The sequence below is a fragment of the Apteryx mantelli genome, chromosome Z, assembly GCF_036417845.1.
Source record: "Apteryx mantelli isolate bAptMan1 chromosome Z, bAptMan1.hap1, whole genome shotgun sequence".
Taxonomy (NCBI): domain Eukaryota; kingdom Metazoa; phylum Chordata; class Aves; order Apterygiformes; family Apterygidae; genus Apteryx; species Apteryx mantelli.
In genome coordinates, this window is record NC_090020.1 from 8,619,127 (window position 1) to 8,760,784 (window position 141,658).

General features: G+C 44.1%; 4 protein-coding genes across 9 annotated transcripts; 2 read left to right on the forward strand and 2 right to left on the reverse strand.

The window, feature by feature from the left end:
• The first annotated feature begins 8,052 nt into the window (after window positions 1-8,052).
• On the forward strand, window positions 8,053-39,952 carry TMOD1 (tropomodulin 1). Of its 3 annotated transcripts, XM_067315231.1 has the most exons (11): window positions 8,053-8,135; window positions 19,719-19,882; window positions 22,459-22,615; window positions 26,404-26,523; window positions 31,112-31,201; window positions 32,199-32,329; window positions 33,978-34,085; window positions 35,967-36,110; window positions 37,130-37,274; window positions 39,000-39,059; window positions 39,869-39,952. In XM_067315231.1, exons 2-10 carry the CDS (start codon window positions 19,763-19,765, stop codon window positions 39,032-39,034), a joined length of 1,050 nt encoding a protein of 349 aa, XP_067171332.1. In that variant the 5' UTR covers window positions 8,053-8,135; window positions 19,719-19,762; the 3' UTR covers window positions 39,035-39,059; window positions 39,869-39,952. The 3 variants fall into 3 exon arrangements, with proteins under 3 accessions (XP_067171332.1, XP_067171334.1, XP_067171333.1); XM_067315233.1 differs by lacking the exon at window positions 26,404-26,523; XM_067315232.1 differs by lacking the exon at window positions 8,053-8,135 and having other exon boundaries at window positions 19,602-19,882.
• Window positions 39,953-44,401: 4,449 nt separating this feature from the next.
• TSTD2 (thiosulfate sulfurtransferase like domain containing 2) lies at window positions 44,402-56,063 on the reverse strand. Its single transcript, XM_067315971.1, has 9 exons — window positions 55,911-56,063; window positions 55,532-55,827; window positions 54,524-54,632; window positions 52,749-52,874; window positions 50,640-50,745; window positions 47,857-47,975; window positions 47,047-47,205; window positions 45,976-46,114; window positions 44,402-44,662 (listed from the first exon to the last, which is right to left on the reverse strand). Exons 1-9 carry the CDS (start codon window positions 56,061-56,063, stop codon window positions 44,403-44,405), a joined length of 1,467 nt encoding a protein of 488 aa, XP_067172072.1. The 3' UTR covers window position 44,402.
• Window positions 56,064-56,437: 374 nt separating this feature from the next.
• On the forward strand, window positions 56,438-88,050 carry NCBP1 (nuclear cap binding protein subunit 1). 3 transcript variants are annotated; one of them, XM_067316723.1, is made up of 23 exons: window positions 56,438-56,546; window positions 56,738-56,823; window positions 57,590-57,690; window positions 59,220-59,376; window positions 61,204-61,311; window positions 62,609-62,730; window positions 63,130-63,199; window positions 64,929-65,144; window positions 66,283-66,380; window positions 67,658-67,721; window positions 71,033-71,143; window positions 72,451-72,515; window positions 73,231-73,293; window positions 74,691-74,765; window positions 75,521-75,624; window positions 76,657-76,779; window positions 77,957-78,059; window positions 79,652-79,745; window positions 82,316-82,419; window positions 83,158-83,272; window positions 85,727-85,870; window positions 86,286-86,399; window positions 87,313-88,050. In XM_067316723.1, exons 1-23 carry the CDS (start codon window positions 56,513-56,515, stop codon window positions 87,424-87,426), a joined length of 2,385 nt encoding a protein of 794 aa, XP_067172824.1. In that variant the 5' UTR covers window positions 56,438-56,512; the 3' UTR covers window positions 87,427-88,050. The 3 variants fall into 3 exon arrangements, with proteins under 3 accessions (XP_067172824.1, XP_067172826.1, XP_067172825.1); XM_067316724.1 differs by lacking the exons at window positions 56,438-56,546; window positions 56,738-56,823; window positions 57,590-57,690 and adding an exon at window positions 59,476-59,566 and having other exon boundaries at window positions 59,315-59,376; XM_067316725.1 differs by lacking the exons at window positions 83,158-83,272; window positions 86,286-86,399; window positions 87,313-88,050 and having other exon boundaries at window positions 85,727-85,864.
• A 3,372-nt stretch (window positions 88,051-91,422) lies between these two features.
• On the reverse strand, window positions 91,423-98,790 carry XPA (XPA, DNA damage recognition and repair factor). Of its 2 annotated transcripts, XM_067315750.1 has the most exons (7): window positions 98,532-98,790; window positions 98,048-98,182; window positions 95,894-95,999; window positions 94,052-94,183; window positions 93,393-93,438; window positions 93,164-93,281; window positions 91,423-91,649 (listed from the first exon to the last, which is right to left on the reverse strand). In XM_067315750.1, exons 1-7 carry the CDS (start codon window positions 98,695-98,697, stop codon window positions 91,501-91,503), a joined length of 852 nt encoding a protein of 283 aa, XP_067171851.1. In that variant the 5' UTR covers window positions 98,698-98,790; the 3' UTR covers window positions 91,423-91,500. The 2 variants fall into 2 exon arrangements, with proteins under 2 accessions (XP_067171851.1, XP_067171852.1); XM_067315751.1 differs by lacking the exon at window positions 93,393-93,438 and having other exon boundaries at window positions 94,018-94,183; window positions 98,532-98,788.
• Between the last annotated feature and the right edge of the window lie 42,868 nt (window positions 98,791-141,658).

A 141,658-nucleotide genomic window follows, 5' to 3' on the forward strand; every position in this document is an offset into this window, starting at 1 on the left:
CTAGTTTGGGGGCAGGGAGGTCAGAGACTGCATTTGTATGGTTAACTTTCCCAGAAAGATACCTACTTTTATTATGCTTACTAGTTGATTTGCTGTTCCTTAGAAATGATATCACTAATTCTTTCTTCTCCTGTTCCCCCTACTCCCTGGTTGCTAGAGTCATGGCATTTCTTTCCCTCTTTTTTTTGGTAGCACATTCCTGGTATGCATCTGAGGAACTCTCAAAAACGGCTGCTTCTGGGGAATGGCAGCAAGCAATGTCTTATAAGCACAAGGATCAGTGCTTACTAGATTCCTAAACACTGTATTTTTGGCCCTGTTTAGATTTTAAGGGCCTTAGAAATATTCAGAGGAGCTGTAGACATTATTATATCTAATAGTCTGCTGCCTAGATGTGAGTTTGCTTTTCATAGTCCCTTGGGATTGTTAAACACAATTTTAAAGCTTTTCAAAGCACAGGCCAGTGGAAGGAATGTTTCTGCTGAACATAGCTTTATAATCTTTCTAGTAATACACAAGCTGAGCTAACAGACTCTGTCCATGTGCTCTCTGCCTTGGGAAGGGTGAGAGCTGTTGCCTTTTCAGTGAAGTTAACAAGGAGAAGATTTTTCCATTGCATTACTGACCACCTCAGACTGGGCAACAAAACTGAAGTAGACCAGCCACTGATTTGGAAGGATGCATCCCTCAGACTAGTGGATTTCCAGCTGCTTTCCCCTTTTATAGAAAACCTAGAGTTAATTATTTGTACACAAATATCTGTCTAGATATCTTTTAGAAGCCTTGGGTTTATTCATGTGATACTTCTGTGTTTTGGGAGTCAGTTTCAGAAAAGTTGATTAGACAAATGGCTCAAATAGCCGGGGGGGGGGGGGGGGGGAAAAGCCTTTTCTGCAAAGCTTTAATAGCTTGCTTAATATCACACTCTTGTATGCATCACATCACTGTTACAGGCAACAAAAATTGTAGACTCTGAATTACCAGCTTGTTCTAGGTAAATGGAGGGGTTGGCTTTCTGATGGGTTCCCTTCCTAGTCAAACGGTGAAAGTTTGCCCTCAGTCTTAGCCCTGTGCTTCAGTCTCTTGATGTTCAGAAGCGCTTTAAAGGACAAGTGACCCAGTGGTCAGCTTGGATTGTAGCATTAACATGTAGTGTTAACACTTCTCTGACTTTCCTGGATCAGAAGTGCCTAAGGAAGATGGAAGGCTCTCTTTGCATAGTGACAGCAAAGCCATTTAGGGCTGTGGGACTTTGGCTTTTCTACTAGCAGAAAGCCTGTGTTAATCCCCCGGTGCAGATGGAGGGAGGTAGTCCAAGTTACGCTGCTGATGACAGTGTAGAAAAACTTTTCAATAACCAGCGAAGAGCCTTTTATTTTTGAATGTAAGCAGTGACAGCTCAGTCTGTTAGTCTGGTGTAGTGAATATTGCGGACTATTTTGAATCTGTACTCATGTCAATAAGGAACCCTGTCCATGTTCACATGCTGTTTGTATTGTTCCGAAGTCCTGCTGTTCTGCTGTTTGGTTGCCAGTGTCCAAAATAATGTTGTAGTAATGTAACAAAGCTCAATACCAGGCCCTTTAGGATGAGAAGATGGTTTTATTTTGAAACAAAACTGAAGCAAAATTGACTTGTCATTCACATTCACATACCTACATCCTCACAAACGACAGGATCTGTTGTGTCCAAGATGTCAGTCCAGCATGTAGGCAGCTGGTGACTGGTCCAGGATTCCCTTGGACATGGAGGACAAGACACTTGCTGTTGAATTCTCTTCATTGCTCCTGGGTTCCTCTTAGGTTTGCAGTCATACGCTGGTTTTAAGTCTGCCTTCTGTACTCTTTAGGAACTGACAGTGATTGTGAGCTCTCCTTCCTGTTCCATCTCTGGGTGTTTGGGTGTCTTATGACTCCTACAATGTTCTCTAGCTTCCCATCATCATCTCTTACCGGCCTGAGTCTTTTCTTTAATCTGGATGTAGATTGTTCCCTCCTTTAGTCTTTGTTTCCAGAACTGGATGTCCTGAGAAGCTGTACATAGGTGTGCTGGACACTTGACTGGCTAAGAATAGGTGCCATCCACACCTGTCCTTCTTGTAGCCCTTCTCCTGCCTCTTTTTCTTATAGGTACCTCTACACATTCATACATTTCTATTAGAATTCTTCACAATACACTTAAAAAAAAAAAAAAAAAAAAAGTTGAAAATATCTTTGTTTTCCCTACCTGTTTGAGTAGTGTACTTTAAAATGCTTCAAGTGAGGTGTTCAGGAATTCAAAAGGAAAAAAAGGAAGAAAGACCCCTGGAGGCTTTTGAAATGTACACTCCTAAACCCTGGATTATAATTCAGAGTGCTAGGAGAAACTGATTGCTGTTGCAGTTCACCCGAAATTAGATAATCCAGCCATTATTGTTTGGCATTTTCTGATCAAAGTGAGGTGCATTATTTCAAATACTATACGTATACATGGAAAGTATATATTCCCACCAAGCCTGCACTGAGACTCTTCATCTTCACGTGGGGCAACCTTGATTGGAGGAGATATACACTGGAATTCCTTGTAAATTATGTTTCAGGAGTCAAATATGGGGAAAGGTGATTGCTGAGATTCATTGGGAGCACAGGCCTGGCAGGTTTGGTAAGGAATCTCACTTAGGGTGTCAGATACAATGATATTTCTGGAGAAGGCTGTTCAGATTAGAGAAATTAAAGGAAAACTGGGCAGAAATGGAACTATGACTTGGAAATATGCAGTGGATATATAACAATTAGGATGGGAGAAAATGCATGCATGAATTCTGAATGAAGGAGCTCTTTAAGCTTGTAACACTTATCTTCACCCTTGATCTAATTTTCCTATAGTTCTGGAGAAAGCCTGAGCTAAACAGCAATGAGTCTTCTTAGAGCTGCTGTGAGTGCCTCTCTGCCTGGACTGTACACAGGGTGTAGCAGAGCCTGTATGACTAGAGCATGCAGTGATAAACTACCGAATTGCTAGTTAAATGCAAACTGCTAGTTAATATGGTTCTGTCCACATTGAAGTACACTGAGATGAGATTCTTAAGTGTACTTGTTGGGGTAGAAGTTACATTACAGCTGAGAGAATTCAACAGCCCACTGCTCCCTCCTGCCCCCAGGACCAGTTCTGTAGTCTCACACGTTTATTATGCCAGCTCTGGCACTGCTATCCTTCTGGCTGGAGGTGAAACATTATATTTTAATGGCTGAGCTAAAATGGTTTGAAGCCACCACATCTAAACAGCCAACCTTTTCTTCAGTAGCTGTCACAGTTCCCTTAAGGAGATTCTTGCAGTAAGTGACCATATGAGTTAGAAGCATAGGGTGGAATTGTACTGCAAGGAAGTCAGAGATTGTTGAGCCCAGCATCCCAGACACAAACACTGACAACTGGATCATCCGCCTCTTTGGGTTGTCATTGCAATGTCTCTGTTAAGAATTTGACAGAACTGTTTTGTGTTGTGTTGCATGTAACCTGGCATATACAGTCATGTATGTCTTCATCTAGCTTCTGGTTTCAGCTCTAGCAAGGTCACTGTAAGGCTTACAAGAGCTTTCAGCTGGATTGTGTTATTCTTTTTTTCTTTATTAGTTTCAATTTCTCCTTCCCAGCTACAGCTGCATTGAAAGAAGATGAAGAATGCAGGTGAAGAAGTCAACGTGTTTGTGAACTGCTCTAGGGTAGATGTAACTCAGAACAGTTTCATTCTGTGCAGGGCTGCTTCGGAGCCTGCAGATCTGAATGGACTAAAGAGAGAATTAAGGTGTAGCTCTTTAGGATGAGACAAGCACTTTCCTGAGCTCCTGAAGAGTGTGAGAGTTTTCTTATGTGTTTAAGAGCATGTGCCCACCATCGTCTGCAATCTTGCAAATTTTAATTGTGTGCTAATTGATGATTTCAATGGCATAGGGAAGTTTACTGGAACTGTTGTGAAGTTTTGTTGGTTGGTTGAAAAATACACCTGCTGTATTTGCGCACTTTGAGACTTGCTGACCTGCTGTTGGCCTCTAGTTGCTTTGCACCTGAGAGCTGATAGAGCAGGGTTTGGGACTCTACACCTGTAGTAACAGGGGAAAGAGTCTAGCACATGTTTAGAGATTGAGGATGCTTTTTGAGCTTGTTGGCTGTTCCTGTGGTTTACCTCATTCTCTTCTCTGTGAGCTGACTGCTCCAGGGTCTAAAAAGCACAGATCACAAAAAAGGACAATATTCATTCAGCCTAATGCATCTGCACAGCTCATTGCTGGATTCTTCACATAGGCTGCTTTGTATGGTGCCACGGGTTAGGCAGCAGGTGATCAAACAGAATACAGTCTAACTGATCAGCGTCCCAAGACAGCACCACTGTCTGTATAAGAGATTCTTTTCGTGCTAATCATCCTGTATGTTTTAACCATTTTTTAATGTGTGTGTCAAGCATACACCCAAAATACACTAAGAGAACACCGTCTTCAGTTCATACTCTGTATCTACAGGTTACATTTAGATATCTCCCTGTCTTCACACCTGCTGTACAATACCACTGTCTTACATAGATCTTTACTAGTCTATGGACTACAGCTACTCTGCTGTTACCTAGTTATTTATCTGTTGTGTTCTTAGGCTGTCCATGGTTTCACCTGCAGAGCTATGATCTTACAGCATTTCTTAATGTTATTGCTTTATCCCACTTACCAGGCTATAAGATTCTCTGATCAATTTGGTAATTGAGCTCATTGTGCTATTTAGGTACGTTTTGTGTTCTTGCTTTGAAAAATGTGCAATGGTTTTGGCTGTGAACCATGTTCAATGCTTTTAAGTTTGTTGAAGTCCTGATCCAAGGAAGTGCTTAGCAAAAGTTGCATCTCCTGTTCCTCAGGAGGCATTAGACCTGCATTCTCTGTGTAACTTGTTAATTCACACAGAACGTTGTCTGCTTTTTAACTTCTGGTTTTTAGCGGTCTCTGTTCGGGGTTTGTTGTAAACGATTTCTCTGCTTCCGTGAACGTATGACATTTCGCCAGGCTCCACTGCATGTGTCTAAATCTAGCAGGTGGTGGAATTACTGTTTCACATATCTTTCCATTCTGACTGCTATGAGGAAGGCCTCTACTGGAATCCTGCACGGAATTCTGATCACTGTCCTACAGGAAAGATATGGACTAATTATAAAGAATCCAGATGAAAGCAAGGAGAACAATTGAAGTTTTATAGGCTTAAATAGAAGGCTTTGGAATCAGTCTGGGTAACAGGAGGCTGAGGAGGGAACACTTGTAAAAGGTTTCAGTGATGAAGAATCTGATTTTCATGTCTAGGGAGGATATAGGTTAGATGTTAGGAAAACTTGCTAAAGGGAGGGAAAGCCTGGAAATTCATTGAAATCCCAATTTCACTGTAAATTCTAAAAATAGGTAGGACAAGCATCTACTGAGACCCAGTTGATTCTCCCTTGGGATGTGGAGATGGAGTGTGTAATACTTAAGACCCTTATCTGATGTACATTTCTAGCCAGGAAGGAGAAAGCAGTGTTGTTAGACATGTTTTGTAGACCTTTGTGAATTTTATAAACTCGAAAGTGAGCATTCATTACTTGAGGAAAATAGATGAAACCGTAATAATTAAAAACCAAAGTAGAGCTCTTTTTGTTCACAGTCTTCAGAAAATAAGCACTTTCAAACCATCTCTTTTCTCTTTATTCCATCCCACCCTTTTTTTTTAAGTTTACTAAGCTTGGAGCACTTATTGTCAGTTCTTACACAGAAAGCTGAGTTCAGGCTCTCAGTTTTAAGGACTGGATTGGGATGATGCTACATGCTTCCCCACATGTGATTTGGGAAGTTCAAAAGATTTCAGCTTTCAGAGGCCGCCCTTTCCTCCAGGCTGGAAGAAGCTGTGGTAAAAGATGGCTCCCAGTGAACTGCTGCTCTCAGTAGGATTAAATTCTCCAAGGGTGAAGCTGGCCTGCAGACCAGGTGAAAGAATAAAGGCAACTCCAACAGAAATAATCATCAGTCTGTTTTCTCCTTGTCTCCCAGTTTGTGCCCCCCAGGTCATTTCCAGGAACTCTGTTTTGTCACCATGAGAATCCTCTTTGCCAGCCCAAAGTGCTCCTTCTTTGCAAATGAGTTCTTCTGCTTCCTACCACCAAGGTTTCCACTCCTGAACTACCCTTTCCCAGTTATTGGAGGCTTCCAGTTAGCTGCAAAGCTCTGTTGTCTCCGCGTTTTCACCACGCTCATGCTTTGTTCTCACAATTGCCATGCATCAGGCAAACCTTAGAGCCTAGATTCTCACATACTGATGGCATTAGACAAGAAAAGTGATGAGGAATCAAGCAATGAAAAAAAATCAATTTTCAGCTTTCATAACGCCTGAGAGTTTCTTTTTGTATTCTTGTGTTCTTGCTGCTGGTTTTCAGACCGGCTATTCTGAGCGGGAAAGAAGGCTGTTCTGTCGCGCTGTGTGAAGCCGGAGCTTCGCTAGGGCGAGAGGAACTTGTGAACCTGCTGAGCCATTGCTTTGAGAGCTGTTTTGAAATGGGGCTTAGGTGTACTTGGAGTTAGCAGTATTTGGTGCCTTGTGAATAGTGCTATGAGATGCGTTACTTGCAGCATTTGTTGGTGTGGTGTGTCTTGGTAGCTGGCTAAAAAGATAAAGTATCACTGATATTTATTCTGAAAACAAGTGTGCTGAGAAGCTGGGTTAATTTCTTGCTTAATGAAAACACGGCATGTGCTTTCTGAGGGAACTGTAGCACCCACCTTGGACAAGTTCTGGTTCCCATGAAGCCAGATCTGACAGTAGCCAGATGGGGAATAAAAATAAGTGGCTTGTGTATATCAACATATGCAAAGCCAACAGGGGCTTCTAAGGAAGCTTGGTGGTGCATGTGCATCCTGTCTGAGCTGCTCACCACTTGCACACCCTTGAGAAAGACTACTGGTAAGCAGGCAATTTCGATATGAGCGCTTAGATTTGTCTGAACCGGTATTGGTCAAGCTTCTTCCACTGAAGAAATTCTGGTGTTTGGTTGGGCCCACCAGCGGGTGAAACAGGTGGTCCGCAACACCCTTTTCATTCCTGCCAGCAGCTGAGATGATGCCAGTGTCTTGGTCCACAATGCTGTTTGCATCTATGAGGCACACAGTGGATCCGGTGTTTGGCAAAGTCCGCCTTTGTGTCCTCCGTTTGGCCCAGATGTGGCCAATATTTCTAGGGGTTACCTGCACATCTTTCTCCAAATGCTGTATGACACAGAAGAACTTCAGCGTCAGCATGGTTAGGAGTATGACAGGCAGTGAAAAAAGGCCAAGTACTGTCTCATGGAGACTGGGGGCACTTGCAGATGAAGGGTGTTGCTAGGCCCTGGAAGTACGGGGCTGGAGAAGCCTTCAGATGGACCACCCTCCCCTGGTGCAGCTGGGGACCCCTCCGCTTTCTGCGTGTGGCTGCTGGCAGAGACTGGACAGCAGAGGTGAGGAGGAGCTTGGGGTGATACTTCACAGAGGAGCTGCCTGAGATTTGTCCTGCAGTTGGGGTGTTAGGAAAAGATCGTAGAACGAATCCATGGGGCTTTACAGTTACTCGAAGGTGAGAGAGGGGAAGGAAGATTAGACAGCACCGTTGCAAGAACTGTTTTGGCACCACAAGGTCGGAAGGCAGCTAAGCAGACAGATGGCAGACTTGGAGCTGCTCTAGAAGGTGGCTGTCACTGGATGTCCGTACTTGGCAAGCCATTAGGGAGTAAAATAAGACGCTGAACTGGTAGGTGCAGAGATAAACCTGATGTTTGCGGGAGAGCAGCTTTTGCAAAGCGGGTTCGCAGAATCCATCCTCGACGCTCTGTCGCTGACGCGCTCTGGGCCGGCGGCAGGACGCCCTCGAGGTGCCCCGCACCGGGGCTGCCCCCGCCACTCGCGGGCGCGGCCGTGGCCATGCCCGAGCCCCCCGCGGGCACGGAGCGGGCACGGAGACCCCCTCCGCCCCGGCGCGGCGCGGGGCGGCGCGGAGCACGGCGGGGCCGGGCCGGGCCGGACCCCCCGCCCCCCGCCCCCCGCAGCGGCGGCGCGGCGCGGAGAGGCGCGGAGCGGAGAGGCGCCGCGGTGCGGAGCGGAGCGGAGAGGCGGAGCGGTGCGGTAAGAAGCGGCAGCGGCGGCGCGGCCCTTTTCTGGGCAAAATATTCGGCTGGCAGCGGGCGGCACCGGCTCGCCGTAAATAGCGGCCGCCCCCGCGCAGCGAGCGCCCTGGGATTTGGGGGGGGGGGGGGGCTCGTGGGGGCGGCCGCGCCCGCGCGTGGGAGCCCCGCGCCGGGGCCGCGACCGGGACCGGGGCCGCGACCGCGGTGCTCGCGAGGGGCGGCAGCGGCGGCGGCGGCGGCAGCGGCGCCGCGGGGCGTTAACGCGAGACGGCAGCGAGAGGGCCCTGCCCTGCGTGCCGGGTGGGTGGCAGAGTGTGCTCGCAGTTTATTGTTTTACTGTATTTTGTTTTGTTTTGTTTTGTTTTATTTTGTTTTACTTTATTTTTTGTTTTCTTATTTTTTGGTTATTTTTTGGCTTTTTTTTACTTTTTTACTTTTTTTACTTTTTTACTTTTTTTACTTTTTTACCTTTTTTAGTATGTTTTTAGGGTTTTTTTAGTTTTTTTACTTTTTAACTTTAACTTTTTTTACTTTTTTTTTTCTTTACTTTATTTTACTTTACTTTACTTTATTTTTTCTGGTGTCACATCTGTTGTCCTGGGAGGAAATGCTTCCCCAAGGGGTGGACTGAGAGCAAGTTGCGCTGCTTTTGTGCTGGCAAAGCAAAAATCGGAGAGGGAAGCGGTTCCTTGAGTCCCTGTGGTGTGTTTTCCACGGCCGTGCTTTGCCCGGCTCAAATCAGTCACGGCCCAACTTGAAAGACTCTTCCCACCTCACAGATGACTTTCCCTCCCTTGACTGGCCGCCGCTTCTGTCCCCGCTCGGGTGCCGCCCCGACGTGCTCCGCTGCCTGTGCCCTTCTTTGAAATGGTCCTGGGTGGCTTGTGGGGCACCACGTTGCTCTCCAGCCCCCTTCTGGGCTGATCACCCTGCCCCGGGGCAGACTTCCTCTGCGTAGCTGCTTCGCATTTTTCCTCGGGTGTGGGGCCTTGAGCCAGGAAGGTGCTCGGCTATGTGACTGAGGTTATTTTTAAGTCTGTATAAAAACTCCTTTCCTCTTGAGCGACCTGCCAGCTCACACTGCAATAAAGTATAAATTTCTCACTGATGGGACAACAGTTGTGCGGAGATGCGATACCTGCTTTTAGACCGGCTGGTGGAGCAAATAATGGACAAACTTCTGAGCGTGCAAGGCCTTCTTCAGGTTGTTGTAGTGAGCCCGTCATCTTCTGCTTTCTTAGAAGGAGGAGCCGGTCCACAACATTAAGGCCAAGCGCTGTCTTGCTGGCACCGCAGTTGCCAGAGCTGAATGCATTTTGCGGTGGCGTGGAACAACCTTCACTGGTTTCTCTTGACAGCCTCTGTACGCGTTGCCCTGGCTCGCATGTGCTTGGTTATTCTAACACGCCTACCACATTGCGAGCTCACAGCTGGCCATCACAAGGTCTCTTTCTCTCTCCTGTCAGAGCTCTCCCTCCCTTCGTCCAGCAACAACGCTCGCTTTTCCAAATTGACTCGTCTTGCTCTTTTCTCCGCACGTTTCTCAATTGTATTGGTCTGTCAGTTTTCTTCCTGGTAAGCTAGGATCTGCTTTCTACTTATTTGCTCTGCACATGACAGCTGTTTGCAAACTATGAGCTAGGGAGCCTCTTCTGTATTCAAGGCACGGACTTGCAGTCAAAATGTATTTAACCTGTAAAATAACAGATTTTTGGGGAAAAAACAGGAGATAAAAATTGTGTTCCATGGTTCTCTGTTGCTGAATTGCCATGTGCTTTCAGCTGCATCTAGAAACTCACCAGGGTTGGAGACCCCCCACCTCCCTGGTGCCCTGTCCCAGGGCTGCACCACTCTCCGGGGGAAGGAGTTTTTCCTGGTCATTCATGAAGAATGGGATAAGCACATAAGAGAGGCTATCCTGGATCGGACCAAAGTGTGTCTCGCCCAGGATAGTCTGTCTGGCAGCAGCCAGGAGCGGATGCCCTGGAAAAAGTATAGAAATAGATCTACAGAGCTGCTTCCTCAGAGCTCTCCTGGTTCCGGTTTAGGAACGCTCGGAGCCAGAGATGGTGTTGTTGTTTCTTTAGCCCTTGACAGATTGTGTGAGGATCCCACTTCTGTTAAATGCTTCATTCACATTTGGTGCACAGCTCACACCAAGTGGAATGGTACTCATTTTGCTCCTCCGTTCATTAAACATCAGCCTATCTGGGGCTATTAGATGCAGCTTCGCAGAGCTTCACCTTCTCTTCCTCCTGTTTCAGCCATACTAGCAGTGGGGTGAGACCAGGGACGTGCGGATGCAGATATATTACTAACCAGCTCGTTGCGCCTTGCCCTGGATGGTCTGACAAGGGCCTCTGTTTTACAGGGCATCGCTATGGCCCATCAAAGGGTCTGAGGCACTGATCAGTGCAAGACAGGTGTCATTCTTGCTCCTGTGTCCATGTGGCATCCGTCAGGCTCAGCTGTTCCCTGCAACTAGAGCATGCCAGAGAAACAGCAGAGGACTAACAAAAGTTAACGCAAGGGACTCAGGATTTTTTTTCTAAGGAGGAGAATATGCAGGCTGTGAAGTTTCCAAGTGGCACATTTCAAGTTGCTGAGCAGGAACTGAATGTTGCTGTGTTGCTAATGACTCAAGTGCACCCATGTGTTTTCCATATGGATTAGCAATTAGGCAATTAAGAAGTGCATGCCAGGTGCATGAGACAACATCACCCCAAATAGGAGAAGGCATAACTGTGTTTACAAGCATGTGCCTTAAAAGTATTCAAAGGGGGGAGACATAGCTGGGATGGTTTGTATTTGGGCTTTGGCAGAGTTTGACCCCGCTACGTGTTGCCTGTGTCGTGTTAGCTATTTGCTAGATGGCCCTGATAAGAAAGACTGCTTGATAAGGGCCAGTGTCGAGCAGCGTAGCTTGCAAGGCTGCAGAAATGTTGCAGGGAGAGGGACTAGAAAGCACAGGCAGTTTCTGAGTGCCAGGTTAGGGTCTGGGTGAGCTGTACTTGCTGGCATGCTAATTCTGGCCGAGGAGAGAGGAACATCCAGGACAGTGCTACCAGTGTAAGACTCTGCTCCACACCAGTGGATGAAGGGAGAGTTTGCTTCAGACGAGCACAGGGGACTTTCCGTGGTATATGCGTGACCTTGTAACAGGCTGTTTGCTGTGGAGCTCTCTAGTGCAAGGATGAGAAGGTCAGATCCACAGTAAGGATCTCCACGGGAATGAAGCAGCGTCATCAGTAAGTGTTATCCATGACGTACTCAACTGCTTTGCTGTAGGGTTTTGAGTAAGTAGAGATAACTTCAAATAGTGTTATATTTTGCATGGCTGGCAAGTTGCTCGGAGAGGTGCTGTGTGAGTATTGTGTCACTGGCAAAGTTGTGGTGCGCTCTGATAGATCCAAAATGCCACATTCCAGATGTTTCTTTTCTAATATTTTACTAAGGTGAAAATGAATTGCAATGTCTTATGTTAACAACAACTGGCTGTAAAAGTTTTAACAAACCAGGGAAAATGCAGATCTTCTTTGGAGTAGCCTGCAGCTTCCCGAGGAGGCAGCAAGCTCCCTGATAGATTTGGTTAGGCTTGAGCCTCAGCAGGGAGGCTGAGAGGGGCTCAGTCTTTCTGCCTGGGGGTGGTTTGCCTCGGTGCGGTAAGGGTGTGTGCTAAGCTCTGCTTTCTGCATACGACATAACAGAGAGTCTCACCGTCTGGGGTATCCCAGCCCCCGTCTTTTCTCTGCCCCCTCTTCCCTTCCAGGGCATGAGTGTGGCAGCACTGCATAGCTCTGCTGGTGGAAAGGCTAGGAGATATATGTCCGATGGGCACTGCTCCTTGGGCAGGGGCTGGGGACGTCAGCTGTGCTCTGTCTTGTTGTGGATTGTTGAAGATGATGCTTTGCTACTGTGCGAGCTGCACAAGGGCTTCTCGGCACGGCGCTGCAAAGCAAGACACTGCGATGGTCTCCTGAAAGCTGGGCTCCACTCGCTCTCATGCTGCAGAAGCAAGGGGCTTAAGCCAGGTGACCTTGAACCTCATCTGTGCTCTTTGCAGTTTGGACAGTTTATTTCAGGAGAAGGCAGCTAAACCCCTTTACCTTGAACCAGCATCAGGATTCAAACTTCAGTCACAGTGGTGAGGGCTTTGCTTCAGTGGGGTAAATGAAGTGAGCGCAGAAAACAATCAGCTTTTGCATGAAAAGTAGAGGATCAGCCTGCAACACAGTTCCCATCCTGTGTAACCTCCGAACGTGGGCAGTCAGGCAGAGTCCTGTGCATTATTCTGAGATCAAACCATAGAAAGTTTAGATGGGAATGTCCAATGTCCTCCTTTGAGCAGGGCTAGCTGCAAAGCTAGATCAGGTTGCCCAATGCCTTGTCCAGTTGAGCACTGAATGCTCAAGGATGGAGATCCCACCGCCTCTCTGGACCTTATCCCATGGCTGCACCACTCTTGTGTCAAGGAATTTTTCCCTGATGTCCAACCAGAATTTCTCTTGCTGCAACTTGTGCCTGTTGCCCCTTGTCCTTTCCCTGTGCACTTCAGAGAAAAGTATAGCTCTGTCCTCTCTGTAAACCATTTCCCATTAGGCAGTGGATGAGACTGCAGTTAGGTCCCACTGCAGCCTTCTCCTTTGGTGGCTGGAGAAGCCTGGTTCCCTCAGCTTCTCCTCACACGTTGTACCCCACCACCCTGCCCATGCTGGGGGCTTCGCATTAGAGTCCCTTCAGCTTGTCAAGATCTGTCTTTTACTGGGGGGCACCAAACAGGATACAATATCCAGATGTGGCTGCAGTGGTGCCAAGAAGAAGGGAATAACCACTTCTGTGGACCTGCTGGCTACGCTCTTTCTAATGCAGTCCAGGCTGAAAATTTAATGCAGAGTTTGTAGGAGTCATTTGTAGCTTTAAATGTTTCAGCATCTCGTGTGCCCAAGGTGGTCATGTGGAGCCCGAGCAGACAAACAGTGCTTGATGCTGTAGCCTGGGCCTCTGTTTATTGCTTGTTAAAAAGGTACTTTCCTCTCTGACTAAGAAAACGAGATCAGCCCAAAAAAAGAATCTGCAAAAAAAGAAAAACATGTAGGAGACAATCCCTTAAAAGGACTGGCTTTAGCTACTTGCTTTCCTTTTGTTTCTCCAGGCCAAAGGCTTGATATTTAGAAAGAACAAAGTATAGTCCTAATTCACTTGAAATGGGGCAGACTTCTGAATGCCTGTGGTGCGGGTGCAGGGCTTGCAGTTCCCTGGAGGGCAGCTCCTGGACTCTGCTTTGTCTGCCAAAGAAGGGACCGCTGTCTCTGGATGCGGCATTTATACCTGTGCTCCGGGAGGAATGCATTCCTGCACCCGTGCAGCTGCCTCTACATCTCCCATGACCTGGGTAACTCGTGACAGGAAGCACGCAGCAGGAAAGGGTTTGGATGTATAGTGCCGTGTGATGGCACTGGGGAGACCCAGGTCCTCCTGCGCTCTGCTTTGCTGCCAGGTTTTGCACAAGCCGCCTACACTCACGTTTTAGACGTGGTCTCAGAGGGAGCTGATGTGCATCTTTCCCTTCTGTCGTTAGTGGATCTGGCCCTAATTTGGCGGACCCTTCTTGCAGCTCCTGGGAGCTGATGGTGTGATGCTCAGCGCCGGGAAGTCAAGCAGCAGAGTGGAGGTAGGGTCGGGCTTCTGGAGGCCAGCACCCCACTGCGCTGGGGTGTAAGCCCAGAGTTAGCATGCTCTCCCGTGAGTTGCAGAACCAGCAGAACCTCGTTTTTGGTGAATTGATGTCCTTTATCCCCACATGCCCCAGCTCTACCATTTATAGTGGCTTCCTCTTCTTTCGGTGCTTCTGGTACCCCGATTCCCCTAGACCTCCCCAGAGCAGCCCCAGCCCTCTCCTGTGTTCCCTGTCTGCTGAGTGAGGTGCTTGGCCTGGCGCTGCGTTGTGTAGGTGCTGAGTGGCTGTTTGTACACATCTGCAGCTTGACAAGAGGTTAGTATTTGAGGTACGTTGAGTCCTGCATGAGATTCGAGTTAGCTAATGGCTTTAAGATTTGTCTGACAGGCCACATAAATATACGGTCTTCATTTAGGAAACCAACTGGATCTAATTTGTTTCTCTCATCTGCACATACCTACAGCATGCATCCTAGATTAGCATCCAGGTGATGCACTGAAGTCTAAGCATATGCACAGAAAATACTTAATTCTCTTGAATTTATAGTAATTGGTCCCTTGAGGTACATCTAATTTACGAAAAACCACCTGGTGTTTATCTTTTAAGTTATGCTGAAAGTCAAAAAGAACAAATAAACTTTTGTAGCAACTACAGAGGGATTGGTTTACATTGGTTTATTATTTTTATAATGTAAAAATAATAGCTCTGAACTTTGACTCCGTTTTTTACTTAAGTCATGCAAAATTCTCATAAATCAAAACCCTGCATGAGCCAAATAGAAACTGTTTTAGAGCCAGGCTATCCCTGAGAAGGTTAACTCCTGCCTCTAGTGCTGCTTAAAAACAGCTTTCATCCTGAATAGCATTCTGCTTTAAACTTGGCAGTTTTTCCAAGAATCATCAATAATCCCACTTGTGACACTTGTTGGCTGAGTACCTATCTCAGAAACCAAACTCTTGGCCTGCTTTCTTGTTTTCAGATTGTCAAAAACGTTTTTCAGTGGATTTGAGGGTTCTTTCGGGCAGATGTTCATTTCTTCAGCCATGGCTGTCATTGGGGAGTACATAGCGTTCCTTGTGTCCGCCTTTTGCTGGCAATTCGGGGTGACCGGTGACTTAAGATGCATCAAACACCCCTTTGTGCTGCATGCAGTCCCTGCAGACAAGGTCCAGAGTTTTATGGGCTGCAGGAGATGTGTAGTCAGAATCTGTGAAAGTGACAACTGTTTGTTGTAGCCTGCTATGAGACACTAAAATTGGACATCAGCTTAGATTTGTAATGGAATTTATCACTAGAAAGTTCTGTGTCTTGCCTGAAAGTAGTTGCTCTTTCACCCTGTGTGTGTATAAAAAGACAAAGGCTTTCCATCATTTCTTGCTGTTTTGCTGCTGATGCAAATGGGAATTTGTGTATTCGCAGGCTGGGCTTCTCCGAATGAGAGTGTTAAAGACCACTGTAATATTGTGTTGTGGGAAATATCTCTTTATGACATGTTTTCTTCACGGCGTTTTTGTTTCCTTGGAATTTGTCGTCTTCCTTGCTGTTTCTGTGACTTTATCCTTTCTCGTTCTTTCTTTTTTCCTGGGGTTGTCAGACCCTTGAGAGGTGATCCCACAAGTTCTCTTGGTCATTGCTGCTCCTGGCAAAGGTTACTACAGCTAGCCGGTGCTATATCCCATGCCTGTTTTGTTGTATGGACCGGACACAGTGGTCCTGCATGGGCCACGTTTCTGGGGGTTTTGAAGTTTGTCTCTGAGTGGAGGTCTCAGCAGCTGATCTCAACTTATGGTGCCCCAGCGCACACACGGTACTCCAGGGAGGACCCTGCCTGTGCAGAAAACAGTGAAAAGAGTATTTTCCATGTCTTGTTGGAAATGCTCTTCTTTTTCACTTGTTCTGCATTATCAGTTCTTTCATTGAGCCTTGGATACTTAAGTGTTTTTGGTCCCTTCGGAAGAAAACTATTTCATCCTTCTCATAATCACAAACTCCATCTTTTTTTGTTTGTTTGTTTTTCTTTCATTCCACATATATTCACAGCAGGAAAAGTCTTCTCTATAGATGATCTGCAGTGTATGTTCAGTCTTCATCCGATTCCATTTTTCTCCTCCAACCTCTTTGTTTGTGTTCGGGCGTACCAACTTGTGAACTCAGCTAACATATCAAGGGCAAGATTTTGGGTTAATGTGTCTGCAGAGCAATTCTCATAATGAGACCTAATATCTCACTATCTTTGTAGTTGATGACAATCTTAATTTTTAAAGATTTTTCACCTTGAAGTTGTAATAGTGTCAGTCCTGCGCAGCTTCTGTATGTTAAGGATATATTTAGTTGCCTTGTTTCTTTAGCTGACTGAATGAAAAGTGGAGCGGTAGGTTTAATAACAAATAACGAGAGATCAAAATTGCATCCTCAGGGTGGCATTTAGAGCAGATTTGATGGAGCAGCTTTATGGTGAATTTGAGGTTAACTCTTTCCTGAATGTCCAGATGTGTGTAAATTTAATATTTGGGTGTAATATTGCAGTTGTGTTGGAGGATCGTAATTTTATTCTTTTGTAGTGCAGCTGTTCGTGAAGGGGACCTATGTCGTTGTGTAAATGACAATAAATAGGCTCAGGCAAAACTCTGTGCTTTCTCATTTGGGCGGCACAAAACCCTCTCGCCATTTACAGCAAACAGGCTATTTGTTTTTTCCACCGCTTGTTAGCCAGATAGGGAAGAACAGCCCTGGGACGTGGAGACGGGGGAGAGTCGGTGAGCGCGGTGGCCCTGGAAGCTGCGCTGGCGGATGCGCTCGCGCCAAGCCCATACGACGTGTTCCTCGGGCTGAGGAGCTGTACAAAATGTCTTGCCACCGCGGGTACCGCTAATGCTCCGGACGCGTTCTCCGTGGGAGCAATGCGAGCCAGCGTCTCAGTGCCGCTGCGCTGGCAGGCGCGCGAGGCGGCTGTTTGCTCCCGGCAGCTCTGCTTGGGATTCGTAGCAAGCGAAGTTCTCCCTGCCGGGATTTAAGCTGCGTTTCGGCAGGCTCCGCACCTGTTCCCAGCGCTCAAAGCCTTTGCTATATGCAGCCCGGCCTTTAATTCTTTGCAAGATGCTTTGAAACCTGGAGTGTTTTCCAAAAACGTTGACTGTGCACGTTGACATCAAATGTCCCTCCTGCCTTTCGCCTCTTGGTGCTGACAGTCGCTGTCCTTTTGGCAGGCAGCTGCAAGGTCAGAGTTGCGAAGCGTGCGTTATGGTGTCCTCCTTTACGTGGAGAAGTTGCAGGGTTACCCCTGTTGGCGAGAAAGAGGCAGCGGGTGCCTCAGATAACGGTTGTCCTCAAGTAACAAAGATCAAGATTGCCACGTTCGTGCAGACGTGGATATTTTGAGCCGTTACAGGGAACATAGCGGTCTGAGGTCAGCTATCCGCTCCCTTCCTGCCTGTTCTTAGCTCCAGCTCTTTCCACAGCCGGGAGAATAGGCAAAATTGAAAACTAAATTCAAAATATGGCCTTGTCACGGTTCGTACACTTTAAGGTCATGGTGGCACAACACATCACCCGGTTGAGTCCAGACTGCTTTTCCAGGATCTCTCACATCAGAGGTTGTCACTGTAATAATAAGAGTTTCTTCATGTGTAATTGTGGCAAAGGCTCTGCTTTTCTGTCACGGCAAGCAGAAGGACAGTCCTGCTGGGGCTGGGGTGCTGGACGTTGCTGCACCTAGTCTGGCTGATGTATGGTTGCACGGTGGTGGTACATCAGTCCCTTGACACAACATGTGCTACGCTTATGGCCGCGCTGGATCGGTAAGGCTCAGAAGTGCTGGACTCCAAACCGCTTTGCTTAGCCAGGTGCCAGAAGCGTGAAATGTCATAACTTGAGCTTCCTGGTTCAGCTACCTGCTGGCATCATCCTTGGTGTCTGCAGATTCGCTTTAGCAGCGTAGAGCAAAGAGCTTGTTCGTCCTGTGTCGGTTCTGCCCTCTAAGAGCCCAGGGGGCCGGTCCTCCGGTAAAAAAAGGCATCATTTCCTAGCGCTCCACTTCCTAAGTGGCGAGTGGCAGGAATGCGAGTGATGTAGGAATTGTGATCACATCAGTGGGAAACCAAATGTTGGGCCAGATGCCTGCTCTAAATTTAAGGGCTTGCTGTCAAGCCATGTATGCGTTAATGCGCCCTTTTGTGACCAAGCTAAAGATAATTTTATCGGGAATAGTAGCTGCAATATAAGTTGTATAAAGAATCTTCTCCACTAATGAAGAGCAATCATAAGAGCATGATCTGCCCTGAGAGCACGGGCAGAGCTAGAGGGATGTGACTCAGGGCAGGCCTGTGACACTCCAGAGGGACTGAAGAGAGGCCATTTAGAGAATCAGAAAGATTTTTGGCTTCTTGAAAATGGAAGATTGTAGTTATTCTACTGCAAATGTCACTTGAGAGAATAGCGAAACTTTTTTTTCCTTGTTTAAACTGTAGGAAAACTAACTTTAAATAAAGATCAATACTCTGTGCAAGAATCTGGTCAAAAAATGTAGATGTACAGACTGTGCTGTGGAACAGAGGGAAACTTTCAGCTAGAAAGCAGCATTGAATGCACTCGTGTGTTGTAGGTGCTATTCCAGCTTCTAATGTATTTTTAACCCACTGGCTTATTTTAAACAAGTTGAGCTTAATTCAGTCACTGAATCGTTGAAGTTGGAAGGGACCGCTGGAGTTTGTTTGGTCCAACCCCCCCTACTTAAAGCAGAGTCGCCTACAGCAGGTTGCCCGGGGCTGTGTCCGGTCGTGTTTGAATATCTCCAAGGATGGAGGCTCCATAGCCTCTCTGGGCAACCTGCTCCAGGGTTTGACCACCCTCGCAATGAAAAAGTGGTTTCTTACATTCAGATGGGATTTCCTGTGTTTCAGTTTGTGCCCGTTGCCTCTTGTGCTGTCGCTGGACACCACTGAGAAGAGTCTGGCTCCATCTCCTTTGCATCCTCCCGTCAGGTATTTATACACCTTGATAAGAGCCCCCTGAGCCTTCTCTTCTCCAGGCTGCACAGCTCTCCCAGCCTCTCCTCTCTTACAGTCTTTTTCACGTCTCTGCAGTGCACTCAGAGCTGGCAGAGGTTTGCGTCTGTATGATCGTGTATGGCATTTTGCGTTATGAGACTTGGCACAAAACCCTGCGTCAGCAGGGATTATTGAGATAGATCTTTCAGTATGTTTCTCCCATTTCTCCTCTTGAGGGATTGCTTTAGATGCAGATTAACACTTGGGTCGTGTGCTTAGCTTGCAGCAGTGCGAGCACACATGTTGCTTCAGTGAGTAGCTAAACAGCATGTTTAACTGTCTGCGTCTTGAACGTGAGTAAATAATACTTCCTGGTCTCCTTGTGGCTTTAAGACACTGATCTGGCAGGGAGAGGTGCTACCCACTGAGACCCGTGGCCTCATGGAGATTTGCAGGGCTCAGATGTATTCAGTGATGCTATGATCTGTTTTTTCCACCTGGTCACGTTATCCAGAGTGCTACGCGCAGGACGGTGTTATGGGGGATTTGTAAGGGTGTGGGAGTTGCAGCCGTTCCAATCTGTGGTTTAGTGTCCCTCAAGGAAATTAACACGTAGGTCATTTCATTAACGTCTAACATTACTTGGAGAAAGAAATCTCTAACCAGGCTCCTACACAAAGTCCTTCCTCCCTGCTACCCTGTAAGTCTCTGATGGGGCAACTGAAGTCCTGCTGCTGACACCAGCATGGGTTGTTAGCTAGGTGTAGAATAGGGGCAGCGCCCTGAGCGATCTCACCTAGCTCTGAAGTTAGCCCTGCTTCAAGCAGAAACCTGCTGCAGCTCTGTGATATTCACTGCCAGCAGCGCTGCGGTCTGTGTTTCATGTATTCAGTGTGATGCTTCTTGTTTTTCATTTCAGATCCTGTTTCAGTGTAAAAGTAAGATTCACAAGACTCCTCTAAGATGTCTTACAGAAAGGAGCTAGAAAAATACCGAGACCTGGATGAAGACAAGATCCTTGGAGCTCTGACAGAGGAGGAGCTCAGGAAGTTAGAAAATGAGCTGGAAGAGCTGGATCCTGATGTAAGTCATTTTTAAAAGAGATTTTCCAGGTGGTAAATCTCAAGTAATTGTGGAAGAAGGTGAGCAAATGGGCTACATTAGTGGCCTGTATTTAAGTGGGATCTGTTGCAGAGCCCATACTCAGTGCAAGGTTGGAGGAAACTGGCCCCAGATGAGCAGAAGCAGTTTTGCCATCGAGAGCACTGGCTCTGGGATGGGACTTTGCTTATGTGATACTCCTCTGCCCTCGTCCCGCCACGCGTGCCATGGTGAGCATTGCTGGATCAGTTGTTTGCGTTCTTTGGTCCCTGGGTTTCATGGGCTGTTCCTAACTGATGAAGGTGAGGAGGCTGACGCCAAGCACATGAAAGTCTGCCTCTCCGCTGATTTGCAGCGCTGATGTGAGTCAGTGCTGATGCAGGGCTGTGGGGAGGTCTTGCAGAAAGCAGGTGGGTCTGGTCCACTTGCTGGAATGGGACTCCTAAACTGACTCTCCCCTGAGGCCAGGCTGGAGATTGTATGACACCTTAAGTGAGTGTGTGTGCTTTTTATCTCACAGCAAGGTCTTCTGAGATCTCTTGTCTAAGGGCCAAGGGAGGTTGTAACAGATTATCCTAATATGTCACAGTATTCCACCATAAAAGACCTGTTGTATCTTGATCTTTCATGAGCTCTTTTACATCTTACCTGTCTGTTTCCATGTTTTGTTTCTGGCTCAGGAATTAAACAGGCAGGCTGTGGGCAAAAGCTTACCTGTTGCTCTATTGCTGCACAGCACCTTTTGCAACAGGGTCTTGGCCTGTGCTTGGGGTTCTTACACCACCCTGACACAATTGTATTTTGGGAAGAGCTGTCCTAATAATTGGGCACTTGCTAGGACCTTGCAGAACCGAGACCTCTGCTCCTGATCAGGCCATTTTGGAGGAGGTGTTTCGGTGTGTTTTTTTTTTCTATTATTATTTTTTCATTAGGAAACCTCAAGTGGCCTCAATTTTCCTCCATTTAGGAAGAAAAGCAAATCTCAGAGTCTTGCAAAATGGGACAGTTGCTTTCTAGCCAACCTCCCAGCATCAGCAAGAGCTACATGTATGCAAACACTGGGTATACGAGTGCCAAGCCATGATAACCTTTTGAAGGCAGTGTTGTCCTGTGCCCATAGGAGGGGATGTACAGAGCCAACTGGCAGGCCATTGGGTTATGGCAACATTAGATGATGAGGCTGGACACTGCCAAGTGAGAAATTGTTCCCACGGCATGCAGCTAGTGTCTCTGGGGAAAACAATGGGCAGTGCAGATTGCATCATCAGCGTTTTTAATCCCAAGCGTCAGCACAGAGAAATAATTAAGAGGTGGCAAACAATCTCCCAGGATTAAGTGTATGTGCTGATAGGTTGATTACTGCTGCCTCTAAAGACACAGAGTCAGACAGCATTCAGTGAAAGATACTGAAAAGTAAAATAATTGCAATCATCTGTCAGTACACGTATAGCCTGAATACCAGAGTTAAAATATGAAGATTGCATGGTGACTTCTCACGGTACAAAGCCTGAGGAAGCAAACTGTTTCTTATGCCTACCTGCTTGTGCATTGCACGTTAGCAGAGTTCTTCTGTCCTCTAAGGCTGGCTAAGTCTAATCGCTTTTCATTATTTTTCCAGGCTTTCCACTAATACAGACTTAGATTATTATGAATTCCTTTTATTAGGCAGCCAAGGAAAAATCAGCACCTGGTCCGATGTCATCTTGGATGTCTTAAAAAAATAAGTGTTGACTCCTACCCAACAAAGCTCTAAAGAACATGCTTAGTGTCAAATCTGGGAGTAGTCTTATTTATTGCATTAAGGCTGTTCTATATTTAAATATAAGCAGGTGCTTACGTGCCGTATGTGTCAGGCACAAAGCAACTTCCCGTGGTGGCTTGTGTGACTCAATAACAGGGAGACATTTAGAAAAAGAGCTGAGGTTCGCAGGGGTTTTATTCTGCAGTGGAATTGCAGCCAGTCAGTCTGAAGTGACCTTCACTATGAGATCTGACCTGTAGTTTTGGGATGGACCATAAAAGGCAGAAAAGACCACTGCGACTTTCTGATCGGCTATGTCAGAGACCCTGGGATTTCTCTGAATTGGTTCTTGTCAGGCCCAGAGCGCGTATCCTGCCGCCTCTGGTGAGGCACGTCAGCACTTGGACGGACACATAGGGAAGAGAAGCTCTGTTGAGTTTTGTAACTCAGTTCTAGCACTGAAAAAACTACAAAGTGGCAGGAGAAATGGAGAGAGCGTGGGAAGAGGCCAGGAAGAGAAGAAAGCGATGGCTGAGAGCCCCTGAAGAAAGGGCTGGACCTCCTGTGTAGAGGAGCATCCTCTTGTAACAGTGCTGTGCATATGAAATTCCATACTGGAATGAGAAGGCACGTAGTACGTCTAGGCTATATGGGAGTCAGCAGGGTTGGGTTGGGATAACTTTGATGCAGTGAGAAGCAAAATATCCAGTGAGCTAGAAGCAAACAGTCCAATGAGGAAAATGGAGAAGGGAGAGAGTGGAATGGATGGGGATTGTGGTCTGTAAAAGTAATGTGGGTTTCTCCCCCCTGTGTCTAGAACGCACTGCTGCCCGCAGGGCTCCGGCAGAGGGACCAGACGCAAAAACCACCAACTGGCCCGTTCAAAAGGGAGGAACTCATGGCCCACCTAGAAAAGCAGGCAAAAGATGTTAAAGACAGAGAAGACCTGGTTCCTTTCACAGGAGAAAAGAGAGGTATGATCATCTTTCGTGCCGTGCCGAGGGTGTCGTGATGAAGGCAGAGTGCGGCAGGAGGCTGCTCCGCACGCGGTGAGGCTGGGCGCACGGCAGAAGGGTCGTATCTGAGCCCGGTTCGTTAAGTACTGCTCCCTTTTGACGCTGGCGGGGTGGTGAACCTGCTGTATAGCCCAAGCCCGGGCTGGCTGATAGATTGGGGTGTACCGGGAGGTGGGTGTTCATGCTGATTTGGGTACCACCCAATGTGTTGTCAGGTGATGGGGTGAGGCTGTGCCACTTGCTGTGCAGCCTGTGTCTTTCCCCATCTCGTTGCAGCTGCATCCAGCTCTGGCAAAACATCTTCTGCCCTCTCTTGTTCTTCCTCTGCCCTGTCTTCCTCTGAGCTCGCTGGGCTGTTCCCTCTCTACCCCTATTGCCTTTCACGCTCCCTTCCTACACCCTGACCTCCATCCTGGTGCAGAGAAACTCCACAGCTCTGCGCTCCATTGCACCTCAGCGATGATGTTTCCAGCAGTTCCCTTCTAGTCTTAACCCTGGCAAGACAACCCTCGCTTTCCAGCTTCCTGTAGCTGTATGCCTCTGCCTGCCTGCACCGTGCGCTGCCGCTGCTGATGCAGCCCCGCTTTCCTTCTCACTGGGGCCTGTAAGCCACGGGCTGGCTCTGCTCTCCTCTGTCCTCTTGTCCCGGCGTCTTCCTGCCCAGCCTCCTGCGACGTGTCCCATCATTCGAAGCGCTTCCCTGCTCCCATCGGCACGCTGAATACCATCTGGTTTGACACGTGGTCCGGACAGACCTTGTCTCTGGGTGCCAGCGGTTGCTCACCAGCTTTTTTCTGCTTTCAAGCAACCCCCTGAACCATGATCCCCCTCCAGCAGAAATTCTGCTCGTGCACTGTCCTCTCTCCTGGTTGTCCTGTGCCGAAACAGCAGGGGTGTGCTGAAAACACGGGCACGCGAGCATTGCAAGTTTCCCAATGCAGTCTTTCTCAGAGCTGCCTACTTCTTGTCCCTAATGATCCGTATGCATCTGTGAGAGAGAGTTCATGTTTAAGTCTGTCTGATTTAGTAAATCTTGAGGTGATATTTTTAGAAAAACAAGTTCTCCTTAGAAGAAGTAAATGAAAAGATTAAACTGAGTGCTGTGGGGAAGAGTATTTTAGCAGCTTTCAGCATATCTCAACCCAGCTTTATTTACCAGCCTCTTTAATACAGCAGAAGGTTACAGTGCTCTTCAGGAGGGGGAGATATTTAAAGAATTTCATATCTTCAGCTTCTGTTATGGGTTAATTATATTTCCATCTGATCATCTAAAACACATTATACATAGCTTCAGCTGTAACTCTCTGTGAGGTGAGAACACTGCTTATACTGAATACAAGCCAGAGATGTTAAATTACCTGCTCACAGTTGTTGTAGAGATGGCAATAAATCCCCATATTTGACATTCTGAGGGTAGTTTACCAGTTTAAACATCTTGTAGGAGATGCTGTCCACTCTCATGCTAGTGGACAGGGTAGGAGTCGATGTGTGCATACATGCTCTGCTATGGTATATAAAGCTGTATTAGCGTACACCATCAAATTTAGAAAAAAAAACTTGAAATAAAACGTGACTGAAATGTGAAATTGCTTAAAATTAAAACCCAGGCATTTTGATGACAATGAGATGTCGAAAGGAGCTATTGTGTGAAGGGTGGAATTGGCTTGTCCTGTTTCTTTTGCTTCCTGCAGAACTGATCAGGTCTTATTTACAGTTTGTTTAGCAAAGTGTCCAGGGAGCAGCTGGGAGGAAAACAATTCCAAGCGTCTGCACCAAGTCAGAGCTGATGGTGCCAGTCCTTTCCAAACACCTCGCTGCAAAACGCCCCGGAGGTGTGTGGCCATACAGGCGCACATGACGCCTTGCCTATTTTTGCTAGAACAGCTGTTTCACAGAAGGCAAATTCCTGCCCGCTTTGTCAAGGCAACAGCGCAGGGAACGGAGACGAGCGCTTCCGCAAAACGCTCTTCGTAGCAGCCTCTGTCTTGTACCGAGACAGCCCAAAGCGCAGCTGCTTCTCCCTTCGGTCTAAATTTAGTTGCTTCTGTTCCTGTGCGTCCCCGAGCAGCGGGATCTTTGCTTCTCCCCTTTGGCGTTGCTGACTCTGGTTTCAGAGAGCGGACGGAAATAGCCCCGGCTGGCGTCCCAGGCCGGCAGCTCTGCGCTCGCTATCTCTCTGCAGTCGTCCTGGACTATTTCAGGGCAGGGGACCGCTCTGAAATGCTCTGGGATTCCTCCTCCTCCTCCTCCTCCTCCTCCTCTCCAACGTGCGGTGCCACTGAATTCCACCAGCAACCCACTGCCTGCCGTGCTGCTCTTAAAACACAGCGAATCTTTTCTTTTCTTTGGTGGCGGGGGTGATCGCGGGTTTGTGCGCTGTCGTGAAGTCCTGACGGACTCCGCTTCTGGCAAAGAGATGCACCAGCCTCTCGGATGTGGGGAGAGGGTAGGGATCGAGATGGGCATGTGAGGTTAGGGGCTGATACATGACGCTGGGGGCAGCTGCCAGGGGTCGCAATCTTCTTAGAGGGACAAGTCATCTCCTGGACTGGCAGTAATGGAGGAGACTCTGTCCATTGCATGCCGTGGGGTGTCAGCTTCCCCCGAGGCCAGCTGGACAGCAGAAGTCGTCCCTCTGCAAAGGTTTGCTCTGCTTCCCAGGGCAGGAGAGTCTCCTTGTCCCACCAGCTGGAGCTGCAGAGCTTTGCTGATCAGAGCCCTGTGTGGTGGTGTGGCCAAAAGCATGGTTTGGTGGGTGACCTACCTGCCGTTGCCCTCAGCTCAGGGTGGGAGGCAGCCACACCAGACCCCCCGTGCAGGAGAGCAGAGAGGACTCTCAGATTCCCCCAGGGAAGGACAGGCGAGGAGACCCCGGTGCGAGGAGCAGTCAGGAGCCGGGAGCAGCGATGCACTGCAGTTAACCCCGCGCCCTGCTCCAGGCGCCCCGAGACTCAGCCGGGTCTGGCAGAGAGAGGGACACGGCTCGCCTACTCTCTGCCCGGTGCGCCTCCTGCTCTGTTGGGATGGAGGAGCACGGGGGAGCTCGTCCTGCAGCCTTCAGAGGTGGGCAGGAGCTACGCCGCTCGCTGCGCAGCCCCTCGTTCGTTGCCGAGTTTGGAGTTTGGGCAGCTGACTGCTGTCCCTGCCCACCACCGGTTCTCCACCGCTTCCTTCCCACCCTCATTTCAGAAAAGGGCCGTCTGCTGTGTCCCTCTCTGTTCGGGTTTAGCAGCAGGAATTGCCTAAGAGACGGGGGTGATCCAGGACAGTGCCTTAGCCGGTCCTCTTGCCTTTCCTCGTTCGTCCAGGTGTTGGCAAGAGCGCACCCCTTTTACACTCCTGTGATGCAGCCTTCAAATAAGTGAAGTCCTGCCAGGTCGGGCTGAGCGCGTCTGACTCCTGTGTGTTCAAAAGTCGTTGTACTGTGCAAATCTACTATTAGGCTTTGTAGATGCAGCCACCCACTCCGGTGAACGAATCCAGCTCTACAGCTGGAGGTGTCAGGCAGGTCCCTCCTGGCCTACACCACAGTAGAACCAGACTGAGCTAAACTGGAGCAATTCAGTACCTTTCCTGATTTTTTTTTTTTTTTTTCCCCCCCTAGGTTCTTGTGCCCACTCTGTCTTGTCCACTATGTGAATTTCACCTGAAGGAAATTGCACCTGCACAGCTAGTAAAATCCTGCTCTGCAGTTGTGAAACAGGTGCTATAACTACATTGAGAGTGACCTCACTTTGTGTTTATAGGAAAAGCTTGGATCCCCAAGCAGAAGCCGATGGATCCTGTTTTGGAAAGTGTGACTCTGGAGCCAGAACTGGAGGAAGCCCTTGCTAATGCCTCTGATGCAGAGCTCTGTGACATTGCTGGTAACATAGTTTCACGTGAATCAGGGTTTGGGTTACTTAACTACTAATTTTTTCCTTCTTTGAGCTTCTTTTGTGGGAAATGAGTGAATGAGCTTTTTGCTGTTTATCCGAATGCTGTTAGTTCTTACAGGATTTATTTGTTCATTAGAAAGGGAATGTATATTTAAATTTTCTTTAAGCCCAGCAACCCCATCTGATTTAATCAGGAGCATGAACCAAAGGTGAATAAGAAGATAAAGGGTTTATCAGGGGAATGGAAACGCCTTGTTTCAATGGCAGAGACAAGAGAAGACATCAATCTTGCAAATTGCAGCCTGTCACCTTCAGGAGCACAGCTATCTTTAAGCCAAAAACTTTAGGCTTGTGCAACCTGTTAAAGGAGCTGCCAGGTTAGAGCAGTCTTTCAAAGGGTGCTCGGGGCTTCTGCTTGTCAAAGAGCTTTTTCAACACATTTTGAAGATACTGATTTCCTGCAATTCATGTGGTCAGTCAGTTCTGTGAGTATTAGTTACGGAGGAGGAGGAGGAGGAGCGCAGCCTGAAAAGGTTCATGTATTTCATGGTGGCTGAGAAGCAAGTTGGAATAAATTAATGAGCAGACCAACAGGGCCTGGACTACTGCATGTATTCTGTGTATATGAGAGTGCTCTTAAAACCCGCACAGCAGGATGCAAGAAGAAACAGTGACTTAAATTTCACTATGACAAATGCAAATGCCAGTTCAGTTGCAGAGTCTTAACAATCAACGGTTTGGCCTCTGGAAGAAATTCCTGGGGAAGGGGATAGAGCCTCCATTTCCTCTTTCGTGGTGGGAGGAGGTGCTTTTTTTCGCATAGGCTACTGGAATTCCCTCCCATTGCATGGGAGATCCATCTGGGACGTCTAATGGCCTTTAAATCTATAGCCTCTTGCTGAAGAAGGTATCTGCTGTGCAGACTTGGGTGGAAGGTCTAGCACCTGCCAGGGGAGCTGAACTGCTTATTAGCAGCTGTGTACACCTGACCCCGCAAGCTGATTTGCCTGTGAAATGCCTGCAACCGGGACCCAAGTAAGCTGGTGTAAAGATGCTGTCTCGTTGCAGAGTTCATGCTCTGTATCCTGCGGTAGCTAGGGGCTGCTATGTGCCGTGGTGAGGCACGCAGCTCTTCGGCTGCGGCACAGACGTTGCTAGGCCTCTCTTCTGAGCGCGCGGAGCAAATGCCAGCTGAGGTGGCCGGAGGGCCGACAGCGGGGAGGCTGCTATGACACGCTCGCGTGGCTGCCCGGACTGAGAACGGGGTGAAAGATTAACAGCAGAAGTGGGTTTTGCTCTGCCAAACCACTGGGACACCTTCTTCAAGCCTAGAGATCAAGTCACTTAATCCTAGCAGCGTGAGCAGAAGAAACAGCTTCTCTTCAGTCTTTTCGTGCAGACCTGGAGCTGGCAATTGCTTCTTGGTGCAGGGTGATGACAGTGGCATGTCTCGTTATTGATGACTGAACGCTCCCATTCCCTCACGATACCCAAGTTATGCACAGGAGCCCGGCAGCGGTGGTGGCAGGGCCCTCTGAAGGTCTCCGGTCCAACCCTCCGCTTGCAGCAGGGCTGTCCCCAGCGCTAGGTCAGGGCGGCCCTGGCTTTGTACAGCAGCATCCGGAAATTCCCCGAGGATGGAGACCTCCCACCTGCCTGGTGCCCTGTCCTGGGGCTGCACCTCCCTGCTGGGGAAGAGCATCCAACCTGAGCCTGCAGGGCTGCAATCTGTGCCTGTTACCGCTTGTTATGTCCCCTGGTACCACCAAGAGTTTGGCTTCGTTGGCTTTGTAGTCAGCTATTAGAGCCCCAGCTTAGAGCCAGCTGTTAGATGGATTAGTTCACCGGACTAGCCAAGCCCAGAGCTCTGTTGTGCTTGGTGCTGTACGACAGAGAAGGACAGGCATGGTCCCTACTCTGAGGGTTTTAAGCTTCAGATCTGGTTAAATGACAGCAGTGTACCATTATGGCTTTTCAGGAAGCTTTACCTGAGCGGAGGCGACTCCCTGAAGACCTCCTTGCCCTGCCACATTAGAAATGACAATATTGCTGTCTTGCTGGAGCTTGCGGCGTGGCCTTAGCTCTGTGACTGAGACAGGATGCCTTGGCCAGGGGAGTATGAACATCTCATTATTGCTTTGCCATGCTTACGTGTGTCCCCTGCTGGTCTGGCAGTCGATTAATAACTCTCTGCTACTAGTTTCTTCTTCCAATTCTGCCTCTTTCAGGTGTCCATACTCCTTGACGATATCCTTCTTGCGAGAAGATTGTAGATGGGAAGCCTGTAGGATAACCACATTAACCTGACTCCTTTTGCTTGATAATATCACATTCTGGCATAGCAATGAATTACTGCATTAAGGCTTCCAACATGCTCTGGCCAAGCATTGCATTTCTTGGTTTTGCCTTTTTACTGTGCTCGTAACATCCTGTAAATCCTACTCTAAAAAATATGGTTTCCTAAGCTCCACACCTGCAAAACGATTATTTTCATAGAGAAATGCTATTTAGGGCAGTTTATCCTGTAATTTTGGGGAGAATACCCTTGAAACGGCAGCAAGAGAACTGATGTGATACAAGCTGTGCTGAAATCTCGGTAGTGACAGCGTTGCTTTTCCAAGTCTGCTAAACAGCTTCTGCCTATTTAGCAGGGCTCGTTGTCTGCCTTGGCATATTGGATCCTGTTTTTCGCAAGCCCGGCTGGGTTGCCCTTGTGTGTGGTGGCTCTCTACAAGTCCTGGAAGGGCTGTTGGCTTTTCCAGTGCCTCTGGTCAACTGGAGAAGGCTGAACTGGGATGCTCTGAGTTCAGCTTTGAGTGTCCTTGGACAACGCATGATAAGCACTAGACTTCCAAGCAGCAGATCCCTCTCACCTACCGGCACAAACTCTAGCCATTAAAAAAAAAAAACAAACCATGTTCATAACAGCGTATCCTTCCCTCTATCTGTTTGCAGTCCAGATATCCCTAGATGTGGCTGATGGAGCAACTTTGTTATCAAAGCAAGCTGTGTTTGGGGGTGTGCGTGTGTGTGCATGTGTGTGTCTCCAAAATTCTGAGTCCACAAATTATTTTCCCTAGCAGTGTTGCAATTCTGAAAATTTGGGCTGTGAGCACATAGCAGAGAAAAAGGCCAGGTAAAGAACAGACAGACAAACGCACTCAGAGTTCCCATACTCACTCAGATTTTCAGATGGAGACTGCTTGGCTCTGTGAAATCCGCCTGGGGACGTGTTGTGGGGGAAGTTGGTGGTGGTGTTCACTGATGCCGTTTGCTGCGGACACCCTGGCTCATACAGCCAAGACCTGGGAGTATGATGAGCTATGACCGTATGAGATGTCATTCACATAAGCGACAAATTGCAAGATGAAGGGCCCCAGAGAGAGCCTTGCTGCTCCTGCAATTGCCAGTGCTTCTTGGCACTGAGAAAACGGTGACTGTTAGGTGCCAACCAAGCATAACAAGAATAGCTTCTGGAAAAGAAATTGCATTGGTGGTTGCATACTTGAATTTTAGGCAGAGATTTGCCCTTTATTTTTCCTAACCACTGTGCCCATCCTGAGGTCAAGATGTGTTCGTATATGTCTATTCATAGCAAATATCTACAGGTATGCAACTTTCTGTAGAAAGTCATATACCTATTTAAAAAAGAAGATTGAAACCCCATTTTATTTCTAAACACAAGCTTTCTGTGAGGAGCAGGCTTATTTTTATGAGCAGAATCTTTGCCCAAATGATTCTAGCCATTGGCTTCTCACTCTTCATTAGCAGCTAGCAGGGATGTCAGCAGACCCCATAGGCCTGTTGCTAAGTACGTTTGCATTTTGTTTTTGTAGTCACATGCCTGAGATGCACAAATTGTCAGATATTTGGGTTTTGTGCTTTTGCAGTCTTTGAATTGTGTTTGTACCATCACTTTCTGTATTTCAGCAAACCAGTACAGCCTTCCAAGTTGACTTCCAAGTATTAAAAAGCACACAGACCAGTTCAAAGCCACCCCTGCTCTTTGTAGGGCAGAAACAGAATATGCGCTGCTGAAGTTCAGGGGCGGCCACCCAGTAGCTTGCTATCTGAGAGTTATTGGTTCTGAGTGTGTTGCGGCTAATCTCAAAAATGGGACTATGGCAAAGTGTGGCACCTTCCCAGGTGTGCGAAGGTGCTGAGGGTGTGCGGACTCCTGCTGGACTGGACCTTAGATTAAATCCGAATGATGGCATTTTTTTATTTCACTGCTTTTATGTGATGCTTGACCAAGGCTGCTATGGAGAAACCTCAGCTGTTTGTCTATTTGCTGTCCACAAGACAATGTTCCTCTTCTCCTATAAATCAAACTACTCTTGCATAAATAGGAGCACAGTTGAGCCCTGTTGTATGTTAATGAGAGCTGAGGGATTTGTTCCCACCTTGTATGTTGTTCTGTGCTTGTACAGAAAAAGGTAATGTGCTATTGACACCCATCCTGAGCAGCTCAGGAAGAACTGGCATGTACGTAGATGTGACGTGTACAGAGTTGCATCTTTTCCTGGCTTTGGAGTCTGCAATATCTCAAGTTGTTTTCTCCTTTTCTTTTCCTTAGCCATCCTCGGCATGCACACCTTGATGAGTAACCAGCAGTACTACGGGGCACTGGGGAGCAGCACAATAGTGAACAAAGAAGGACTCAACAGTAAGTGATTTGGAGTGCTTAGCGATCTGCAGTATTTGGCCGCCAGTTTTGATGCTGCCAGCAGAGAAAAAGTGGGAATTATTTTTAGGCTGCGGGTTGGATTTTGTTTTCTTTGGACTCCTGCCACTCATGCCAAGCTTGTGTGTGAGTGAAGACCCTTTCCTTGGTTGGAGCACGGTTGCTACAGCTGTGCAGCCCTGAGTCGGTCCATTCGGGGAAACCATTTCTTCTGCAGTCTGCCGTCTCCTGGTGTTCAGCTTGGGAAATGCCTGTCCTGTGACTGTGGAGAGGCTGCGTGTTGGCAGGAGAGCTGCTTGGGCAGAAGCAATTCTCCCAAGAGACATTTCAAAACACTCCCTCCTCCCAGGCTGACAGGGAAGGTAACTGGAAACGTTAAAGTTTTAATGCACTTTGAACAGGAAATGTGTGTCTTGGTTGATCATTCCAAACAGAATGATTTATTCATGTCAAAACTAAAACAAGTGACTTTTTAGAGGAGGTGAAAACATTTCTTCTCTCTCACCCTTTTCTTGCAAGTGAAACCTGAGAGGGGGGAAGGGAACCATTCAGATGGACCATGGTTTTGTTGCATGCTCCCAGAAGATTTTACAGTGCTGTAGCCATTGCTCATCACCTCCCCGTAGACCTTGGAGTGTCCTCTAAGGTGTCTTAGCTGAGAAGTTAGGAGCTAGTGTGGGCTGGAAAACAGTCCCACACAGGCCGTATGCCTGTGGTCACCCAGTTTGGGATGCTGAGAGCATTTAGCAGCAGCCCCTGGCTGTGTTGTGCAAGTTGGCCCCGGTGCCTGGCAGTGTTTCTGGACTTGCACGAGGGTTGGTGGAGCTGCCAAGTGCTTGTGCAATCTTTGCATCTCGTGTGCTTGCAGCTTTTGTCAGGTCTTACTCCTCCTTCCCAACACTGCTTCTGGAAGAAGCCTAAAGAGCATGACGGTACTTTGGGTATTTTCAGTTTTGCATGTTTTGCTTTCCACTTGCAGGTGTGATTAAGCCCACACAGTACAAACCAGTTCCTGATGAAGAACCAAACTCAACAGATGTGGAAGAGACTCTGAAACGAATACAAAACAATGACCCTGACCTTGAGGAAGTCAACCTTAATAATATTGGGGTATTTGTTCCTTCCTACTCTATTCCCTTGCTAACAAGAGCAAACGTTTGAAACACAGATAGCAGGGACCAAGTGTGTCATGTTGCACAGAGTAATGGCATAACACTGGGTGCCATGTACAAAACCCCAGTGCTTTCCATCTGTCTTGGGCAGGAGGGGTTGCTACCTGCTGTGTGATAATGATGTGGAGTCAGTAGCAGGAGATGTCCGCAAGAGCTGAGTTGTGTTAAGAACAGTTTGAGGAAACCCATCTCCAGGCTGTCTGATTAAAGGTGTTTTAAGCTGTTTTTAATGGTTTTGTCAGCCCCTTGGTGAAGTGGCTGTTCATGGAAGATAAAATAGTGGGAGGAAAAAGGCTTCATAATCTTGATGTTGTCATGAAAAATGAAGAAACCTCCATTATTGCTTGTATCTCTGTCCATTTCCCACCCCTCCCTTCACTGGAACTCCTTTACGTCTTGTAGAAAAAAAGGTTGTGCTGTGCCACGATTTGCATGTTGCTTCTGGGGCACATACACATGCTAAACAGTACAGTTTCCATTTACCCTCTTTAACTCCAGTCCGCTAAGGACCCCTATCTCATGAGATTTGTTAAATGATGACATATTCAAATAGCAGAACCACAGTTAATGTTATGTGCACAGTAAAAACACATGTGCCCAGCCATTTTCACCTGTCCATAGTAAAAAGATTTTTATTTCAACATTTTTAACTGTGGCCAGTGATCCTGAATATGCCTTAGGGACATCAGGCTTACAGAAAGCAGAGACTTCTTTTTGTGTTAGACTCATGATTTTGGGGACATGTTTGGAAACCTGGGGAGTGGAGGTGGAAGAGATGATACCCTGCTTGGCTTTGCATTATCTGCAGATGGCTTTGATTGTAGGTGTTTCCAGATTGTGTGATCCAAGGTAAGAAATCCAAGCTGGGGACACAGCTTAAAATTTTAGACAGCTGAAAACTGTCTGCATCTGAAAAGGGTATCTAAAATCTCTGATGAGTGAAAAATACTCATTTTGTAAGGAACTCAAAATAAGCAGCATGGATTTATTTTCTGGGCTGAGGCAGGATGGCAAATGTTAGTCTGAAAGGAATTGTATAAAGCAGTATTGAACAAAGCAGTCAGAAGTGACTGCTTGTACTACAAGGAGATCATTTCAGGTTGGGCTGAATTAGGGCCCATAGATGGAAATGTTCCTGAACGCGACATGAATAGTGCTCAGTGCTGTCATTAGTATTAAAAAGCACAGTAGCAGTGCTTTATAGGCTCATGGATCCTAGTTACATACATCCCCACAACACCTTGGTTGGTGAGGAGCTGAGTTTCTGGACAATGAAGTTGAACAGGAGAGACCCCCTGACCTTCTAGTCAAGGCAGTGAGCTATCAGCAGAGTGGGAAATAGGATGAAGACATTCCCACAGTCCTTAGGCCATGATGACTTTAGGTGGAGAACTTATAAAAACATATATCATTCCTTCATGAATTACCTGAGTGTGTTTGGTAATGGTTGCAGCTTGATTGTGATAGTTGATCTTGATGATAATTTTAAAATATTGTTTAAATATAAAAGATTTGTTCCAGTCATGTACCAAAAATATGAAGACAGATGAGAGCCTAACACATGTTTTCTGTGTTTCTTTTCACAGAATATTCCCATCCCAACTTTAAAAGCCTGTGCTGAAGCACTGAAGAATAACACCTATGTAAAGAAGTTCAGTATAGTTGGAACAAGGAGTAACGATCCGGTTGCATTTGTAAGTGCTGTATCAGATAGGCTAATCGTTGTACAAAAGTTGTCACATGAATTGTTCTTGGGCAAGGGATTTTCAGAGTTGCTTACTGCTTTTATGAATTACATTGCATTTGACATGTTCCGCACTTTTGTTTTTTGCTGCAGGCATTTCAGTTTCACAAGCATTAATGAAAGCAAGCAATAGACAGACTCCACTTTCTTCAGTTTCTTTTTCCACAGTGGAGATTTCAGTTCTTTATTCCAGGACACAATCCTTTAATCCTATTAGATGTCATATTTGTCCTTAAGAATCTCTCAGGAGAAGTGTGGTAGACAAGAACTGGCTTCCTAGTGATATATTTTTTAAAAAGTCTAAGAAGAAATTTGTCTGTTTCTGTTCATCATACATCATACTCCATTTATTCTTGTTTGTATGTCGCCGTATGCCCCTGTGTGCGCATCCTTCCCACTCAGTGCACACGTGTTCTTTAGCGCTGTTTCATATGCGTGTGCATCCCTTGTGCAAACCTGTGACGTTGTGGGCGATAAGGGGTCTTTCTGCTGCCTTGAAACGCGAGTGGGGATGCAGCAAGGTGCTGAGCTGTTGTCCCCGTGCTCCTGAGAGGGATGGCTGCGGGAGCTCAGCACCGACCAGTGCACGGCAGCTTACCCGTCCCTCCTGCTACCTGCTCTTCCCGTCAGCCCTGCAGCTGCCTGCCGCATGTCGTCCAGCCTCATGCAGGACTGTCTCGGCCTACGTAATGAAATAAAGAGAGCGAGAGCGTGAACTTGAATGTGAACCTGGCTGTCTCTGCTGCTTTACGATTAGATCTGCCCCAGAGCCAGCCTGGCTAGTCCAAGGAATAGTTCACACTCCAGGGACTACTTTTAACGTGCAGCATGGATGAGACTGCTTCCAGGCTGCATCGTGGCACAGTCCACCAGCATCATCGCAGCAGACTTCTGCTCTTCACCTGACAACCCAGGCAATCCCTTCCTACCTCCACACACACACACACACACACACACATGCAAACCAGTTTCCTGTTAGAAATAAAATAACTTTTCAGGAGAGTGAGCACAGCCCTCCCATTTTTTCAGACACTCTGAACTGGGGAAAAGCCCTGCACAGCCAGTGCTGATGCTGTCTTAGGGCCAACAGGGCAGTGTACAGGATTGGAGGACTTGTGGAGCTGAGTGCTGTGTTGAGCGGATGCAGGCCAGCCTTGCCCCTTGGCCTCAAGGCTGGGCACCGTGTTCTGGTCCTTCTGCTTCATGACATAGATGAGGTAGCTTGTGAAGTAAGATTATTAGATCTGGTGGCAAAACTCGGGGGTTTGGGAGTGTGCCAACCCACTTCTGGACTTAAACGCTGAGGGAAGCAAGAGAGATAATACTGTTGTGATGCTGCTTGGAAGGAAACCTTAGATGTGGAGAATCCCTTTCTGCTCAAGACAGATGTTCCCCTCTGATCGCTGTGATAGAAAGCCTTTCAACTCCATGCGAAAGGAGCAGTGTGGGGAGTGAATGGGCCAGGCAGGAGGTAGGGCTGAAGCCAGCCAGTCATCCCAACCATCACCATGCTGGCTTTAGAAGAGGGACAAATGAAGCTTGTAGGGCAGAAGCCTGTGTGGACTGCACGTTTTGGGGTGGGCCTAAACACTTCTTTAATGAGATTTTGCTGTAGCCTCCAGTACATTCACATTTGAGAATCCCCCTGAGACTGGAGGGAAGTCCTTTCTTCTTGCCCAGAGCTGTCCCACTTGGTGGCAGTGAAACCACACAGCATCCAAGGTCCTCCAGGAATCTTTCAGATGAGAAGTGAATTGAGTCCATGTCCCTCTGAGGTGTTTTGAACCTCCTTGCCTAACTGCTAGCTCTTCCGGTGTATCTCTAATGGCAGGCACTGGCAGAAATGCTGAAGGTGAATAACACGTTGAAGAGCCTGAACATGGAGTCAAACTTCATTTCTGGATCAGGGATCTTGGCTGTTGTTGAAGCACTCCAGTATAACACATCACTCATAGAGCTTCGAATCGACAACCAGGTAAAGCATGCATGAGCAGGAACTCTGATCAGCTAAAGGTGTCCTGACTGTGGGAAATCAAGTGGCTGGTCAAAGTAGGTGGTGACTACCTGCTGCCGCTGTCAGTTTGCTTTGGAGAGGTTTCAGCCCCTTGTCTTGCTGCAGCTCCTGGACAGTTTCTGATGCTACCTACAGTAATTAACAAATACTGTGGCAGTGCAAGAAACTTTCTGTGTCCTCAGTGCTGCCCTGGGAATGCAGCAATGCATTTGTCCAGTATCACAGCCTGCTCTGAGCTCTGGGCCAGGGGGCTTAAATAACAATAGGTATTTAGTAAAACAGAATTTTACTATGAAGCAGGGAAACAGAAAGTACATGGCAGGAGAAGGCTGGAGTGTGTAGTGGTACAGATGCCATGGCAGGTTAAGTTTCTTGGAAGCCCGGGAGTAGAAGTGAAACAGCTAAGCTGTCAGGAGCCCTGGGACAGGTGACTATGAGGTCAAGATGAAAGGCCCTCTAGACAGCTCTGCAGCTGCATATCCCTCCAAGATAAAGATTTTGGGCAACAGAGCTTGTGGGAGATGACTTCTGGAACAGTCAGAGCCACTCAGTTTATCAGGATCAGGCCTACAGTTTGTTTCTTTGACTAGAAATGCTGAATAAACCAATAGGTCCAAAGAAAGAGAGAGGGAGGGAAGATGGCAGATCTGATGGCTCACTCTGAATCACCCTTTGACCTGACCAACTTGGCAGGGTCTGCAAGCCAGGCTGTATCTCTAACCAAGGAGGACAAAGATGTGGGCAAGTACAAGTCATTTACAACAGTAAAACATTTGAGCTTTAAAAAATTCAAGTGCCACCGGTTCCTGGGCGTTGCATAGTGAGGGAGAATCGCAAGCTTCTGGTCCATCTCCAGGACAGTCAGTGGCAGCACAGGGAGTCTTCCAAGGGCTACATTGAAGAAGCAGTCACTGAATTAAAAAGCAGGAATGGGAACCACATCTGCCCTCACCTGCTTTTCTATTTTCTGTTTTCAAAAGAGCCAGCCTCTGGGCAACAAAGTAGAAATGGAAATTGCAAACATGCTGGAAAAAAACACCTCCCTGCTGAAGTTTGGTTACCATTTCACTCAGCAAGGTCCCCGGCTGCGTGCGTCTAATGCCATGATGAACAACAATGACCTAGGTGAGTTGGGCTGGCTGCAAGCTGGTGAGCACTGGAACATCTCCTCCTTTGCATGTGCCTGCCTGTGGGTCCTCCTGGTGGGCACCTTGGGAGAAGGACAGAACTGCTCATGTGAAGGCTCCCGTGGATGCACTTGAATCAGACACCACCTCTTGAAGGGTCTGGTGATTCCTTGCAGCCTTCACTGACAGGGTTGTGATGCAGCAGGACCGGTAGCAGCTGCTGTCACCAAGGCAATGGGTCATGCTCCATTTTTGGAGAAAACGTGCAGCTAGAACTGCTGGAAGACACTGTTTTTGACTGTAATAGTGGGTCTTGTGTGGAAGAAGTAAGAGCTGCTAATGTGCTTTGGTACAGCAAGTGATATGGTATATGGCAGATGGGTTGTGAACTGACAGTGCTTTTGATTCCTGCCAGCTGTTTGTCTTTCTCTAGTTTCATTTCCACTTTAACAAGATGAAAAATAGTAGATTTGAGCTTTGAAGGCAGTGGGACTTGGCCCATTCCCTTCAGTAAATCGGACCGAAAGTATTTCTAGAGAGAGGTGTGAAGCCATGTGGTTTTGAGTTGTATTAATATCCCCAATGAAGTCATCAAAACTGCTTGTGAAGCACAACGTGGGCAAGTTTGAAAATTGCTGTTTCAGCTAATGCTAATGCTTGTCTACAGGCTGACCTAGAGCACTGGAAATCAGTGCAGCAGAGCGATACTTGAACGTAGTTAAAATAGCAGCTTAGCTGTAGTGATTGGATCCTAACTGTGTAGATGGGATGACACAAATGTGACACGGCCAAACTCTTCTCAGCAGTGGCAGACAATATGACAGGGAGGAACGGCCACAAGTTGCAGACCGAACATCCAGTTTGCACATTAGAAAAAGAACTCTTTATCCAGGAGGCTGGAGCAGCCCTGGGACAGGGTGCCGGGGAGGTGGGGCTTTCCGTAGCTTAAGGGTTTCTAGGCTCACACAGGCCAAGCCAGGGCTGGGCTGAGCTGAGCTACGGCTGGGGAGAGCCCTGCTGTGAGCGGGAGGTGGTGCTCGGGGCCCCAGGGAGACCTCCTGCCACCAGCACTGATCATGTCTGTCAGACACGTCGAGAAAGGCCCGGTTAACAGGCAGGGTCTGAGAAAAGACCTAACATATAAATGCCAGTCATGAAGAAATGGCAATAAACTGGACCCGCATATTTTAATCTGTGTGTGGTTTACCAGTCTGGTCAGCTGGCCTTCTGGCCCTTCATGATTCAACTTCAGGTTTAAAAACCACAGCAAAATAGCTTTAAGTGGCTGTCAAATAGATGATAAATATGTTTTAAAAAAAAAAAAAAAAACCACTCCGGCTTCAGCCAGTACCGTGCTCTTAGGACAGCATGGCCACATGTAGAGCTCTGTGCCAGCTCCTCGGTGACCACAAATACCGAGTATCACAATTCACTCTGTATTGCTGTTCGTTCTGGCTGCCTTTGCATTTTGGGTCAGTAGAAAGCTGCTCTAGGAAGGGCTTGCAGTTTTCTGCCTTTTAGAGCACAGCAGGCTTTGTAAGAACATGGAGTCCATGGCATACATAGTAATAATCTGAAAGATACATGGATCTAGTGTTTTAATTGTTCCTGTTTTGAAGCGGGGGGGGGGGATTCACAACTTTGCCTTCCACGTAGCAGTAGTGCAGTTTGCCTCTTTGACTGTTAAGATCTGCATTATGTCTGATCTGGTTCTTGTTTACAGCTCGCATTCATCGGTGTGATGGTGTCTGGCAATAGCTTCTCAGCTCTACACCTGGACAATGTATAAGTATAGAAAAACTTTATTTTCCTCCCTGTCAGCAACAGCTCTCTGCTTGTGCCACTCCGGCGCTCTCTCCTGATATCACCTGATGCTACCAGGATTTGGTCTTGGTCCTCTAGCTTCTGTTCTTTAAGATGCCCTGTCCGAACTGGCTGTGAAGGCTTTTACATTCATTCTCATGAACTAATTTCTGCATCCTCTTTCCAGCTCTCTTTTTTCCTTGCAAATATTTCTTGAAAAATCATGGTTGAAGCTGTCAGAGTTGCAAATTAACTTTCAGAGAAGATTTGAGACTCCTTTGATCATGTTAACCATGGTCAAAAGACTGGAGGTTGAAATCAGAGGTTCAGATAAAAAAAATTATATATCTATCTCATTTCTTAGTTGCGAGGACATCACTGGGAAAAACTGACAAAGGAAAAACTGTGGCATCTGTCTCCTACTATCTTCACATCAGTCAGTGTTAGATGCCTTGTAACAGAGATGCTATAGCCAAACAGATTACAAACACAACTGAGTGAAATATAATTAACTGTAGAATAAGGGAGGTATGGCTGAAAGTAGCTTCCAGCCACAGAATTCATAGGGACAGAAATTTCAGCTTACTTCCTTTAATTTTAAACTGTATAAGTTTAAAATTCTCCAAAAACCCCCCAAACAAACCTGCTCAAGGCAGGAATTCAGAAGCTTCTGCTATCCCGTTTCTCCCTGGCAGAAAGTACATCTCTGAGATCCTTTTCACAACGGGTAAGCCTGCCACCCACACGTTCCCATTGCCATGACTGACTCCTCTTCCTCTTCTTTTTCAGTGAGGAAGAGAAGACTTGCAGAGTTGAATGGGCCTATTTTTCCCAAGTGCAGAACTGGAGTGTAGCTCCTGGCTACGAAGGTCGTTCCTGGTGATCTGTGCTACACTGTGGGAATCTAGAGGCAACAAGTGCCTTGACAGAGTATTTGTGGTGACTCGGTTCTGTGTTATGCACTAACAGTTTAAATTAACTAGTGGCTGTAGTTGAAGATTTTATCCAGTAGGACTATTGGTGTTTTCTGTAGAGCTGGAAACTATTCAAGCCAGTAACAACCTGCCAATTTTAAACAATCTTGGTTTAGAGTACATCCCAGTGTAAAAGTGACTATTAATTAACCTAGGACCTAATTTTTCTATAAATTTCCTGCACGGTGTTTCATATAGTTAGGATGTGGTATGCATGAGTGAAAAATACTACTGTTCCACACAAATTATAGAAGTATTAAAAAAATACTTTATTTTTTTCCAAATTGATCTCAAGTAACTATAGAGAAGCAACTAGTTTAACAAGCACTTCTACTATCCTGAAATATGGTTAATGTAAGGAATTTTTACCAACTTTTGCTGAGTCAGTCAGTTGGAGATGCTGTTTCAAATGCATCCCTGTTTCTTAAAAAAGATTTTTTTCCCCACACAGATTAAAAGGAACATAAGGCCACCAATTATAAAATAATGGATTCTCAAAACCCGAGCACTGTAGGATGGACTGTTTAATATCCTCCTGTCCTATGCATGTCTGAGTAAAACTTCCTTTGTTAGAGATCTGATACGAATCCTAACTCCACAGAGATGGCCAAACTAATCAGCAGACCAGGGTCATCTGTTCCAGCCTCCACTCCCTGCAATTTCCTAATGTTAAAAGCGTGTCCAGAGCCTTACCAGACATACGTTAAATCCTTACTCTTCACTGTTCTGCCTAATGACCCTGTCCATTAATTAAACTCTATTCTACTAGGGATTGTTTCTCCTGTGACCATCCCTCACATCTGCATAAATGCAGCACTAAACAGCGTGCCGTAGTAAAGGCGTTACTTGAAATATTCTGACTCTGAACTTCTGCTGCACACACTCAGACAGTTTTCTGTTAGAAAGTCTACTACCCTTAGTCTAGCCTGGGAGGAATTCCCTATAGGCTTACGTAGCTCCCAGACGTGCAGTGGATGGGACACAGGACTATCCCATCCAAAACTCCTACTGTCGACTTGCATGGGATCCTGTTTGATAGGAAGGGTCTCCCTGACAGAAGTGCTGCCATACCAAAGCCTTATTCTTACTCTGATGACAATATGTCCTAGCAAATGTTCTCACTTACTAGAAATCTGTCTGCACAGATCTGTTAAGAGTATTTAGCAGCCTTTACGCATATTCAGCAAAAGTCCCACAGATTTCAACAGAGCTTGTGCACAAATACCACAGAGGATTTAGCTCTGACCAATGACATTATACTGTCAACAATGTGGGAAACATATTTGTTACTTTTCAAATTTTAATAAATGTGTCAGCAGTGTCAAATAAAATGCTTCACTACAGCTTCCTTCTTTTTCTCCATAAGTTCTGTTTCAGAAGACAAAGCGTACAAAAGCGCATGATTTAAAAAAAAAAAAACAAAAAAAAATGGCAGTCAGGCATCTCCTTCCTGCCATATGCACCGCAAGGACTTTAAACAGTCAACTAAAGTATCAAACTAGAGCCACAGTTTCAGCTAAGCCACACACTCAGATCTGCATGGTACGAGCTCAGCTCTCCCACTGGCTTAAAAAGAACATAAATGCATCTTATGCTGGGAAATCCTGATGGCAGTAATAAAGTCAGACATGCAAGGAGACGCAACCACCTGACAAGGGAGCACTACCATAGATCTGAGAGCAGCATTTTGTCTTGAATGAAAATAAAATAGGCCTTAAAAAAGAACCACCCCCCCAAACCTTTTCATCCTAGTTGCTGTATCAGCATCAAAATGAACTATGCAGTCCAAATGTTCTTCAGGAAAAGGGGAAAAAGCCATCTGGTGACTGTGGCATCTGGCAGTCACAGCCAGTCCTGCTTAACTCCTGCCTCTCCTGCAGCAATGCCGTACAGTGCTAACACGCCTTCTCTAAGGTATTACAGCCAAGGTGCCTGGGTCTCAGCACGCTGTATTTCACATTTTGCACTTATTCGTATTAGTTTGACAAAAGTAAGCCAGAGGCCAGGATACAAAAGCTGCTCGTAGGCTGACATGCAAGAGACTAAGGATGCATCTCATTCCTCCCCTCCCATCTCTGCAGCAGAGGGAACTTGGCTGTTTGGGTCTCCATCTATTCACTCTCAAACCCTTCCAACAGGTCCTATGGCTTGTTTCTGCCTTTGAGGTAGACTGTCTACATGCTAGGAGCTCTTAGTAAAACTGTACCTTGTAACCAGGTCTGCCATGTGACAGGTGGTTAGCTAGTTTTCAGCATTTACTTCTGTGGAATTAAGGGCCTCTCACATACAGATGAAGAGTATTTGTGCAGCACTTCAAAAATTATGATGGAAGCACTAAAGGTTATTTATCATCTTAGTAATTTCAGAACCTTACATATAAAATGTAGTCTACCTTCTTGCCATTTTGTACTGAGAAATTATATAAAAACAGCCTTCCAAATGGATTACGGTGTTCCAGACTGACTGATTGAGAGATTAAATTATAAAATGGTGGGCTTTTTAGCCTAATATCTGAAAAAAGATGCAGCACAATATGCAAGTTGGGGCACTTCCATCAGTGTTCTAGGCCAGGCCTGCAAGTGGAGCTCACATGGTTTACCACAAATATTCCAGTTCTCCAAAGCACACAGGTAAGCTGGCTAGCAGAGCTTGTGAGGTAAGGTGCCAGGGGAGCCTGGATCCTGCCAGGTCTTCTGCTGAAGATGTCTGCTCATGGGAATTTTCTAATTACATCTCTAGTCTGGATCACACTGAGAATTACTATTTTTAAATGCCATCCTGGAAAGATTCCCAAAGTAGACATTCATTAGTTTTCAAGTCTTGCTTCATGAAAGGAACCGTTATAAAGGCTATTGTTGAACAGCTATTCATGTTGACAACACTGGAAGTACGAAGAAATGCCTTGCAATGGCTTTAATGGAACCAGTGCTCGGTCTTTAGCTGCCAATCTAGTCACCAATGAGACCATGCTGAATTTGTAGCACTGTGGGAGAAGGTTACAACCTATATTAAAATAACATTGCCCTAACCGATGCTGAGCAACTGCAGGAACCTGAGTAAACTGTTTTCATCTCTTTAAAAGCAGCTGCCAGTAAAAAATAATAAAAAAGTAACTGATTTTGATTTCCTAATGACTAATGACTTAGTACCAAAAATGAGAATAAGTTTCAAAGATTTTTTTTTCAATCACGACACATCACCCACACTATTAATAAAACCTTTCAGTACATTCTACAGCATCAGGCACACAAAGCAGCAGGCAGTATTTTGAGCTCATATGCCATGGATTCCAAATCAGAGACAATTTCCCCGCTAACAGAAGCTGGAAAATGCATAAACATCTCACAGCTTTTAAAAAACTCAATCCATGTTTACAAAGCACAAATGCTCCCCAAATCATAAATTATTTAGCTTGAATAAATGATCTGGCAGTCTCCTTATAGCTGTTGCTGGCGTTTATGCACAGATGCCAGCGTTCACTTCTAGTGCCGTAACGCTGGTCTCTTGGCACTCTCTGTGCTCTCCTCTGAGTGTCTCAATTTCAACACACTTCAACCTGTTGATATTTTTCCTAGTGCAAGCGGAGCTGAGCCCTGGATATTTCACATACTGACAGGCTGAGGGATATCAACAGTTCCCAGGGAGGGAGAGCATCATAATGATGAGGGTTACTTTTGCCATTGGTGCCACAGGTCATACACAAGTAAGGCTGGGCAGACAGTATCTGTAGGCAATGCACATCCTCCGCCTTTGCTCCAGTTAAGACAGGAGTCCTCACCCTGCCTTTAACTGTTTTTACCCGGGAGTCAGTCAATGACTTCAGGGTAAATACCCCTTGCTTCACACTGGTAAAAAGCAAGTCTAATCTAGTCACACACCCAGAAGTTAAAACATGTGCTGTCTTCATCACCCTAGCACTAGCTACTGAAGCTGCATGATCAGTGGAGAAGTGGGACAGATCCACCTCCGTGCATGCACACCCATAAATTAGAGAGGGAACAGCATGGAATTTTCTTCAGTCTCTTCAGTTTCTTTTGAACTGTGCACAGCTGTGTCCCCAACACATATTCTTCTGCAAAACCCCCAAGAGAGAAGCACAGTGCAAGACTGCACCTAGGGAGAAAAATCCTGTAGCAATGGTAATGGGTTGGCCACTCTGGTAATTTACACTTAAGTAATGGACAGTTTTCAGGGCATACTCAACATAAATGCAGGGTAGGAGCAAGACTTTCCAAGCCAACAAATTATTGTGATATCCAAACCTAACTGCAATAACAGAGAGGGATCTGGTTTTAGAAGTCCTTCCTATTAACACAAGTGTCAGATGTAAAACTAGCTAAAGAAACAGCCTAATCTTTTTCTGTATCCAGGGTGCTTTGTGAGATATGTTCAATAGGTACCCTCGGCCGTCTCCTTGTACATTCACATTCCTCCTTAAGTGCCTGTCCTGAAGCCCTCGAAATCACCTTGAGCTCTTTCTCTTGACAAACAGGACAGCAAGCTGTAAGTCCTTTCTTGCGACAACTTGGACATGTCAGGACAAGCTGCCGGCAGTGCTGGCTGGAACAAAGTTTATATTGGTCCCACAGCGTCCCGCAGTATCTGCATGCTGGAGAGAGGAGAAGCAAAGTTAAGATCCACATTGCCCCATCTTGTCCCCCTTTGCTACAGTCTCTCATTCAAGTGGCCAACCATCATCTTCTGGGTATTTTATTCCTGCTCTAGCCTGGTATTCTAGAACCTGGCTCATTTTTAGATGAACTTTGGTTTTGACATCAAAAGCTTAGGACAAGCTGCCTCTCAGGACAGGCTCTACTAAGAAAATAGCGCACACTACTGTTTCCTCTCGTTCAGATCAGACAGATTTACAAATTCTTGTTGCCAAGAGAGCAAAAAAGATAGGCTGGTGGTAACCAGCACCCAGGACTGCCTGCTGGGGAAGGAGAAACCATGAAACCTGCTTCCATCTGAAAGCAATGGCTTATTGTGTATGGGGAGGTCATTTGTAGTCCTGGTACAGTCCTTCCACAGCACCAGGCAGGATTTAATCTTTAACAGAAAGCTTTTATCATAATTCAGCTGCAGCATCAAGAAGGTGCTTGTCCCAACACTTCCCCTTTGATACTTCTGTAGGGATGGCTGCGAAACATCAGAGTATGTTCTGTTTCTATGCCAAGCCAGGTACCTTCAAGATGGATATGGTAAATGCAGAAGAGGAATGGGAGGTTATGCTCAAGAAGTTGCCTACTCATAGAAAAAAAAAAAAACAGCATTGATTTCTTAAAAACAGGCCAGAGCCAAGTTCCTTCTATCTGTACCTGGCAACTGAAAAGACAATGACAAATATTTCAGTTGAAATAGCTGAAGAGCTAACCCAGCCAGAAGACAGGGCAATATTCTTAATTTCAGCTAAAGGTCATTAGAATCCTACAAGCTACAGAAGCTTTCAAAACACAAAACAGCTAAGTGCTGTAGAGTTTAGTGCCACCACTTTCTCAAAGCCTGGCAGTCTGTTCTAATGTTCTGTGAGACTACTAGAGGAGAGACCAGCTGACAGCAGAATTGTTTAATGCTTTGGTCACTTCGCCAACCACGGCCTGATCGGCACTATGGGCAACAACTGGCTAACAAAAGGAGAAGTGCTTGATGTCTTCCTAGGGGCTTATGGCTCGTAACAGTAGCCATTCTGCAGAGGATGCATCTTTCTATTGTCTTAGCTTTAGGGAATTCTGTTTAGTGACCCCTTTGCTCTTATTTCTGTTTTAGATGTTAAAGCCATCATGAAAAGTGACAGCACTAAAACACCAAAGTGAGTAAGACGAAGAACTACACAGGCCAGTTTGGCTCCCCCTGGCCAAGGCAGCTCTCTGGCAACCACTGCAATAGAGTCCCAGCCTTCTGCGCTTACATACTTAGTCCTACCTGAGATGATATCTTCATTGGAACAAATGGCGTAACGATCATCAAATACAAACAGCTTCCCCCTGTAGAATCCATCTGGAAACTCTTCCAGGTACTTGTGAATCCCACCTTTGAGCTGGTAAACCTCTCTGCACACTGCCTGTTCAAAGCATATTAGCAAAAAAGCTCAAGGAAACAGTGGCAGCAGGCCTGTGCCAGAGTGCCCAAAGCAAATGCTGAAAACACCACAGGTCAAGGAGAAGCAGCAGCTTCTCGGTGACCAAACAGCACCATGTGTGCCCTCAACTCCAGCCAGCACCATGGGAGATTAATGGGCTGCTCTCACAATGCTGGCTTGCTGGCATGAGCCCAAATGCACAGTAATAGTACAGTTCAAAAAAAGGCAGGTAACCTCCTTGGCTGTTGGAGGTTTGTTGCATGACAGAGAAAATGCTTTTGAACCTCTGTGAACCACTGCTTATTCTGGTTTTGACAGGAACAGAATTTCTCAATGGTGCAACTGAAAAAGGATGAAGGTTTAAATTTCTGGAGAACATATATCTGTGCTGTTCCCTTACTCTGTGACGGAAGGACTCAGGGAAAGAGTGGGATGGAAAGTGGAATTAGGACAATGCAGTGTGCTGGATTTAATTCCACACCACTGGGAAAGTGCTGACTGGCTGATCTTCACCACTCTGAAATGCTCAAGCTGTGCAGTAACGATCACAGAGCATAACCTAGACAGAGCTTGTAGGCAAGGGTGTGAAAGCACTATAAAATGCTCTCAAGCCTTCCTAAAATGCCACAACAATGAGCAGAGCAAACTTACAAGTATCTCTACTCAGCAAATGGATTATGTAGCTTTTCACTCAGCAATCATTGCTGTAACTGTAGTTCATGCATATTATTCTCAGCTGTGTTAGACTACCTGTGTCCTTGGCAGGTAGCATGAGGCAAACCTGTATCAGAGACATTCATCTCCCCAGACTGAGCAGTTTACGCTACACAAGAATTTGCCAGCAAAAGAAGAGACAGCTGCCCTCAAAGCAGTCTCAACTCCCCGACACTTGTGCCCTCACAGTGTCATCTCACCTTGCTCCGTAGGTAAGCAGAGCCTCTTTCACAGCGGATCCCTCCTGTGCAGTACATCAGGACACGCTTGTTTTTAAAAAGCTCCAGGTTTTCATCTACATAGCTGGGAAAATAGCTGAATTTCCTGATATCTGGAGCCAGACAGCCCTGGAAATGTCCCTGGAATAACAACAGATGGCCACGCAACTGAATGCAGGCTGACTTACTTGCCAAGGCCTGTGTCTCAAACTAGAGGAAGTAACAAACCTTTGGGCCAGAACATCCAGCTCACTGCAGCTGCTTTAGGCAGTTCCTCAACAGCATTTATGCATCAAAATACCTGTTAAAATCCATAAGAGGATTCCTGGGCACAGCATTTCTCCTCATCCAAACATACGGAGGGAGCTGAACAGAACAGAACTCTCACAGGGGAGGATGAGCCACAACAATATAGAGGGGGTGGCAGAGAGAAGATAGGAGAGCAGGATGCCCCCTTTTTTGACATATGGGAGAAGGCAAAAATACTGGACTATATCTTTACAAATCATGTTACTTTTACCTCAGACTACATACTATCCACTGCTAATGTTGCATGGACCACTTGCTCTCCTTCCTGCCTCAAGCTGTATAAGCAGTCAGCCAGGCAAGCTCTACTCCGGGTCATTGGGCAGGATCCTGTGCTGCTTCAATCCAGTCTGCATTACTGAACTAAACTCTGTACATATTCCAGTCAATATGACCTCTCCTTCCCAGTAAGGTCACACACCCACAATGTGAAGTGCTTCCCTCAGCACCTGTAACACACTTCTTTAAGAAACAAACAGCACTTACTATTTTACTTTCATAGAAGTTCCTACAGTCCAGTAAGATAGTATCACTTTGTCCTTGATTGGCCTGAGACAAATATTGTTCCACTTCTCTATGAAATTCCTGAGGGGATAGATGGATTCCTTTAAAAAAAGAGAAAGAAGTTTTGAGAAACAGAGTTACAATGCAACACTGCAGAAGATCTCACTGATTCAGATCCTCCTTAGATTTCCAACTGTGACAGCTCACACAGTTTTCATGTCATCCCAACCTCAACCAGCCAAGTCTATCCATGTTTAGCTTCTTGCTGGTGAATGAAAGGAAATGCAACACTGTTCTAGGTGACAGAAAGAAAAGCAGACTGTCTGTATGATCTTCACTATGTCCTCCTGGCAACTCTTACACTTCTTAATAACAAAATAAAACAAAAAGAAAACAAAACAGCGAGAAATACTTCCCTCCTTTTTGCTTTTTTTTTCATCACATTCCCTTTGTGGAGGTACAGAAAGCTACACAGACACTTTTTTTTTTTCAATGAAATTTGTCTCAGCTGATCAAAATGGAAAATTTCCGTAAGCATGTACTACTTTCAGTGCAACTTTAATTTACATAAAGTTTCTCAGCTTGCAAGTGGCATTTCTGATTTTTGAGGAAAAGAAGTGAGGTCTGACAGTCCCTGAAATACCCAACAGCAGGGGACTAAAGAATTTGATGATACAGGAAGAATGTTTGACATTACGATTTCACTCAAGCCGCAGGCTCTTGCCTGAATATCTTAGTCAAATGCTCCACCTGCCATAGAACTACCTGTTCTGGAGCAGAATTTCTGCCATCCTTTGTCAGACTTGCTTCAATTTAAAGAAATAATGAATTATTTCTTCAGAGAGAGAGAGAGAGAAAACCCTTAACCTCATTCTTCTGATACTGTGGTGAGAATTGTGAGCTGCAGGATCAGTCTTACATGAGCAATAAATACTAATTGATCTTGGAAATAAAACAGGTGACAAATATTTCACAGCAGCATTGAAGTAATCTAGACATTGTTCTCTCCAGGAGAAATCCCTGCCAGAAAGATATTAAGGAGCTAAATTGCCAGCAGCCAGTGTTCAGAGTACCTGACCCACTGCAGAGGGAGGGCATTCCTTGACAAAGGTACATATCCACTTCCATTATGGAAGGACAGAAGTCCCCTCTCTTCCTCTATATTTCATTCCACGGTAATTTAGGTGTCTCACTTAAGAGTCAAACTCTGGACCGCCAGTTTCTCTAGAGAGCAGAGTACACCGTAATGCCACAGCAGTTTGGACAATACAGCTACGAGACCCTGCCATGTGCTCTGTTCATACTGATCTCTCTGTGCCTGGAAAGTAACCAAGACATTAACTGAGGCTGCATGCAGACAAATGATGCACTGCACATTGCAGTGGAATTGGCCTAAGTATTTTGCCAATTCTAATTTCTGTCACTTGTCCCAGCATGGGTGAATCTCTGTCAGAAAGTCTCAGTACAAGAGTAGGGCCACAGAACAATTCATGCTGGTGGGGACCTTGCGAGGTCCCTAGCCAAATCTCTTGCTCAAAGCAGGATCAACTATGACCAGATTGCTCAGGACTTAGGACTCTGAACCTGCTGAAAAACAAATAATGTTCCCCACCAAAACCCCCTACCTTATTAAAAAAAAATAACTCCATAAAGGGTCAAAATAATGGGAACCACCTTCATAAACTGCTGAAAAAAATAAGGAAAAAGAAAAAAAAATAAAGGTGGGGGAGGAAAGAACCCCTACTCCCAACTACTAAATAATGGAAAAGAACTACTCCCCTGCCAAACTACTGAAAAATATGTGAAAAAAATGTAAATACTGCTGGAAAAACTTAACACCAACAAAGCTCTTGCTGTGAAAAAAGCCCAAAATGAACAACTGCTTTGCTGTTATTTGTTGTGCTCCTGCTTACCAGCTATGTAAGTGTACTCACAGCAGATGAATACCTAGTTACTCCCTATCAGGCATAATCCATCCTAAGGCGTTACAGGTAGCAGATGCAACTTGTGTCAGGTGGGCGGCCAGAAGCTGATTCAGAACCTGGTTCTGCTTCAGTGTAAGAGACAGGGGCAGGGCTGTTAATTTCAGCAGAAGCAAAGCTAAGCCAGTAGTGCCTAATTTAGGAACATGCATCTTCTCAACTGTAAGTGTCAGTGGGATGCTAGCATTTTCTCAAAACAGAGCACAGCTCCTGGCTTCCAGGGCTCCAGAATCCACTGGATACACCAGAAGACTCCAAGGGAAGAATTTCCTGTTCAGCTTGGTTCTTAATGCAGGCTAACCACAATGACAGAGCATTGGAGCTCTGTATACAGTATCACTTCTGAGCTGTCTCAAGCATCTACAGCATATTTAGAACAAATATAAATATATCCTTGCATTGAAATGTCTTTCCTAATCATTATACGTAATTTCACCTTGCCTTTAGCAGGTGTCCTATGACATATTCCCTGACTGAAGCACGACACTGCTACCCCAAAACAAGGTAGTTACCTTGTTGATATCGCTTGAACTATTACAGTTTGGCACAAAACAGATGGTTAATTCTGAACTTTTTGAAGCAGCTAAACACTTAGCAAACCAAAACCTGGGCCAGCAAATTTTCTGCACCAGTAACTCTGACTACCAAAAGCAGATTAATTTCCATTATCTACTTCTCCTGTGTCTTGGCAACTGTGCAGAAGGAAATGTTTTTGCTGAAGGTACTTTATTTTTCACTTACCTCTCACTTGGGTGAGAGGCTTTATTTTTCAGACCAACTTACCAGTTTCTTTATAAGAAACTTTTTTTGGATCAATGCCCATAGGTACAATTTCTTCAAATACTCCAACTCGAAGGTCCGGGAAACAGTGAGCTCCTCCTGCACTGCTCTAGGAAATTAAACACAGAACAATCCACTGAAATGTTCCAGCCATCAAGATCATGATTATCCACTCAAATACAGGCCAGTGCACTTCTAATTTCTAAATCTTCAATAGAATATGACAGGATCTCAGTGTCTGAGGCAAAGAAACGTGTCTCCTGCCAAGATCAATACTCTTAAATCCAAAGGTCAGGGAGTGGCCCCTTACCATGACCCAAGAGACAGGTGTCTTTGGCCCAGTGACTGTTCAGTAGGTGAGATGGGCCCTATTTGGCAACAGGTCCAGTCCCAGCAGAGCCACCAAGGAGTGAGCAGACCTAGAGACTTCTTAGTCAGAAACAATGTCATTAGCACCTATCGTGAGAAAGTCAGGCTACTGAGCATGCTGACCCCAACAGATTTTTCTTTATCATATATTCACTTAAATAAATAATCCCTTCCAGTAACTGATCCTTCTGACACATTTGGGCTCTGCAGTTCTCTTCATCCCTTCTGACACAACGCACAGCTAGGTCTCTTGTCATTATACGTGTGAAGAGAATTGCAGTGCTTCATGGGCTTGAAACAGAAACAGGGGAGATCAGCCAGGCTTAAAATTTTAAAGCTGTGGATTCTGACCCCCCCCGAAGCTCATGCATAGGATTTCCCCTTTGGGGGCCCTGGCAATCCCTTTTTAGCAAGCACCACAACTGCAGAGGATAGGAAGTGAGAATTTCTGTAGGGCCAAGCCTCAGACATGACTTAGGCACTACTAAATATATAAACAAATATGAGAGTGAGATGCTGTGCAGCACTGGTCCAGCTCTCACTAAAGTTGATTTGCAGTAACTACAGTGGCCATTGAATATTTTCATAGTTCAAGGCTCATTTTTCACTCCTCTGCCCCCTGTCCTTTGGGAACAGGAACCTGAAACCTCACTTACTTGTGTATACAGTACACAGAGGAACTGTGAGACAGAAAATAACAACATGTACTAATGCATGAGCTTTGGTGCCCAGAGAGATCATGCAGGGTTGGAGATTTTGCCAAGGCTGAGATAAAAGTCCATCCCTGTTTCATCTTCACATCTACACATCACCATAACTGACAGGTTGGATTACCTTCAGACAAGCACAGCAGATAGCTAAAGAGCTAAGACTGAATCAGCACTGCAGTTCTATGGAGGGATTTTAGCTTCATGAGTTTCACTAACTCTCTTTAATTTGGTTATTGATGGAAAATGAAATAATATTCCCTATAAATAAAAGTGTCTGAAAGACAACAATACTAAATAAAAGCAGCATTTTTTTCCTCAGAGAATGAAGTACCCATAGTGCTGGAGAAACAAAAGCCCTCCAGAATACCATACAGTGCTAGCTACACCTGCCATCACCATCTGAAGACAGCAATCAGCACATACACTCAGAGACAGGCGGAAGTTAGCACCTGACTCTCCTGCTAGTCAGGCACTAACTAGAGTAAAGAGAAACTCTGTCTTTCTGACTCTGACTGTATATTTTCTTTAGAAAACATCTGATTTGTGGAACTGACAGTGCATCTTTAAGGACACCAAAGCCTGCACGAACCTAAACCAGTAAGCTTCTAGGTCAGGATCTCAAAATAGGGTGAAGAGGAGTAAATGCAAATATTTTGCAGAGATGAGCATAAATTGTGATGCTTAGGTTTCAGCAGTCGAGTTGGAGTAAAAATCTGATAACAAATAGTGGAGTTGGAGTATGCTTCCGCCTTCACCTGTGTGCAGCATGCATGGCTTTGCAGCCATACTCATAGCTGCCAAAGCTTGTAGCTGCTGCTGCTAACTGCCACTGCTGCCTTCACTGGCAGAGATACCTAAACAAAGTAAATTTAGAAATCCCCACCTTAGATCTGTGGTGGGAAAGCAGAAGTGCTAGAGCCTTATGCAATTCTTTCAAGCAGCAGAGAGGCACTATCAAGAAGCAACAAAATTATTTCTCAAATATTAAGCATCCTGTATTAACAATGCCTATGCAGAAATTGTTTACTCATACCTTGAAATCATCTCGACACAAAATGTCTTTGAACAGCGGCTGGGAGAGCATAACTTCAATGTAGAGATTAGTAGCTACTTTGCTTCCACCAACTGTTCCATTAATTCCCTCTGAAGCAACTCGTACCTGGAAGCCAGGAGGAGAAGCTGGGGTTAAGGCATGATAACAGCAGAAAGAGATCACAGTGACATTAGCAAAATATGACCAGCTAACAAAAGGTAGACACAGAAACATGTTCACAAAAGAGACAACTGAAGAAGGAAGGAATAGAAGACAGTTATAGTGAAGTTGGGCAGAAAAAACATAATAAAAGAAAAGCTGGAATAAATATTCAGTAATCACTTTTGGGCCATTTCATAAGAAAAACAGCAAGAAAGTCAGAAAAAATGTGCAATAAGCAGAGAAATGATGACTGGTTAACAGGCAAATCTTGCAGTCAGTGTTAAAATTCCCACAGGAGGTCTGCCCAAGGAAGAACAATGGCATTGTGCCCAGTGACTCAGGTAGCTAGAACGAAAATGTGAATATGTGGAATACTGCACATAATATCAAATCCCAGTATGAGTCATTTTATCTACAGCACTGACAGAAATGAAGAAAAAAAATCTGAAATGTTGGAAAAAATGACTGAATTAAAGAGAACTAAGAAAAAAAATATCTGGTTGAAAAGACAAATGCTGTACCTATCTTGGAAAAAAAAAAGCAAAAAACCCCCAGGTAAGATATCTGAGAAAAAAAAAAAAAGCTAATGCATTAGGACATTTTACCCTCAGACCTGTGCAGTAGACTAAGGAAGGTACCTTCCTTTCTTTCCTTCTGAATAAAGAAGGCTGGCTTTGCACATGCAGAACATTGAATCTGTTTTATTTTAAACAGCACCAGCTCTGGGAAAATGTCACAGACAAGATGCATATTTATTAGCTGAGTCAGAATATCATGAGAAATTTCTGTCCCAACTCCTGAAATACAGAAAAGTAAAAAATACAAAAAAAAGAAGCAAAAAGAATGATATGAACTTTGGGAAAGAGACAGTGCTTTGATGGCACAGTTCATCCTGTACCAGAGGATTCAGACACAGCCCATACAGTAATTTCTATGGAGCTAAGCCACAAGTGGTTGACAAGAATGCTCAGAATAATCAGAATGCCCAAGAATGCCCAAAAAGTCAGAACAGGAAGTAAAGGCCAGAAAATAAGAAACACAAACAACATAGTAGGCATTAGAGAAAAGAGTATGGGAACTGAAAACCTGAGAGGAGGAAATAGGGCAAATGTTCAGAATTGGAGACGCTCCTGCCAAGGTAAAGATGTCCATCAGTATCAGTAGTGCAGCTGGGTGACTCCAGTGTAACTACATGGTTAAATTTAGGTTACAGAAGCCAGTCTCCCACCATTGGAGGCTCCTTCGCAAGACAAGTCAAAGATAGAGTAGTTTCCTGCTCTGACTCACTCTCTTGAAAAATCTTTCTCCCCACAGATAGCTCAGGAAAATCAGCTTCATAAGGCTGCAGTTCATCCTCATCCACAGCCCCATGGCACCAGCTAGATGAGCCAGCTGATCTCCTTGGGCCTAGTCTCCAGGAAATGAAAAGAACAAAGCAGCTCTGCAGGAATGAGCGGCACCATCCTATGGTTTGATCCAAGTTGTCAGTTGTTCCATTCTTCTCATCTCTGACAGCACAGGTTACAGCTTGGCTGTCCACATGATACACCATCCCGCACTAAGCAAAGATGATGCTCTTCTGTAAAGAATACAGCTACTGCTTAAAGCCTTACCTTGCCAGTCAGATGCAGATGTTGGCACAGAGCCTTTTGCCAAGCACAGAGTTTCTCTGGATCCTTCACCTCACAATAACAATAATACAGAAGTACTTCTCCCTCCTTGCTGCCCATAGCAGAGCAAAGGAAATAGGAAAAAGATGTTAGAGCTGACAGCGCAAAAATATCATATTATTACCATCAACACTTCAAAAAGCAGTCAATTTCTCTGGCAATTGCATGCATATATATATATATTTATATATACACACACATATACACACACATATACACACACTTTTTTTTTATATTTATAAATATAGTTATATATATGGGTTAGCACTTTTGGGTTTGATCCATTTCCAAGATACAGAAATACCAACTAAAGACAGCTCCCACATTCCTGATTCTTGGGACTAGTTACAAAATGAATTCATCTCTGTGGCACAGACATCTCTGCCAGTGGCTTACAGCATGTTGCACTCAGATTTCTTTCAACATGCAGGATACAAGAACTCTTTTCTGGGCTCCCTAGTGTCTCATTAGTTGCATAAATTGACAAACTTGTACACTGAGAATTTAAGTTTAAACAAAAAAAAGCTAAAATTGTCAATGATACGGTGCGTGGCTGCATTCTAAGCAGCACAAGCTGGCCTCTTTCTCAGTCAGGAACATTCTCCTGAGCACACTCATTCATACCTAACAAGTCTTTAGGCTGCTTGAAAGAGCAGGGAAGGGGATCTGTGCAGACTGTACTGTGCTATGTTACTCTTTCCCGCTACTGCCTTTCCTTGCTGAGGGCCTGCTTATGGACAGGAGCTGCCAAGGAACACCAGCACAGGGGTGGGAAAACACAGCTCTGAGAGTGCGATCCTCTGATGCACCATCAAAAAAAACCCCGGGGCGTACCTCCTCCTGTATCAGCACAGCAGTGATTTCCTTGTGCTCCGCACGGGCGCGAGCAGCGGGGAAGGGACCCGCGACACGCCGAGCGACTGCCGCGGCTCACCCGCCACTGCGGCTTACCTCGTCAGGGCCTCCTGGCTCACGTGGCTCGTGTCCGGGAGCCCCCGCGCCACCTCGGGGCGCCCCTGCGGCCCGCCGCCGCCGCCGCCGCGCTCGGCCTCGGCCTCCGGCTCCGGCTCGGCCTCGGCCGCCGGCCTCTGCAGCGCCAGCGCCACCTCGCCCGCGTGCTGCGTGGCGACGTGCCGGTGGACGGCGGCGCTCTCGGCGAAGGCCTGCCCGCAGCACTGCCAGCGCGCCGCCTCGCCGCCGCCGCCGCCGCCCGGCACCTCCTTGGCTCTCACGAAGAGGGAAAACGCCTGAAACACAGCGCCGCCGTCACCGCGCCGCCCCGGCCCCGGCCCCGGCCCCCCGCGCCGGCCCCGCCGCCCCGGCCACGCACCTTCCTCCGGGCGAGGGCGCGCTGCTTCCTGGCGGCGCCCGCCGGCTGGAGCTGGGGCTCGGCCGCGGCGCTGCCCGGCGGCGGCGGCGGCGGCGGCGGCGGCGGCGGCGGCGGCGGCGGCGGCGGCGGCGGCGGCGCCTCCCCCGGCACCATCTTGGCGGCGGCCAATGGCCGTTGGCGGGGGGGGTGGGAGAGGGGGAGGGGAGCGCCGTCGCCCGGGAGACGCCGCGCGCCAGCGACCGGCAGCAGCTCCCGGCGCGGGGCGGGGCGGGGCCTCAGCGGGGCGGGGCCTCTGCGCCGCGCTGTGCTGCACAGTGCCTCGCGCCGGTCCCTTGCCTGCCTTCCCGCCCCGGAAGTCCTCCAGGGCCGCCCTCGTGCCATAGAGCGCGGCGCAGAGCGGCGCCCGGCTCCCCCGCCCGCTCTGGCTTTTAGAGGCGCCGCGGCGCCTCCTGCTCCGGAAGGAGAGGCGAGGCGGGCCGGAAGCGGGCGGTAGAAGGGCCGCGCTCCTCGTCGGCGCGGCGCGGCTCTACCCTCCCTTTTCCCCCCCACCGCGCCGCAGCGGCGCGCGCTCCTTCCAACCGCCGCCAACCGCCGGCGCCGCCATGTCGCGGCGGCGGCACAGCGACGAGAGCGACGGTGAGCGCGCGGCGGGGTGCCGCCTCCGCGCGGCCTCTTCGCTCCGCCGAGGCGGCGGAACCCGGGGGCGGCTGCCCACCCGCCGCGGGCCGGGATGGGGGTGGGGGGATGCGTGGGGAGGGCAGGCGGCGCGGAGGTGGGGGGGCTCCCCGCCGGCGGCGGGTAACGGAGCGCTCGGTGTGTCGGAGCAGGGCAGCCCCACAAGAGGCGGAGGACGTCCGAGCCGTCGGAGATCGAGGAGAGGCTCGAGTCGCTGATATGCCGGGTGGGAGAGAAGGTATGCGGGGCGCTCCCGTGCGGCTCTGGGGCGCTGGGTCCCTGCGGGGAGCGCGTGGAGGATAAAATGTCTCCCTTCCCCTCTTCCCCCACCTGCGTGCTGTTGTACATCAGTGGTCCAGCAGCAGTCAAAACAACCCCCCCCCCTTTTTTTTTAAGATCAGCTGGAAGGTTGTCAGATCCCACAAAATCGGGTGCCGAAAAGGGAAAGTTCTTAAATGCGCATGTTCTCTCAAGCAGTGATAAAGTATCAGTAATGAAGACTTATTGCTTTATATTTGTGAATGTTGTTGCTGCTTCCAGTTTTCCAAGGTATGGGAGGAATTAAAGAGATCTGGCTGTTGCCCAGGTCTCAAGTCCTGACTTGGTTGAGGCTAATAAAAAAGTGTGGAAAAGGCTAAGGATGCAAATGTGCGCCATGCACATACATTATCTACGACAAAACCGAACTGTGAAGGTGTTATACTTCATATCATTAACATATTGCTTAATTTTGTTACTAAGAGGTCTCTGAGGCAATGTTAACTCTTGCTTCACAGGAGGCATTACAATTCTTTTCTGGGGAGGAAAAGCCATTCTTAGTGATCTTTGCTCCTTCTTTCTAGTGCATGGGAGCAATTCTGTAGTGCTAATGGAGTCAAAATCACTTCTCTCGGCAAGAAGATAATGTGAAATAATGCTTTTACCCGATTTCTGTCTTCTACCTTTAAGTTAGGGATGGGTTGATATTGCCTGACTGATCAGGAAACTTTCTATTTTTTTCTTAGAGTACCTCATCCTTGGAGAGCAACTTGGAGGGCCTAGCTGGTGTTTTGGAAGCTGATCTACCAAACTACAAAAGCAAGATACTAAGAATTCTATGTACTGTGTATGTATCAGAAGGTCTGGGAATGTGGGAGGTGTTATCTCTGCTCAGTGGAAAAGTTGAAGTTTTTAAGGTGGCTTAAGTTCTAAGAACAGCTTTTAGTTCTCAAATGCTGCTACAGCTTAGGGTTTATCTTGCTCCAAACAAAAGAAATAAGGAAACAAATTTATTAAGTAGTAGGTATAATTCAAGGAAATTCCTCCTCCTTAGTACTCTCACTTAAAATGTGCGCAAGGCATGAAGCAGACAGAAGCAACCTTAGAGTTGCTCTTCGATTGCAATGAGGAATACAGTGATGATCAGATTCAGAACTACTAGCTGCTAATACTAATTCAGTTTTGTCTGTGCTGTTTTTATATTGTTCATTCCTCTTCTCTGGCACTGAGGTGCTCCTGTCTTCGTAAGCCCCTCCTCTAGCAGGAGGAAGATGGAAAGGCTGGATGTAGGCTCTCCCATGGTTAACTGCACTTCTTCCTCTCCCTAAGGAGGTGCGGAAGCAGAGGTGCCTGTGTCAGGCTCTCTAGTGCTGTGCCCAAGGAAGGGGTTGTGCCATGTCTACAGTAGTATATGGAGGAAGGGGGTGATGGAGAAGGAGAATGTTCCAGCACTAGCTGTTCCAGCACTAGCTCTTGCTACAGCTTTACAGAAACTTTGCATCCCTCTTTTAGCAGTTTGTTAATGTAGGACAAATGGTAAATTCATTTCCTGCAGTAGTAAGATGCTTCTGAAAGTATAGGGTTAATTTACATGCATATGAAAAATAGTTGAGGAAAATGAATTGTTTACAGTAGTTCCCAGCCTTTCTATTCCTTTGCTACACTGTCTATAAAATCAGTTACTTAGACTTGAGAAACTTGGAATCAAATTTAACACTGTAAAATTTTTACTACTGTCATGTAATCTTGCTGTTGCTATATAACAAAGTGACTTCTAAAATGACAAGACAGCTTGCTAAATGTAGCATAAATTCTAACATTTTTATGTATACACATACACATATATAAAATAACAAATTTTAAAATATGAATCTGGTATTTTCAAAGGTTTCTATTAAATTATACACTTTGGCAGTCCTTTGGCAGTCCTTAAAATGTTGTAATTAGAAATCACTGCTATCTGTCATTCTAGACTGAGGTTTTATTCTAGCTTTTGTTTTCAATAATAGCTGTTGTCCAAGTTGCATAAGTTTTGTTGATTCAGTGACTAAATCTGCAAGGGTCTTAAAGCATGTCTGCCACACTGTTTAGACCACAATTTATACCTGAATACCCACCAACTAGAAATAACTAAAAAGCAAATACCTTAAATGTAGTTGCAAGTATCACCTGCCTTTTTAGACGATTGTAGTTCTAAAGATGATTGTCTTTGAAATATTGTCAACTGGATAGAAATCAAAGATCAAGCTAGCAGTTTTTATTTCAACATGTTGTGAGTTTAACTTCAACTAAGCAAATTCTAAGGTACTATGTAATTGTGAGTTGTCACATGATGAATAAACATCTAATGCAATGTTTCTTTCTTTTCTATGTCAGTGCACGTCTGTTACCAGAAAAGCTTACTGTTTACACAACACTAGTTGGGTTGCTGAATGCTAGGAACTACAACTTCGGTGGAGAATTTGTAGAAGCCATGATTCGTCAGCTTAAAGAATGTCTGAAAGTTAATATGTATAATGAAGCTGTGTATTTAGTAAGTGGTACTTGTTACATTTTTTTTCCTCCCCTTCCTCCTTGTCATTACCCCTCACCCCACCCTTTAACCTGATTTACTCTTCCTTTTAACACCTAGAAGAGCTGGAACCTTTCTGTCCTATAGTCTTTTCTGGCATCAACATGCAGTGCTCCACAGATGTGCCAGGAGAATTTGTGTTATGCAAGAGGTATTTCCTCCCTAAGGGGAGAAAAATCACATTACAGTTGCAAAAGTGACTTCCAACTGCATATTTTCTGAGTGACAAATTAACTCACAGTAAATAAGAGATGCTTCCCTGCCCCCATTTGTTCTACAGTCAGATATGAAGGACAGGTGAAAGGCATTCATTTTTAATTGTGTTCAGAGGTGTATGTTGTGGTTTCCATGGGGGAGTGGAATAGAAAATGAATGGTCTGGCTCTTAAGAGCTGTATTTGGCTGTTATCAGGCCTGTGTTTTCATGCTGCTAATGGGGGATGAAGATCAAGCAGGTAGCTTTCAGTGCAGTCTCCTTTTGAAAGCATTTGTTTATCTCTTCTTGCTTTAGAGTTATTAGAACTTCCAGCCTGTCTGGTTTAGAAGTTCACTGCCAACATCCCTCCTTCTTGTGAAGCCTGAAAATTAAGGTTCCAGTATTTTAGCATATTTTGCCAAGAGACTGCTGTTCCACCATGGAATTTTCCTGCTAATAAATCCTCATTAGAACTCTGAATGTACTGTCCCTTGGCTTCAGTTTCCCTGGTCATGCTCGTTTACAGATGACTAAGAGTAGCAGTGAAAAGCTTTCCTAAGCTCTGGCAAGGACTCTTCAAAGACTCTTCAGTGCAGTGGATATTGGGAAAGTAAGAGTGCTGGACTTTTCTTCATCACAGTTGCTATTCAAGTGGTGAACATCTGCTTAGTCCAAATTGCTTTCCCTCAGACGCCATCCCAAAGATTTGTCTTCACAAAGAAATACCTGTGTTGGCTTTTTACATTGTTTAGGTCTGAGAGCAGGATAGCAAGCAGTCAAAAGCAGGGGGGAAAAGGGGTGGGGGTGAGGGGAGCAAGGCCTTCCCAGACACCACCATATCTGGTAGCACTGCTTTGCCCTAAAGGTTTTCTACTTAAATTGCCATTTCTGTTTTACTAGTGTTGTCAGATCAAGAATGTGTTCTGCCATGGAGAGTTTTCTCCTCAGGCAGTTAAGGCCATTTGATTCCCAGCATGTTTGTCATCTTTCTAGAAGCTAAAAATCCCAGCATTTTTTTTTTCCACAGGCTGTCTTTGTGAAACTATTTGTAGTTAGGAGTGAATAACTGTAGAAATTCATTGTGTACGAAAGGCCTGTATAAATGGCATGCTGATTCAGCCCCACTGTGTCCTGATGCACTTCTGGACTCATGAAGCAATGGATTAACCCATCTTCAGTCTTCTGATATATATATTTTTCTTCCTGCTTTTGTAATTTTAGTGATCTGGTACCATCCAGAGTAGAGAGATGCCTAGATCTTTTCTTCTTTAGTAGGAGCCAGTCTGCATGTCTTTAAATGCATACTGGTGTTTCCCACACTTTTTTTTTAATTAGAAATCTTCTCCTTTCAATGTTACTGGAGTGAAACAGACTAGAGATATAAAGAACAATGTCTTCGATAGTGCTTATGGTACTTGTTTTTCAGGGTTGACAGATGGGTATGTACAGTATACAGTATTTCTGCCTTCACATTACTGGGTACTATATTTTTACTGATTGTTTTAGTAGTTGGAGTAATGCTTATTTGTTCTTGTGCAGTCAGTTACAAAGATATTTAAAACAATAAAACAAGTTTTTTTTTTTCTTTGTTAGGTTCGTTTTCTATCTGATCTTGTGAATTGTCATGTAATAGCTGCACCTTCAATGGTAGCTATGTTTGAGAACTTTGTGAGTGTGACACAGGAGGAAGACGTACCCCAAGTAAGCAAAAGATCTGTAACCTCATCTATTGCTGTTTTCAGTCATTTATATTGTATCGTTGCTTCTTTATTTATGCTTAGAATAGGGAAGATTTAGAGGTAATAATCAAAAGGAACTGTCATGTGCAAGTTCCTTAGAATGAGTAGGAGGAACCTGTGGCAGTTAGAAAATACATGCACACAGTAAGAAGGTATGGTCTTCTATAGTGGGGTGGATGAAGTGAATTAATTCTACTTATTTTTGGAAGTGTGTAATGCCTGTTTTTTGTTTTTTTTATGCTAACTTTGTACTGTTTTGATACATAGTTAACCTGCAGAAGGACTCCAGAAGTTATAATCTTTTATGTCTGCTTACCATATTTCAAATTAAATATAGTATGTTTTAAGCAGGACTATTTTTCATGGTTTGTCAATCCAGCTAGCGTACCGTAGGCTATGAGAATTGAGTTTAGCTCTGTGTTTAAGGTTCTTTAGAATGATTGAAGTCATGTTAAGGCCATTGTAATGTGTGTGAACTTTCACTGCCTGTCATAGGCCTATCTAGGAAGAGTCAACCAGTAGATCATTCTGCTGATAGATAAGATCAGAAGAAAATGTGATTTCAACTGCAAAACTGTTTACAAAGAATTCTTCCTGCAGCTTGGCAGCAGTAGCTTTGAAAGACTTGAACATTTGAGTAAGAGACTTGAAATAGTCTCCCTTTAAACTGCAGTTTCTCAGGAGAATGTCAAATTCAGTGTGACTCAAAACTTTTACGTAAAACTGTGCTGTGTAAATGTCAAATAGAAGTGTGAACATAAGTAAAATTCCTTATTCTTATCATGAATGTCTTTCCTGTTGTGAGGAATAGTCTGATAGCACTAGACTTTACTGGCTGTATAGCAAAAGGCAGATTGAAATGGCCAATGCTTAACTTTTTTCCTAATCTCCATTATTAACAAGGAGTGAAACAAATCAATCAAGCCAAGAGCTGTAACAGACCCTTAACTAGTTTCACCCATACAGTGTTTTATTCAATGGCTTATGAATGCATCTCCAAATATACTGTGCTCTAAATATGTCTTTAGAAATGTACTTGCATGTTTTCAAAACAGTCTGATATGTGCCTTTAGGAACTTTCCCTGACAGGTGGCCTTAATTGCAAGTATTAATTGCTCCTTTAACTGGAGCTGTTTTTTAGATTCCCCAAAAATACTGGTTTTGCTAATGTTTAGTTCAAACAAATTAAAGTGAGATGCTTGTTCGAAATATTTTGGAGCTTACTTGTATACTTAGATTTCATTATTTCTTTCCTATAGGTACGATGTGACTGGTATATGTTTGCATTTCTGTCATCTTTGCCTTGGGTTGGAAAAGAATTATATGAGAAAAAGGATGCTGAAATGGATCGCCTCTTGTCTCAGACAGAAAGCTATCTGAAGTAAGTTGTAACCCATAAAAAAAACTTACTGGTATCTAAACAAGCATGGATTAATTGCTTTGATTACTGTTCATTTACAAATACTATAAATTCTTAAATATGAGGAGTTTGGGGGCAGGGGGGATCCTGGAATATAGAACACATGGAGAGGTGTTTGAAATTTCAAAAAGTTTAATTATCTCTTTAGTGTTAGTGTAGGTTGAAAGTCTTATTTTAGTCCTGCTGGAGGACCTGCAACTATAGCCATGCTGTGAATAGTGATTGATTGGTTGTCGAAGTATTCTGCAGTGTGTCTGCTTTCTGTCTAGGTAATTCAAATTAACACTGCTGTCAGGATATGGTAATTGCATGTCCAAGGTCGGTCTTTTGAATGTTGGGTTTTCTTTCCTGTGTAAATAGACGCCGCCAGAAGATTCATGTACCAATGTTACAAGTTTGGACTGCTGATAAACCTCATCCACAAGAAGAAGTGAGTGGACTTTGCACTCTTTCAAAAAGTTTGAAAAACATTTTTTGGCTAAAGTGGTCTTTTTCAGAACTGTAAAATTAAAAGGTGCCTCTAAAAAAATGTTAATACTCTTGCATTGTCTCCTGTTTGTCATTATTCCCAATGGATTCTAGGTAAGGAGTTCTCTTCTAAGTCTTGGGCCTAAATTAGAGGTTGTATTGGGTGAGTAGGAGAGTGTTTTGTTTTTTGCTGACAGCTCCCCCTGAGGCAATGTTACTAAATGAGGAATGGTTGCAAAATGGAGTATTCTTTTGGGAAGTGCAGCAGTAGGGCTTCATGCTAAAAGGGCCTTTGAGAAGCAGGATGTAATTCCTTATCCCTTAATGTTTTCCCTCTGCAAGAAAGAAACCATGAGCATTTTTTTGTAGTGGCTTGGCTTTCTTGGCTCTAGAAAATGCTGAAACAAATACAAACAAAATTATGGAGCAGTTACCATGCAATGGCATTTCATGACTAAACCAAAAATATTGGAGGGGAGAGGTGATACAAAAGGCAAATTCTACCCCAAAACAGCCATATCTGATATTTTTTCCATCTCCTTCCTCAACTTATTCTGAAGGCAAATTTAGTTGGAAAATATGATGAGATTTAAATTGATCTGGGAAGCTTTGGAACATGATCCTTTTAGTTTGCAGTTCTGATTAAATCAGATACCTGTCTGTGCATTCCTAGTCTTAGCAAGAGTCCTGTTTATCATAATTTGGAGAAATAGGCTGTCCAGTTATGGTTGATTTATCAACATGAGTGTTTTGCCTGCCCAATATCTAAATTTCCTTGTTTAGCTCACTAAAGGAGAGGTTAGCAGAGTGCATTTGAGATAACGTGGTACCCAGAGTACCACATGAGCATGACTGCTCTCTTCAGGTGAACTTGTTAATTAGTTTTGTCCACATCCTGCAATGTCTAATAACTTCAGTAAATGCAAACCACTTGCATGTGAAGACATTTCTTGTACCAATTATAACTTTAAACTTGCATTCAGTAAGGCCACAGACTCTGGGGGTCTGTGGGGTGGGAGGGGGTCTGTGGGGCCCCTCCCCACCCCCCAGAGTTCTCGGACTACTTTTAGCAAGAGCATAGAAAGCAACTAAACAAAGCAAGCCTGTTGCCAGTTATACAGGTGTCTATGCCATCTCTGGGAGAATGCTGGAACTAACAATTGTGTTGAAAACCATGGCAAAGGTATTTAATATTCAGTATTACTGTATTTGTCTCAAACATGCAGTAGTTGATAGTTTTGACTGCTTTGGGAATAGCATGTCAAGCCTATGGAATGTCTCTTTGGCTATAATATTGATATTATGTATCTTTTAATACCACCAGTAAGCGTTGACTGAGGTAATGTTCATGGCTGCAGTCATTCTGTGGTCTTGCTGACTGATTCAAAGGATGACAGTCTGCTTGGATTCCTGGGCTGCATTTTGGTGTTTAAACCTTGACTGCAGTTAAACTTTACTAACACAATGATATGTGGGTTTAGGAGCAACTCTGATGCTTAGAGTTCTTAAATTATTTCTTGGTTTACTGAATCAGTAAATGATCTGTAATAAGCAGTTTAAGCAACTGTTTGGTGTTTTTTTTTTCCTGAACATAATATGGAATTTGAGAAACAAGTTTTTGATAGTCCAAGGAGCTGCAAGATTTGTTATGAAGATCAGTGTATCTGATGTTTCTTGTCTTTTTCCTTCAGTATTTAGACTGCCTTTGGTCTCAGATTCAGAAGTTGAAAAAAGACCGTTGGCAAGAACGACACATCCTGAGGCCCTACTTGGCTTTTGACAGCATTCTTTGTGAAGCATTGCAACACAATCTGCCTCCATTCACTCCTCCACCTCACACTGAGGATTCAGTGTATCCAATGCCAAGGGTTATTTTTAGGATGTTTGACTACACGGATGATCCTGAGGTATGCAGTTGCTGTGGGAGAGAGCTGGTTTTACAGCCAGGGCACCAAGGCAATATTGGCCAAAATATGATGTCCCCTCTCCCAGAATGGCTAGCGGTTTGAAGACCCAGCAGTCTTACATCACTAGGTGATCTAGGTAACTAAGTTACCAAACAAAGCAGATCTGTGAGGAGAACTTAAATGAAGTTTTTGCATGCTTTCACTCAAAATGACTGTGTTGAATGGGTTCTCTAATGGATTCTCTATACTGTACTTGTATAACTGCATTCAAATAGCAGCCTTTTCTTCCATTATACTGATGACTTTGGTCTTTTCTCAGCCTAGCTACCTATAGGAATGTATCAAGACTGTTCCATGATATGCATCAACAAATTTCAACAGAAGAATATGCAAGAAGGGAGTGATTGATTGGGTTAGATCAAAGGTCCATCTAGCCCAATATTCTGTCTCCAGCATTGATCGAATGTGTAGCACTTGCACAGCAAATGCACAGACAGAAGTGTGTAAGAACAGGAAGAGAATATTGAGTGTTTTTTTTTCCCCAAGCAGTTTCCTACCTCCCTTTGCCTGCTACACTGTAGCTTAATTTGATGGCCCCTAATTTTTGCAACGAAGATGGCCATGAGGTGCATTTTCTCTGCTCTATCCAGGCCATTCCTGACTTTGTAAGTCTTCTTCATATTTTGGCTCAACCATGTCTTTTTTCAGGCTGCATGGTAGTAGCCTGCCTAATTGCTCCATACACAGACCCTCTTCTGTACTCTGTCATTCTTCTCATGTTTCTCAAAAACTTTTCCAGTTTGGCTGTGTTGTTTTGGGAACAGGTAAGAAGGAGAGTGGAAAACGGGACAAAAACTGCATGTAGGATGGAAGAGGTGGATGCTCCATGAACTTACCATGGTGTTCTCTTATTTTGTTAATTTTGGTTTTGAACACCTATCTGAGGTTTGCATGGAACTCTGTCACAGCTGGGTTCTCAGTCCTAAATGCTACAAGGCAGCTGAGAGATCAGTGTGTTTATGTGGAAGTTGGACTAATTTTTTCCACCTGTAAATACATGCAGGGTTGCTGTTAACCATAGTACCACCATAAGCAGTGATCTTCCATGAATCTTAAATTTTTATTTTATTTTTAACAGGGCCCTGTTATGCCTGGCAGTCACTCTGTGGAACGATTTGTAATAGAAGAGAACCTTCACTGCATCATCAAATCCCACTGGAAAGAGAGAAAGACTTGGTAGGGAGACAGCACTATGGGGGCCAGCACCACTTACACTATTGCAGCTTCTGTAGCATCCAGGGGAACAGGGGTTTCTTGGGAAGGGAATTCCTGGATAATCCAGGATGTGTGGCAAAAAAACTTGTTAGACTCATATGACTATTCACATGCACCACTGCAGAGAGTGTGTTTGTGTTATGCTTCCTGGAATTTTGAAGCAACTGATTTGTTCAGGCACAGCCAGCCTTGAACTGATTCTGTCTATAGCTGATCCCACACTGGAGTTCATAAACCTGCTTTTGCTCTTCCTATTGTTGCATTCTCTTCTCTTCAGGATTGCATTGCAGAAATGGACTAGCTCTGGGGAGCCATTGCAGGTCCAGCAAATTTTATTTGAATTCATCAGTGCCAGGAAGTAGTCCAGCTTCATTTCTTTGTTTCTGCTGAGTAATATCTGATGTGGGTAATTGGTAACCCAGGTGATTTGCTGCAGATAGCTGCAAGCTGTATCATGCTTCCAAGTAAGAGCTACCAAACTCAGTATACTATGCAAAAAATGGGCAGAAGCAGTGTTTTTTGGTGATGGTATGTGATACAGGTTTTTGGGTACAGCTTTTTGATTCAGCACAAACTAGAAATTCTAGAAATTCAGGGTTGTTGGAAGTCACTGAAATGTGTGTGGGGGTTCTTTTCTTTCTTTTTTTTTTTTAATTCTCTGAGGAAAATAAGACTAGAGGAAGGCTTAAGAGGTGCCAGAGAGCCAGAACTAAAATCAGGAAAGTAGCAGTTGTTTACTTTGTAATAGTGATAGGTGATAATGAGCTGATTAATAGTTGAAGTAATTTTAGCCTGAGGATTTCTGATGTAGCCCATTAGTTTAATAGTTTAGAATGACTTGAAAGCACGTTTGTTGTTTGGAGTCTTTCCTCTTCATGTATCAGATTAGTTTAAGTGTTAGTGGACACTTGCCAGCATTCAGATCACCATGATTGTTTATGCAAAACTGTGTTTTACTTAGCAGTATGTTTTTCAAGGGGTGTAACTGAAGAGAGAAACCATGGATTGTAAGAACATATTTTAGGCAATACTGGTGTGATCTTCTGCTGTTTCTTTTATAAGAGTTCTGTGGATGAATGGGCAGTCTTTGGAAGGGCAGGTTTTTTTGTTTGTTTTTTTGTGTGTGTGCTTTGTAAGGTAAACTCTTGCATGGAGTGAAGCATTTCCTGTAACTCTGCTTAATGTTTGTCATGTATGCTGTGTTATGTTCTAAACCAAACATATCTGTTATTTTGTAGTGCTGCACAACTATTGAGCTATCCAGGAAATAACAAGATCCCCTTGAATTACCACATAGTAGAGGTATGCATTTTATAGGTAACCTCTTTTGTGACTCCTTTATTTTCCAGGTAATGAATCTCAATTAACAGTGTGATAAAGTCATTAAACTTGCTTTGACTTGAGAGCCTTTCCTTTTTGAGTTAAGGCAAAGGCATTAATGAACTAATTCCATACAGTTGAGTGCTTGCTTTTTTTCACTTGCTTTTTCCTCTTCTCCTCCCCCCCCCCCCCCAAAAAAAAACAAAAAAACATGGTGCCTGGGAGCCTTGGTCAGGTAAACAAGATCCCTTAGTGCATTACTATGACAGGTTGTGGTATTTCTCAAGCTTTTCTTGAAGTTTTAAATATGCTACTTGTTCTAATGTACAAGGCAGTCTAAGAGATGGCTACATTTGAGTTGCTTTCAGTTTTTAAAAGAAAAGGATAAAATAAGCAGGTAACTAATAAGTGAAAGGACATGAGGAAATAGACACAAATTAAAATACAGAATATTCCATTTAAACATCAAACTTCTTTACTCTGAGGGTGATGAAACACTGGAACAGATTACCTAGAGAATTTAGAGTCTCCGTTGTTGGAGATAGTCAAAACCTGACTGGATACGACCCTGGGCAACCAGTTCTAGTTGACCCTACTTTTTGAGCAGAAGGTTGGACTAGACAATTTCCAGAGGTTCCTTCCAGCCTCAATTGTTCTGGTGACTCTGTGTGTGAATCTTTTAAATCACTTGGAATGATTGTGTTGCAATGCCACTGAAAAGCACTTCCAGTAAAATAGTGGTGTGTTTCCTCCTTGGCACCCTCCATATTGGAGGATTTTAAATAAACATAGTATATATCAGAAGAGGAATGTAGGTTTTTCTTACTGGCCCTATTCAAGGGCCTGTTTTTAAGATGCCGAGCTGTGTAAAACTTCATTAATTTCCATCACAAAGTGAAAGATTTTAAGAGACTTCAATAATAGTGGCAGCTTGTCATGTAAAGGTTTTATGAAGAAGAAACTAAGTAGGAGTTTCAGAGCTTACTACAACAATCTTATGTAGAAAGTTTGCCTTGATAGATGGGTTTGAAAATTCATCTTTGTACCAAAACACCAAATATTCTGAATGTCATAAAGCTTACTTTTGGTCAGCTTGGTCCTCTTTTTTGTACTCTTTGAATTCAAAGAGAAATCTTAAAATAAACAATGCTTTTCTGTCTTCACATCAAAGAATCTTCAGTGACTGTAAACCCTCGGATGCTGTGAATGATTGTATGGCTGGGTGCTTTATGCTCCACTGTACTTTACCTTCCACAAATATTGTGATTCCTGATTAAATATATTACTTTTAGGCCTTAAATTCTCTGATTATTCAGAAATTCATAGGAAGTGAAAATAACAAAGGTTTCTATAGATGAAATTACTGGAAGGAATGTTTGGTGTACAAATTATTTGACTATAACTGTAGTAGTTTCCTTTTTTCCACAAGTGTTTGGAATTATTTTAGAATATTAACTTTATTTCTTGCACCAACTTTTTATTTTGAATAAACCTACAGTGGTTTTAAGGCTTAGTATGGATTTTGCAGACTTAATCAGTCTGCTTGCTTCTGCTCCCTTGTAAGGCTTGACAGTCAAGTCAGTGATATGTTGCTGTCAACAACAGTTTACTTAAGAGTTCCATCTGTGGAACTTCCCTTGCTTGGTAGAAAAGCATTGAACAATAGAAATAATTTGGTCTAATAAGTGGAGGAAAGTGTTATTTAAGGTTTGGAATGTAACAGTAAGGCAGAAGTAAATATAACTTGAAAGTGCTCAATACCTTCCCAGACATGTCTGCTTTTGAGATCCCCAAGGCTACATCTCAATGTTTGTCAGGCCAAGCACAAAATGCTCCATGCTACCTAAGTCTGCACAAAGTACTCCAGAATGTGTCCCCTTTCTTTCATTAGCTTCTCATAGACATATATGTGGATATTACTGGTATTTCTGAACAGAAAATGTCCAGACAGTGTCATTGGGTTGTTGGAGTGACATGGCCTGTTGTGCTCCGACTGCTTTTGGTAGAACTCATGCTTTGCAGAGTTTGGACATCTGGGTAGTCAGTGCCCCATCTTTCTCATGGCCTGGTTATTTTCATGAAGTATTTTATGCCAATTTGAAGCACTCATCTGAACATTTGTTAATGAGCATCTTAATGAATTTCAGAAACATGGTCTTAAGCAAGGTCTCAGATGGTGACTTGTCACCCAATTGTTGCAATTTTCTATCCTGAGGGTAGGAGCAGTTTTCTGCCTAAGAGGTGGGTGCGCGTGCATGCACACACACACCATATTTGTCCCAACAGTATGTCCAAATTCTGTTTTAAAAGAAAGGTTTTCCACCTCTTCTAGTCTCTGTATGCTTTTGAGTCCATCCTTGTAATAAGAAGTTCTAGTCCATGTTAGACTCAGCTCTTCATGTGTTGTCTATAAAGTCTATAAATAGATGTTTATTTCTTACATGGATAAGAGGATTATTATCTACAGTTTACTTGTTTAAACTTCAGTCCCTCTTCTGTGTTTATTCAGAAGTTTAAAGTTGCCCCTGAGAAAAATGACTGATTATAATGAATCAAAGTTTCCCAATGCCTTTGATATAATTTAAATCGAATTGAGAATGGCATATAAACTGAACAGAACTTCAAACATGAATGTGGTACAGTCATCATTTCTTTGTAGTCCTCATAGACTTGCATGCTGTCATTATAGGCAAACTTGAAAATAAAAACACAAATGCTGACTGCAGGATTGTTTTTGTTTTTTCTTAAAATGATCCTCAGCCAAGGGCTACAGAGCAATGTATTTGCTGTAAGATATATTGACTGTTTTCAGTTGAAGGTTGTGGCTTTGTCCTAAGAATCTGAGCACAGATGTAATTTTCATGTAAATAGTCTTTTATATGAAATGCTTATGTTTCATTTAACATTTAATATTTATATTATTTAGTAGGAACAGATGGTTTTGGCTTCCTTCTTTGCCCCGATCGTGTGGTAACACTGCATTAGCTCATATTATAACTGTATGGACATTTCTACTTTTTTGAGTATTTGCTGGATGTAAGAGATTTGTAATGCTGGTGCTGTGTGTGGAGTTAATATGAAATGATGAGAGCAGTTAAGATGGATTGTATTATCATGCAGTGTTATTATTGTCTTTGGAAGTTTCTCTATTATTCTCAGAACACGCATTTGACAGAATAAAATGAGCCTTTTTTGGTATGTAGTTGCTTAAGATTGATTTCACTGTTCTGAAGCTGAGGGTTGTGTGGGCCAGGTCTGGCTATGGTCTGATTTGGTGCCTTCCTCTCTTACAGGTAATATTTGCAGAATTGTTTCAACTTCCATCTCCACCACATATTGAGGTCATGTACACAACACTCCTCATTGAACTGTGCAAACTTCAGCCTGGCTCTTTACCACAAGTTGTATCCTTTCTGTTCTGCTCAAGAGCATTTTAAAAGTGGAGTCTTTATTTCTTTTGTTCTGCAGAAAATGGGATAGCAATAAATACTGGCAGTAACATATTTTACAGCAGCTGCATTAAACTTCACCTGTAACACTCATGTGAAGGAAGCATAGCCCACTAACCACAAGTCCAGTCTTCCTTAGCTTGTCGGCTGGACAAACTCTTCAGCCTCCTGGCAGCAGTTCTGATACTTACTTTCATCTTCCCAGTAAGTCCTCTTTTAGCCCAGAGATAAAATACAAGCTCTCCTGCTTGTCCCTGCTCCCCATTTAGATCTGGACAATGCATGGCATGGTTGCAGACATTAAAACCTCAGAAGGAAAGGAAGTGATCAAGTTAAGAGATCTTCTTTGGTAATGACCCTGTGAATGCTCCTATGCTTTTTCAGTATGAAATGTAGCACATGATTTAAAATAACTTGCCTGAGTTCACACCCAGGTGGACTAGGAGCCTTCAAAAGGCCAATCATCTGACAGCTCTGCCAGGGTGTCTAAATGCTGGAGAAGGAAGAATAACTCCCAGCTAATTCTGAGTATTACATTGTCCCTGCTTTGTTGCCGTTTTAGATAATCCTTTTAGATCAAACTACAGACTCGGAGAATGGAGCATTGTAAACAGATACCTATCCACTGTTAATTTCATTCCCAAATTTTTGTTCTGCCTCATGTTATCACCCACTGTTTGTGAATCACGTAATCTCTGTGATTAAAGCTTGATCTGATCCTAGATTTGTGTGGACCTCTATGCAGTAAGTGTTAGATGTTAATGTCCCATGACAAGGGACCAGGGGTTGGCTGATTCTTTGGGTAAGGCTGGTGTAGACATACTTTTTCAAGCCTTGAGTGATGGTCAGAGAGTTTGTTGCAAGCATCAACTGCAGCTTGTGAAGCTACAAGGGTTAGACTATGGAAGTGTCCTCTGTCATGAGGCTGATAACTTGTTCATATCAGTACAGTTTTCATTAGCACATGACAGGATTTCCAGCTTCCCATACAAGCAGCAAAAGCACTCTCATTGTAAGAATGGAAGAAAAAAAGGTTTGGATTAGGAGATGGATGGTATTTATTGGTCTACATGCCTCTGCTGCCCTGCCCTTCTTCCTCTCTTCCCCTTCCCCCTGCTTTGCACTTGCCGTGATTTACCTGGTTTTGGAATGGACACAAGGAGCTGTCAGGAAAAGGTGATGAAGTTCTCTTCAAATTTGAAAGGAGTTAACATCGTATTTATCTAATAACTTTCTGTTAACCTTAATAAAAAAACTTCCAGCTTGCACAAGCCACAGAAATGCTCTACATGCGTTTGGACACAATGAATACAACGTGTATAGACAGGTAAATACATGTTTTGAAGACAGTGGAAAATGTTCTTAATTTTTGCTGTGCATTGGATATTGGTACATCTGTGAAAGGAAGCAGCTGAAATCCTTTTTTTGGTTCTTTACAAAGTGTTTTTAGGGCTATGGACTTAAGCCATCTAAAGAGAAGGTACAGGACTTATGCTTGCCTCTCCTCAGAAACACTCCCTGAGAATTAAAAATCTGGCCATATATACAGCACAGTTAAGATCTATGACAGCTTTTCCACATTCAAACCCTCTTCCGTTTTTTCCTACTCTTGTCTGCTCCCTGTTGGTCTGAGAAGTGGGTTGGAAATGGACTTATGGCAGACGTGCCACCTAGAGGAGGAAAGTGGTGGTGATTTTATTTTTTTGCATTTTGAGTGAAATTGTTAATTATTAGTTCTCCTACACAATGTACAATCAAAGATATGAAAATCTCCCCGTTCATAGTAGGTTTATATTTTGTTTTATGTCATTTGTATTATACAGCAAAAGAGGAGAGACTGCCTGTTTGTCTACAGAGGCTGGTTTCTGACTCTATGCACTCTGTCTTCTGTATCTGTCAACACAGATGGCTGTTTATTGCTCTGATGGCTTCAGAGTGGAGCATTTAGGCTTATCTTTGACAAGTAGAAAACATAAGAAAATCTCAGTGAAAAGCTTTCCTGCACTTCTGGTATTTAATGGAGCTTTTCTCTTTTGATAAAGGTTTATTAACTGGTTTTCTCACCACTTGAGTAACTTTCAGTTCCGTTGGAGCTGGGAAGACTGGTAAGTATCTCTCCTTGTAATTCAAACTTGATATTGCAAAACCTTTAAACTGACAAACTTATCCAGCAAATGTCACAGCAGAGTGGACCTGTTAATTGCTTTCCTCTAATTCTGTGGAGATCCCTCTCAACCTGTTTACCCCCATTCTGTGGCAGATTGTCTTCAAATCTTTTTAGTCACTGTAATATCCCTGGGTAACTTTGTGATGAATCTCAAACCAGTACAAGAGTTCCCTAAACAAGAGAAGTAGAAACATGTTTTCCTTGTTGACTTGTCCTGTCTTCTCAGTCAGTTGTTAAGTTTCCAGAACAGCTTCCCAACTTACCTTTAATGACTTGCCTTGACTCTTCCTCCCTTTGGTCCCTGTATTCATTGTGTAATGTTGCTCTCTGTCCTGCCCCAAAACTTTCATTTTAAGTCGTCCTTGTGACCTTATGATCTGTTTCTGTTTCCTCACCGCCACCCTGCAAAATCTTTGTGCCCTAAGTTGCAGCAGACCTGCCCCTGCCATCCATTCTTGTGTCAAATCCTGAACTCATACCTTTAACAGGAGCTCCCTGGACTCCCTCAGTGTCTAACCACAGCTTCCCCAAAGCTTTGCATTCCAAGACTGTGCTGTATGTTTACGTCCATCCTGTAGCTCTCCCACATAGAAAGAAAGGTCACCTGGGATTAATTTCTCCCTGTAGTTCCAACTCCTTCAGCCTGCTACCATACATGCTTTCCATAGCCAATATGCCCAGTTGTCCCTCTGAAGAGGAGTCCAGCACTGTTTATGATACATCACTGCAGCTTTTGCTCAAGCTCCTTGTGTTGTCCCCATGTGCACCTATGTGCTTGTCCATTATCCTCGTACGCGTTCATGTTGACTGACCAGGCAGCAGTCTACATTTGGCAGTTTTTTCTTTGCCTAAATGCCCTTTGGTGGGAACACTCAGGTGGGTCTCTCTCCCAAGCTGACATTTTTCACAAAGCTTGTAAGTGTAACTGTATTTGAGACTTTTCTTTATTTGAAATGCATTTGAAATGCATTTGAAATCATCCAGTTCAAAAACTAGTGTGAGGTAGGAACAGACAGTGGAATCGCACAAGGTTCCTCTCCCTAGAGAAAGGGAAGGTAGACTAACCACAAGCACAGTCCTTTTAATTTTGGTGAGCAGGGGAAGGGTAGCTACTCAAAAAATATATTACACAAAGATGAGATTCCAAGATTGCTAATGGCCAGTAAGGAAATAGCGATAAACTGCCTCATTATCTTAAAACTGCCTACACTGTAAAACAGTCTTAAGCAGTCTAATTATGCATAGACAGTGAACATGTTGTACCTGCCAGTCCAAGCCAAAAAGATTAGAACATATTCATTTGCTAAAAGGTGTTGCATTTTGTCCCTTTGATAGGTCAGATTGTCTTACTCAGGACCTTGAAAAGCCGAAACCCAAATTTGTGAGAGAGGTTTTAGAAAAATGCATGCGGTAAGTAAGACTTCTAATATCTTCCTTTCCTACTTGCATTCAAAGCAAATTTTGATCATTGCTTCCAGATACTGTCATATTCTTCTCGGTGACTCTAATTTTCATTGACCTTTTTTTAAAAAAAAAAAAAAAAAAAAAGTACCAGAACACACAGTCAGGACTGAACTTAGGATTGTTGTTATGGAGGGGTATAGGAGAGAGAAAGCAAAATGTTCAAAAAGCCTGTATAATTCAGCATCCTGCGTGAAAAGTCACCTGTTTTTCAGCAAATTCAATAGAGGAAGCATGAAAACGTTGTACTACAAAATGAATGCATTTTGCCTGTGGCATTCCTTCATTTCACTGAAAATTCTAGTAGTGAAATTAAACATTTGTAAGAGTGAAATAAGCTGGAAAATGAAATGAAAACTTTTTTTCTGCTTTTAATACAACATTTTACTAGTTGCCTACATAGCATCTTAGTCTTTTGCATGAAGCATACTGCCAACTGGCCTCTTAATCTTTTCACAAGCTGAATTAATTGCATTGAGGATGAAACACCACTATCAACGAATTCAAACATAAAGTATCTACTAGTTTCTGTGGGTAGTAAGAGCTAACTAAACTAAACTTACTGTCATTGCACTGAATAAACATCTTGGGTTTTTTTGTTCTGTGAAACTTAAATTCAAGAAAACCATTTAAAGCAATGATTTGAGTTAGCCCTGAAATTATTCCCATTTTAATTCTACTTCTGTGAAACTTGCTTTTTCCAGGCTCTCCTACCATCAGCGAATAATAGACATTGTTCCTGCAAGCTTTTCTGTCCTCAGTCCTGCAAATCCAGTGTGCATTTACAAATATGGAGATGAAAGCAATAGTAAGTACTAAAGTTACTGAGGGGTCAAGTTGAAGGAAATTGTGCTTCAGAGCAAGGGAACGCTCAAGATTGAGTGTATCACAGAATCACAGAATCACTGAGGTTGGAAGGGACCTCTGGAGATCATCTAGTCCAACCCCCCTGCTCAAGCAGGGTCACCTAGAGCACATTGCACAGGATTGCATCCAGGCGCATTTTGAATATCTCCAGAGAAGGAGACTCCACCACCTCTCGGGGCAACCTGTTCCAGTGCTCTGTCACCCAACATGTGTAATGTCATTTGTTGTCATGAAGAATGAAGAATACAGATGAAATATGCTTGATTTTGATGTAAGCAAGTCTCACTCTATGTGAGCAAGTAATATAGCTTAAGTTTGGATCTTCCTACTATAATCATCTTGATTACTTTAAAAATGAAAAGAAAATTCATATATATGAAGTCAGTTTTGCTGAGGTGGTTGGGCATTGGCACTACAGCATTGCATTGCTTGTCAAAGTCTAAAATTGGAAATATCATCCATTTTCCTTGTTCAGGCAGAATACTGCGCTCAGAAGTCAGCATAGCAAAACATAATGTGGACTTGTTTTTGAGCTTCATAAAACAGTGGAATGGTTTTACCAGTAAACTTGGTTTAATGAAGCATACAGAGGCAGCAGACTATGTGAAAGTTGAGGTAGAAAGACTTTGTTATTATTGAGAACAAAGACAGTCCTAATCATAAAGGTGTCTTTGTCAAAAACGCAGTGAGAAAAATAAGGAAGTACTGTATTTTTAGGAAATTGGATGAAACTGGAGCAGAGCTTTAGACAAAGTGATTTCTTGGCCTCAACTCTAAAGATTCTACCAAAGGCTTTGAATTTGATGTGAAAACTAGGAAACCTGTTGAGCAGTATTATGGAATAGTGGTGTGGACCGTGATACTGAGAGCAGCTAGTTTGAGGAATAGCTGGGAAGTGTACTTGCTTCTCTGAGAAGCAAACTGATATAAAATTCTCACTTGCATTCTACATTTTTGTCCTTTTTTTGTTTAGGGTCTCTTCCTGGATATACTGTAGCCCTCTGTTTAACGATTGCAATTAAAAATAAGGCCAGTAATGATGAAATCTTCAGCATTTTAAAAGATGTGCCTAATCCAAACCAAGATGATGATGATGGTAAGAGTTCAGCTGTTAAGCATTGCAAGGCTGTTACTCCTTTTTTATCTGATAAGCTGTCCTTTATTGCTGTGGGTGTGCTGGTTAAGTGAACTGCTGTATGCTTTTCTTTCTAACAGTTTCAGTTTAACAGTAAATGGAAATGATACACAGTTCTCAGGGTTTATTTTATACGTGTCATGTGCAGAGGCAGGCCCATTTTTCTTAGTAGAGGTAACACAATGCTTGAGATGTAGTAATTATCAACAGAGGAAGCGCAAAGGGATTTAACATTCTCCTTGCCTTCAACAACAGAGCGCAATTCATGCTGTCAGCCTTGCCCCTGAGATCGAGTGCTTGTGCCCTCAAGCTCACCTCAGAGCTCACTTCCTCTCAGTGCAGTCCCATGGCAGATAAGATAGCCAACATGCTGGCTTTAGTCTCCTGTAGATAGAAACTCACAGTGGGACTCCACTCAAGTTCTGTATAGCTTTGCGGCTCCAGACAAAGCTTAATTCCTAAAGCCTGTGTCTTCTAGTGGGTTGGAAGGAGTTTGAGAAGTGATCTTTTAAAACGGCTTGCATAGTTCAGTTTTATTTGCAAGTATTGTTATGCAGGCAGAAAGCAACGATGATCTGGCTTTTGCCTGGGGAATTAGTAACATCTTTTCTGATTGCTTTTAAGGATCACCCACTAATCAGTGTTCTCATTCCTGCCTGTCATCATCAGCAGGCCTACAGCAGTGTCCAGGGAACTTAGCACCAGTCACCTCTAGTACCCATATTTGCCTCTGCCCAAGCTCTGTACCCTAATCATCTTCAGCTTCCCCTAGCCTCATTCACTCTCCTTTCTTCGTGGCCTAACAGGCTTCCAGCTTGATGCGTAACTCTGCAGCTTCCTTGGCTGTCCTTCCCTACTGCTCTCCATCAATAGTGTTACATGATTGCAGTGTGACTGTTTCTGCTGCCTTCTTCACTGACCTGGAATTCTTTCTGCATATTTTCCCCATGACAAAATGGGAGTACCAAGATCTGCAGCTTTTAGAAAATCTTTACCAACTCCCTGCTCAGCATTGCAAAATCTGGTTGCTGAAACTTTATCTTTTGTGAAACAAGTTAAAACCGTAGGTTGTCTTTTAAAGTTTAGCTTACAAGCTCTACTTGAAGTACTTACTGTTTCAACTTTAAATAACTTGCAGATGAAGGATTTACCTTCAACCCTCTGAAAATAGAAGTTTTTGTTCAGACTCTGCTTCATCTAGCTGCGAAGTCTTTCAGCCACTCCTTCAGTGCCCTGGCCAAGTAAGTGCAATATATGCATTATTTGGGGGCTTATGTAACTGTTTAATTCTGACAGTGAAATGCTTGATAAAAGAACTGAACCACAATCTTCAGCAATGTTTTAGGTGTTCCACAATGCGATATGGTGGTATGTTTTGGGAGAACTAGCGACACTGCTTACTGAAGGAGTAGTGTAAGTGCTAGGCTACATAAGTGAATGGAGTTAACAGAAAAATGTATATGTCACAGCCATGTTGCCTTCATTCAGGCAAGGGTCCTACATGTTTTAAGTCTCACAAATAAGAACATACGGATCAGTTTTGGCCATATCTGTGCATATTCATGGTTCTGACTGAAGTATAGGTCTAAGTTTTCTGAGGAATGTAGTACATTATGGTTCTTTGTACATGATACTGCACAGTCTTGAGAAATATCTATCATGTACTGAAAAATATTAACTGGTATCTGGATTAGATTTTCAAGTATTACATCCTCTTAACGACAGTTTTTAAATCAAACAAATGGGACAGTTTGGCACATGAGTCCATTTTAAAATTACTCATTTGCTGAGTGTTGTGAGGAACAAGTGTTATCTTCTTACATTGGAATGGCTGGAAAGCTCCCATTGCAACATCTCATACTACCAATAGGACTTAAAAAGCATTAAGTAAGTATAAAAAGAAAAACAAAGACATGAAGTCTTTAAAGCAGCTTGCTATAAACTTTTTATCTACCAAAGCAAAATAAAATCTATTTCAAAATATTTTGGAGTGTATCCCTTAAAGACATGCTTTAACTTTTAAGGAATTTACTTTGTTAGCAAAATGAGATGAAATAACTTCTAATACCGTGTACCTGGGAGATGCTCTTAAGTGGTCTTAGTATATAGGAGGTGGTCACATGTATGTTAATGACTTATTTTTAAGTGCAGATAGAGAAATACGTAAAGCCAACACAAAACCTTGATTTTTGTCTGTATCTGGAAGCCTTGTAGAGACAGTGTTTATAACAAGCAATAGATAGCCTGCAGTTAGAAGTACAAGAGGCAGGGTGCTGTGAATACTCAGAGCTGATATTGTCACTGCTGCATACCAACAGTGGCAGCCACAAGATCAGAAAGAGCCACCCAAGTGTTCACAACCCAGCTTATTGTAATGTAAGCATAAAGCTTAATAGCAGTCAACGTACTCTGCTAAAATAGAGGTTCTAGCAGCGTTTCCCTCAGTGAGGGTGTATTGGGTAAGTGTCTAAAGTTACAGAAAGCCTTATCAAGAGCAAAGTCCAAAGCTCAAAGGAAACTGAACTTTGCTCCAGCTGTTGTATAGATAAGCACACCAAGCATGATAGTGTCTCCTGCTTTTAAAAGTATGAGGAAAGGTAGATCAACTTCAGGGAGCAGATTTGCCATTAAGATTTAAGTTGCTTTTAGGAGCCGTCATGTCTCCTGTAGCATTTTTAGCTCAGGTCAGTTATGTTCTTCAGGGGTAGTTGTTCAAGAACTGCTGCAGATAGTCCCAAGATTTCTTTTGGCCAAATCTAAACTATTTGCCTAGTGTCTGCTGCTTTTTTGACCTGATCGTAACCCCTCCATTGACTACTTAATCTATTAAAAGGTTTCATGAAGTCTTCAAAACACTTGCTGAAAGTGACGAGGGGAAACTCCATGTTCTGAGGGTTGTATATGAGGTTTGGAAAAATCATCCGCAGGTAAGAGGTTGTAATGCCACATACCTTTGTGGGTTTCAACTCCCAAAAGGTCATACTAAGTAAAAAACCTACAGTTTGCTTTTTATACTTTAAAAATATGTTCTCTGTTCTCTGCTCTTATTTGAAGGAGGATTCAGATTGTATTTACCTTTGTTAACAGTGCCTAAAATGAAGACTGGGCATAAAATAGATTCTTCGTCAGTGAGGCCATTTTTTCAAAGTTTAGTGTAGGAGAGCAAAGGCTGTCATTGTGACTCGGCTTCATGCTATGTTTGGCTTATAAGAGGAAAAATTTCTCTTAACCTATTTCTGTTCAAAACTGGAATACTAGAACAGTCCTTTATCTTCCAAGATGTAGCTATGACAAAAGTAAACTAAATGCTTATGAAAGAGGAAACTTGGTTACTGGGGAGGGGCTTGTTTTCAATTGTTAGTGAAAGCCATGCAGTGAACTGCAAAGATTGGAGTTCTGCGTGGGCAGAGTGAGTAGACCTGCAGTCAGTAACTGTTCAGAACAGATCAGTCTGACAGTGCAGTGATTAAGTTCATTCTTGAGCCAGAGGAAATAATACCCTGAAAGACCTATGAAAAATGCCTTTGTTTAAGCTGTTCAGTTTCTTCACAGTGGTTGTTGCTTCCCTCAGCTGTCATCCTTCTATAAATGGAAATGGATAAGAAACTTGCTTTGAATTTACTTACACTAATTACTTTGGTATCTCTCACTGGTGTGTTTGTGTTATACGTTCTTGTGTTTAAAAGTGAACCATGCCTTAAAGCTGCGTTAGACACTCTTCCAGATGTGATCTCACTGAGAACAGTGGGTAATCCTTGCATCTGCTCCTGGGCCTAGGGTCCATTCCCTACAGTTACTAAAGGGAGAAACTTAGTACTCCAAAGTCAGGACAGGTTTTCTGGGTTCCTAAAACAGAAGTAACATCTTCTACAGGTATTTTTAAAATAGAATTAAAAGAACAAAAGAAAATGTTTTAATATATAAAACTTCCCACCCAAATATTGACCTTCAAAATGTGATAGTTACAGTCTGACTTACTTTTTGCTTTGTAACTTAACTGGATCAAAAAAAGTTACATTACTAGAACCTAATATCCATATACTTTTCCTCTTCATTCCTTTGTACTGCAGCATAACCAAAATGAGATGGAGATTTCAAACCCAGACTGAACAGTCATGTTAGATTTTAATGAGCATACCAAAATTGTATTAAAAATGTCAAATAGTAAGTTTAGGAAGTTCAATTGTTTAACTTGCTTGTGGAACTTAAATTTTCCATTCCTGCATGTATTCCAGTTCAGCCTTATGCTTCTGATCAAGCACTTTATTTTCCTTGGGTTCACAATCTCTCTGGCACACAGAAGAGATGATGCATGGACAGCAAGACACCTGCCCAGAGTCTGTTTGCATAGGATTACCTGTACTTCAGTGCCTATGATCTAAAGTCTACCATGTAGATGGGAGCATGTCTTCTAAGCTGGTTCGGAATATCAGCAATATTTGCAAGGCATCTAGTGCTACTGAGTGATCTCTACTGCAGGGGGTGATTTAGCAATAAGAGTCAGTAGTTCTTGGACCAATTTAGTAACGTTGTGATGATTTCATAAAGAGAAACCTTTACGTTGAGATGGAATGTCTTCCCAAAATCCTAGGCCTGTGTTATATGGAAGGTCAGACTGAATAATCGGAGATTCTTCTTGGCATTACAGGAGGATAAATAGGGTATAGGATGCTATCCTGGGGCTTGAAAGATGAGTCCTAAGTCTTCTGTATGATTCATTCAGTCACTTCAGTTTTCTTCTTTAAAAGGAGCTTTGTTACTCATCCTTTTTGGAGAATGGGTGGTTTTGAGGATAAATATATTATGGACTGCAGTTCTTCGATATTGTGACATTCAGGCACATGAGTAACTAAGATAAATCCTTTATTCTGAATAGCTTGGAACTGCTTTAGTCAGTAATTGATCTCTGCAGTTGCCTGCTTGATACTCACAAACTTCCCAGAGTCATGGCAAGGCCTGTAGTAAGTACTTCCACTGACTGCACAGCGATGGTTACGTCCTAAAATGAAGAGGTTCTGCAGGAAGAGCTTACTGTCAGACTTGAAGACTGTTGCGGTGCAAGAGGAGTAGGCTAGTAGTTGCTCCTGTTTTGTGAATATGTAGCAGGGAGGTATGCTCTGGTTGGCTTCTCTGATGTCAGATAACTGGGACTTATTTCTGTGATGCCTCATTTCAAACTTTGATGCCTGTATCTTTGAATTTGAGAGTGGCAGAAGTATATACACTAGTGAAGAGTGATCCATCACTCATGAAAAGTAAAGAAGGTTGTTAAAATGTGAATGCATGCTTTGTATAATTATTACAGCCCCCCTAATTTGAGCAGGTTCAAGCTAAACTAATTAGATGTCTGCTCTGCTCATTCAGATGACTAATGTAGAGTTGCATTGGATGATCTTTGGTTGTATCTGAGGCTGGAGTATTTACACAGATTGCATGTTACAGCAAGGCCTTTTCCTATTTTGATGGAAATGTCCATCTCTTCTTTCCCAAAATATAGATGATTGCTGTGCTTGTGGACAAGATGATTCGGACACAAATTGTTGATTGTGCTGCAGTAGCAAACTGGATCTTTTCATCAGAGCTCGCACATGATTTTACTAGGTAATATGTGTGAACTTGTCTTTTTTTTTTGTCTGTAAATTTTAAGTGGCTAGTATGTGGTTTCTTCTATGAAATCTAAGTAGTGGAAGAGAAGGATACAATTAATCTTTTGTTTCTTCTATAAAATAGTACTTCAGCATTTTGCCATCTGAATTGGGATATGGATTTATAGGGCAATGCAAGAATTCTGTTAGCATGCCATTTTGCAGGTAGCCCCTAAGCATGCTGAGGTGGAAGAACACTAGAAACTTCCTAGAAAAGGACTGTTAGTCTGTGTTGCATAGCTGCTGTCTTAGTGAAGTCTTGGTCTGTGGTTAGGGTATGTATCTTGCACTACCCTCAATACACTACTTAGAGAAATGGGAAAAATTTAGTCAGAAGAGTCAATTTGATGTTGGTAGTGTTGCAGTATGTGTATACAATAAAATGCTAGCTTGGAAATCTAGTGCAAAAAATAGGAAAGAAATGGCTGTTAAGCTTTCTTACATTACAGGTGTGCTTTTGTATTTGTTGAGTGTTTGTTCACTCCAGTAAATACATAATAATCAGGAAGTTTTGTAAATTCTCCCAGATACATTTTTCTGCAAGAAAGCACATTAATTTTTAATATATTGCAGTGAAAAATCATGCTATTTATGGTCATTTGAATAAGAAGAATTTAAAGATGTTAAATGGCAGAGGGCTTGGTATCTTGGAACAGTGTATAACTTACTGTTCCGAGTTTTGTGTTTTTCCTAGGTTTTATATTTGGGAAATCTTACATTCCACAATTCGTAAAATGAACAAGCATGTTCTGAAGATTCACAAAGAACTGGAGGAGACTAAGGCAAGATTGGCACGGCAGCACAAAAGAGTGAGAAATTTGTTTGTAATATTTAATATTTTAGGCTAAGTTGTATAAATCTGCATGCTATCAGATGTTCTGGAAAGTTCTGGGAAGGAACAAAATAAGTATGCTTATCAGGAAGCATGTCTGCAGACATGTGGTCATCTGTAGCACTAACACCAAAAACTGGATGCATGTTCTCCATACACCTTTCTAAAGATTGCTAAGGTCCAGGAATTCAGTCAAGTCTGTAAAGGAGTTCAGATGTTCTTGCTGGGTTCAAGCTTTTTCTCACAAGTTTCTATTCCAATATAAGCATGTCCTCCACTTACTAACTTTGATTCCAGTTACCATATTAGATAATGATAGGAATGGTTACAACTTATTTACAAATTTATGGTAGGTGCTTTTAAAGAGTGCTCTTCCAGATGCTGTGGAGAAGTGCACAGAAACAGTGATTTGTTGAAAAGTTAGCTGTCACCATTCTTATGGATGCTGTTGCATTCTGACACGGGCATCTGTCTTTCCTTTAGTTTTTTTAATACCTTTGTGTGATCTGGCTTATTGTATACAACAAAGTGACTGTCAAGCAGCCACTGTTGTGTTGTGTTGTCCCAAGTGGGACAATAAAATGTGGTGTGGGTTGTGTCTCTTGGCGCAGCTGAAGAGGGTGGGATCCAAGGAAGTGTTGCTGAATGCAGTCACTTAACCCTGATAGAATGAAGCCAATTTATAAATATGTTGTGGGTTACAGAGAGGAGAGAATGCCCTTGTTCATATATAGTCAGCAAGTATGATTACCTGCGCAAAACTCTTAGCTAGTTCTAAAACTCTTGCCTAAGTTAATGTCTGAATTTGGCATAGCATGGCACGCAAGCTGTTGGTGTGTTTTGTTTTTCTTTCAAAAAAAAAAAAAAACCTGCACAAGTCATTATTTCCTATGAGGATCCTGAGAGATCTCTAAGACCTAGCAGTTTGCCAATGTCTGTTCATCCCAACTCCTTCATCTTGTTTCTTCGTTCCTGGCAACAGCCATCATAGTTGCTTGCATCCTCAATCTGCATTGATGAGCAGCTGATAAATGCCCATGATTATTGAAGATCTGGATGCAATCACTGACCTTTCTGTGAGGCGAAGAGCTTCGCTGGCACCTCTGAACAAATACACCAGTGTTTTCATTTCAGTACCTGTATCTTGCTGCAGGTCTTTAGTTCAGAGTATTTTAAATGAATGTTATGCCATGAAGAAACATTTGTATGCAACAGTAAGTTGTTCTGCAGGCTGGGGCTGTGTTGCATCACTGTTTCTTTTTGAGGAAGTAAACTATCAAATTTTTGTGCCCCCACAGAGCAGTGTTGTATTATTGGATGAATTCAAGGCTTGCATACTTTCTTTCAGGGCCAATTGGTCCTTTGGCATTTTAAGTGTAGGAAACCTGTGTAGACAGGGAAGAATAAGTTCTTATAGAGAGAATAAAAATTAAACTCACAGTGGCTTTTTAAAGCCCTCTTTATTAGTGTTGCACTAATTCAGAGCCACACGGAATCTTTGGATTGCTAGTTTGGTTCATATGCAGTAGATGAGCTAACACAGTCCTGTATATTTTATAAGTTGCACACACTCATTTTACAAATATTTGAACTTTTTAGATGTTAATTTATAGGTATTTTTGCACAGAAATAATCCCAAGAGACCGAAGCAATATCTGTAGTTGAATATACCTTTATCCATCAGATTGTTCCTGTCCGATTGTATCCCATTTAGTCTTGTATTGGACAACTTTATCTATGAGATTGCAGGTCTGGTACTGTTTGTTAGTTAATTTAAGGCAATGACAAAAGAGTATTTTCCTCGCTATTGAGTTGGCTGCCACCCTGTCCCTTTGTAGTTTGAGAGCATCCCCTTTGATCTTGAGTATAGGTGGTCCCCACTTTAACAGCCAGAGCTACAGTTTCCTGTCTTCCTTTTGTGGTAACCCACCACATCCATCTGAGCTCTAGCACAGTGTTCATTTCTCAGTGTTCATTTTTTTGAACCCTGAAATTTCAGAACTGCTAATTGAATGAATTATTTGTCCTGTAGCAGGGGACAAAACATAACACACTTGTGACATTTGTGCAAGGGTTTTTGTTCTTTTTTTTTTAAAGCTATTCATTGTCTGCTAATGATGAGGTCAGCAGGCTTATTACCTTGTGCTGTGTCTCCACTAAATAAAATTCTTGCAAATCTTTAAGCTTGCTCTGTTTTCTCTGATGTTTTGCTTTTTCAGGCCTTTCCCATACAGGTGTTGTGTTGAGAGACTTAATATGAATCTTCTTCCTTCCAAATTTGCCTCCTGAATCATACTCAAAGTAAACATCCTTCAGTATATAGTACTTCCCAAGCTACAGAGCAGCTTCAGCTGCTCTTACAGACCTTAATGGGCACTAACATAACAGGTTAGCCAGGTTGCTAGGTAGTCATGTGCTGTTTCACTTACAGCGAGACAGCGATGATGATGACGACGATGATGACCGAAGTAGCGATCGGGAAGATGGACCACTAGAAGAGCAGATAGAGCGCTTGCAGGAGAAAGTCGAGTCAGCACAGAGCGAGCAGAAGAATCTCTTTCTTGTCATATTCCAGGTAACAGTGGGTGAGGTCTTGTCTCACCTGTAGGTTTTATTGTACGTGTAAGCTTACAGCGTCATTTGTATCTTGGGAATCTTCTTCAGATAAGGATGTGGGGAAAGGGTGAATAGGCTTATTGTGGGAAAGAGTCAGTTCAGATGATCCCCCAGAAAGGACTGCCAGGCTCCCTAGAGCAGGATTTGTTCAGTTTCAAGTGCAAAAGAGCGAAGGAGTTCTCTGCTAGCATACAGGTATTGAACAAGCAGAAGGTAACTTGATTGTAAGTGGTTACTACATGCGGTGTCCCCCAAGTGCAATAATTATTCTGACATTGCTGTTCAAAACTTCTGTCCCCTGTTATCTTGTCTGAGGTTAGGAACCTGTTTTTGTTTGACAAGACTGAATCAGTGTTTTTCCTATTCTTCTGCAGCGCTTCATTATGTTGTTAACTGAGCACTTAGTGCGTTGTGAAACTGGTGGAATTGATGTATTTACCCCTTGGTACAAGAGCTGTATAGAGAGGTTGCAGCAAATCTTCCTACAGGTAAGTTTTGCTTTTCTGTTTAGAAGGCTGTGGGCCCATGTTGGATAGAAAAGCTTTTGTGACTTGAGACCCAGGCACTCTGTGAGAATAGCAGTGGATGGCAGCACCAGGACTTCTCAGAAGACCAATGTGGTGGTTAGGCATACCTCCTGGGTCCTGTCCTTGTCTCTGCTATAGACCCATAGAGTGACTGGTCCTCGGTTACTTCCCATGCTACGAATATCCGGCAAGAAGATACTGGGATGTGTTTATAAACTTAGTTGAGCTCCTCTTAACTGTGTTACAGTACAAGGCAAAGTCTTGAGTGAACAAGAATACTAAAACAGATCTCTCTTAAATAAGTGGCTAAAAATGTTGTTAAATTCCTTTTAATAAGATGCATAAAAAGCTTTTAAACTTTAGTTTGGAATTCTTGGCTTTATATTAAACCTGATAGCAAGTGCAGGTGATTGGCTGAAAGTGACAGAATAATAGACAATTATAGATGTGGGAACATAAGCTATGTTGAAGGATGGGAGACTGCATGGAAGTGGTGGTGTAATGGTTCCATGGGGTAAGCTCTTCCCTGGTCAGAGGTGACTTTAAAGCAAATATCATGAGTTTCCTGTGATATCTGTGCAATTACCTCTGTGCATGGCATCCTGCACAAAATTCAGGATCAGGAGTGAACGAATACAGGGAGCACAGTGCTCTTGAAAAAGGATTTCAACACACTTCCTTCTTGCAATCAGTAGTGGCTCTGGATCATGCTTTTCTTCTCAGTGGCTGATGTGTTGTGGAAATGAGATGTGCTTGTCAGTTTTGGTGAGAACATTTGACCTGTGATACTTGCCTGTCTTGACTTCTGTGCTTGTTCTTTGTAAAAAGTTGAACGAAAACACCAAAGTCTTTTTTTTCTTTTTTAATCTACCAGCATCACCAGATAATCCAGCAGTACATGGTGACCCTGGAGAACCTCCTGTTTACAGCTGAACTGGACCATCACATATTGGCTGTGTTTCAGCAATTCTGTGCTCTGCAGGCCTGAGGATTGTTCATGTGCAGAGTCTTGTCTGCAGGACTTTAATGAATTTAATTTTTTTTTTATGGGAAGACTTGACCTGGGGAAGGAAGAAACTTTTTAATTAAAACTGGCTTTCATGTGCTCCTATATAAATGCAGCAATGCAGTACTCTAACCAACAGCAACTCTGTAAGCATCATAAGCCTTATTAGCTATGACTGATAGAGGATTGACGTGAAGTAATGTGTGAGTTCTTTGAATCTGTCCTTTCATTTGGTTTGAACCTTGCATTCATGATAGTATTTTTTTTCTCCCCACTGTTGTTTATATAAAAATAAAAAATAGGCAAAAAAAACATATAGAACTTGTTACCTCTACCTGCCCTGCCCCTTAAAAGCAAAGGAATTACAAAAATATGAAACAGGTCATAGTGTTTTGTGAGTGTGGAAGGAAATGCACCTTCTCATGAACAGTGTGGTAAGTTCTCTGTAGTATGGCACAGGAGAAGTGTCTTAACTTTGGGCATGTGAAACACTGAGTAAAGCTTTCAAAGTAGCATAGATCATATGGGTTTGTTCATTGCCCAACCAACTAGATTTTCACAGTTTGAAAGAACATGGATGTAATACAATTGAAATATGTTTTTTAATATATTGTCTGGTGTCTTATTACAGTAACTGTAAACAACCTGTAGAGGAACTTCATGAACTTCTAAAAAATGTGAGCCTTTATGCAGCATGGTCAAAAAAAAGACCTGTCCTAACAGTAACCTTAATTGGTAGAGATGGTCAGCAACAGTCTGAGTGGAGCAAAGCTGCTATTCCGGTACTGCAAACCATACCTAGGTGTTGGGAGCTCCAGCCCGAAGTGCCAGGGGTGAGGGAAAGGCAGTGTAGCCTGTTCTATTTCGGCCTGTAACTACATGGGCTGCTGAGCTAGCACTGGTTTGGACCTACAGGTCTGCAGTGAGGCCAGAAATTTTTCTGGCACCGACCGTGGATAAGCTAATTGCCCATCACGTGTGGATTAGTAATAACTGCTTCATGGTTTTATCTGCTACCCTTTCCTGTCTTTTAGTCTGTAAAATGTGAAGAGAGCATGTGACTCCCATGTCTCCAAAAAGCATTGTAGCATTGAATTAAGTGGTACCTTACAGGAGACTTAGACTGGGGTGAACCACAACCTGAAAATGGAGTAGCCTTAGTTTGAGTTATGCAAATAACATTACTTCTAGAAGAAAACAAACCAGAGTGGTCTGTATCGTGGCAAGCAGCGATGCATGGCAGAGCAAAGACATTGCCTCAGGCACTTGGCTCTGTGTGGTGACGTTTGTGTACACAGGAGCTGTTTATGGTCTCTTTTTTTTGTAGATGAATGTTTGAAAATTTTCAAACAACACTGAAAATGATGAATGTTGATTTGGTTCCTGTACAAATTATTTTTCAAATACTGTACCTAGCAATGCATTTCATCCCTACATTAAGCAATTGACCTCTTAAGCACAGAGGGCAAATTTTTTTCTTTTTAGTGTTGGCATAACCTGTTGTGTGGCCTGTAACAATTGGGTATATCCTGTAGACTTGATTTGTTATTTCTGCTTTCTCTGCTTATCCTCTGTGATTTGACAAATCCCTCCATTCTTTTAGGGTCTACTTTTTCCGTATTTGTAAATTTGCTTTATGCAGGGTTTTTGTCAGTCACGTACAGAGGTTTGCTTCAGATCTGTTAATGTTCTTGAATAATCAAATAACTTTTTTCTTTTTTCCTTTTCTTTTTTGTAACATTTAATGCTGTACGGAAATTTTAGTAGGGATCTTAGCCTTTTTTTTTTTTTCACTGGATTGGATCAATAAGGAATTCTGACTTTGGTGGGTGTGAATCTGACTGACTTGAATGTGATTTCTGTAAAATTGATGATGCAATGAAACTTACAGAGCTCTGACTTCTGAGCCTTTAATGTACTTGATAAATACTGGGGCTGGGGATACAGCAGCAAATACCTGAGCACGGACAGCATAATCCTATTTCTATGATTTAAAATCAAGCTATATTGTCTTTCAAAAACGATTTATGGTGAGGAGTGTGGGCTTTGATTACATTTCCTTACTATGTTAGAAAGTATCCCCTTTGTAGGTAGCATGGCACCTGACTTGATGGGGAAACTGGTTGGATCTGTAGGAAAGACATGTTTGCATAGTGATACAAGCTGTTAACTGGAGAAATTTGGAACTGCTGCAGCATGAGGTGCTGGTTAGTGTGAAGATGCCGTAGAAATGTGGTGTGGCTGGAAAAAAATGCACAATTGAAAACAAAAATAAATGAAGGTGAAGCAGGTTACTAGTGGGAGTGTTTGTCCTAACTATTTACTGGGGCCAATGAAGCAAAGCAGTTGTGACAGGGTCAGTCTGGTGTTAAATGCGGCATGGATGGGTTTCACTTTCCCTGTGCATAGGTACATTGACGGATCGGTCACCCCCCCCGAGCCTTCACATCCTTGCATTACGAGCTAATCTAGCATGCTTCCCTGCTCTGCATGCCCAAGCGATGCTAGCATGCGTGCTGCCAGGTGCGCTGCTGCAGTAGCTCTTCCTTTCCCTTGCCACTCCTGCTTTATGGGCTGTGCTGCTGCATCCCTGCAGCAGGCACAGCCAAGAGTTTCTGCCACAGGATGGCCCCTGCAGCCTCCCCACAGGTAAGTGATGTGGCAGCCAGTGCACAGTACCAGTTCCTGCCCTAAGCTGCAGGGAGGAGATGTGGGCCCACATCTTGCCTTGTCTGCCTCTCTGCCTGGGCTATATCTGACACTCCTGAAGCTGCACAGGCCTTTATCCAGTCTGGCTTTTCTCCAGACTCCAGGAATCTACATGATGCATATCCTTGGCTGGCAGGCTCTGCCCTGCCATGCAGAACCCCTTCCTTTGTTCAGAAATGACAACATAAGGCTGAGCACTGAGATCATCCACAAACTGTTTCCACAGCGGGACATCTTCAGCACTCTGCGATGAAGTGGTCTATGGGCAGAACCACAAGCACTCCTCCTGGACCTGTTCTCTCCCACTGTAATGTACAGAAGTCTCAATAGACTTCACTGTGATCCATATTTACAATGGGGAAGAAATACACAACAGCAGAAAAGTGTGCTCCTCCCTTTAGCACTTTCCACACCCATTCCACAATTGTTGGTTTGGAGCATTTTAAAATTTGAATTTGAAACTAATTCCACTCTACCGAAAGCAAACAGGGGCAAGAATTCCCCCTCCCCCCCAAAAAAAATTATTTATCCATTACTTAATCATCTTCTGTACCAATTGGTAAAGGAGCAGAAGGTTATGTTGTATTGCAAGAGTCACCTTGCTTTCTGTTCCAAAATGAAGGCCTCTCTGCTATGACACATGGAAAAGATGCCATAACCATGGTTGTCAAAGCCTCTCTTGCAGTGTGCTCCTTCCAGTAATAGTTTGCTAGTGTTAATTTTGCTTCTAAGCACTCAAAAGTCTAGAACATACCTGTCCAGGTGTATGTATGTAAGTGACCACAATGGCATATCATTCATGCACCTGTGGCCCAACTTTGCTGCTTTCCTGCAAGAGAGAATTCTCCTTTCCCCAGTGGAGCCTTCCTTTTATTGGATTTAAGGTCTCAAAGCAGGAGAATCTGTCTCATGATGCAGTCCCCAATGATGAAGGTAGGTGCACCTTCAGCTGGTTGATTTCTGTCAGCCTGTGACAAGTACTAGTAACTGACCAGATAACTCACAGTTGGGACAAGATGTGGAAACTTCCTCCCCCTCCACCCCCAACACAAGCAGAAGCAGTGATTTACCTCCTTTAATTTCATCATCATGTAAAATAGAATGATGCCACCTTATCCTTTAGGCCATAAGATACCAATTTCTTTGAAAAGTTAAAAAGGCTTATGTGACATTCCTAAAATCTAGTTTGAAGAGTCAGAGCCTATTTTTCTGTACTAAAGCTTCTTACAACTGAGGAACATTGTTTTTTGCATACAATTTGGCAACAGCTTGTTTACAATCAGATTTTATTTGACTTTAATACAGAATACCATTAAAAAGACAATGAAATTAAAAAACATGATAATACTACATCTTCTCATAAGTTAATTCATGGCCGCATATAGTACATATCTTTTTATACATATCGTCTTCAATGTTTTCTTCTGGTCCATATTCATGTTCATGGATACTAGTTTGTTTCTTCCACAAACTACTCCTCACTGCTCGGCGGAGTTCTGAAGAGGAATGTAAAAAGGTTTTTTTGAAGATTTTTGAAGTGTCAGTTATTTAAAAACCAAGCCAATCACCTTTGAGAGGATTACAGATGACAATTTGCTTACTGCCCATCTTCTGTAAGTTTTGGGGAAGAATCTGCTATTCCATGAACACATTTTGATTTTCCTTGCAGAGTCTTAACCTCACCTTGTTCATATTTTTTTGAATGACAGGAAATTCACTGACATGACACATCGCAGGAAAAATTTTTCATCTGAAGTATGAGTTGCTCACTGCCTGTTTACAGAATGTCATTCAAAGGTATCTGAAAGCATCAGTTGGAATTAGGAGGAAAATCTGGACCAAAACTTTGCAAAATACTGCAATTTTTCTTGGTTGTATAAAAAACAACTTTTTCCTTCAGGTCAGAGTACGCCTCCCAAAGGATTCAAAGTTCCTGGTAAGCTTTATGCCCAATCCTGTGAGTTACTACCCCAGCAATAGCAGTGAAGTTGCACTGGATTTTCTACTCAACACAGCCTGGCAGGTAAGTCAGACACATTTTCAAGAACTTGGAAGCAGGTGGCAAGTATACAAAAGAGCAAAAGGTTGTAGTATTTTCAGCCAAGTCCTTCAGGCTGGAAATATTTAGTCATGTTAAGGCCTGTACTAGCACTTAACTCCAGTTCTGCAGTGACCCACGCAGCCTACATCTCAGCTAGAGCCTGCTGTGAGTGTTCTTGTGCACAAAACACTGATGCTGTTAGGGGTGATTTGCTCAGTCCCAGGTTCTGCCTCCTCCACACAAAATTGTTCCAGATAGCTGGGGCCTTCTGGCTCTGGGAATAAAAACCCAAACTCAAGCATGGATGCCAGGGGACACTATAGACATCACTGACAGTAAGAGAGTTCTTGGAGAGAAAAAACCAAACATGCCATCTTTTTAAAGTGACTACCATGTTTGTGCTCAAAGTCTTTTTCAAGAGTTCTACCTATTAAATACTCCCCTGAATATTAATTTAGTTACCAGAAGAAAGAAAGATAATGAGCAGTAAAAACAGTAGCAGGGAATGCTCTAACAATGTGGTGGGAAAAGCCATTTTCTACCTTCATTTACAGTGACTCCACCTGAAGTAACTGCATACATGACAATTATAATCCACTCCCACAAAATGCATGTTCTCTTGAAGTTCAGAAGAGTAATTGAGAGGCAAGTTATGGCACATTCTGGGTCATACTAAGGAGTAATAATAAGTGTCATAATTCATTTCTATCACTTACATGATTTCCATAGGATAAGAGGATAATTCAGGCTGGAAGAGACCTCAGGTCTTTAGTCCAACCCCCTGCTCAAAACTGGGTCAGCTCTGAGGTCAGATGAGGTTGCTTCAGGCTTTACCCAATCAGGTCTTGAAAACCTCCATCTTGCCATACTGAAAACTTGTTTTCTAACTATGTTAATCATATGCAGAAACACTCTAAACAGAGATGGAGACTGTTTTACATGCTGCAATATGTAGGTTAAACTGTTTACCTTTAACCTTCTTATCAAACTTCTTCTGTTTCATCTTCTCTCTGTTGTCATGGCGGAGTTCCTTTGCTTCTTGTAATGATTCTTCACTACCCCAGACTTCAAGAGAACGCTTGATTACCTACAGGATGGATATAAATGTCTGTCTTTTTCCCCTGAAGTGGTAAATTAAGCTATGCTAACTCATAAATCTAACATTTTCCTATACATACACAAAATAAATCAACCCTACCAAGAATCTTGCCTCTGCCTCCCATCTCTGCCTCTTTACTCTCGACCTGCAAACAATGAATTTTCCTTCCATAGTAAAAGATCACTTTTTTGAAATTGATTTTTCATCAGCTAGACATAGTTTACTCATTAAAGGGAAACCCTAATTTTGTGCATCTTCAACTTAAGAAGAAACATTCCTCCAGAGCAGCAAATGAGAGATGACAGTCTTGGAAAATCTCACTGCCATTCGTGTGAGAGCAGATCAGGAGACATAAGACTGAGCCACAGCTAGAAAGGGCTACATGCAGCAGGAGCTGCCACATGCTTCAGTTTAGCACTGAAAGAACTCTGACTTCATGACTGTATACTTGTGCAAGCAGGTGAACCAACTGAGGTTTTTGGGTCACGAAAGTCTTTAAAATGCTCTCAAACAGGGACATTTTCATGAATTGCCCATAGCTATTTTTATTATGAACAAAACTTGTACAACTGGTAGCAACTAGAAGTCTGTTATCTGAAAAGGGCAATGTACTTAGCTTTGTCCCAATGATTCAGAACTCAGAACCAAAATGATACATTTTGTTTACCGGTCAAAGTCGCATGAAGGTAAAAAGAGGTCTTAAAAATGCTAACAGTTTCTATACCTGTAGTTTTAAATAAAGTTTCATGTCACCCCACCGTGAATTATGAGGGTTTTTCTTCAAAATAAATCTGAGCACTGGTTCTCTCTTGTCTAAGTCACAGTCTTTAAGAAGATACTCTTCTTTTGCTTCTGTCCTTGTTATAAGCTTATGTTTATCTTCAGCATCTCTGGAACATGTAAAATAATAGTGAGAAAGCTGTATCTGAAAGCCATGTATTATTAGCACTTAAGTCCCCAGCACTTTTCTTAAAATTCCTGGAATATTGGCAGCCTTCATCCTCTTAGTTTTTAGGTATACAAGCAACTTTATGAATTCTTGCACTGCAACTGAACTCCAAGCTGGTTTATTAAGTTAGAAAATCCTCCCAATTGAGCAAATGCAGACTTTCTGAGAATCACTTCTGTTTTTCTAGAAGGGTTTTCCTGCTCTTGATTTTTTTTTTCTTACAAGAAGAGATAACTGAAACTTAGAGAGATTATGAATAATTTTAGCCTATTTGTCCAACTCAGATATAATTCAGAGGACAAAAGTACAGGCTGTCACATGGTCAAGAGAAAAAAAGAGTGTGTAAAGTGAGACAGGTCAGATCACCTGAGTGACATGATCTACACACTCCATATGCTTCCAGATCCCAGAAACAAATTAACTACCCAGAGCACTTGTTTCTAAATGTCAAGAGTGCAGACATAAAGGAACAGTAGTAAAATAAAGATCTTTAATACAAAAATACTCTTTTATCAGACAGATAATGAAAAAGTTTGCATAACCACAGTAGTATTATCAGCAAATGAAACAAAAATTGTTTGTTATCCTGTATACCTTTATCACCTGAACTGCTTAAGTTCAAACAATCTGCCAAGTACAAAGTGCTAGCAATTGTCATCCAGAAAGTACTGCTGTAGATATAGCTTTAAAAAAGCTAATGCACAGAGCATTCTCTAAATACTGTTACAAGAGCTACCAGTCTGAATGGAAACCACTTTGTAAAGCCCCCAAGTCTTCTCCTTACACTCTTTTTCATCCATCTTACCTTCAAGAGACAGCACTTTGTCTCTAAAGACTATGAACTGCTTAAGTCATATGCACACCTCTGACACTCCAAGGAGTTACCTGGGAAGCTCTCACATCATGGCAACAAACTTCTAGCTGCAACCTTTTTTTCATCCATCCATTCATTCTTACACTTATGGGTGGTGGGCTGCTTCAAAGCTTGTTTCATTGCTCTGGTGATCTTGATGGCTTTTGGAATATTTTCTCTGAGTTAAAGACAGATCACAGAGACTGCCATCTTCTGAGGCCGAACTCCTGCCCACCCTGTGGTTCAACTGCGTTCAAGGCCTCTGGTCACCTCCTGTGGGGCATCTACTCACTTGGCTGCCATCCTCCAGGCCCACCTGTACTTACCCAAGCACTAACTACAACTTATTTAGGTTGATTCACTATGACAGCAAACATTCTCAGAGGATGTAATTTTAGTGATGACCAAACTGGCTTTATTTTTAAAAACAGATGTTGTGTTATATGATCAAATCAATGCCACTTTTTCAAACATTTATAATCTGCAATCAGAAAATAATTTCCACAGATATGCTGATAAAAACTGCTCTCAAGGCACTCTATTTCCAGAATATTATGCAAGTATTTACTGATGCCATTTATCCTCAGACACACTTATGAAACAATGCTGCTGTTCTTCACCTCCATAATGAAAGATAAAAAGGCATGAGACAACTTCCATTTGCTTTTCCAGCAAGCATTACCTTACTGAAAAATCTCTTTGCTGACAGCCTTCTAATAGAAAGTTTGTAATTAACTAAATTCTAGCTATCAACCTTTATATAAAATAAAGCTTCCCTCTCCTGATTATTTGTAATACCTGCAATTATCACATGTTGCCCAATCAAAGTGCTGCATAAGGTAGGAATCCATGAATTCTTTGCCACAGTCTTCACAGATGAGATAGTCAAACTCTAGTACAGGTGCTAATGGAAAGAAAGATTTTTTTTTTAAGGAACTACCATGTTAAAAACAAGTATTTGGAATTGGTATTACAGGCAATTTTACTAAAATTTACATTATAGTTTTTATAATGTTCATTACAGACTAATTCCATTCCTCCAAGAATTTTTCTAGAAAGATCACATACAAATCAAAAACCTATATCCAGTAATTCCATCTTTGTTGGTAGATTTCTGTTCTTGCTCGAAGGCTCACTGTATTAAGTATTGGATTTCAACATTCAAAAGCACACATTTGTTTCAACTTAGCAATTGTTAAAAAAAAAAAAAAAAAAAACCTCCACACTTCCCCATGAAGTGCTTCATATCCCCTCCTACAGCTTCCTCCCTTCTGGCCGTCCAAAGCGTCTCCTGATCTACAGGAGACATGCAGTCAGAAATGGGAGAAAACAGAGGAGGAGATGCAGTTAAAAGGAAGTGGCTGAAGCAGGAAGCAGTACAGGAGCTGCACTGGCACCAGAGTCCTCTCAGCTCTGCTCCATTCTATTCCTATCTCAGCCACACCTGCCTCTCCAAGAAAGTGCTCAACGGAGGCTTGGAGCAGATGGCAAAGCTCTTGTCCATCCCAGGTGGCAGAAATGGAGGTGGACGGCCAGAGAGCTGCTAGGAGTGGAATGGGGATGGAGCTCCACTACAATCCTCTCCCCAAGCCCTCTCAGCACTGCTCCAAGCCCAGGCTCATCCCAGTCCCGGCCATCACTGCTGGCCACATCCACGCCGGGTAGATCACCTCCAGTATGTTCTCCATCTGCTTACGTTCCATGAGACACCGAGAACCACTGATTCAGGTAATTGCAGCTATCATAAACGTTCCTTTAACAACAACAATATGATCCTAGTAGAAAATTAACTTTTTTATACAGTTTCACCAGCTGCGAGTGAGAGATAGCAGTGTAGAATATTAACAATATCTGAAACATAAAACTAATTCTTGACATGCAACATCATACATTTTTAATTGTGTTCGCATTTATAGCAGATTGAATCTAGCAAAGATGATATTTTATCCCCATTTTAAGTTTTACTGGTCACAGTGGGAAGCTCAGTACTTCACATAGCCATGCTCTTACATTGCACTTCATATTTTAAGGCACTACTTCCAAACATACAGACATTTTATTAAGACAATGACATTATGAATTACACAGCAAAAACATTCCCAGTGCAAATACATCCCAGACCTACTTAATTTATTATTAAACACTAGCCCCTCAAAAGCAGTAGGGCTGCTAGTTGCTTACACTCTTAATGAAATCTGGTGGTGATTTCTAACAAAGAGGTACACTGCACCAACAGCCCTGCAGCTGATTCAGAGCAGAACAAAGCAAGACAAAGACAATCCTAGGGAAGAAAATGCATCTATTTTGAGATTCTTACTTCTCCATTTGCTTTTGGGAGGGAGAACATCACGAGACAATATGCTGAAATCCCCCACCAAACAAATCAGCAACTTGGCGTCAATATGTATTATAATGATAAAAGCTGACACTGCAGCACTGCTCCCACCTTGGCATAAAGGGTACCAGCCTCGAAATTCCCAGGGCTGAGCAACCCATGCTGATTTAACACTTATTACGGCCTTACGGGGTCAAATTCCCCAAAGAAAGAACAGAGCTGCATTTACTGGGGAAGGGAGAAACTGCCACATTCAAGAGCACTGACCGTGTCCCACTTCCTTTGCTTACAGTTCTTCGTTTTTCACCGCCCCTGATCTGCTAGCTGCTTTGTTACTGAAAGATTCAGACCCGCCAGAAATTCTGCGTACCCAGAAACACGCCTTAGGTATGTTAAATTTAAAAAAAAATAAAAATGGTGGTTAAAAAAAAAGGGGGAGGGGGGAAGGAGAAAAAAAAAAAAGGGGGGGGGGAAAGGGCACGCCGCTCCCTCGGCCCAGCCCGGGCTCAGTGTCGCCCCCGCGCCTTCCTGCCCGCTCCCCGCCAACTCCGCGCCCGCGGCGCCGCCTCCCGGCGCCCGCGCCGCCTCGCTCCCCCGCGCCACCCTCGCGCCTTTACCGGGCGGGTGCACGATCCTCGCGGCGGCGGCGGCCTCTCCCTCCGCCTCGTCCTCCTCCTCCTCCGCCGCCTCCTCCAGGAAGAAGCCCCCTCCCGTGTCCACGACCTTGGGGGGGGCCTTCACCCGCACGCCGCCTGCGGAGGGAGACAAACGGCGGCGGCCGCCTCAGCGCCGGGCGCGCCGCCGGCAGGGGGCGCGCGCGCCTCCCCGCGGCGCCAGGCGGGGGCCGCCGCGCGCCAGAGCCGCCCCCCCCCCGCAGAGGGGGGGAGGGGCCCCTCGCGCGCCGCCGCCGCCGCGGCGCCCCCTCCCCCCCCGCCTCCCGCGCGCCCGCCTCGCGCCCAACGGCCGCGCGGCGCCCCCCCCCCCTCCCGCCCGCCTTCCCCTTTCCCCCCTCCCCGCCGCCGCCGCCGCCGCCGCCCGCCGCCCCCCGCGAAGGGGAGCGCGGCCCGGCCGGCGCGGCGCGGCGCAGCGCGGCGAGCAGACCTGCGGCAGGGTAGGGCCGCGCCGCCAGCCGCGCCTGCCGCAGTGCCAGCGCCCGCTGCCGGTTCCGCTCCATCTTCGCCAGCGCCGCCGCCGACAGGGGCGGCCGCTCGCCCGCCGCCGCCGAGGCCCCGCTCTCGCCGGCCGGGGCCGGGGCCGCGCCCGCCATGGCGGCGGCGGGGCCGCCGGAGCCCGCAAATCCCCCCCGCTTCGGCAGCGGCGGCTCGCCCTTCCCTTCGCCGAGCCGCCGCCGCAGTGCGCCTGCGCACCACGGCAGGCGGGGGAGGGGGCGAAAGGGGCGAGGCCCGCGCGCAGGCGCGCAGCGGCCGCTCCGCCGGGCGGCTGGCCCCGCCCCGCCGCCGCGCGGGGGGCGCCGGGAAGCGGGGGGAGGGGGCGGCGGGCGGCGGCGCCGGGCCCGCGGGGCGCCCCGCGGCCTGCGGTGGCGGCGGCGCTGGCGGCGGCGGGCTGGGGCCGGCGGCCCCGCCGCCCCCGGCCGCTTCCCGGCGCTGAGCGCCGCTCCCCGGCGCCTCCCCCGCCGGCCCCTCGGTTTGGGCTCGGAGCCAGGCCGTAAGCCATGAGGCTGCGAGGGCAGGAATGCAACAACCCTGCAGTGCTCGGCAAACACCCTTTTTTGTCCGTTAAACGTACCTCACCCTTCACGCCCGGGTGCCCTCAGAGACGCCCTGCCTGGCGAGGGCATCGTGTCCCCAAGACATCTCCCGCGGAGGGCACGTCCCCGCCATGCGGAGGGCCCGGGGGGCCCCCCGTTTCGGCGAGGCCTTCCCTCACCCGAAAAAGAGCGTGGTTCGGCTGTGCGAGGGCACGTACCTCTGCCCTCGGCTCTGCCTCAGCGGCAGCCCCTCGTATCTCGCCCTCCTGGGCCTGCCCGGACGCATTCAGCCGCGTTTCCTTTCCCGAAAAAAAGGTGCTTCCCCAGCACCGTGACCGTTATGGCCCCCATGACGCAAACTGCCCCCGGTTCGGGAAGGTTTTCTCGCCAAAATCCCAGCCTTTACCTCTGATGGTTGTGGGTGACCCGCAAGGAGAAGCAAGGGGAGCACGGGTTGAAGCTGTAACCTCTGGTTACCAGTGTGATAGGGGAAAATTGCTTTATCATGCAAATATGGCTGTAAGCCACTTCCACGTAAAGCCAGCTTAGCGCTGAGCGGCTGGTGACCCTTGCCTGCCTGCTAGACGGTGCCTGCCCTGTCCTTGAAGCAAAGGAAACGAGAGGCACGCCAGCACCGACGTGCGCTCGCCACCTCCAGACCTTGCAGCGCCGAGACACGTCCTCCTCCCCCAAAGGCGTTTCTCTTCCATGAAGCTAATCCCATATCCTGCCAACCGTTCCCTGCTGCCCCAGGAGCCCCCCATCCTGCCACCCCGTCCTAACTATCCACAGCCGTTACCTACACGGACCATGTTTCTGCTGGGTTGAAACACGCTGTTACAGGTTTTTCTGCATGTCATCTGTTCCTGCTATTGCTTTCAACAACAGCCAGCAGAGTGTGCTGTGAACATGTATGAAAACAACATCCTGCTTCTGGGATTTCATACATGCTTAAACACACAGGGGTAGTTTTTGAATGGCTCAAACCTTTGCCTGAGTGGCAAGCAGTTCCTCTTGTCAATTGAAATATTTCTCTTATCACAGATCTCTGTACAATCCAGAAACTTTTCCCTCCATATTAATTATGATTACCATGTCATAATCAACTGTCCACTTTCAGCAAGATAGCTTCTGTATGAACTTGGAAAAGTGCTGCAATTAACTTGTCCAAATACCCTTCACAGTCAAAGAGAAGGGTCTATGAAATAAGATATTTAGTAGATGAAAATATAAATTATAATCCCGGCCTATTTAAGGTGATTAACAGTAGATCAGTGTCACTGGCTTCTGGGAAATGGCTTGTGAAATGATGCAATATGAAGATACATGTCTCTCCAACCTCATTACTTTCTCCTTTAGATTTAGGAAGTAAAATGGTTGTTGGTAAATACATTACAAGTAAATACATTACAAGTAGGTTGAAGCAAAGTGTTTACTAGATCACTTGGAAGTGGAATTAACTGCTTGAAGGGCAAGCAACACTGTTTGGATCCCTTATTTTATTCTTATCACTTTTTCTCCCTTGTTGTTCTGTTGGAGTAGAAGTTTAGGGAAGAGCAAACGTCTGAACTGCGCTCGAGGGATTAACAAATAATTCTGTATCATTCAGAAACCAAAACTTCATTAAAGTGAAGATAAGATTAAGAGCCTTTATCAGGACGTAAGGGTAGAAGGATATCATTATTATACCACAAAGTCCAAATTAAGATTAAGAGAAAATCCAAACATATAAGCAAAAGCACGTTCATGGACAAGGCACTCAAAATTATGTCAGCTGCAACTAAACCATGCAATGCAGCTAGTGTTTGACTAAGTGAAACTGATTTAAAACATACATTAGAGTTCTTTTCTCAGCCTCAGTATGACCAGGCAATCAGAGCAGAATATTCTTCCCAAGTCTGCTATCGTATCAGAATGAATCAAGTACAGTGTAACTAATTTTCACAGTCATGGGAAACTTATAAAAACAATAGTTATGCATTAGCAAGGGCCTACGCTCTGTCTCACACACTTCTGGTCATGCATTAATACTGATATTACTAAATGCACATGGTTTAGTGTGTGCACCACACAAGCTAATAATTGTAATGGTAGCTGTGTGTTAGATTCTTATGGAACTGTATGCCAAGTAAGACTTGCTGGTAGCCATGTATTAAATAGTCGCTGTCATTAATCAGCACGTGAAGACACACATTAATTCATACCGATGGAGAACAGCATCAGCGAGTAGTTGAGTACAGGCAGGCAGCTAACCAGTGCTTGACAACTTGTTGTCCCCTTGGAGAAGGGCGCGAGCAGCAAGATGAGAATATCTGCTGACAATACACATTTTTTTAAGTTAGCAGGGTTAAGGGTCAACTGTAAAGAACTGTGGGTAACTAGCCAGTAAAAGAGTAGATGAAATTCAGGATGGATAAATGTCACATGGTGCATGTGGGGAAACCTAGTCCTAATTTTACAGAAGTGATGGTGATCTCTGAACCAGTTGCTGCCACGCAGGAGTGAGACTTTGAGTTTATGTGGGCTGTGTAAAGACTGGCTTGGTGTGCAGTACTTGTTGAAAAAGCAAAGCAAATTATAAGGAAAGGGATGGAGAACAGAATGGAGAGCATAATTATGCCACTCTGTGATCCGTGGTGAGCTCACACCATGTGTGCAGTTGTGTTTCCTGCCTCTCAGAACGGATATAGGAAAACTGGAAAAGGTCCAGAGAAAGGCAACAAGGATGTGCAGTAGTCTGGCCTGGCTTCCACTGATAGGAACAGTTGAGTGAATTTCTGTCACTCAGAAGAGAAATGCCTTCAGGAGGATATGTTTGAGGCCCATCAAATCCTGAGTGACCCGGAGAGGGTGGATAGCAGTCGACTTTTCCAGTACAAACCATCCGGTGAAGCTAGTGGGAGCCAGGCTCAAAACAAACCAGGGGAGATGGTTCTTGCTGCAGTGACACGACAGTGGATATGCGCAGTGCCTTTCTACAGGACGCACTGGATATAGGATGTTTCTCTGCAGTTTGGGGGAGGCTAGCCACATATTTGGAAGAGGGATGTAGCGAGAGCGGGTGAATAAACACCATTTCAGGCTCAGGAAATCCCCCGACTTGCAAATAGTAGGAGGCTGGGGGAGTATTAGAGAGGCGGTATCGTATGGTTTGCTTTTTCTTCCTCTTTCCTATGTGTTTGTCTATGGGCAGTGGAGGAACCAGGCCATTGGACTGATGGGACTCTGCAACTGAAGCACTACACCTCTTCCTCTTTGTTCGCTGGCAATCATGCTGTAACTGAGACTTAAATACTTGTAGCCATGTAGTAACAATAAACCTGTGTGATGGGGTCTTTCAAACCAGATTCAATGTTCATCTACACCAGGAACTACTTGCAGAGCAAACGCTGTGCTGTATATTTACATTTCGCTTTGTGATATATTTATTTCTCTGTGTCCATAAACAGAGAGTAGCGATCTGCGTTCAGTTGCATTACAGTTTCATATCTACAACCAAACCATTTTTTATCCTCTTTAAGTAAAAAAAAAAAATTGTTCCACAAGACATAGATTTAACAAAGTCATTTTCTATGGATTTGTCTTTTGAAGGGAGTGGCTATGGAGAAAACTCTCTTTTCAACTCTCTCTGCTGTCCCCCTCTCTGACAGTTCAGGTTGGAGCATGAGCTGTAGCCATATCTGAGCTGTGTAGTTAAAAACTGACCAGCCAAAAGGCATGGGCTGACTAGCTGGTTGGCTGCTGTCTCTTGGCATGAATAAGGCATTGTTTTTGCCTCATGGTTTCAAATGTTTTTACGGGAGAGAACAGATAGTTGAATTTTTTGCTTAGGGAAGTAGGGCAGAAAATATCATGCTCCTTGGGTCTGTGTTTCCGTCAGATATTTAGTTTGATATGCTCATTTCTTGCTTTACCTTAAGTAAATGGCAAAATATTGCTGGCTTCTTGGTGCAAAAGAAGCATGCGGCCTATAAAAAGTAAAGGGAACTGACTTGTTAAAACCAAAGAGTGCACCTGCTTGGATTTGTACGTTCTCTTGATGAATTCACCTATGCCATAGCTCATGGATCACAGAGATATGTGGTGAATCATCCTGTTGGACAGAATGGGACATGCAGAGTAAATTAAGTTTGTCATCTCTCTGTGAGATTTTCTCATTTGCTCACCACCTGTAGGAGGGGATTTTCATAGTAATATGACCTGTCTTCACGCTTCATTTATCATCTCCCAATTGATGTATATAATCTTGGCTGAACAGATAGATAATGGAGGAAAAACGTAAAGTGTTGAATGCTTGAACAACAGTTTTGAAAAGAACGGGTAGGCAAGAATTGAAGTGTAAATGTTTAAAGACAAAAATTGGCATTCTTCTCTGACAGGAGATCCTAATGCAAGTTTTTTGTTATTTTCTTGTTACAGGAGATGACAGGATGTGAAATTACAACGTAAATCTCCCTTATTTACTAGCATTACTAACATGGCTTTTCTGTTTTATTACTTTTATTGAATAGGACTTTAATATGTTTGCTTTTAATATCAATAGAAAACACTGGTTTCACATCTGTGAACAGGAAAATGTCATGGCATGAAGAAATAAAAGTTGCTTTTTACTGTTACAGAGATCACTACAAAGCTGACTACACACTTTTGTTGTTGGGTAATCCAGAAAGAGAAATCTTCTTTCATTCTTTTACCGGGAAAATCCTCTTTCTCTTCCATGAGCATAAAGAATTGGAAACTGTGGCAAAACAACACACATGCTCTGGAACTGTGGCGTAACAGCCCTTGACTATTTGATGATATCTTCAATGCAAAGGTTATTAAAATGTAGGAGAGCTTTTTATTTTTTTTCTGAAACTAAGGTTCTGAGGGGTTTTTCTTTCTCCACCAGCAAATAGTAGAAGACATGTTATGGAAATGGGTTTGGAGACTTATTTCAACTGTCACAGAGTCACACTGTTCAAGTCTTTTTTTTCAAATGTACAAGCCTTTTAATGTGTAGGGATATTTGCATGCCACTTAAAAGGGATGTGTGAAGTGACAGATTTTTTCCCCTCTCAATATTCCAATTTAGCCAGTTATTTAACTCATACAAGAACCTTTCCTAACATCCCTTAGTAACTGAGTTTTCTTAAAAAAAATTGTCTAAAGCTTTAACCACTTTTCTTTCCATTAAGAAGATCTTGTGTATTTCTGAGAGTGAAAACCACTATATCATCTCTTATACTAATTTCAGAAACATGACGTCTAGCCATATTGATGGTAAAAGTCTGAGCATTCTGGGAAAAAAGTGTAGTCAAAATTATGAGTGCAAAATTCTAATCTTCCTGAAGTATTCAGGGAGCTTAAGAATGGAAGCATTTGAAAAGAGACTCTTCATATTTCTGCTTTTTATTATTCAATCGTTAAGCCCTTTTTTGAAAATATACCATAAAGACATTCTGTTTTTATGATTGTTTCCAAGTCAGCCTGAGTGGTTCCTGTATGCAAAGCGGCCAGAACAGAAAACCGTAGAACAGCTGGCAGAGTCCTCCATAGCAGGAAAATCATGTCACAGTTACCAAGATTTATGTGAGGTATGTCTCTTCTGATAACTGCAAATATTTGCAAAAAGTTTTGGTGCTCTTGTCCAAAGATTTAATCATATCTCTCCCTAAAGCCTGATTTCCTAATATTAGCAAAACAAAAACACGAGGCACTAGTAGTTCCTCTCCCGCTATTGGCCACCTGCACCCCCATGTCCCTGCTCTGCCGTTCACAACAGACACTACCAGGGACTATGACCAGTTCAGTGTGTTGAAGAAGGAGCAGGGATGGAAGATGTGGAATTGATCTTAGTGACTGGATGATGCATTGTACGTTCACAAAAACATAATTTTGAGTGGAATATGGAGCTAACATATGACTTTAGCTGCCTAAGTGCAGGACAAATGAGAAGTATTTCTAAAGTATTATGTCATCTACAACATTTGAACACAATCTGAATGTAACCTCTGAACATGACCAGAAAATAATTCCTGATCAGTATCTTAACTTGTTACCTGGATTCCTTCAGTTATTTTATTTTATTTTCTTAGTTTTTTTTTTTTTTTTAATTTCCCTAGCAGAAAAGTTGGTTCAGCTTGGCCAGAAAGAGTAACGGTGACCATAGCAATTTAACATGGAACATTAATTGACTTCTCTCTTGCAACAGGGAAAAGGGGATTCCAAGGGTTTTAATTGCCCTGATTTAATTGAAACTGTTCATGAGTGAAGGGAAATTGGAAGCTTTCCTGATGCCTCCCCTCTTTTCTTTCAGGTTTGAGACATAGACTACATTCCTGTATTACTTTGCCTTCATCTAGATCTCCCACACAAATTTGTTCAAATCAAACTCTTGCACAGTAGCAGCAAGGTAAAGCCAGATCCTTCTAAAAATGTAGCATCTTTCTCTTCTGACTACCTCTGTGATTTTTCCTTCCTTAACTTTCATCTCCTCTAGTTTTATTTTTGAGATTGGTTTACCCTTTTTGTCTTTCAAATTTGTTTTCTTTGTGATTTAAATACACTGAACTTTGCCATTTGCTGGAACCCTGTTTCTAAAGATTGTGGTATGTCCAGTTGTTGCCTACAATTTGGGAAATAATTAGGGTAAGAAAAGGCTTCTCTTCCTGGCCTTACTTGGGATGCAGTGGAACCATGCTGTACTTTTCAGAAGACTGCACTTCCTTTATTTTCCTTTAACCAGAGTTTTAATCACATCAGAGGTCAATGGTTCCTTGTTTTTAGCATCCGATTTGAATTTGGAGGCAGTGAAACTGTTCACCATTTATTGAAGGCATTCTGACCTCTGTCCGCATCTGGCTCTGACCTCTGGTAGACCTGACATGCACAGATGCCAGCCTTTTTACTTTATTCACCAGTTCATTCCCATGCTGGATGGAATGTGGTATTTTTTCATGAATCTGCATATATTCTGTCTGTCCAGGGCGTGTCAAAGTGCTTAGTATTAAACCTTTATGTAACACTCAATCAGTGTTGGGTTTTGAGCTGTCAAAGTTTGGATCTAACTCAAATCACATTTTTTGCTTGCCATTTTTCTGGTTTCTTTTTTCTAGAGATTTGCAGGAAGTTCTGAAGTTTGCACATTGTCCTAGGTTGTGTTTGAGGTAGTATGAGTTTCTACTCTTACTTAGCTTTTCTTATAAAGGGATAGAAACAGAGAAGTCCCAGCAACATCCCTTAGATTTGTTAGGTTTTCCCTTGTGTCTAACAAAGTCTGAAATTGTCTGTATAAATCTTCTCCAACACCCACGGACTTGGACAGGTTAGCTGCACTAGTCACTCGGTCTCCTCTCTGAGCAATGTAATTTCTCATAATATGTTCAAAAGCACTGGAATGTTTTATACATATTTCATTGTTTTCTGGATCTGTCTCTCCTATTACCCTTAGGAAGGGTCTTCTTGAACATCTTACTGCAGTAAAACACAACCTCAATTTATGCCCTGATTTCCTGATAACTTAATCATTTTTCTCTTCTTCTCCTCTTCCGTTCATTTCAGTAATTGACTTAATACTATAAAACTTGCTTTCTTACCTCTTCTTACTTTTCCCAAATTGGTTGCTCAAAGCCATACGTACAACATAAAATCATTTTAACTTAGGTAGAATCCTGGTTGCAAAGTTACTCACACGTGACATCAATTCTGTTGACCCATATGTTTACCTGGAAAATCCCAGAGGACCCACCTGATGCATAGTAGGCTTTCACTGGATCAGATGAAAATCATTTTACTTATCAGATTAATCTTGCAATATGGTGATTAAATAAAGACCAATGTGATCCTGATATGACATGGCAAATTCCTGGGTGGTGGTACATGTTTAGGACATGTTTGGAAATCAAATGAAGACAAAGTAAACTGGTTGGCTTCTTGGCTTTCAGACTATTCTTCCTAATTTTTTGCTTGTGGCAAAACTCAGTCCATCTGTCTCATGCTTTTGGTAGTTTCTGATGCTGTAACTCCTGATAAGTCTAACTAGATCTAACTTGACCTAACCTGCCTATACTATACCCATGCATTCCAATCTACTGGCTATCTATCTCCTAATTCTGTTTTACTTCTAATGACTATCAGATTATAATTACTATATTGTCTTATACTAAATTCTGTACTTAGGCTTTAAAATTTATGATTACATGGGAGGTCTACATGTTCCTTGATTCCTGCAGAAAACTGCAAAAGATCTGTAAAGCAAGACTCCCCATTACAAAAGCCACAGTGGTGGTTTCATCCCAGCCTATCATCTTTATCCAGCTGTCCATTAATTCTCTATTATAGCTCCTATTAAGGTCTGTGGTACGGAGGCCAGATTTACTGGTCTGCCATTTTTCATATCTTTCCTGATGACTTCTTGAAAATTTTGAAAATTGCAAATATTAGCTTTATTTGCCCTGAACTACAAAAAATGTTAAAATATTTTTGTTAAACATATGAGATCTTTGAAATGTAACCTTGCTGTTGTATTTTCTTGACTGATATAGTATGAATAACATACAGAGATTTCACATCTATATTTTAATAAACTTTCAGTATAGTCTGTTTGCGTGAGAAAGCAGATACTTTCACCACTTACTTAAAAAGATTTAATTAATATATATGATAATGACCACTAGAGGATGCTCTTATTACTCTTCCATGAATGCTTATGTAATGGGACAACTAGTTTTAACAGTATAAAAATTTGAATTCATAATGAGTGAATCTTGCTAAGTTTTCTGGAATCAGGCATAAGGCTTGATTACATAATCCCCACCCAAATATGTTTTCCCTGGCTTAAGGGGAGTCTAAGCCTGACAATATTTCCAGTTATGCAGCTTTCACTTTAATGCATTGTTGTTTTTAAAATTAACACTGCTGTAGAACAGCAAGAACTTCCATTTGCTTTAGTACATATTAAAATGTTTCATATTTGATCTGAAAATCAATAGTTCTGTTTCAAAAAGAAAAAAAATGTTTGGTACTGCAAATGCTGCACTCCTGGTTTTGCATCAGATGCAAAATCTTTTGCAGAAGGGACTGCAAAAGAACTTGGTTTTGTTTTCCAGGTTATTAGTGATTTGTTCAGTGAAGCTGGGCAAGTCACTTACTGTTCCATTTTCAAAAGACACCTAGTTTTCGAAGTGCCTGAACATTCACAACTGAAGTGTATCATTGTTTAGCAGGTACATTGCCATTGAGTTGGTTTCTCAAGCAGGCCAGGGCCTTGTCAGTAAGTTTCGGTCTCTGCTAACAGTGAGAACTGCAGGTGCTCAGCACCTTTGCATGCTGACCTTTAGGTAGTTCAAGCTGGGAGTTCGGTTTGACAAGCAGCCAGAACACCCCCAAATAGCAGAGAACTGATGAACTGCTCATTTTTGACTGAGTTTTATGCCTCTGTTTCCATGTGTGCAAAACAGAAAGGTGTCCATTTTGGTTTTAAAATGCCATTTACATTCCTAACATATAGTGGATGCAATATTAGAGTACCATTCCCTACTTGACTGCTGGTTAGTGAAATACATGTGTTTGTTAGACATGATTCGATATAGAGGTATGCCACTTGGCTAACCTGGTTTCAAATGCGGTACAATTAGACGGCTGTATTTGCACACACATCACTAATCTTCTTTTGTGCCGATTTATGCTGAAACCATAATAACTTCCAAGTGGGCCACCCACCCTGCAATGCAGGAATGCTTTTTACACAATAGACAGACCTCTGGGTTGTTTCCTTTTTTTTTTTTTTTTTTAATCATGTTCCTATGAATCTGTCATTTATAGAACAATAGATGCAAATAATCGTGGCAAAGTTCAGTTTTCTGCATGTTCATGCTACTGACAAAAGAGCATCGAGATTAGAGGAGGGAATTTTGCTTCTGCAGAAGCTGAGGTTGATGAGATTACCGCTGCTGTAATTCACACTGTGTAGTTTTGAATGGAGCAGGAAAGCTTCTAGCTGATTTCTTTTTCTCTTCTTCTGTAGTAAAAGGAGGCAGCCCTGGGAGACCCAAGAGTGAAGTGAAATCCACTGTGCTTCTGAACTAACTCAAACCACGGCTATAACGCTCTAGACTTAGGAGTCCAAGGGCTTGTGTGCACACTGAAATTGCAATCCAGCGCGACAGAGCAGTGAAGGCAGACACAACCTTGCGAGGGGGCCTGGAACAACAAGAGGATGCCTCTGCCAGGAGGGTGTGTGTCTGGGTTTGTCAGTGGTGAGTTGCCATGCAACACTGGAGATACCCCCAACTGACCTAACTTTGCTCTATGCAGTGCCCATTCACTGAAATCAGTACTGTTTCTCCATGTCAGTTTCAGCTGTAGTTTATCAAAGCTCATTTCCTAGACCTTCTTCCAGAAGTATTTTGGTTAAAAATACAGGTGTTTAGGGCAAAGATCTGAGAAAAGTGTGTCCTTTCTATGCATTCCGTAGGGCAAACAGTGGTGTTCTTTTTTCCCCCTGTATTTAATTTGGCTTTCAGTCAGCGCTAAGTGTACATGTTACAATGTCCTTCTATCCTTAGTGATAACGTTATGCTTTTGAGTGAGCTCTGTTGTGAGTATCCCGCACCACCAGTGAAGGCAGCTGCTTAGCAAGATGATATAAGAACAGATAAAGGATTTGGAGAACAGTTCTAGTAAAAATATATGGACACCCATGAAAAGCAAGGAACAAATTAATTAAACAGAAGGTGTCCTCCTGTTCGCTCACAGGACCTTTCAGCACCTGGAATCCTTACATTAAAATCATCTTCTGCATAAAGTTGCTCCCCCTGTGGTTATATGTTTTGTTTTTTTTCATACTCTAGCTCTATTGATTAGCAGTATGTAGTCCAACCTTGTTCTGGCTTTTAGGGAGAAGAGGAGAACTGCTCAAGATGAGCTTGCACCCCAGCACTGAGTAAATGTAGCACTTCTTAAGTTTTGGAAAACTCAAGGTCTATGGAGTCACTCAAGAACTCAAGGATTACTCAGCAAGTCCTCTTTTTCCCAAGCAGAAATGTTGTCCAGGCAAGAAAACAGAACTGGTGCTGTTTTTCCAGTATTTGTGGATGTCTAGTAGTCTATTCAAAGAGTAATGCTGTGCAAGCCAGCAATGGATATCTCAGAATGCATCCAGGAATCCTGAATGGGGACCAAGATACATGTGTAGACCTATTTTTCTGTGTACAAGCAGTGAATTCAAGAGGAACTGAATGCTTCAAAACCTTGGCACATGACTTCCACAGTCAATCTACATGTGCTCAGCTAGTCCTGGGTGTTCTGGGTGCACCCATAAAATCATTCTGTATGGACTCAATAAATCCAGTATGTGTGAACACACAGTGCTCACTGTGCAACTGCTGCACAACCTGTATGTGTTTATTTGGGATTTTATCTAGCAGAAATAGGGCAGTCTTACACAAAAATGTTACTGATTATTCTGCCAGTACCCCATTTGAGAGTCTGATTTGGGATGAAAAATCCTATGTCCCATCTATGCTCGAGGCAATTCTGCTCCAGCCAGAATGTAAAAAAAACCTTTCACAAGATAACAACATTTGACCACCATTGTAAGTCTAATGCACAATAGTGGGTCAGTTTCTGTCATTTCTGAGTCTTCCAGCTGCATAAAAGGAGCAAACAATTTGAACTCCTTGGTTGCGAGATGGACAAGGCAAATGTACATTAGAGTTTGTCTACTCTTGAGTGGTGAGATATGGCCCAACTCAGAGCATGCAGCTGCTGAGCAATAGTGATTTTGCTTAATAAGCACGTGAGGTGTGCCAGAAACTGGAGAAATAAGTGAGACAAAAAAGAGGGGTATGCTTTGAATTCTTTTCACACTTTCCTTTCTGGTCAGTAAACAAGCAAGTGGAGAGTGTATTTAAGCACTGCAAAGCTCAGTCAAATGTGTGTTCTGCCTCCTAAGGCTTGATATTAATGACAGAAGATGCTATTCAGGGCTTGTCTGTGTTGCAAAAATTTAAAAGTCCTTCCTCAAGGAAGAGCAAATTCCAGACAGAAGGGGGAGAGAGGGAAAGAGAGAGAGAATACTTCACAAAGCTGTAAGTCTGAGCTCTTACACTTGCACCATACCTCTTGTGCAAACCCAGACAGCTCTCTTTCCCGGCAACAATTTTGCTCAGCGCTTGAAGTCATGCAAAATTTTAGGCTTCTAATCTAAGCTGGTCATGAAAACCATATTTGGTATTAAATTGAGGGGCATGGGTTACTGCTACGGATGATTTGGGCCCTATGTCTTAGGAAGGGCTGAACTGCATGAGTTTCCCATCTCTCTCCTTTACCTATAAAAGGAACTCCTTTGCAGAGTCCACCTGATGCTGTGCAGGATAACAGACACGGTGTCATTGCCTGTTTCCAATTTTCTATCTGGATAGTAGTTTCTCAGGGCAGGACCTGGTGCTGTAGAGACTGGCACACTGGACTCAACGGGGCGTGGAGCGTGGGCAGAGCTGGTAGATGCTTTTATTTAAAGAGTAATTAGAAACAAAACAGGTTGTTTCTGTTTTATTTAGAACTTTGAAATATTTCCCAGAAGGTACCACTTGAAGGCTGGTACATGCAGGATCCTAAGTATGACTCTTGAGGTAAAAACTGCCAAAATAGCTTCCTACCCTTTGTCTGGTCAGTGCAGCACAGATTGTGTGGCCACTGTGTCTTGCTGTTAGTTCAGTGAGCATGAAAGACTGTCTAAAAATGGCTTAAAGCGTCTTGTTTCAAACAGTGGGCAGGAGAGGCCAGATAGTCCCGGAAGTGGCATGAGAGTATCTATTTTCAGTCTGGCTATGATTTTCACCAGTGACAAAACAACGCCTGTGAGACTTGTGGGAATCACTACTGCAGATAATCCTGCAACTAGGTAAGCGGAAAAGTGGCCGAAGGTGCTTCAGCATGTGTGCCAGGAACGGCACCTCCCTCACTCAAATCCTTTCCAGCACTGCAGGGCAGGCAGCAGTGCAGAGGTACTGGATGAGTCACAGAGCTGAAGGCTGAGACCTGAACCACCCAAGAAGTCTGTGGGTTGGTGTCTCAATCACACATGGAGGATGTTCTTCCTTTGTCAGAAACACTTATGTATTTGATTAAACATGGATAATCAGTCCTGGCTTGCAATGCTGGTCACACCAGCTGGCACGTTATTCTCAGAATATGAGAAAGATTTATGTCAGAAAGCATCTCTGGATCTCAGGTAGCTCTCAGGTCCTTGTCCAGTTGTGTTGAATATCTTGAAGAATGAAGATCCCACCACCAGGTGGATGAAGGATGAAGATCCCACCAAAATTTCTTCTGTTGCAGCTTGTGCCTAGTACCTCTTGTCCCATCACTGCACATGTCTGAGAAGCATCTGGCTCTGTCTTCTCTGTAATGCCCTTCAGTGGGAGACTGCAATTAGATCACTCTCAGCCATCTCTTTTCCACACTAAACAAACCTTCTTTCCTAAGAGGCATTTCCCTAAAAGGCATTCTCTTCAGTAGAGTACATTTCTTTGATATGGTCAAGAACACATTAATCTCCGGTCAGAAACTGGCAACAGAAAGCATGGAGATAGGGCACATTTTCTTTAGATGGAGTGAAGCAACCTGTTAGAAGTAACTGTGGCCTGTTTTTAACAATGATATTAAAACCTAACTTTGTTATACCACTATGCACATTCCCTTAGGGGATAAACAGGCACTCCATAATTATGGATTGTCACTGTATGATTTCAGCCCCTTTTTTGGGGTGGTGCGCATGAAGGTAAGGTGTGGCAGTGGAGAACTTTAACCATCTATGCATTGTTCACCACAGTGAGCTGTCCCAGGAGAGGATCTCACACACTTCCCTGCTCAGCATCACAATTTGGCCCTTTTTGCTAGGTCAGGGTATATTCCTCTTGACTACAGCAGTATTCACTTTACAGACTTTTGTGGATTTCTTTTCTTCCATGACTTCACCCACCACTTCTGTGAAATTGTCTGGTGGATTTTTGAACCAGGCAAAACCATAGGATCTATATTATCTGCTGGTAGTGGGTCACACAGCTTAACTGTGTATGGTAAGAAAAAAAATCTCCTTTAGTTCAATGTGAAGCTGCCATCTGCAAGTTTCTTTTTTTGCCTCTTCATTTTATACTGAGAGACACATAAGCATTTATTACCTCTTGACCTTCTCCTTGCCTCTCACCACTTGTAGTGGATCTCCTCTCATCCTGCTCATCTCTTTTCCAAACCAATGTGTCTTAGTCTAGTTAGCTGATGAGGAAACTCATCCTTACTTCTGATCATCCTCACAATAATTCTCTGTCCTTTTCCAGTTCTTCCATCTTCTTTCTGAGCTGGGGACATAAAGGTCAATATTACTCCACTGGCATTGCAGGAGGTGTGTGAGGAGGGGACATAAAAAGGAGTTTTGGGATACATTTAACAAGGAGGAGAGAACTGTCCAGTTGTTAGTTGGTTATCTAATGTGTCTCTGGTGGGCTGAAGGCTTCTCAGTGATGTAGACGAAAATGATGACCTATATCACTGTCACCTTTTCCTTTTTTTAGGCCCTGGTCCTTCAGGCAGCTTCAGTAAAGGTACCAGGGATGTTTTAAGTTTTTCCATATTGACTCATTTACCAACTGCCAAGCCATGCTTAAAAATAAAGACAGTCCCTTCCGTGGCCATGAGGGTGAGAATTGTATTCTTAATAGAGTGCTTTTAAAGAAAAATCTGTTCTTTTTATTTCATTCTTCTCTTTTCTCTGCCATCCACAGCGGTCAAGGGTACTGTTTCAAGGTGACATCTGAAAACCTTTCTCACTCATTTGCCACTGGGAGGTTAATACAATTCTACTGTGAACTGTCATGACTGCCCCACGGATGTTTTCCAGATTTGTTGCTGAGGTCAGTTTCAGAATTCGGACCAATTTTGTGTGTGGAAATCACCTTGTCAGGTTCAGCTGTTGACATAAGACAGCGTACTTCAGTGAGGGTCTCTAACACAGAGGCATCCACAAGAGTTATTCTACAGTGGGACTAGTTGTTTGGGGCTCTGCATTCAAGCAGGTATCACCTCCTATTGTGGAAACGGTGACATCTGGGTCTCTCTGAGTGGATGTCTGAGCACAGGATTTTTACTTGTTTTTTTTTGCAGCTGTGGGGGAAGGAGACGATTTCATATGAGGTGCCGCTCTGGGTTACTTCATTCAAAGAGCTTCAGTGGAACACAAATGAGTGAGCTTCTAAAGCCAGACTGGAATCACAGAATCACAGAATCGCTGAGGTTGGAAGGGACCTCTGGAGATCATCTAGTCCAACCCCCCTGCTCAAGCAGGATCACCTAGAGCACATTGCACAGGATTGCATCCAGGTGGGTTTTGAATATCTCCAGAGAAGGAGACTCCACAACCTCTCTGGGCAACCTGTTCCAGTGCTCTGTCACCCTCACAGTAAAGAAGTTTTTCCACATATTCAGATGGAACTTCCTGCATTTCAGTTTGTGCCTGTTGCCTCTTGTCCTGTCACTGGGCACCACTGAAAAGAGTCTGGTCCCATCCTCTTGACACCCTCCCTTCAGATACTTGTACACATTGACAAGATCTCCTCTCAGCCTTCTCTTCTCCAAGCTAAACAGGCCCAGCTCTCTGAGTCTTTCCTCATAAGAGAGATGCTCCGGTCCCCTAATCATCTTTGTAGCCCTTCGCTGGACTTGCTCCAGTAGTGCCACATCCCTCTTGTACTGGGGAGCCCAGAACTGGACACAGTACTCCAGATGTGGCCTCACCAGGGCTGAGTAGAGGGGGAGAATCACCTCCCTCGACCTGCTGGCAACACTCTTCCTGATGCAGCCCAGGATACCATTGGTCTTCTTGGCCACAAGGGCACATTGCTGCCTCATGGTTAACTTTGTGTCCACCAGCACTCCCAGGTCCTTCTCCGCAGAGCTGCTTTCCAGCAGGTCAACCCCCAAACCGTACTGGTGCCTGGGGTTATTCCTCCCCAGGTGCAGGACCCTGCACTTGCCTTTGTTGAACTTCATGAGGTTCCTCTCTGCCCATCTCTCCAGCCTGTCCAGGTCCCTCTGAATGGCAGCACAGCCCTCTGGGGTATCGGCCACTCCTCCCAGTTTTGTATCGTCAGCAAACTTGCTGAGGGTGCACTCTGTCCCTTCATCCAGGTCATTGATGAAGAAGTTGAACAAGACTGGACCCAGGACTGACCCCTGGGGGACACCGCTAGCTACAGGCCTCCAACTAGACTCTGCGCCACTGATCACAACCCTCTGAGCTCTGCCATTCAGCCAGTTCTCAATCCACCTCACTGTCCACTCATCCAGCCCACACTTCCTGAGCTTGTCTATGAGGATGCTATGGGAGACAGTGTCAAAAGCCTTGCTGAAGTCTAGGAAGACAACATCCACTGCTCTCCCCTCATCTACCCAGCCAGTCATTCCATCATAGAAGGCTATCAGGTTGGTTAGGCATGATTTCCCCTTGGTGAAGCCATGCTGACTACTCACGATCACCTTCTTATCCTCCACATGCTTGGAGATGGCCTCCAGGATGAGCTGCTCCATCACCTTTCCAGGGATGGAGGTGAGGCTGACTGGCCTGTAGTTTCCTGGGTGCTCCTTCTTGCCCTTTTTGAAGACTGGGGTGACATTGGCTTTCTTCCAGTCCTCAGGCACCTCTCCTGTTCTCCATGACCTTTCAAAGATGATGGAGAGTGGCCTAGCAATAACATCCGCCAGCTCCCTCAGCACTCGTGGGTGCATCCCATCGGGGACCATGGATTTGTGGGTGTCAAGTTTGCCTAAATGACCTCTAACCCGATCCTCCTTGACCAAAGGAAAGTCTTCCTTCCTCCAGACTTTCTCTCTTGCCTCCAGGCTCTGGGGTTCCTGAGGGCTGGCCTGAGCAGTAAAGACTGAAGCAAAGAAGGCATTCAGTAACTCTGCCTTCTCTGCATCCTTCGTCACCAGGGCACCCTCCCCATTCAGCAAAGGGCCCACATTTTCCCTAGTCTTCCTTTTGCTACTGATGTGTTTGAAGAAGCCCTTCTTGTTGTCCTTGACATCCCTTGCCAGATTTAATTCCAAATGGGCCTTAGCCTTCCTTGTTGCATCCCTGCATACTCTGACAACGTTCCTATAAAAGCACATAGCCATCCATGACAGTCATGCGAGCTATCCCACCATGTCTTTGTAACTGCAATGAGATCATGGCCCTGCGAATGCACAGATCTCTAATTCTTCCTGTTTATTCCCCATGCTGCGTGCATTGGTGTACAGGCATTTCAGAGAGGTAATTGAGCATGCAGGTTTCCCAGGAAAGATGGAAGAGGATCCTCCATAGTCATGTCCTGTACGAAGGTGGAAGGTGGAAGACCAGGCAGACCCTTCAAAGATGATGTGACCCATGAAGTAAGGCTGCTAGAAAAACATCTGATGGGAGGATAGAGTTCTTGCAGTGACTTGCAATGGACCCTGAAGGCCCCAAAGCAGGTAACACCGGAGTCATTCCCCCTGCAAGCAGTTTCTTTTTTCAGGGTCATAGCAGAATCCTCAAGCTCTGCAAGCTGTTCAGGTCAAACTAATACCATAATTATTAAAGTAGCTGAACCAACCAGTTTTACTATGAGAAAGCAGCTTCTCAGACATGCCTAGAAGAAATGGAGCTAGTTCATTTCATGAATTGCCTTCTGTGGAGGAAATAGCCAAATTGCACATGTGTGTATGTATGTGTGTGTTTGGGTAGAGGAGTGTTAAAACTAAGCTTGGGCAGGAAAGCACTCAGAATTGTGAACGTGGGAAGGTTGGCAGAATTTTCTATCTGCTTTCTGTGTTTCTGAAATATTTGTACATAGAGGGGTCTGGATTTGGCCCCATTTTTGCTGGCACAGCTCAGATCTCAGAAGCTTATTGCACAGGGGTTGTGGTAGCCCAGAGCCAGAGCTCTGGGGGGGAATGGAAGTGTCTTCACAAAGCAGCTTCTCCCCTCTAGGCAGGTCAAGCTTTGAATCCTCAACTGCTGGCAATTAGTAGTTCCCAGGCCCACAGCACTGACTGAACTGACTGCGTGGCAGCTTTAAATCTCTCTCACTCCTCCCAGAAAAGCAAGCCAAACCAAAATGGAAAGCTTGCATGCAGTGGAAAATGGCAACAGCTCCTTGGCATCTCAGGGAGATAAAGTGGCAGGGGGGGTTTGAAGCTGAGATGTGAAACAGATCTGCATGAACATGGTACTTCTTTGTGACATCCAGGTAGCACAAAAACAGCATGGTCCCCTGTGCTGCATCCTCCTGTGGTATCCCCTGGGTATGGTTGAATGCCTCTCTCCCTGCTGCCTCTCTACCTGCTGTGCATCACAGGAGGGGGTTCCCTCAAAGGGAACGATCTCTGCAGCATGCACAGTGTTTGGCCCAAATAAGGACAGCTCTGGCACCTTCCCTAGACTCCAGAGTGCCCACACAAATGATCCAGCTCCGAGACAACTTTAGCTATTCTGTCATGTACCCCAGCTTTGGGGAATATGGGGGAAACTTAAGGAATTAATGATAAGCAGAGCAGGCTTGTCTGTATCGCTGGTGAGTCCCAACCTCTTAAACAGCAGAAAAAGCACTGTGCACACTGGGCCCAGGACAGGTGCAGACTGACTTCTCAGTCAGACAGAGATGCTCTTGAGCTACGTCCAGCAAGGAGAGCTGAGTTGGAAACTAGAGAGAGACGGAGCTTGGGACCAGCAAAGGAGTAGAAGGGCCAGAGAGGATATTTATTTCCTTGACATTCTACTTTCTGCTTCTGGTGAGAAAAACATTCGGGAGAGCCCTTCTGTGGTACTGGTACACCCGGGTCTTCGTCACAGAGTCCATGAAGAGAGAAGCAGACAGTTCTCAACCTGTCTGTCTGCAGCTGTGGGCCTGGTTTGTACTTGCTTCATTTCTGCCTGTCTCATTGCTTCACGGTTCATTTGGCTGAACTCTTCACACAAAATTACGTGTTAGGCGAGCTCTGCGCTGGGAACATTGCGGGAAGGCACTAGCTGTCCAGGGAAGGGATGGGCAAAAGGACTCTGCTTTCAGCATCCTTACTGACTACCTTACCAAGCAATTGTGCTTGTTTGCTTTGTTAACCCATCTAGAATAATTACGTTTCAAGTCACTGAAACACACCTATGAAACCAAACCTACCTGGCCAGCGACTGTGCCCCCAAGCCTCCCACAGCGTGCCCTTCCTGGTTTGTTCCAAGTCTTTGCTTTACGCTGCACGGGGAAGAATGAGACTAGCACGTGCCTGATATTTTAACTGAAAAAACTTCAGTGATGAATGAGTCCAAGAGGTATTTCACTTCCAGACCTTTATTTTCAGTCACCTTGCAGCTGTGCTGCAAAGTGAGCCTGAGTTAAAAAACTGAGCAAGCCTAAGGACAAGCAGATGCTTTGTTTTTGAAAGCAGCATGAGGGGATCCCCTGATTAGAGCCGTCAGCCATGCAGGGGCACTGAAATGAGTGAACAGGGTTCAGAAGTGCCTGGTACGGCCTGTGTGACTGCAGCTGCAGAGGGAAAGTCCTGCTTGAACGCAGGGACTGCAAACAGTTGCATAAAAATGTTATCCTTGAGTTTTGTACCTGGCCCTGAGTGTGAGCTCTCCCTGCTGTGAGGGGACCGGAGATGGGCTGGAGTGTGGGGTAGCACTGGAGAGCTCGTGCTGCCACATGTCACTGTGGTGTCCCTCCGTTCTGCCCCGCTTCTGAACATACTTGAAGTGCGGGACCAGGGTGGTGGCAGCGTGAGGACCCGTGTCCCCATCATGGCTTAGCTTGGTGCCAGGGTGACTCAGAACGGTCTCTGGGTTTGATGGCAGCCTGAGAAGCATAGGACCAGCGTATGAGGTAAAGACTGGAGCTGCAGAAAGATTAGAGGAGTGGAAACTTGTTTTAAAAAAAGTTGGCACTCTTTTTAATGCTATCAAGTCCCGATAGTGGAACAAGTAAGCTGAGGTCTTTTAGACTTGCATCTCATGACCAGAATTGCTCTTTAAATCCTGGTTCTAAAAGCTTCATTGCAAGCAGGGATGTTAGCTGATCAAGAGAGAGCTCACAAGGGACTACTGGGCCCCAGGTGGTGTTCACAAAAGTGTATGAAACAGCATTTTTACAGTTAGTCCAAAGGCTCAGACATGCCAAAGGATGCTCAGAAATGCTGAAAACCTCCCCACTTCCCCAAATCAAACTGTAAAATCCACACTTGAGGATCATAGAAATCATAGAAAAATGTAGGTTCGAAAAGGAGCATCTGGAGGTCCCCAGTCCAACCCCCTCCTCAAAGCAGGGCTCACCAAAGCTAGATCAGGTTGCTCATGGCCATGTCTGGTTAAATTTGGAGTACCTCTAAGGTCAGAGATCCCACCACCTCCGTATGAGGTGGTGAGAGAGAAGAGCCTTTCTCTGTCTTTTCTGTCTTCCTCATTTAGGTAGTGATTGACTGCAATTAGACTCCACTGCAGCCTTGTCTTCCTTAGCCTGGAGAAACTCAGTTCCCTCTGCTTCTCCTCCTATGTCCTGCTCTCCAGTCCCCTGACCATCTTAGTGATCCTGTGTTTCAACTCTCCAGTTCATCAACACCCCTCCTATACTGGGGCACTTCAGATGTGCTGAGCAGGGGGGAACATTCGTGTTCTGCAGCATTTTGGTTATGCCTTTAGGCTAGCCAGATTTCAAGATATGTGCTGTGATCTTTTTTCGCTGAGTGTAGAAGTCGTACGGGAAAGGAAAGTCATGGCACAGCTTCTCAGTGTGTATCCTCAGCTGACGGAAACTCTCTAGCTGACTTGGGGTCAGTGCAGTATACCCAATTATAGTTGGACAGGACTGGCCCAGGGCTCACATTATTTGCTGTGTTTATTTTGAGAGTTCTGTGCAAAAATTGAATTGCACTGGGCTGCATTGCTTGCACTCACGTATTCAATCCTACAGACCCACATGTGAACTAATACTGTTTTTAGAAATCCTCTGTGGAAGTACAGTAAGTCTGACATACTGATGCTGTCCTCATGTTTGGAAACATGCCTTAAACAGTTTGTATTACTTGATATTTGCATCGTTTCAATCTGTATTTATGTTCTCGTAATTTCTAGCTAGCATTTATTTACAGAACAGAGTGCAAGCAGTGCTTTTGACAAGCACATGTAGTAACTGGTGTTAGAAAGATCGGGCAGGGCTCGCCTTACAGACGTTTTTAGCATGTAGTTAGGAAGAGTTGTGGGGAAGAAATAGCTGCAACTACATTTTTGTGTTTCCCACTGATCTTAGCTGCTATAGTTTGGGATACACTTTTTTGTGTACACAGTTTGACTTCCTCTTCGTAGGCACAGTGGTATGGCACACTGGAGTCTGCTCCCAGCTTTTGATTGAATTTTTTTCCTTGGTGGCGTACAGTTTGAAGCTGCAGAGCACCCCAGGCAATTGTGTAGTCTACCTGTCTGTTAAAGTAACAGATGCTGTACCAGTGTCAGGGATTTTGTTTGAAAAAACTTTGTTTGTTGTTCATTACAATGTAGATTTTACATAGACATAGCTGCCTCTGTAATTCATGTCTAGGAAAGATGATCTTTCTGCTTCACTACCTTGTGACAAACAAGTTGTTGAAAGAAATTAAAATAGCCTTTGGACAGGGTTCTTGCCTTCTCATATGGCTTTTGGTTCTTTTGCTCCTGATTCTGCAGTGGTGCAAGGCAAGGAAAAGACAAACCTGGACCCTGGACCTTGAGTTGCCTAACAGAAGATTCAGTTGTCTCAGAGAAGTGAGATGTTGTTACCAACAGCAGAAACAAAAAGGATCAAGTCTCTTGCACACCCTTCCTACTCCCATCCATCAAGCAGAAATTCTTCTTTGATGCAAAATTTATGTATTTTCTTACAAAAATGGCTAAGAGATTTGACTCATCTCTTGCAGTCTTTCAAAACCAGAAGCTGTTCTCGTAAGCTGCTAGCTGACTGTACATGGTGAACCTAGGAAGAGTCACTGCAAGTTTACATTTCACCGGAGGTGATTGGAAGTGATCTTGCTGAGCAATCCAGTAATAAAATTGATGTATATTTTCTTGCATCCAAGGTTTTTTTCAGGGTTGCACAAAGCACAATTTAGGGGCAGTTTTATTTCGCCTTTTGGTAATGAATGACATTTGGGTTACTTTCAAGATTTTGGTAGTCAGAGTGGCACATTACTCATCTGTTCTTGTTAAACAGATTCCAGGAATGGCTGAAATCCCAGAAGCTCTTGTATAAAGAATATATAACAAGTTGATCCTTTTGCTTTCCCATGCTTTAACAGTGCACTGTATCTCTCCATGACTTTAAAATGCCAGGAACAGATCAGCCCCCGAAAAGATAGTCCTGTCAAGTTATGTTTGTGTGTTTGTGTTTGTTCATTCCTATATAGTCAGGCTTCAGAAATCAATGGCAAATGCATCTCAGGTGAACTACAGATCTGTATGTTTTACTAGCAGAGTGGTCACTTATACACAATGTAATTTCTGGTATTTAAATTGGATGTATGCATTTGCACTGTGTAATGTAATACATGCACAGCCATATCTGATTGTGGCATAATGCCCAGTATTGCCTTCTATGAAGTATTAACAAATTGAAAGGCAAGAGATTGTCTTATAATAGTGAGTTTTTTAAAAATAATGAAAGTTAAATTCCTTTTCCCCCCCAAGCCTCAGGGTTCTGGTTTCCCAAATTTGCCCTCCAGCCATGAGGACTGTTGCTATTGCTCTAATTGAAAGTTGAGATCCTTATATAATCCTGTGACTATGGAAGAAGGAGTTTTGAGAAAAGGGCAGAGCAATGTGAGAATCTCAAAAATTCAAGGGACCTTGTGGCAGCACACAAAGGCTTCGCGGTTCTTCAGCCCCACATGTTGATTGCCGCAACACTGCAACACACTTTGCTGTTTGGATACTGGCAGGAATTGAGTCCCACTGAGAGTCACTCAGCTTGGGAGAGGTGCGTCAACGCACAAGGAGACATGTGAGAAGGTAGCACTAGTTAGTAATGCCTGCCTGCAGCCACGCTTAGACGGTGACCATCAGGGTCCCCCCTCTCCTTCCCCATGTGCAGAAGTTTCCTGAGGAGAGCAATGGAAACACCTCACTGGTGACCTTGTGCACAAAGCTGTTCAGTGGGATGTACCCTGTGCAGGAAAATGCTGACCTGAAACCCTGATCTCTTACTAAGAGAGGTGAAGACAACAGGGTGAGGGGAGTCATGAAACATCCCTCTACACTTGCTTTGAGTTTGGCATGTTTGCAGACTGGGATTCTTCACACTTATGGAAACCTATCCAGTGTTTGGACTGGACTTTCCAGATCACAGTCAAAAACCCATTAAAACTTTAGTTCAAAGATAATGGTTGCTGCAGGGCCATGAAATTTCTTTTTTCCTGCCGATAATACTCTAATGATATTATTAGATGGACCTAAACTAGAGCCTTGTGAGTTTATCAGATCCTGATAAAAGAAGGAAAGGATTACAGGCATACCTCGGAGATATTGCGGCTTCGGTTCCAGACCACTGCAATAAAGCGATTATCGCAATAAAGCGAGTCACATGAATTTTTTTGATTTCCCAGTGCATATAAAAGTTATGTTTACACTATACTGTAGTCTATTAAGTGTGCAGTAGCATTATGCCTAAAAAAACAATGTACATACCTTAATTAAAAAATACTTTATTGCTAAAAAATGCTAGCCATCATCTGAGCCTTCAGCAAGTTGTAATCTTTTTGCTGATGGAGGGTCTTGCCTCAATGTTGATGGCTGCTGACTGATCAGGGTGGTGGTTGCTGAATGTTGGGGTGGCTGTGGCAATTTCTTAAAATAAGACAGCAATGAAGTTTGCCACATTGATTGACTCTTCCTTGCACAAAGGATTTCTCTGCAGCATGCGATGCTGTTTGATAGCATTTTATCCACAATAAAACTTCTTTCCAAATTGGAGTCCATCCTCTCAAACCCTGCCGCTGCTTTATCGACTAAGTTTATGTAATATTCTACATCCTTTGTTGTCATTTCAACAATGTTCACAGCATCTTCACCAGGAGTCAATTCCATCTCAAGAAACCACTTTCTTTGCTCATCCATAAGAAGCAACTCCTCATCCGTTAAAGTTTGATCATGAGATTGCAGCAATTCAGTCACATCTTCAGGCTCCACTTCTAATTCTAGTTCTCCTGCTATTTCCACCACATCTACAGTTACTTCCTCCACTAAAGTCTTGAACCCCTCAAAGTCATCCATGAGGGCTGGAATCAGCTTCTTCCAAACTCCTGTTAATGTTGATATTTTGACCTCCTCCTCTGAATCACAAATGTTCTTAATAGCATCTAGAATGGTGACTCCTTTCCAGAAGGTTTTCAGTTTACTTTGTCCAGATCCATCAGAGGAATCACTATCTATGGCACCTATAGCCTTATGAAGTGTATTCCTTAAATAATAAGACTTGAAAATCAAAATTCCTCCTTGATCCATGGGCTGCAGAATGGATGTTGTGTTAGCAAGCATGAAAACAACATTAATCAGTGATCACAGATCACCATAACAGATGGCTATAATAGATATAATAATAATGAAAAAGTTTGAAATATTGTGAAAATTACCAAAATGTGACACAGAGACATGAAGTGAGCACATGCTGTTGGAAAAATGGCACCGATAGACTTGCTCAATGCAGGATTGCCAAAAACCTTTAATTTGTAAAAAACGCAGTATCTGTGAAGCACAATAAAGCGAAGCACAATAAAAAGAGGTATGCCTGTACTCCTCAACCAAAGAATATGCCTCTGTCTTTGAGGTATGACACTTGGATCTAGCAACATTGCAGGCATGTTCTAAGAAAATACTCATCCCAATTTTTGCATTAAATTTTGCGCAGGGACAGTGAGGAAGATAGTGATTGGCTCATGCCTGTAGCAATTCAATAATCATTAAGTCTTTGTGACTTTATTGTCTAGTCTTAATTTCATGGTTGTGCAAGTGCTCATATATACATGCCTGAGAGATAAATAGGCAGATAAAAGATAATTTCTGCCTGTTTGGTTAGAGACATTTAGCTCCCGGAGTCTCTCACCTGGCTCTTAGCAGTGTGGTTACAGAACTCAGAAAGGACTGAATTCCCTGATGTTTGAGATCCCCAGTGTATGTGCACACATAACAGCCTTTCCAGAAGTGCTAAGCCTCAAAGCTATTGTTCATTTTAAGGAATGGCCTGAGATACACAGAAATAAAACATTTCTCTGACAGAAAAACATGGAGGAGTACAACTACTGGGGTTGCAAATTGTAGTAACATCCTGAAATGAAAATGGAAAAGCTAATGTAAAAACATTTCAGCTTGAACTTTGGAGTTTATATTAAGAATGGGTTTAGTTATTCCAAGGTGTTATTTTTTAAAAATACTTATGTAACTTAATTATCTGTCATTTTATGCCCCTCTAATTTAATAGAAGTAGGTTACAGATACCCATCTCTGAAAACAGCTTAGTTTGTCTATACCAGAAAGGTACTGACACTTTACATGAATGTTAATCCTATTACAGCGCAAGATGGGCTGGCTACCTGATGTTCTGGACTCACCAGGAGTGCAGAGCCAGTTGTAAGTACCTGCCTAAGTAATTCTCTCTATACTGATAATTTGCCTGATACATTCTGGGTTGTTTTGTTTAGGAGACATATATAGTATCACAGTAACAAAAGACTCTCAGAGGGAGTGGTAAAATTGCCCTGGAATTACAATCCTTCAAATTTCTAATAGTTAATGTGACTGCTCATTGCTTCGGAAATGGTTTGGGCGTGATAAGGCTTTATGTGTACATTTTAAGTGCATGTGGGAGATGATAGAATCTAGATGAGGGGTAAAAGGGTGCAGCTCCCTGGCTTTTGGCTTAGGGTGTCCAGGACATGATGGGACACATCCTGCTATTTTCTGTTCTGGTAGATGTGAACTTGAAACTCAAGCCTTCAAAATGCCTGTCAGATGGGGAAAAAATGCTTGCAAAGATCAGCAAAAGAGATATTTCCACTACAACAATTAAACTTGCTGAGCATGATACGCCAAATATACCCCCCAAAGTTATCACAGTCTATGTGTAGGATCTGGCTGGGAACTGGGCTCTTCCTACCCTCTCTGGTCACTTTGGCCGGAACCACTTCCCTGATAGGAGTTCTCATATGCAGGATCAGTAGGACCAGTACGCTTGGGTTTTTATATCCTCTGTTTTTGACTGCCTGAGGTGGGATTGCTTGTGTCTAGTCACCAGGAATGCGTGAGAACCCACATCTCAGCTGAAATCAGCAGGAGCTGCAGCCCATGGGTGCTTCTGAAACCAGGTCTGTGAGGTGCGAGCAGCTGAAAGATTTGTCATATTTCTTCTTCATCAGGGGAGCTAACGGGACCTCTGTTAGGGGGAACTTATCAGCGTGAATAGTTATTGCTAAGGAGAGCTAGGCTTTCACCTCTCTCCCCTCATGACTTCAGTTCCCCTACACCTTCATGGCCTGTGCTATCTGCAATCTGCTGGCAGCGCCAAATTCTACCACATATGCCAAAATCAAGCAGGGCAGCTCAGTGCCCTACCCTGCACAGGGATGAGCTTGGGGCATAGAGCAGAGAAACAAGTTGAAGCTTAATCCAGCCATAATACAAGTGATGTTGGCTGGTTCCTGGAAGATGAGGAGAAAGCATCTCTGCTTTGTAGCCAAGGGGTGTCTCCATTTGCAACTGGAGGTCTCTCCAGATAGAGGAACTGGGTTCCTTGTCATTCCTGAGCAACTGGGTAGTAGTGAGTCTGGTGGGACTTTCATCTACTTCCTGCTGGCCAACAGATTGCAGCACAGCTTTCAGAGGCTGACATCAGTTTTCATCAGCAGTGCTTTTATCATCTGAAGATTCAGCATCAGAGACACCTTACATGAGCTCCCCCTTAAATCAGCTTGAGCGTTGAAGTATGGGCAGGATATGGCAGCTCCTTTCTAAGCTGGGTATTTTGCTGCATACATACAACACCATAGCGTGCCTCTGGTTTCAGGGTGGAGTTTGAAATGTGGCTTCTGACCAATAAACCCTTTTTACCCTGCTGCCTTGGGTATACTTTGTAAGTGTTCAACAGAGAGGTCTCTTGGTTTAGCAGGCGGAAGCTTCACGAGGTCTGTGTCCTGCAGCAGACCCTCAGCTTTACAATTCTTCAACTTCTGGATCCGAACCAGCAGAGCTCAAATCTGTGACCCCAAAAGTATGCTGAAAAATTTTTGCACACCTGAGATAGCAAGGCAGGGAGGCCAGTCCTACTGGCGAGTGCAAAGTTCACATTTGGCCTTTTCACTGGAATGTTTTGCACTGTAATAGCATATACACTTAATCCTTGATTTCATAGTAATAAGGACTACCTTAAAAATATATGCCTGAGCACTCCAGGAGGGCGGTTTTGTATTTTGTTCCATACATGACAGTAAATAAATGATCCAAATGAAACCTTCCAAATTATCCCACCATTCCAGGCAGTGGAAATAACAGAGGTCAGAAGTTAACTCTGCACTAAAATTACCTTATTCTGAGAGCAATTGTAGGACAGATCACAGCAACTGTCTCCTCCAGTGGTTTTCAGAGTCACCCATGTAGTGACTGAGTCAATTGTTTCATTTCATCAGTCAGTGAACACTTTTAAAAAACTAAAATGTGCTGCTTTTCTCAGCTCTGAGAATGGTAGGACAATACTGTGTCTACGGTGACATAACTCAGAAAGTTCCCACAGCCTTGAGCTTGTATTTGTTGTTTAGTTTGCAGGTATGATTAAATGTGTTTGTCTTTTAAAATAGGTGAAATCCACAGCCTTTAGCTACCACATAGCAAAGACTACTAGCTATCTACCTAGCCTGTACAGTGCTAACAGCTAGTAGAAATAAAGGTGACAGGCCTAGGAGACTGCTAGTGACTGCTAGTGACAGCATAGTGGTGCTGGATCTGCCCAGGTTCTTCTGTGATAGACTCTCTGAAAGGCTGATCTAGAGGGTCCCCTGCCCAGCAAGCACCCATATGCACTTGATGATGAACTACAGAAAGGATCAGGTGCAGACGTAACCTATGTTCTCAGCCTTTCTTGTGCTATGAAAGCAATTCTGAACATCTTTTCTGTAAAGTAAAACCAAAGTTTTCATATTTCTTACCTGGAAAAGACATGTGAAATAATTTCATGGTTAGGGTCTAATAATTTATGGTGTTCACTAGTTATTGGAGCTACTCATGGATTTGTCAATATAATGCTTTTGCCCTAAGAAAACAGCAAAGCAATGAAACTTAAGCTTTTAGAGAAACTTGTAGGGAAAAACTGTCTGAATTTACCATCTAATTCTTTGTCGTGACATAAAGGACTTTGAAATGCCTAAAAGTATGGGGTCTTCCTGTGAAAGATGAGTCAGTTTTTATGCTGAAGCTCTGCGGTGGACAGTGAACTGCAAGTGCCCTGGGAGTTTCAGCATGTCGGTTTTCATACCAGATCTTCAGCTAAACCAAGGAAGAAGCAACTCCGTGTGAGCGTGTGCGTGTGTGCGAGCTCCACACCCGCAGTAATCTGAAAGGAAGCATCATCTGATCCCTGCTATAACAGCCAGATGCTGCAGGCTATGCAGTGCCCTAAGAATTAATGTCCTGCCATTCATTTGGGCCTTTTCAGAGTGCTAGCAGGGTAGTACCTTGGCTGCAGAGCTTTGGCAGGCATGCTCGAAGTATTACTCACTATACAGCTTTGTCAGTACATCAGATTAAAGCACACCCAGCCTATGGATAAAGCCAGATTTCTTTACTACATGTAACTCATTCCCATAGTTCACTTTTTGTCCCAAGATAATAAAAGCATCAATGTTCCTTTTTTCTAATTAATGAAAATTATGTTTACAAGACACTGTCAGCTCATTTCCTCCATGTTATCTGTTTCACTGTCTGATCAACAGTACATGAACTTTCTAACTCCAGGGAGTTACAAAAGATGGATTTCCCTGCTGGTTTTCATATATGACAAAACCTTCTTCCTTGTGCCAGTGTAAAATTGTAAGTAGGTGTTCTTTGCTACAATTACAGGGCATTCAGAACAGCAGGCACGCTATCAGCATCCTTATTTCCAGATCAGGAATACATCAAAGCATCAGATTGAAAAAAGCAAGTCCAAAAACAAAAAAAAGGTGACAAAACAGTTTCTATCTGAAAATGTTGGATTTTTTGAAAGGAAATGTTTTTCCAAGAGTTATTTTTGAGTTCTGTGAGCACTGCTTTTGTAGCTAAATTGAGGAAGTATGGATTTTGTAGGTGAACTACAAGGTGACTGGGTAACTTGATGGACAATCAGCTCAAAGGTAGCGATCAACCATTTGAAGTCTAGCTGGCAGTGAGGTACAGGTGCCATTTCTCAAGAATATTTTTACTACCTCCATTGACAACCTGGATGAGGAGATGGAGGGCACTTGGTGCAAGTCTCGTGCTGATCCCAAACTTGGGAGAGCAGTGGAAGCGCTGGAGGGGAGGTCTGCTCCTTGAAGGGGCCTCGGCAGTATGGAGGGACAGGCTGATGGCACCTCCTGGAGCTCCTGCATGGACAGAAGTTGAACCCTGCCTTGGCTGAGAGAAACAGTGGTGGCACAGGCTGGGGCCAGCAGGCTGGGGAGCAGCTCGGGGGCCTGGTGGGTGCATGTCGGCCAGGGGCCAGCTGCCCTGGGGCCAGCTGTGGCCGGGGCTGTCCTTGCAACGGTGGTGGCCATCAGTGGAGGGAAGGTCTTCCTTCCCACCTTGCTACCTGGCTTTCATGAGATGCCATCAGGAACTGAGTCCAACTTAGGAGCTCCAGTCCAAGAGAGATTTTGACAAGCTGGCGAGAGTCTAACATAGTGTGAGGGAGATAATGGTGGGGCTGGAGCAGAAGATGTGTGAAGAGAGGCTGGGACAACTGGGTTTCATCAGCCAGAAGAAGAGATGGTTCAGGGGGGATCTAATAGCAGTTGTCCACTGCCTTGCAGGTGGTTACAGAGAAGATGGAGCTAATTTCTTCTCAGAGGTGTGCAGAGGAAGAACAAGAGGCACCTTGCACCAAGGAAAATTTTGATTGGGCATGAGGAAAAAAACTTCACCACAAGCATGGCCCAGACACAAAGCCCAGAGAGATGCTGGGATGTCCAGCCTTGGAGATATTGAGCATTCAGCTGGACCTGAGCAACCTGACCAGGCTTTGTGGTAAGCCCTGCTTGGAGCAGGAGTTTGGACCAGGGACCTTCAGAGGTGCCTTTCAGCCTGAATTTTTCTGAACTTCTTTGATAACATTTCACAGGACACTCTTGCAGGAATGATTGAAGATGAGCTAATTTGTTTTGACTGGCCTCATTCTGTTTCCTTCCAACTTTGTAATTTCCTTTGAACTTACTTCATTTCTGAAAAATATTCAAAGCTTTACATGCAGTTTCAGACCCTGCTGTTATTTCTGTATAACAGTTGGTATTTTCTATGTATAATAATGTTCTGGCATTATAGAGGTCAGAAATATTATGGGTTATGAAGCGTGTGTGTGCGCAAGCACAAGATGAAACAGCAGAAAAAGATTAAAAGAATAGTCTTTATTGATAATCAGGAGAACAATTAGCAGCAGCAAGCATTAAGGAATGTAGCTTCTTATGTCATGCTGAGAAGGCCTGTGCTCAGATCAAATGGTGACTCTTAGGAAACCCTGTGATCTGACAAAGAAGGATGGCAGCAAGCTCCCAGAACATATTGTGCCTTTCCTCTTTCTGATAGCTCAAGACGCCTAAAACAAGGAAACGCAAGGCCGAATTTAGCATTCTGAGGCAGAAGTATCACACCGTAGTAACCATCGGGCCCTAAATAATACCTGTCCAAAAACCAGTTTATCCTCACCAGTCAAGAGGAACCCCAGAACACTTGATGAGAACTTGATAGCCGACATCCCTCATCCTCTCTGTCACCCCCAAGTGGTGCTGGCCCGGCCGCTTGGGCACACACCTCCTAGTGCCTGCGAACATGTCGGTGTGAGGGGTGTAGGTGAAATCTGTGGGAGAATATGTGTGAGTGAAACCAGCTTTGTTTAAAGTTGCCTTCCTGTTCCATAACAGCTGAGGCAGATCGCCGAGTTTCAGAGGTGCAGTGCAGACACAGTCCCAAGAAGTCACAAGCAGCTGAGTCCTCGGGAAAGCCAGACTAACAATTCCTGTGGTGCCTCCACACATTTTGATAATTCAAAGATCAACAGGAGGCTGAGGATGTAAGACTTCATTTCCAGCATTATTACCCTGATGGAAGTGAAACAAAACTTAAACGCACAATGCAGATATACCTGGCAACACTCAGAAATGGCAGTTTGGATTTGGCAAATGCCTTTTGTCCTACTTGGACCACCCGGACAATTGCCTGCCTATTTGAACCATTCTCTTACAGTGGTAGGCATGCAATGTTGGGTAATATGCTACATCAAAGCAACATCTGAGAAGGAATGGAAGAAAACCATGAACTCCCATCTGCCAGATATTGTTGCAGGCTGAATAATCACATCAGGCTGCTTCGCTGTTCAGTTAAGAGACAGTCCTGCACTTGACACTCAAGTGAGTAAGCCCTGGGGTCACATAAATAATCCTCAGGATTACTCAGAAAATCATTTTTAGGATGTGATTAACACACAACTGAGAGTTGCAGGGTCTGGTCACAGAATCACAGGTTTCTGTCGCAGAAGGACTGCCAAGGTGGGAAGGCACCTCTGGAGGTCTCCAGTCCAACCCCCTGCTCCAAGCTCAGCTGACGTCGAAGCAAGATCAGATTGCTCAGGACCTTGTCCAGCGCAGTTTTGAGTATCTCAATCAGTGGATATCCCACCACCTTGCTAGGTCGTCTCCCGGAGTTGCGCCAGTCCCATGGGAAGGAGTTTTTCCCATGAAGTCCAAACAGAATTTCTCTTGCTGCAACGTGTCCCCGTTGCCCCGTGTCCTTTCCCTGTGCCCCTCTGAGAAGCGGTTGGTAACTGCCTGCGAGGCAGGGGGTGACAGCTACTAAATCCTCCCCAAACAGTCTCTTCTCCTGGCTGAAGAGACCTGGCTCCCCCAGCCTCTCCTCACGCATCTCACGTGCCAGCCCCCAACCACCTCCACGGCCCTGCCCCTACCCCACTCCAGTCTGTCAGCCAGTGATGCTTGCCTCCGTATCTATCCGCTCACAACATGTTGTAGAGAAGAATTTCAGCTGCTCTGAGGAGATGAATGCTCTTCTGGTGATATTCTAGCACTAAGATGGCAATACCGTGCTCTCAGCATTGGCAGTGGTGGTCTCCCTGGTGATGCTGTACCGAACATCTTCTCCCATGTGGGACATCACAAGGGGAAGTGTGAGAGCCGGTGGTGGAGAGGGGAGCTATGTTTCAGGACAAGCGCTGAGCAGAGGAAGCTTTGGCAGAGGGGAGCCGTGTGGTCAGGCAGCAAGCGTGCTCTGGACTCTGACGAAGGTAGAGGTTGGTTAGAGGCAGGATTTCATCCCAAGATTTGGGCATCAGCTTTGGCTAAGAGCCCAGGCTCTTTCTATGTCAGTACTGAACAAATATGTAAGTAAAGCAAGCTATGTTTGCATTATACATGTCCTTCTCTCCCTCTCTTTTGTATTAGTTTAGCTTCCTTTTCCTTTTCCTTTTCCTTTTCCTTTCCCTTTTCCTTTTCCTTTTCCCTTTCCTTTCCCTTTCCCTTTTCCTTTTCCCTTTCCTTTCCCTTTCCCTTTTCCCTTTCATTTCCCTTTCCCCTTTCCTTTCCCTTTCCCCTTTTCTTTTCCTTTTTGCCTTCCTCTTCCTCTTCTCCTTCTCCTCCTTCTCCTTTTTTCTTTTTTTTTTTGTGATGAAAGGGTCTTCATCTCCTGCTTTCTCTCAATGAGCATTGAACACTGACATTATGATGCTTTGGCCCTGTCCAACCACCCACAAATCTCTCTAGCTCATGGAAATGACTGTTTGCTTGCAGTATCACCAACTATCTGGGGCTTTCCAGGATAGGTACAAGCTCCAGAGAATGACTACTGAGCAACACCGCAAAATCTGTGGGCCAGACCTCTCCTGAGGGTTACTCCAGGCAGGCCAAGAGCACAGTCATATCAAATATGAATCTGTATTACCATTTTAGCAGCAGTTCTCAGGGACTCTCACCAGTTCTGAAATATGTTACTATCACTTATTATCTGGGATTTGAGATACACTGAATGGCTAACAGAGACTAAACATTTGGCAGAACTGATTAAGGTTGTTTGTCTGTTTGGGCATTGGAGAGGGCAGACTCTTCCTGGGGGTGCAGAAGAGTCCATACTTGCCATAGCAGGAGGATGGTAGCTCTAATGTTTTCAGTCTTTGCATTTCTACTATAACTGTTAGCTATTCATGAAGTTGTTTATGCTCATCACAGTGCACTCACTTTTCACATGTTCACTAATTGGGATTCGGATGGTTTTAAACACACTGATGTCAGCTCTCGCGTAAGCCTCTCCTTGCACTCAGTATTACAGCTTAAATAAGCTTCCTTGCACTCAGTATTACAGCTTAAATAAGCTCACCACACCGCAAACCATGTGCTCCACCCAGCACACTACAAACTCATTACTCCTGCTGAACACTGCATCTTTCAGCTTATTTATGTTCACAGGATCATGACAGGAACTTTGCAGAATATACGAGGAACTCACTCCTTCCTGTGAAGATTTGGAAGAATCAGTCCAGGCACAGCTGTGAAGGGAATAATTTGGAATTTGCCTCCACATTTGCAATTTTCAGCTTAACTGCATGGCCTCTGAGAGAGATGCAGCTGAATTTCAAGGGTTCTTGAATACCTGTTGTAACAGATACTGCCCACTGTTGGAGGTCCACGTTCTGATCTCAGGTTAAAGCTTGATTTTTGCAGATGTCAACTGTGTTTTATGTAAGAGGAGAAGTCTGAAGTAGAGTGTAAAAGTGTAACAAAATAGACCAACATTTCTGATACCTGTTATGGTGATGAGGAGCAAGCAGATGTTGCTGGTTAACCTGGAGTTTACAGGAATCTCACAGAAATGCATGTCAGAAACCCGAGGTAGCATGACTGAAACTTGTGGAATTCTCCAGCATTTGTTCCTCAGCTGTACTTGTTTAGACAAACCAGACAAAAAGTACCTGATTTAGTCTGAAGAGGGAAGCTGGAGTCCAAGGTAAACAAGTATGGGCAGCACTTCTGAGTAGCTTGACTTTCAGGTTTCCTGAGAGCAGTCATGCCCACAGAGTCACTAATGAGAAGGAATTTGTTTGCTGAAGGATCTCTGGGGCTCTGTGCTTCTTTTCCAGGTGGGGGCATTCAGACAATTGATGAATGAAGCATTTTCTGTCTGGGACAGTAAATATTTAACTGGAAAGTCTAGAGAGATCTGCACTTCTGAGTTTTCAAGGCCCTCTTAAAAAAAACTTTTTTCCTGCAGTCACAGTACAAAAGCACAGAAGGAAGGACTGAGACTAGTAAACACAGGCAAATCACAAAACCTGGATTCTTCTATCCTGCATTGCCTCCTCTGTCACATGCACAAGAAACCTGCTGCCACAGCTGTCTGCCTCAGACACCTGCAGCACACTGCAGCATGTTTCTGTCTCCCTACCTGCTTGGTCCTACCACCCACAAAACACCATTAGTCATTAGAGCCGATTCCTGAATGTTCAGTGCTTTTCTTTCCTTGGAAAACCAAATAACACAATACATGATCTGCCTAGAAATACCAAATGAAGATAAGAGGTGGGTTTTTTTAAGTGAAAGTGTCTTTCTCACATTTTTCCACTGCTGTGTCTAGCAGCTTTTGGGTGTGAGAGTGGCTCCAGCAAATATCTTGAGCTCTTTGGCATGAAACCTTCGTAAAGGCCTGGTATGCCAAGGTGCCAGGAGGCATTGTGGTGCTTTATTATAGTGTCTTAGAGTGGACAACCACTGGATTTGAAGGCCTCATCCAGGTGACAGCAGGGTTTCCAATGGCTTCAGTGGAGAACTGGAGCTGCTCTCAAGAAGATGAGTGTCACAGGCAGCTAAATTCTCCCATTCAGTAACGAGGATATATTTTTCTGGTTTGTCCTGGGAAAGTACCTCCAGGAAAAACAGCCTTAATAGCTGTTCTGTGACTGACTTTATTGGCTTAGAAAGAGCTGTGCATTTCATTGCCTTCTAAGATGACAGAAATGTGAGCTGTGTGCACTTGTCTTGAGGCCGCAGCGCATTTTGTAGTTCAATACAGTGGAAAGGAAAGGTCCCAAAGATCGGCATGCTCTACTGCTGAAACAAACTCAAGGGCCTTCTCCTTACCAGCATGATACATACAATGTCACTAATGAAATGCCTGCCTGGAAGTGCTATGACAAGGAGGCTTGAATCCGCACTCAACTGTTCAATGGCTCATCCAAGTGGAGGCTGGAAAGAGGAGCTGCTATGGAAAAAGTGTCCTTAGGGAGGTAATGCAGTGTGTTGCCTTGAGAGCTATCCATCTCTTCAGAGCTAAGCACTGGCAAGAAGAGTGCTGGAAGGAGAGAAATAAAAAAGCAGGGAGGGTTCTAACAGGGAGATTAAATGGGCTTTTTCTTGGGATTAGCATTTTTCTGGAGCATGTCTCCACTTATCTTGATGGCTGGGTGTTGGCCGATTCTCCAGGCTGCTTCTGTCGGCTGATATACTTTCTCATTGAAGATGATCAGAAATGGTCCCTTTGGGCTACCAGACTTGGAGTGGCCCTGGATGAGAGAAACTTATCGACGGGAGACATTTAGGAGAAAGCTATACAAGGAAGTGGTGGCAAACAGTTCAATGCAGCAGAACTTCTGCACAACCTGGTAAACAGTAAAGGATAGAAGAGAGCTGGGCTTGTTCAGCCTGGAGGAAAGAAGGCTGAGGGGGGACCTAGCTGCGGTCAACCACTGCCTAAAGGGGTTACAAAGAAGACAGAAACAGGGTCTTCTCAGAGGTGCACAGGGAAAGGACAAGGAGCAAGGGGCACAGGTTGCAACAAGGAAATTCTGGTTGGGTGTAAGGAAAAAAATCCCTCCCACAACAGTAGTACAGCCCTGGGACATGGCCCAGAAAGGTGGTGGGATCTCTCTCCTTGGAGATATTCAAAACTTGGCTGGATAAAGCCCCGAGCAACCTGACCTAGCTTTGTGGTGAGCCCTGCTGTGAGCAAGGAGTTAGACTGGAGATCGTCAGATGTAAATCTTTCTGTGATTCTTCAATAAGCTACGCAGCGATCCTCTGAGCCATCTCTGTTACGGAGAGGGAGAGCATCCAGATCTAAGGTCAGCACATGGGAACATCGGTTCCCATGCATGTAAACCAGTTTCCAGCCGATGCTGAGGCTGCTGACCCTCTGTTCTCTGTGAACGTGTGACACCCGCTGCAGTCCATGACCCATTCCTCACTGCTCGCAGGAGCAGTGGCACACCTATGTGTTGGTGCAGGCAAACCCCAGCTCACGTGTTCTGCCGACTGATCCAGGATCAGCAACCCTTGTCGTGCTTAGGTCTGTATGAGGTAAAGGCAGGCATCTGGGATGTGATTGCTCTAAGTTTTCTCCAAGGCTCAGAGAAGCAGTTTCCAGGAATGCCTGTGAGATGCTCCTTCGTGCAGAGCCAGACTCTACTTTTATCCTCTCAGCCATTTCCATCCCCTTCCAAGGACTTGCCAATGGCTGGTCCTCAGGACAATATGTCTCTGCACTGTGGGCATGGGCTCTGTGATCCTCCAAAAGAGCTAGCCTGACTTGCTTTTCTCCATTGCTCTGATAACAATCCCATGGACTTTGATAACAATAAATCAGATGGGTACCAATGTCAGGATAGATCCTGTGCCATGGTGAGACACATGAATGTAAGTACATGCATGCCCCATACTGCAAAGGAATGTGCCCAACATGGTGTTTTGAAAGAAAAGCCTCTGTTTCCCTGTCCTTCCTAGCTACTTCCCTGCTGGAGACTGTTATGGAGTCCTCAGAAAGAAGGTTGTGATTCATCAAAAGTGAACCTTTCATCAGATGTGCCTGACTAGCCCATGTGTAAAAAAAAATTATATCAGGCATGCTAGTGATGTTTGCCTTCTGTAGAGCTAAGCCTCTCACACAACTGATCTTTGGAAGAATGGCATTTCATGGCCAAAAAAGCCTTCAGATGAGACATCAGCAACTGAAAATTTCTCTGTGCCCTGCAGCAGGTGTGAAGGACACACTGAAACCAGGCACAGAAGGGGCCTCTGCTGAGCTGGACAGACAACGGTAATGTTGCTGACCGTGAATTAGCTGGAAGCATTCAGAGACTTAGTAGAGATTTGCTGAACTTACAGTGGGATGTTGCACGAAGGGCTGCGTGTGGATGACAACTAGGAAGCATGAAAAGCAGGAAGCCTAGGCAGATTTTCGTTGTTTTGCAGAGAGTGCAGACAGAAACTGTTTTCAGAGCTAACTGGCTGGATGAAAATCCTTTTGGTGGGCATGCACTTGTGTTTCTCCCATCTCTGGAAAAGGCTTTGAACAGCAGAGCCAAGCTGCACCCCTCCTGGGCTTACCTTTGGGAGAAGTGCTACCAGTGGTCTCATGAGAGGAGCTGGGAGAGGGGCCCGGCTTGTCCTACCTTCTCAAAGGATGACTGTGTGAACTACTCCTTCCTGGAAGGACCCATGGAGGCCAGGTGTGAGCGGGATGAGGCTTCATCAGTAGAGACACCAGCAGTGCCATCACTATGCACCTCTGGAAGGGTGGAGGCAAGCAGTCGAAGGGAAGTGAGAGACCTCCAGGCATGGTTGGGATGGTAGAGGTGGAACCTGGAGGGCTGTGGAGGGTGTTTTACAGTGGTCTGGAGGGTAAATGGTGCCATCGCAAGCAGCATATTTCAAAACACGGCTGTGTTTTGTGCCTGTGAATCACCAGCAAGCAGGAGAAATGGCTCATCCAAGAACTCCCCGTGCAAAAGTGTTTGTGCGAGGTCTATGCATTACATATCGCCATCCCATTAGGACATCATTTGGCAGTACCTTGTTGTAGTTAACTCTGCCCACCGGGAAGTGGTTCTCTGTGGGTGGGAAGCTTCTGCTTGAACTTCATGTTTTACAGTGGAACCTCTTATTTTGGACAGTCTCTTATTTTTTCCTTGGTCTTTAAACATTTTTCTCTCAATGATAAGCAGTTTTTAACAAATTCTGCACAAATTTCTCTGGGATTTTCCAACAAAAAACATACCTTCCAAATTTCTCACCTTTTAACAAAGGATTTGCCAATTTTGAGATGAACTCCCATCTTGCCAAAGTGATGGGTTTCTCCCCTTCTCTCTGATCCTTTCCTAGACCTGTAAAAAATCCCATCTGAATGACTTTCCCTCCTGATCTCCTGGAGAGAGAAGCCACTCAGAGCTGCAGAACATTAAGCTTAGGTCTGTTCTGTTCTCAGCCCTGTGCAACAGAAATTGGAAACAGTTTGGGGATCATTTTGTGTTTGTGTTTGTGACAGACAGAGGAGACCCAACAGTGCTGGAGTTAAGAGAACAGGGCATCCAGACACCTTCCCAAAGAGACTCAACACGTGCTGTTTTTCAGCAGTGCCCATCTGAGCAGACGACTCCAAGGCATCAGGCGCATCCTCACCACTGTGATCAGGAGCCTACAGCCCTCATGTGCTGAGCACCCGGCGTCCTGGCTCTCTGTGGTTGCTCTTGACCCACTGCAGCAACAGGAGAAACGTCAGACTTTTAGGACTGCTGAGGATGGCTGGTTTGAATCTCCACTCAGACACTAAGACATTACATTCGAAAGTCTTTTTGGCAACAGTTCTTTGAAGGGACAAATGCAATATGAAATAACTAACCAGTCCTTTCCTGAAGTGTAGTAATTTCAAGTTCTCCTTGCCAGCTTCCCAGATCTCCTAGGAACAGGATGCTCCCAGTATGGGGCTGCTCAAGTTGCTGCTTTCACTGGTCATGGCAGATTTGCTGCCAGTTTCTGTTCTTCAGTTCTCTCAGCTGTTCTACGAGATGACATGCACAGTAATTTTTGCTACCGAAAAGGGTTAATTAAACAGATCATTTAACCTCTATTTTTTTAAGTTTCGTTCTTTTGTAAAGGTTACGGTGGCAGTACAGCTAGAGGTACTTCAACACCCCTAGCTAACTGGGATACCCAGTAGAAGTGTGTTTCAGCCCTCCTTGAAGAAGAGGCGCAGAGGAATGTCCCCTGCATTGCCATTGTCCAAGTGTCTGAGCACAAGAATTGAGGAGCTGGCAAATATGATGAATGGGAGGCAGATTTCTTCTGTCCTTGCCTGGAGAAGGAGCACACTCTTCAGAGGAACATGGGTTATCTGCAGTTGGTACTGCGCATTTTGTGGCACCTGGCACTGCTTACTTTAACTTTCCTATCCTGTGCAAAGAAATCGCAGAATGCAACCAAAGTGGGATTTCATACTGCAGCAAAGAAGGCAGGCAGACCATGTGTGAAGATCTAAAGCAAAATCCCCAATGAATTGTGAACCAGCCTAGTAAAACTGAAACTGTTCAACTGTGCAAGAGATTTAGGGTTGGAGGAAGTAGTTTTAAGCTTACTCCACTTTCCTGCCTTCCTTTGCTTTATGTTTACATTTGAAGTCATGCGGGAGACATGGGGAATCTGACACACACTAATTTATACCCATGAATGATCCTGGATACTCACCAGTCCTGCCCAGACTCCAACTAAAGACACAGCATGAGCAGGAGGATGGTAATTACAGCAGTCAAATGGCTTTGTCAGCATCTTCCATTTTATCTTATTTTTGGTGACTAATTAGTATCTTGTGAAGATCTGTGACATACTTGTCATGTGGATTAAAAGACAAGTAACTAATAAAAAATAACTATCCATGGAAAGTCCTATTTCTGCCTAGTCCTAAAACAGATCCAGCAGGCATCTGTTCTCAGCCCATCATTAGTCAAAGATCTAGAAGAAGATATTGTTGCTGGTCAAATTCACAGCTGATACAGGCACGGGTAGAATGGTACCCGTGCAAACACGAAATGTGTTTTGTCACGTCAGCTGCACGTCTAGGAAGCAAGACTGTCAGCAATATTCAGAGGGTGGGGACTTGCTGAAATGCCTAAAAAGAACTCAGTGAATATGATGGAAACCATCTGAGCTGCCCAGGGGGGAAGCAAAGGCTGGGACAGTTAATGGGAAACAGGTAGCCATGGGCATGATGGTTCTCTCTATAGAGCTGTAGTTAGAGAGGATCATATTTTGCCTCTTTAATACTGCTAGACCAGCTGACTTGTAACATTACTACAGTCATGAGACTTATGACTGGAAACTTGATCCATCCACACTTTAAAGATATTAGCAATAATAGGATTTTTAAAGAATGATTTCCACAAGAATTTGCTTGACAGTACAGGACAGGTACGGGTCACTTAACTTTGTGCAATTAAAATGTAAGCATCTAATCTTAGTTATCCAGGCCTCTGTGATCAACGGAGAGAGGCAGAGTGCATATCACCCTACCTGTCCTGAGCATAGTCCTCTCTGTGAAGAGAGGATTTGTTCACAGCATGTAAATATCTGAGTGAAGGAAAGGTTTCTGATAACGCGTGACCCAGCAGACGTTCCACAGCATTCGTTCCATTTCATCTGAACCACCGTAAAACTTTGGTTCCCTTTCTCTTCATTTTAGAGGGTCTTCAGTCATTTAAAAGACAAAATCAAGGTGTGATTTAAATTGAAAGATCCATTGAAACAAGAAAGCAAAAAAGTTAATTTGGAAAATGTCAAAATGCATTGTTTCTGCTTTCAGAAACTTCCCCCCCGCCACCCCCTCTTTTCAGTCAAAGCTATTTGTCAGTTTGGATCAAATTCAAGAAGTAATTTCATTTGCCTCCAAAGCACACCTTTACTGGATCAGGTGTGTATCTGGAAACTCCATCTCCAACATTGAGCATTCTTGTCTACCATTACAGCAGTCTTGTGTGGAACAAAATGGCTCTACAAGGTTATTGCTATACGTGAAACTGTAGGAACAACCTTTGATTGTAATAAGGCATTACTTTTATCAAACCCCTCTGGTTCAGCTGGAGCAGATGTTTCAGAAAGAAACAGTCTGGATCTTAAGGCTGCATAATTAAAGTACTGATGAACTAATAACCAAGTCATCCACAGTCTGATTCCGTGCTGACAGACTTTGGTCTCAAAAATGCAAGAAATCCCTGATCAAACGGTGTTGAGCTACCATCAGATTTGGAGATGTAGAGCTTTGAAAGTTAAGAGGAATTCTTTTGCTTTTGTGCAAAAGCTGTAACAAGTCACTTAAGCTTCCAGAACTGGAGCCAAAGCTGGATAGAATTTACCCATAAAGAAAGCAAAGATCTCACCAGTGCTAAAGACGACATCTGACTCTATGGCTGCCTACCCAGGTTGTGAGGCTGCTTCAGCAGCTCCCAAAGCTGGGAAGTCCCTCAGCATGCTGCACTGTTAGGGTGGAAGGTGAAGGGTGGAAGGCACCTCAGAAACGACCCCTCATCTCACAGGGCAGGAGCAGCAGGACACCAGAGCTGCCCTCAGGGCCAGCCCACCTTTTCCACCACCCCCAGTTTCATAACCCAGTGTCATTTCTCCTGCTACCTGCTCTCTAAACTCTCCTGGCCTTTTTAGCCTCTCATAAGGCAACTGCTCCATGCCTCTGAACATTTTATTTACCTTTCTTTGTACCTGGGTTTTAACTCAAATCTTCCCAGGGCTCATGAGAAAAAAAAAAAAAAGTATCTTCGAGCGTGTTTCGTGCTTTCTGCCAAGAGGATCTCACCAGCTCTGCCTCCCCTCCACGTGTCCTTTCCCCTGGGGGGCGGCACATTAGCCCAACAGGCCTGGAGAGATGCTCTGCTCCAGAGAGGATCATTTGAGAGCAGTAACAGAGCTTGCCACTAGCATTTTCTCCGTCCCCAGAAAAAAAGAAACTGGTCTTCTTTTAATGGTGGAACCATGGTGGTATCATAATTAGCAACTTTCATCTTTCGCATCTGTTTTTTTTAATCACTCTCAACATTTGCCTTCTCAAGAGACAGCCAATCGCCAACACAGACAGCAAATATTTCATATTTATTCCAGTCAGAAACACAATAAATGGGTTTTGGCCTGAGCCTACATGGATCCTGGAGTGCTCAGGCAGGGCCTTTTACCTGAAATTGCTTTAATTTTTTTCTTCAGGCCATGGCAGCACTGGGTAACATGCAGTCAATGGTGGCAGCAGGCAGCAGAAGGGAACAACATCTGTGAGCCTACAGGAGAGGATGGGTATGAACAGGGGTCATTTCAGGGACAAACCTGGCACTGTAGAGGAAGACTGAATTTCTGGACTGCATAAATAAGGCTTGCCCTGCCTACCTTCCCTGGTGTGAAAGCATCACCCGCCACCAGGAAAATAATAACATATTTTGAGTCAAAAGAACCCAAATATGCAGGCACA

Bases quoted from the DNA above. Each gene is read 5' to 3' on its own strand.
- TSTD2 (XM_067315971.1), bottom strand. From the start codon at position 56,063: ATGGTGCCGGGGGAGGCGCCGCCGCCGCCGCCGCCGCCGCCGCCGCCG. The intron at 47,976-50,639 runs GTAAGTTGGTCT...CTTTTTTTAAAG, and splicing joins AGTTTCTTATAAAGAAACTG to GAATCCATCTATCCCCTCAG. The intron at 44,663-45,975 runs GTAGGACTAAGT...TCCTCTCTCCAG, and splicing joins CAATGAAGATATCATCTCAG to CATGCAGATACTGCGGGACG.
- NCBP1 (XM_067316723.1), top strand. From the start codon at position 56,513: ATGTCGCGGCGGCGGCACAGCGACGAGAGCGACG. The intron at 56,824-57,589 runs GTATGCGGGGCG...TTTTTTTCTTAG, and splicing joins TATGCCGGGTGGGAGAGAAG to AGTACCTCATCCTTGGAGAG. The intron at 74,766-75,520 runs GTAAGTAAGACT...TGCTTTTTCCAG, and splicing joins GTTTTAGAAAAATGCATGCG to GCTCTCCTACCATCAGCGAA.
- XPA (XM_067315750.1), bottom strand. From the start codon at position 98,697: ATGGCGGGCGCGGCCCCGGCCCCGGCCGGCGAGAGCGGGGCCTCGGCG. The intron at 96,000-98,047 runs GTAAAGGCGCGA...TCTTTCCATTAG, and splicing joins GAGGATCGTGCACCCGCCCG to CACCTGTACTAGAGTTTGAC. The intron at 91,650-93,163 runs GTAAACAGTTTA...ATTCCTCTTCAG, and splicing joins GTTTGATAAGAAGGTTAAAG to AACTCCGCCGAGCAGTGAGG.
- TMOD1 (XM_067315231.1), top strand. From the start codon at position 19,763: ATGTCTTACAGAAAGGAGCTAGAAAAATACCGAGACCTGGATGAAGAC. The intron at 31,202-32,198 runs GTAAGTGATTTG...TTCCACTTGCAG, and splicing joins GAACAAAGAAGGACTCAACA to GTGTGATTAAGCCCACACAG. The intron at 34,086-35,966 runs GTAAGTGCTGTA...CTCTAATGGCAG, and splicing joins GTAACGATCCGGTTGCATTT to GCACTGGCAGAAATGCTGAA.